This window comes from Melozone crissalis, unplaced genomic scaffold (genome assembly GCF_028551555.1).
Source record: "Melozone crissalis strain CALT ecotype California unplaced genomic scaffold, PUWL_Pcris_2 ptg000036l_1, whole genome shotgun sequence".
Classification (NCBI taxonomy): Eukaryota; Metazoa; Chordata; class Aves; order Passeriformes; family Passerellidae; genus Melozone; species Melozone crissalis.
Window position 1 is genome coordinate 11,044,786 of NW_026535814.1, and position 144,179 is coordinate 11,188,964.

Genomic DNA, 144,179 nt, shown 5'->3' on the forward strand with positions numbered 1-144,179 from the left:
GGCAGCTGATTCACTGATTTTTGGCAACATAAAATTAGATTTTCCAGAAGCCAATAGAGATGTGTATTTGAAACTTCAGTTTTCTTTTGTTTGACTTCGTAATCTGCTCAAATTAGAGTTCCTTGCCACTTCTGGCCACTTGACCTGGTTCTTACCGCGTCATCTCCTGCTCTCTAGTGTGACAGGCACCCAGCCCCACGCAGTGTGATGCTTTTTTAATCTTTTAGGACACTGATTTGTGAGCATTCAAGAGCTCTATTTCTAACTTCCCAGTGACTTGTGAAACAGCAATGTAATTTTTGATGTAGACTGAGAACTCTCACGTGTTGCCCACTCAGTTCTTCCCAAGTAGTTGAGACTGAGCGTGAAGTGGAAAGTTACAGGTATGCCTGAGAGCAAACCTTCCAAATGACTGGCTGAGGTCAGGCAAACTGTGAGCAGTATCTTAACAGTTCTTTCAAATGACAGCAAACAAAGCTTCAGACCTTGTAAAATATTTAAAGCTGTGTGAAACTCAGCAGTTTTTGCTGACAAAGGTTCTGACTTTGGTCTGGCTGCAGTTTGAATAAGGTTTGCATACACTGAGAATTTAAACAAAATGTAAGAGGAAACTCACCTAATAGTATCATGGTTTTGATAAAAACCTAAAAGCAAATAATTCTGATGATTTTCACTAAAAATCTGATCATGGTATAAAATTTATTCACACTTAGGTCCAGGTTTATCGGAAAGCTTAGAGTTGCATTTTCCCTGTCACAGATGTAAGGTCAAAATTCAAGTTTTATGGAAAACAGATGAATCCTATTGAATTATATTAATACAGAAAAATTCCCATCTCTGAAAATATTGCTATTTCCTCTGAAAATTGGGATTCCCTGATCACTCTTGTAGTACTATTGTGAAGAGTCTTTCATCTCATATCAGCTCTTAGCTTGATCTGTAGGAAACAAAATCATAGCATTAAATCACTCTAGAAGTACATTAATCTGACTTTAAAAAGGACAAAGAAAGGAATACCAGCTTCCTCTAACTCAGTACAACAACTTTAAACTGGTGAAAAGGTAAAACTGAAGTCTGTCTTCTGATTTCAGTCCAGAGTTTCATTCATTTCGGTGAGTGTGGAATATTGTAAGATCACAAAATTCAGCAATTCACAAGCAAAATTAATTTAAGCTTTTTGACAGTTCTTATAGTAATACAGGGCTCTTTGTCATGTGCTTTCTTACATTCTCAAACGCAAATTTACATCTGATAGAAATTAAATAAACTGGAAATGTGGAGGCACATACTGTGTACACCTTCTTTCTACACATACTAAGACACATTTTATTGAGCCAGGGCTCAATATTATTGCTTAGGGCTCAGCAAACCAGACCCTTAAAAGAGCTGTGTGGTTCAGAATGCTAGAATATAATCATTATCACCTTCATAATGACAGGTGTAGAAGCAGTCCAGAATACCTACTCTGCCAGCTCCAGCTGGTGTTACAGACAAAATTTGTGCCAGTGAGAGCATAGTCATAGAATCATAGAATCATAGAATCATAGAATCGTAGAATCATAGAATCATAAGCCTGGTTTGGAAGGTGCTTTAAGGATTATCCTGTTCCAACCCCCTGCCATGGGCAGGGACACCTTCCAGCACACCAGGTTGCTCAAAACCCTATCCAGCCTGGCCTTGAACACTGCCAGGGATGAGGCATTCCCAATTTCCCTGAGCATCCTGTTCAGGCCCTCACCACCCTCACACTCAAGAGTTTCTTCCTAATATCAAAGAACTTCTTCCTAATATCAAACTTGTCCTATTTCAGTTTAAGGCCATTCCCCCTTGTCCCATCCCTACCTGCCCCTGTGAAGAGTCCCTCTCCATCTTTCCTACAACCCCCTCTGAGTACTGAAAAGCAGCTCAAGGATCTCCTGAGAGCCTTCTCTTCTCCAGGTCAAGCACCCCAACTCTCAGCCTGTCCTTGCAGCAGAGGTGCTCCAGCCTCCTGATCATCTCTGTGGCCTCCTCTGGACTCACTCCAAGAGGTCCATTTCCTCCATATGTTGGAGATCTCAGATCTGGACACAGAGGTAGGGTCTCACCACAGTGGAGGAGAGGAGGATAATATGCATCTTTAAATGAAAAAAATAATGGTGGCATCCTTCAGGCACAACTTTCCAATGCTCAGATTTTCTATCACATATTCCTCTCTGTGCAGCTGGAACAGTTAATCACAGACACACTCAGCAGGTCCAAGTGTTATCTTCTCTCCTGCACACCAGCAGAAGGAAAATTTTCAAGGAATTTCAGCAGCAGTTACAGAGTGGTTGTGGTGTCATCGCTTTCACATTGAAGGTCTCTGGATGAAGTGGGATAGCTACCAATCTCCTTAGGGTTTTGTAAATAAATTATTGCTAAGGCTGACTAGGAAAGCTCCAACATGGCAATATCAGATCAAAATGTCTCTTTCTGTATAGCAGATAAATTCTCCATTATTAAAAAAGTTTTCACATAAATTAGGAAAATGTCCATAACTTTAAGATTACAACACTGTTCCATTTATAAATCACTCCATCCTCAGTTTCCTGAAGGAAAACTGAATGGGAAATCCAGGATGTTTTTCATACAAGACTGTAATACTTCTTAATGCTCAGTAAGGTGCACTTGGCATCATGTTTGTCCCTTCTGGAACCTATTAATATTATAATTACTTTCTATCATTAAATAGTTAAAAATACCATCCGTTCCTCCCTTCACTCATGATTTTTCTACCCAGTTTATATTCTATAACTAATCTGGGCTTTGTCTGTAAATTGTGAAAGATATACGTGGACATTAGAATAATATCTAATTAATAGAACACTGTAAAGAAAAAGAAGTTTGTTTAAAGAGAGGCATTTACAGTTTTCTAGCAGCTCGTAGGCTGTAGATTCTAAAGAGCACTATTATTGTCAGATGAAAAAGGGAAACCAGGTGGATTAAAGTATTATAATTAGAAAAGTTCTTAAGAATCTTGTACAAGATTGCACAAGAGTGTAATTTTTGTAAGGCTTGAAATAGGGTAGAAAAGAAATATTTTGTATATATTCTCAAACTTTTTAATTTTTAAGTGTTTTTTTGTTTGTGTTTTTTTTTTTTTTTTTAATTGTAAATAATGGTGTTGCAGAAGCCTGGAAGATAAGAGGATGTTATGTATATCTCAAACACTGTCAGCTGGGTGGCTGTGGAGCCAACCAGGGGCTGTTGGTAAGAACATATCTGTAAGCAAGAACAGGATGTGGCTGCAGAAGGGGCCATACACACCAGGGACATCATGTTTCAGGACAAATGTCCTTGTCCTGGCTCCTGGAGATATGCAGCACAGCCCAGCAGGAAGTGAATAAGGACTGTAGTGGGTATCAAGACCACCCAAGACCCCCAAAGCCTCCAGAAAGGTCCAACAGAATGAACAGCCCATGAGAACTGATTTGCATAGAAAGAGAGAAATTTATCTCCAAGGTGGGAAAAACTTCTCTGTAAAAAGGTACCCCCTGAGTCACAGGACACCTCATCAGGTGGATCAGCTCTGGAGCCAGGATTGGCAATCTCTCCCATTCTCCCATTCTCCCATTCTCCCTTCCCTTCCCTTCCCTTCCCTTCCCTTCCCTTCCCTTCCCTTCCCTTCCCTTCCCTTCCCTTCCCTTCTCTCTCTCCTGCTCTTTAACCCACCTGTTTCTCTTCCTCTCTTTAATCCATCTCTCTCTCTCGCCCCCATTTCACCCTACCCTTTTACTCAAATAAAACTTTGCAAGCTTTTGCAGAATCTCTGACTTCTCTTCCTTTCTACCACCAGCACTGATGCTCCCCTTCCCCTTAAGGGTGAGATGCCACAGATGGATGTCACTGTATTTAAATGGATATATTGAAATTGTATAGAATTCATGGCATCATATTGGTATGTTTATATTGAGAGACTGAAAGTCTTAGACAAAAAACTGCAAAAGTAGCAGTAACATAAATAAAATGTATAAGTAGATATGATGATGTTCAATAAGGTAAAAATTCCTTTTTGCACAGGAATTTTAAAAGGCCCTTCTCAACATGTCTATTAAAACTAGGTACAAGCAAAATTTGTCTTGTGAATATTGGCCACCTGTTACCTGGTTTTCTCCTTTCTGAGCTTTAAAGGAAAAAAAGCACCAAATAATTGTTTCTTATACAAAGTTGTTTTGAGGCTTCTCTGTTTATCACTCTGGAAGGATATCCCTTCTCATCTCAATAAATATGCAAGTGTTCTTAGCCAGGTTCTCCTTGCTTCTGGGATAATTTCCCCAAGGGTGTGTGCTCAGTTGTACCTTCTCACTCCCTTCTTCCATAGTTCAGGAGTTCTAGGACCCACAACTGAGTCTTGAAATCTTTCGTTGCCCCTACCATAGCTCTCTTGCCTGCTCCTTAGTGACTGAGGGTCTCCTGTGCATTTTTTTACTCCCTTCCACACTTTCATTCTACCAAAACTACTCTTCCCCCCATTTAGAGTGTTAAGTCCCTTTTCTTCACTTTTCCTGGTGTTGGTGCATGGTTTGTTTTCCACCCCACTTTAGCTGAAATAAGCTGTGTTTTGGACTCAAAGCTGACCTTCTGCTCATTTGTGTATGTAGATAAGTACAGCTGTTATCTGTTCAAGCTGCTAAGCTGTGTATTCCTCACACGGGTCTGGGAAAGAAGAAGCTGACTTTAATCTAAGCAGAGAACAAACTGATTAAATGTTCTTTCAGTCAGAGTGGGACCTTTAGTCAAATCTTCAATAACAACTGGCTATGGAGTTGGTGTTTTAAATTGTGTAGACAAAATTACTCCACAGCTATCGTCAGAGCCATTAGGGTGTTTTGAAATTTGGTGAAAGAACAAACTGTACAAAAAGAAAACCTAATGTGCACATTTCTGACTGCAAGCAGAGCTGAAGTTGAAAGTTCTGACAGTGTACTGGAAGTGGACAAACCTATTTTCAGTTCAACCTTTCAATTGCAAGATTGAAGACAATAAGCTTATAAAGGAAACAATTCACTAACAATCAAAATCTGGGCAGTTAGGTTTTTTTCATATGGGCTAAAACTTATTACTACAAAAGTGCTTTTAATAATAGATTTTGCTTTATGTTCTGATTTGTACATTTTGGCCTTGAGCAATTAGACATAAACTTACTTTAACCAGGGCCAAGAATACTAAACCAGGATGCGAAAAATGTGCATGAAACACAGCAAACAGTTAAAATTAATCTCAAAGCTGTTATAGACTCTGCAGTTGATGTATTTGAAGCCTTGTAGAAGAATTACATGTGTACCATTGGCTACATTATGCACATAAGGGACAGGAACCAGGAGTCATGTTGCTTCAGAAACATCTTCTAGTCCAGAAGAAAGCCTCTATGACTGGAATCCACTAGGGCTGAGATTTTCAAGCAGGTTTTGATCCATTACTTGTGATCTTAAGGAGTGGTACAGCCAAACAGGACTGAACCAGAGGCAGCATGCTCCTGCACAGCAAACACTGTCTTCAGGAGCGAGGTCTTCACAGCGGCAGCCAGAATGTTCACACAAATTTTTTAAAAATTTTATTTTAAATGGGTCTAATTAAAGACCAGAAAGGAAATATCCAAGCTAAAAAATATACTTCTGAATTTTAAATGTCAATTACAACAGGTAGAAGATAAAAATAATCAAGTTGACCACATTGTAGCATTAGATTTTTAGCAAGTTGGATTTTAAATTTTTTTAAATTAAATTTTCTAAGTTAATGAGATGATGTAAATTTTCCTCAATTTTAAATTTTAAATTCTTCCCTGTTTAAAGGTATGCAATACTGTGTTATTACTTCTTTGTATCTTTTACTTTCATATTCCCCCTGAAAGAACTTAGGTGAATTGAAGCAATGGAATAAAAAGCCTTTAAAAAGTTCCAAAGTAAAATCACAATTCTGAAGAATTAAAGTGGAAAAAAATGCACTTAACAGTTACAAATAAAGAAGATATAGAAAATAAGTATGTACATATATTATGACTTTTGAACCTTCTAGGTATGGGAATTTTGCTGGCTGTTACAATAAATGAGAAAGTCAGTTTTTAGATGGTTAAATGGATGTGACCTCAATAATTTGTGGAAGAATTTTCTGAGCAATATTCAGAATGTGTGAGATATGAAAAATAAAAAATAAAGCTGGTTCAAAAAAGCTTGCAAACTCTTACTGTTTATCTTGTCACTGTGGCAGAATATAAAAAGTACTCCAAAGAAACCTTGATTGAAAATTCTCAACTAATATTGGGGATTTGACAGAAAGCAATTAGATTTCTATCCAGTCACTCAGGAGGAGTGATCTCATGGTTTGTCATTTTATGCTTCTTAATTAGGTAGAATTACTAACCTCCTCTCCATAAATCATTATCCTTTAAATTGGTTTTAACAACAACCCTGTTACAACTTAGTCACAAGTGGTAGCAGAAAATTAAATCCTCAACCCTTTTACGGATGAATTTTGGAAGTTAAATTGAAGAGGAATACTGAAATCAAAAAGTCAGTTACTGTATATAATACTGTATTTTGGCTTTACACATCAGCTATACTGGAGCTGTAATTCAGCAAAGAACTTGAGCATACGCTTAGGTCCTGTTGAAATAAATAGGATTTAAATCTGAGCTTATGCTATGTATATAGATATATATGCATTGAAAAGCTTTGTTACATGGAGTGATTTGTTAAACTAGAACTAAATCAGAATTCTTTTCTTATGCTTTCCAAGTCATCATTTAAATTAGACTTTGTTCTGACTTGAAGTTTATAAATTATTTTTAGGATGGGCAGTCTGCTGGCAATAGAATATGACATATTTTCTTGCACTGAATAATAACCTACCAGTGTTATTTATTTTATGTATTTAAGATGAAAAAATAAAGTCAGGCCAGACTAGAAATACTTTTGTATGATTTAAGATTGCTGTATATTTATCCAAATTAATTGTATAACTGACTTTCAAAAAATACCCTGTATAGCCTATGCAAAATGGTATGTAGTATAAATCTGTTGCACGCAGAGTAATATACATTGCCCATTAGAAAAAAGAATAAGATTGCTTGTAGAAGTGTAAATATATGGCAAATTATCTTCAGTAATTAGTAATGCAGACTGCTTCCATCTTTCATTTTGTGATCTGCATTCAGAAGGCTTTTCATTAAACTTATCTATTTGACTGCGAGAGGGGGAATAAGTCTCAAATATTTACATCTATAGGATGTCCTGTGTTTAGTATTATATGTGTGGGAAAGGTTTCTGATGCTGTAAGCTCTAAACATTAATTTTAAAAAAGAGAACACAGTCTCAATAAATGAAAAAAATCTTTTAATTCCCCAATGAGATTATAGCTCTAATTAGTAGTATTAGAATTGACATTTGTAACACATCAAATTACATTTTTGCATTAGCTTCTATAAATAAAATATTTTCATCAACTTTACATTTGCCTGCATGGCAGATGTGCTGATTATTCTGCACTTGTCTGGAAAACACTTAGAAACTTGATGTGGAGCCAAAATATGCATGGAGACAAGTAAATTGCCAATTGTAACATTTTTTTGCCAGCAGCTTCCTTAGTCAAGCAAATCAAGTACCATTCTATCAGCACTAAAATCAGACAGCTTGAGACTCTGCTACCATTTTAAAACTTTCCCTTAGCAAAGACACTGTAGTGGAAAATCCCCAGCTCAGAGGTGGGGATAGAGAAAATGTAATCATTTACTTGTCACTATGTGTGCCTGTAACCAGGACCAGCTTTCCAGGTATTCCACCCCCCAATTACAGGGCTCAAGTGTGGAGAAGGATCAGAAATACATTAGATAGATTAGAAATGAGACTGTTTTTCTCATTAAAAACACAGAGCTACAGCACAACTACACTGTAACCCTCAACAAACGAGGTTTGTTAAGTTTTGTGCAAGCAGGGGAATGATGATGTTATTGCATGTTCACCTTTCATTCCCCTCTCTGATGGAGCATTTGGGCCCTCTGAAATAGCTGAGACAGAAAGAAAGATTTTTGGACAAACATCACAGGGTAAGGTCAGGGCATGGCTGATCTGAGAGCTGCATTACTGTGACAATGTAGCCGAAATACCTGGATGATCAATGTGCCATACAGCTCCCTGTCCCCTGTTCCCAAGTATGCACCTTCCCCTTGCTGATTGTCTCTTAGTCTCTATGTTCTACTAAAATAATAGTAACACCAAACAAAAGGGGATCCTGGAGAGAAATCTTTTCATATTATGGTCTCCATTCCTCCCAGAATTGAACCCCAATGTGTTTTCTCTTGAGTGACATTTTGCCTCTTTCAGTTTTCTTTACAGCAGAGTTCATTTCACTCATAATGCGAGTGTTTTTTCAGCTTTAAATCTATTCACTCAGAAGCCCCAGCTCTTCTTTCAGCTCAGGCTGGCTGTTTGCTCTGGAGTGAACTGGTCTATGGCTGAAACCAGCACAAGGCACCACAGCTAACACAGCTTTTCTGAGGAAGAGTTACTCCTTGGATTGAACTCTGCTGGGCCTTCATCAATAAAGGCACCAGGCATCCTCCATGGCTCTCTAGGCAGAACTGTGGTGGGTGATTTTTCAGCCATGGTGACAAAAACTCGGGGGGTAGTTTCTAGGAGGAAAACTCCTACACAACATGGTAGTACCAGCACAGACAGAGTAACTCAAGATCACAGCCAAACTCGGATCTGGCAGCTCAGGTGATTGGAATTACAAGTCTACTGAACCACCAGAAGTCACCTTCTCAGTAGCAGAAATTTTATTTGTTGCTAAATGAAACTGTTTTATCTGCCCCAGAATTAAACTGGGGCACTGCATTAAAGCCAACTATCACTGACTCAGTTCTGCATTAACATGAGATCTCTAGGCTGTAGTTGCCAAGTTCAAAAACCAGCTGGGGGCTTCCTGCACAAGAACTGGGTTGCTAGAAGGGTGTGTTAAGCACAGCTGGCAAATCCCTCTGCTGCTGTCTGCAGCACACCTGAAGTAAACCCATCTTGATTTTAATTTACTGTGGAGCACTATACTGACATCAAGCTGGTTCCTGAAACAGCTGTTCTGTGAACAGCTCAGCTAGCCCTGTGTGAGGAATGGGCCAAAGTGAAGATGGAGATAAACTTTATCAGCTGTCCTTTTTCATCGATTTGGGACCCAAGGTAGATGAGTTAAAATGAGAAGATGATCTCATTCTTCTAATCCCCCTCAAAATCTCATTCTTCTAATCCCCCTCAAAAAGGCAGACACAGTGATTGTGTCTGCGATTGACCTTTCCAAGCTTTGGCCCCTTTTAGCTGCACAAGTTTGCGGACCTGATTGCAATGCTGGAGATGATGCAGGAGCTAAAGAACTGCTGGACTTCCCCTGGTGGCATTTCAAGTTTTGCATACACATGAGTACAGTTAGGATAAAGCCAGTGGAAAATCCAGGTCATTAGGTTGGCACTGAGTTTTCCAGCTGAATCTGTCCCCATTACATGTTACGCAGGTGCATTATGGAGAAAAAAAAAGTAAGAAAAGAGAACTATTAGTATGCCTGACTTGTTGCTGATAAGGTTTACAAAAGCCATTTGTAAGTGGTTTATCATACAATATTTCCTTCCCAGCCTCCCAGTCAACACAGCCTTATGGATATTTAGGGCATTTAATTAGTTAATAACAGAATGTAATCAGGTGAACACAAGAGAAGCTTCACACCATTCACTTTCTTTTCTTCTGCTACATTTTATGCAGTAGATGCTATAATCTCTCAGATAAACCTGCAATTTTCTAGCAAGCAAAAATTTCCCATGTTTCTCAGGCAAAACCTACAAAGTGGTCCTACATTAAAAAAGGGGGGTGGGGGAAAAAGGAAAAAAAAGGCAAGTCATACAGAAGTCATACAGAAAAAGTAGAAGCTTTAGAAATGCTTTCTCAGTTTAGCAGTGCACAGTAGAATGGCATGCATTTGAACTATGTATGTCCCCTGGAAACCCTGTTATTCACTAATAAAGACTGTTGGTATGGAAAACATGTTTAAGGCATGTTGAACAATAAAAGAACCATTGCACATGAGAAGCAGGAATACTTAATAAAATTGTTACAGAAGTAATCATAGATTTAAAAAATTTCTTTTAACCTTTAGTTTGAACTGGGCACATTTCTATGCCTCTTGTGTAGTTTAAACAAATGTTTAAATTTTGGTGAAGAAATTGGCAGGTGCCAGAATAATTTTTATGGCCATTATACAGCATGGCCGGCTATATTATTCTAATAATACTGTAAGCATTTTGATTCCAGGAAGCTAACAAAGAGTTTCTACCCTTTCTTAAAAGAGCAGTTTGACTGTGAAATTATGTAAAGGAGATGCATCAGCAAAGATGGTACTTTAAGTCACATATTGCTATTTCACAAATGTATGCTGTGATTTATTTTGCATTTGCATCACACATTCCCTCTCTGTTTATTTCTCCTTTGCAGTAAATTCCATGGAAGCATTGTTTGTAACTGTAAGTAGCATTATAAAGCTCTGTTTTCACTCAGTGCTGCCTCTTAGTCTGGAAACAGATGAAGACTTCAGTGAAAGATGTGCTGAAGAACATAAAAATTTTTTTTAAGAAACCAAATGACAAGAAGTCCACAGAGAGCACGACATTGAACAGTTTCAAGATGCTAAAATTTCCCATGGGACTGCCAAACCCACACAATCATCTACCATGATGTCTCCAGCATGGCATGCAGGTGACACAACGGTAATTATATTACAAAGACGTGAAATAGGTCAGGTAAGATAAAATAGGTGGAGTTAGTGAAACTTTAATAATTGATTTAGGAGTAATATTACCTAGATTAAATTCCTGATTTGCAACTGCAGATTCATTAAGTTGCTGTAGTAATATGTGGTAGTACTAGATTTATATATATAGACATATATGTATATATGCTGACTTCACCAACAAGCTTGAATAAGGTAATACTTCTATGGAGGGCTCCTTCTGCCCTCCATAGTCAGGAAAACAGGCAATCCACTCACCCACTAATGTAAATTGCATATTGCTTCTTTGATGTTCTTGGCTATTCTCAGTCAGAGAATAGCTGACTCTCAGCATGCATTTCCAGCACAATTATAAGCAGAGACTGTCTGTAAGGCAATCACATGATCTATTACAAACCAATACTTATTTGTGAAGTTTTTGTTAAGAGACTAGATGTGTTTGTGTTTCTGAACAGGAACAACTGTCAAAGGAATTTTTACTTTGAGTGAGTCAGCACTGAATGCAATTTATGTGCCTTTTTATTTTTAATCAAAGAAATCTAGAGTTTTCAGTATCTGAGGCAGCACAAACAAAAGATTTTTCCTAGTAATGTATATTGTGTCACAATATAGGTGTATCAAGAGTGTCTTATTTCTTTGCTTCTTTGAGAACATGATTTATTAAAGGAAAATCTGGTGTTACAAACACCCAGGACTTTGGGCAGTGGAAGGACACAAATCAATACATTAAACCAGTAGAAGCTAAAAAGAGATCTGAGGCTGCCAAGTCCCAACCATTTGCAATAGAACAGTAGTAAAAGAACATTACCAAAATAGATGCTTTTTGACTTAAATACATGGGGCAATCAAGTACCTAAAGTTATGCAATAATCTTATTGTGAAACAGTGGATCATCCTGAATTCGAACAAGACTTGCAAGTAGCAGAAGAAAGTAAATCTGGCATCAGTTTCTCTCTGTCACTCAAGCATTTATTTTTGAAAAATGAGCAGCACCCCAGAACAAAACAGGAAAACATTGGACAGCTTGGGCTTCTTTATGGCTGGCATTCCCTGGAGATACAAAGACACTGGAATCACTGATAGGATTAAGATATATATATATATTTATTATTCACAATTATTAAGCACTCCAGAAATGAAATCTGTTTAATCAAAAAAGTCCAATACTATTGTTGAATTTATGATTGAGAATGATAATTTATACTCTGCCTTTTAGTTAAATTGAGCAATACTGACAGGTACCATTGACTCCCCTCAGAAAAAAAGCATGAGAGAGAAAGAGAATGTATCCAAAGGTGATTGGGTACATCTGTGATAGGTGCTACTAAATGGACAGGTAACATTTATAACCTGAGTGCGTCAGCTGGCACAGGCAAGACTCAGGAACAACCACAAAAACACAGGTGAAATGTGAAGAGTAAATTTGATTTTGTTACCTCACCAGCCAGGCTGTCCCTGATGCAGCACTCGGGGAGAGAAACACACGAGGGGACAGAGGCACCACCTGGGGGCTTGGTCCAGGGATTCAAGCAGGTGTAATTTGGTACTCTGCTTGGGTCTTTCAGGAAGGAGGGAAGGAAGGAAGGAAGGAAGGAAGGAAGGAAGGAAGTGGAGGAAGGAAGTGGCGGAAGGAAGGAGGGAAGGAGGGAAGGAGGGAAGGAAGGAAGGAAGGAAGGAAGGAAGGAAGGAAGGAAGGAAGGAAGGAAGGAAGGAAGGAAGGAAGGAAGGATCACCAGCCCTGGTTCCAGGATCAGGTGAGCCACTGGATGTCCAGGATCCTGGGGCACACACCTGGGCTTCACAGGAGTACCTCTGCATAGAAAAGTTTCCCTGCCCTGGAGATGAGCTTCTCTCTGTGCAAATCAGTTCTCAGGTGCTATTCATTCTTTCAGACCTTTCTGGAAATGAGTTGGAGGTTTTGGGTGTCCTGGGTGGTCTTGATCCCCCTACAGCCCATGCCCACTTCTTGGCCTCATTCTTGCTGTGCTGTGCTTATTCCCAGGAGCCAGGACAAGGACAATTGTCCCCAAAAGTGCTGCCCTTGCTGTGTGTGTTCCCTTCTGCAGCCACATCCTGTTCTTTCTCACAGCATGCTCTTACCAGCAATTATTTGTTTTTATCAACAATCCTCATCTGTTACCACATAACTTTGGTTGGCTCCACAGCCATCGGGCTATGGGTGTTTGAGAGACACACAATATCTCCTTCTGGGATTCTACAGCAACAATGCACCATTCTGGGTACAGTAGGTTTGAAGTAGCACTTGGCTGAGGAGCAGAAGATGTTAACTAACTTCAGGCAAGCCAAACAGCATGAATGACTCAAAGTATGATTCTGGAGAGGGTTTTTTTGTAATTTAAAAGTCAAACACTGGCAAGAAATCAACCAGCAAGTGTTAAAACTGTTCTACTGTACTGCAAAATAATTGGGATGTCTTTGGCTAAGTTGAAAGTAATGTATTAGATCACATCCAGGGACTGTCCCAGAGGCATAAAGCTCTGCCATTTGCTTAAGTGTCATCACACAACACAGTGGCCTTGAATGTCCTTTGGTGATAAATTTCATCCAAGAGTCATTCCATTATCTCATCAAGGCCCTTAAATAACCATCTTGATCCAACTTCATACATACATTTGAAAGGTGATCTACTTTATAATATATAAAGGATGCTGTTTCACTCCATTCACCTACCAGACTGGTGCAGCAAGAAGCAGAAGGATTCTCTGAGAAATCAGATTTCTACATTCTGCCCCATCTCAATACTGTCTGTCCTGACAGCTGCCATAAGGTAGGGCACCACCTCAGGAGAAAAAAATCTCTATTACGTAAGACCACACTCTTTATTGATGAGACCCCAAAAGCCTTACTCTTACAAAAGAGAAAGGATCTTTGTTTTCCTTCTAACAGTGCTTTAACTCACAGCAGAACAAACTCCCAAAACATGTAAAACAGGTACCAAAGATGAATGTTCCCAATGCTCTTGCTTGGAGCTGTGCTCCAGAGAAGATAAAAGCTGTCTGAAAGCAATCCAGTTTGGGGAGAACAGTAACCAGTCTCTAGAAGAAAAATTACAAAGTTAAAACCAAATCCTACTGGATGAAGGATTCCACTAGGCTTTCTCCCTTGACCAGAACTCATGGTCCATGGGACCATCAAATTCAATCTACAAAGACGTTTTTGATCATTCATTTCAGTCTTTCCCAAGTCTGAATATTTCAATTTACTTGGTTAGGAGAGACACAGCACCCAGGTTCCTCACAGGACCACCAACATCTCCCAGCACAGGCCATTCTCAATCCTTTTGTGCTGTGCTCTGGGAAGATGCAGGACAGTAAGGCACAGGCAAGGGTGCCTCAGAGAAGACAGAGTTACAGAGCCCATGAATGTGTGGGCTGAAGTGACTGTTCATGAATAGAAGAAAAGAGATGGGTAAGAAAGCCTTGTCATGGAGCTTTGCTCCATCTTGTAAGCTTCTGTGGAGGGAGGCATCTGTCATGGGTTCACAGACTGTGAACCCACTGATTGCAAGGTGAAGTGTTACCTCTGAAAGCCCCCAAATGGGAGCAGCGACCTGGCCAGCAGTACAAACATCTCCTGCCCCAAGTTTAGCATCTCCTGCCCCAAGTTTATTATCCCTCTCCAATCTCCACTGAAGCAATGGACATAGCTATTCCCAGCCAGCCTGGAGGACAGGGGATACTTTCCCCTAAAGGTGTTTGAATATACATGTAAGAGATTTTACACTCCTGCTCACAGCCTGCTTCTTATCTCCCTTTATTACTTCTATTCCCTTTATGTTTTTCTTTTTTATCTTTTTTTAGCTGCTCTTCCTAATAATATTCCTTCATTCTATCTAACGTAGGTATAAATATGGTTGGTCTATCAAATACAAATAATTGCCACTTTTTATAATGCAAAATTATAAATTTCATTAATATAGATCCTGTCTTACCATGAATGTGCATAGCTTTTCATATTTCATGCTTCTTTATGTATATAGAATATTTATATAAATAATCAGAAAATCATCTGAATCTGGGTCAATCCTTGGAAGTGATTTAATACAAATCTAATAGAGATATAAAACACTTTCAGCTCAGGATCTTCGAGACTTTTAGAAAGTATATTTCTATATATTTAGCCTCATACTTCTTGGAGTTTTGTTTGGAGTTTTTTGTTTGTTTGTTAGGGCTTTTTGTTTGAGTTTTTGTTTTGGTTTTTGCTTTGGTTTGTGTTGTTTGGTTTTTTTAACCGGGTTCACAGCCTGTTGTCTAGGAAAACAAATCCTTTGCTAATCTATGAAGTTTCTGCCCAGTTTTAATTTATCCTTTGTCTTCGCTGAGGTAAACTCCCAAAACAAATCTGCTGGACTTTCAGCAGAAAGATCATGTCCTTTGATCAGCTATTGAATTTTGATTTAGGGCCAAAGCTTCAGGAAATAATTTTCTAGATTTTACTTAATGATATTTTATTTACATTAAAATGAACAGAAGAAACACACACTATTAATTGCTTAAAAGATGTGAGAGGAAAGATGCCTTGTACTTGTATATTCTTGAATATGCTTGTATATTGCATATCTTGAATATGCACAAGCATAATCTCATCTCCAAATCCTAAAAGTGAAATACAAGCCAAGTTATTCTGAATCAAGTAAGGGTGTCTGCATTTAACACCAGGGAACTCCTGAGAAGAATAAATTTACTAAGCTTAGGGGTTTAATGACCAGTAAATATGTTTTCATCTTGAGTCTCCTTTGGTTTTTGTGCATCAGCTCACTGTAAATTCCAAGGCTGGGCACTAGACAGTAAATTATTCCTGCAAAAAGCAGTTTCAGTCAGCCTTTCAGAATGTAAGGCTAGGATTTCAAAGGAGCCTAACCAAGTTAAGAACTTATCACCTAATGGATGTCAAAGGGGTTTAACTCCCTTAAAGATTCCCACAGGGAGAGGAGAAACAGTGGGTCTTTTTGATACAATAGAAATAAGAAAAGTCTTGTTCCAGGCAGATTTACAAACACAAAATATTTATTAGTCACCAGTGGTAAGTTTTTTTGCTAAAACTGCAAGAATTTTGATTCTTTTAATATTTTACTGAGGAACTAAGAAATCCTTTGCAGACAAAAAGGAACTCTCCTGGATACCATTAAAAACATTCATGTGAGTACAGTTTGAAATTTTTAATTCAATAAACAAATAAAATAAAATGCACAATACTACACAGAATGAAAATAGATCTTTCCTGACCTTTCAGAAACAAGGACAGAAGCCTTCTGGAAGGCTACAATACACTCCCATCACACCATAAATCAAGATTACCTTTCCAGACTCACTCTTCCCCTTTTGATCTACATAGGCTTGCAAATTTCTTTAAAACTGAAATGAGAAAAAACTAAAATAATAAGGATCCTGAATGCACTTTAAAAAACCTGAGTATTTGAAAAGTCCCTTTAGCTTTTGACAGTGACATTTGACAATACCAACAATTTAAATTCACATGACTCACAAGAAAGAAACAGGCTATGCTACTTAATTGTCTGTCTGGGAAGTTGCCATTTATTTTTATATTTTCTTGTGTTCTTGACTGTTCAGTTATTTGTGTTAGGACAAAAGCAGTATAATTTCTACTTAGAGACAATTAATTTTCAATGGAAAGAAGGCAGTGGTTGACGAGATTACAGCATGAAAGAAGGAGGCAATTTTGAATGAAAGTGCATTTAAAATTAAATGCTTCTATAGCTATGGAAAGGTTTTTTTACATTAACAGTGAAGAGAAAGAAACATAGCTGTAGATAGAGGTTCCATAGATATACCACAACAAACTCTAGGCCAGCACATTTGTGTAAAAAAACCACTTCAGCTATGTCATAGATCTTTGCTGTTGCTGCCACCTCACTGAAATGTGCTGGCAATGTACTCCAACATTCCATGTAGAGACTCTCACAAAAGCTTCACAAAGCCAAGACATTGAATTCTAACACTGACTGTCAGAAGGTAATGAAGATTCCTGAAACAGTAACAGTAGCGACCTTTTTTCCTTATTCCAGAAATCCTAAACAAACATTCCAATGTTAAAAAGATAGTCAATAAAGATGCATAAAGAATACTAAAAAGACACTTCTGCAACACAAGTGCCTTACAGCTAACTGGGATCTAAATATAATTAGTGTTCTTAATATCCTAAAGAAAGTGGCTGGAAGGATTCCATGCCTGTAATTACTATAAGCCTCTGTACTCTCCATCACGGAGCTGGCTCTGCCTCAATACCTGTGACTTTGCACAAGTTGTCTTTGGCCAGCATTCCCTTGGACTGCCTTGAGGGCCAGATTTTGACCAATACCATGACAGACTGGAAGATACCAAGTCACTGTTTTCCTTAGAATTCATGACACTGCTGACTTTAGCCTGCTGCAGATGAGTATTGGGCTCACCCTTGTGCACCTGATGCTGCAGAGCGTGCGTGGCATCGGATCTGAGCAGTCTTCCAGACTGACAGCTTTTGTGGCCTTTCCTCAATGCATCTGTGAACAGATATTTAGAGCAGGTGCAACAGTATAGATCAGGCTCTTTATATAACTTGAGTTTGCAATCTTGTGTCCAGATGCGACATTGATAATCAAGATAACTTTCTTTGAAGCAGTAAGTCTTTTGAGTTCTGCGTACAGGTCCACTTCTGCCTCAGAGGAGAGGTGAAAAAGGTCAGAGGACACGGGCAGAAAGAAGTTCATATTCTAGTCCCGCTGAGGAATCTGAGTTGTAGTCTCAAAAGGGGAAGAAGATACACACCTAAATAGGAAAAGGGTATGATTTATTTGAACTAGGGAGGCAAAAGAAGTACCTGCCTGTATCCTTATTAGGGCTCTCTATGTACTCTTTTCAAAGGGTTAGACTGCCAGAGAAACCTTTGGAAATCATAAAGTCCCATTTATTTCTGTGGAAGCCTTGACACAGGGCTTTTACTTACGGGGCACTGTTGTACAGTGTAGCAAAACAGAAGTGGTCCCCAGTAGCAGGATTTCTATCCCTCCCTTGACCTGCATCCTTTGCCTTGAAAGCCTCTCGTTTTCATTAACATGTTATGTCTTGAATTGCTGGTTCTCTTCCTCCAAATCTTTTACTTATTTCAGCACCTTCTCCCTTTTCCCATACCCTTATGTGCAAATCAATTTGAGGAGGAATGTTCGTGCAGATGATTTCTTCCCTTTTTTGGCTTCCTCCATCTCTTCCCAACCTACCTTGTTATTTTATTCTTTTACCAAACTATTATCAGAATATGCTCAGGTCTTTAGCAAAAGTAACCTGACAGATGAAGTCGCAAAATATCTATTAACAAAATCACAGAATCAGAAAACTTATGTTTCGATAGGAAGCAGAAAGAGTTTCCTTGCAGAAAGAGATTGTGTGACTAATATATTACATTTCTTATCATATAGGGAAGTGACAGAGCTTTCTAAATCAAAAGAAGTCCAATGATTCCCAAAAGGTTTCACACAAAACTAAATGGAGGTCTAAAAATAATCCTGCTTTAAGACTGTTAGTTTTAGACACACGAGATAAATGTTTTGCCATTCTGTCCATGAAAGTAGCTTGAGTGAACTTCAGAGGAATGTGTAATTCCACAATACCTCAGCTGGGTAATTCTTCCCACCTCTAGCAAATGCATTGGTGGTTTATGCCTTGGGTCATAAAATTCATCCCTTATTCATTTATGACTCTCTATATCATTGTAATTCCTATATATAGTATTTTTACACACTTACTGCTGTCTTGCTGAAATTTGTCTTGTAGCAGTGTTCCAAGTTCTCTTTGTCCACTGTGTTAATAATGTTTTTGCTCAGTTTTAGGGGTTTTATTGGACAGTTTCAGGATATGCAACTGTTATCTGGGGCTTGGTGCAGGAACACTCAGCTATTATACACAGATATAGTTATTCTCAGGACATGTGTTGAACAGTAAATTGGTTTGCTGAAAGGCTTAATGGAGTTGTGCAATAGCGTATAATACTAGCTAGCTCTCATTTCTCACTAGTTTTACACATGTAAAGTATCTCAAACTTCATTTTCAATGAAGTTAAGTACAGTCATGGAGAAACAAAGCTAAGTAGTTATATTTTAAGAGTATGGAAACGTTTTATTTTATAGGAAAGACACAAAGGGAGATATCTGTCATCATATTTCCTCAGGAAAAACCCACAAGAATGTATTTTTCAATGCTGCATTTTAACTTTTATCACTTTCTTTTCCCTGGCAATTTATGTCCAGTAGCTATGGGTTTTATCACTTTCTTTTCCCTAGCAATTTATGTCCCATCATACTGAGGAACTCTGTGAACACTATTAAAGAATGAAAGTTTTTCTGGAACATAGTGAAACCTGTCATTATCCACTATTCTTGTTATTATAATCTCCATGTAATTAAAGAGGAAACTGACAAAGTATCTGTGATTAGGAGAGGCAAAACTACTTGAGTTTACCTCCTGATTTTCTCTGTCTAGTTTTCTCTTAAAAGAACATATGTACTTCTCTTTCTCCTTGATTTTCTTTCCACTTGCTGATCTCTTACACAAAAGCCCAATCTGTCAATCTTGACATTTGCCATAGCCCCAGTGACTCAAATCAGGCTTTTGGCTCTAATGTTGAGCAATAGCTTTTGATTGCAGCTAACTTTGTGTACTAGCCTGCTCTGATTTTATTGGAATAAAGGATAAAAAAAATACAGCATGTGTAGCTTTGTTCCTGATTGTGTTTGTCTAATGACAAAAACCTCAACTGATAGTATGATAATAATTTCCACAGTAGCAGTATCAATTATAGTAATTTTAATATACTGTATCACAGCTATCACACAAAAACCTATTCATGCAGAAATGCTTACTTTAGCTCTTGTTTACTCTAAAATGCCATGAGCTGGCAGCTGTGAGTAGTTAGCTACTTGATCAGCAATGTACATGCAGACACAAAGGTAAGGTAATCTAAAGATATTGATGCTGAAAACAAAACCAAAACAAATTATTCACTTATAGGGAGATTATATCAGCACAGTAGCTTTCAAGAGGCTTGAAGAAGTTTCTCTGCCCAGTAAGTTAGTTCATTAAGAGGAAGTTCAGGGCAGCAAAATGCAGCCTTGCCATGTCTGTGTCAGCAAGGTTGAAGCCTTTAGGATGTGGGAACTGAGCTCCTTTCTCTCCTTTGTGCCAAACACTGAGAAATCATTCACAGACAGGTAGAGGAGCAGGGCCTAAAGCCTGGCAGTGCTGCAGAACCCCCGGCAGCTGCAGGACAGGGTCTGCAAGGAAGGAACCCTTCCTGTACCTGTGCCTGCCAGCGTGCTATGGCAGCGGCTGAAATTCCATTTTCTTCACTGGGACCTGCCCTTTTGCTCACCCCACAAACCACAGTACCAAACTCTTGAAACTGAGCCTAAACAAGAGGCAAATCAGGGAGATTTCAGTGTTTATCAGAGATGTGTGAAATATGACACTTGCATTCCACAGACTTGTACAGGATTTTTTTACAATTTCACTTAATGTAGGCTTTAACAGCCCAAGGTTTGCTTTGAGTATCAGCTTCAAATAAACTCTAAAGGATTCAGAATCCAAAACCATTAAAATATGAATTCTATATAAGAAAATCGAGTCCACAGCATAAGCCCAGGTAATTTAATGACACAGGAGGCAATAAAAAAACCAGCGACTGCATTGTGTGTGTGTGTTTTATACAAAAAGGACTAGACAATTAATCTCTATTTAAGCAAGGTGAAAGAGTGACATAAATAATGCTTCATGTTTCATATCACAAATCTGTCTGGTTGCCTGCTTAAAGGAATTAGAGCTTAGTAAGTTTAATAGGATTTATTAAGGGTTTGAACAGTCTCTTGTTGAAATCAAAAGTACTTCCCAGACTTCCATAAAGTTCATGTGGTTCTGGCCTTTAGATGCCTCAGGTTCTAGTAAAAAAATCTGTGATACATGATGACCGTGGCTATCTAACTGATTTCATGTACTGTGTTACTGACAGACAATTCTTGTGCTTTAAAAAAATTACTAATTAATCAATTTTGAAGTGGGGTTATGTTTTGCCAACACTCTTAGAGAAATACTGTTTCATTTAGTTGTATTGTGTAATTAAGGCTTTGTTTTTTAACATCAGATTTGGCCAGGGGCACTATATATTTTTGGCTTGATTGCATCCAAGTTTCAATTAATCACAGCAGTAGAAAGGGACTTAAGGGTTTTATTCCTATCCCAATTCTTGGGTAAATGAGAATTGAGTTGGAGAATGTGATTTCTTTCCCCACCAGGGGAAAAAAACCCCTATTTTCATCAATCTGAATAGTTATAGTGATACAACTTTTGCACCCAGAAAATGGTTAAGGAATTTCCTCTGCATGTCTCCAGAAGCAAAAGAAGTGAGAAGGGATTGTTCTGCATGTGCTAAAACACTAATGAGCCCTAACAGCTGAAGCAGCTTTTGCTACTCAGTGATTTACAGATTAATAAAGATTATTGTTAAAAGGGGTAATTCTGAACATTTCATGACCTCCTTGCACAGTGCAGCAAAGAATTTCATTTATTCTTTGCTCTAGGAATTCACTTTGTACTTGCAAAGAACCAAATGAAGACACAAAAAAATGTAGTACTGTGGGACCACAAGGAACTGAATTGATTCTTACAATGCAGTCATCTAATTTGCAAATGGTTGAAAGATAACCCAATGGATAATGAAATCTAGTTTGCCTGAAGTCTGAAGGAATCACCAAAAGTGTCTGTTCTACTGCACAATAATCTGCTGATGCCTCTTGGTAACTGAGTCACCAAATGGAAACCCTTCCAGGAGCACAAAGGGCTCCAGTCTATTTTTTTTTTCAGTAAATATGAACAGTATAATTGTCTTCCATCTAATGGGTGGGAATCTTCTGGGAAATTGCTCCTCTGACATAACAAAACAGTGAAATAGAAAACAATTTTCCTATCATATTAATCCATTTGCTCTTTTCCTGACAGATGACTGAAGCAATAACAATCCTTTCCTCTACATTCTTGTCCTCAAAATTTATGCACCTTCAAGGCATAATTGTGTTAGTACCATAACTTCATCCATTATTAACCAATGTTATTTCTTGTGATGCTAAACTACATTTTCTTGCTATTTAGCATTTACTCAAATGCCACTGTACCCTAGGACAGCTACACAGAGCTTGATGTCCCCAGTCCCCAGAAAACTTGCTGAGGGTGCCCTCAACACCACTGCTCATGCTGCTAACAAAGATGTTAAACAGTGCTGGTAAATGAAGGTAAAACAGAAACCACAGCTAAAGAAGATGCAAACTTACTGCAAAGAGTGTAATGGTTTCAATTTAGGACACGTTCCTCAGCATATGCATCACTAAACATAAGCAACCTGTTAATCAGTGAATTTTCTGCCACTCAAATGCATTTCTGCAGTACAAGCAAGACTTTACAGATGTTTGAAATATTATACATATATAAATTAAAACATAAAAATGAGATTGATAGTAAGTCTTGCAGCTTATTGTGCTTCTGTATTTGATTACAGGTCTGATGGTAATGAGTCCATTTCCTATCCCAGGAGGAATGAGAGTTCAAGGTCAACAGAGGAAAGAATGGAAACTCAATGAAAAAGGGGTGTATTAAAACAGACACCAAAAGAGAATACAGTCCTTGTTAACAGCAAGGCAAAATCTCCAGTTATTCCTTAGCGAAAGCAGGTTTTCACTATAATTGTCAAGGCATGTGTGCACCACTAGACCTCGTGGCATATTCATTTAGCTTTTGTTTTAATCAGTATTTTCTTGCTTTCCTAGACATCTCTTTTTCATTCCTTCTCATTCTGGCAGTTCCATCTCTGGACTAGCTCTTAGAGAAGTCTTTGAGGTGGCTGTTAACATGGCTTGAGGTCAGCTGATAGAGCAGATTTTTGGGAAACTGGAAGAACCTTTTCCAGTCTTCTCCTCTTGAAGAGCAAACAAGACAGCGCATGCTCTGACCCTGTCAGGCTGAGCACAGCAGCAGTTTTATGTCCTAGTCCTCCTTCAATTTTCTTTCACTAATTACTGGAGGCATGTTAATTAAAACCGAGCCTTTTGTACATAGCATTAAGTGATACCAATGATGTCCTGGCATATGTATTACAGAACAACTGGAAAGTTGTCAGGATGTTGAATGGAGTTGATTTACTGAATCACTTACAGCAGAACATGCAGTATTGTCATAGCAACCATGCAGCACAGCATCAGATTTTACATTTTGCAATGCCATGTTGCTGATAACACCCTGTGAAATACATCAGATGGGTGAGAAAGGCAGACAAAGAAAAACAAGAAAATATTCTTTATATCTTATATTTGAACACAAAGATATGACTACAAACGACTGCCATAAAAAAAAAAAAGCCTAAGAAAAAGGCCTGTCTGTTGTGTTTTACAATAAATGGCAGTAAGCATTTTAATGTACACAAAAAGCAGGTATGAATCTACAAATACCTAAATGTTGTGGTTTTTAAAGTATTTATTTTTATGCACAAGCTATTGGAAAGTATTCCACAGAGTTCAGAAGGATAGTTGCCTCAGTGTGGACTACACAAGAAATTATTAATCTCTCTCACTTGGAAGTTGTCTGAAGGGAATCCTTGAGAGTCCATGCTCCTTCTGCAGTCACTAAAGGGACAGTGTCTGTGCTGAGGCAGCGCAGATCACTGGAAAAAATCACTGTAGCGAAACAGCTGCACCTTGCAGGTGAGTTTTGCCTTAAAAAAGCTGGTTTTGAACTAAAAGACAAGTTGTCTTTAAGCAATAGATCCTGCTGAGGCAGGGTAGAGGTTTTTTCTCTGCTGGTCTCTTTCTCAAAGCACAATCCACCACTGTGCCAACACACAACTCTGGAAGTTTCCTCAGGAACTTTGTCCTGGCACAGACAGATTCACAGACAGTCTGACTGCCTCCTCTCAATGCCACCACACTTCCAGAATGTTCCAGACTGACCATGGCCAGAACTCCTGGTGGAGGTTCTGGGGCATTTATGGGGAGAACCAGGGTTATAAAACTCCAATTTCTGATGCTCTGATGTGGGTTCCCACCTGCAACAGACCAGGGCTCCATATCACAACCGCAGACATATCTCTCCTTCCCCGTTTTTCTGTTTCAGTATTTCCTCTCTTAGGGTGATCACATCCTCCAGAACAGCTATATAACCCTTTTCATTTCTTTCCAGTTACGGTTTCAATAGAATTGTTCACTGTTATATAAGTTATTTAGCACTGTTTTGCTTTAATCTTTTAAAAAAGGGATTTGCTAACAAGGAACCTGGTTGCCCTGCCTCAGGGGCAGATCCCAGCAACTGCCCTCTCTGAGTACAGAGTAGAAGCAGAGCAATGGGGCTCTTAATCTAGATGCGTTACTTGAATGCTTGAAATTAGAAAGTAATTTAAGAAAACAGGGATTTGGATACAGAAAACAGGAATGTGTTTTCCTGGAGGCCTTAACATCTCTTACAGTATTTGTTGACAATTCTTTTCTTGATTCCTGCCTGAAATCCAGAAATGTCAGAAGTATTTTGCTTAGTTTTTACAGTGTTGGATGACTTGTTGAATGCTCACTCATGATGTACTCCAAAATGTTGGATCAAATTAAGTATCATTGTCTTGCTAAATACCATTACTGATTTAAAATAATGGTCCAAATATTTCAAATTGAATCATAAAATTAGGCTCTGGAGTAAAAGTTGCTCTGTACATGTGTGTTTGGATTTATGATACTGCCCTTACATATTTTCAGATAAAGTTTTTCTAGTCTTTGACTTAGTACTGCATCAAGTCCTGATGAAAAGTTTGTATACTCTACAATACAAAGCTCATATAGAATGAGTCAAAAATTGGCTAGTGTTGCTCAAAAAGTAGCTGTCTTTGGGGAAATCACCAGTGAATATGTGTGGGTTTTCTAGACATTGGAAGCCTGCAGCTGTTCTACACTTACATCAACAATCTACAGACGGCATAATGATTTAGGAGGGGGTTGTCTAGCTGGCTTTGTGACTCAGGCTTATTTAAAGAATAAACTCTTTCATAAGAAAAAATACAATGTTAAAAGTCTAGCAGTGGGAGTGTGTGGTTCTGCTGAGAGTGGAGAAATGCACTGGGAGCAGCCCTGGCTCTGGGAGGACTGTGTGTGCATTCGTGTGTGGTGTTACAGCAGCCCTGCTCTCCTGCCCTGCACGTTCAGAGGATGTGCTGGGGACAAACACAGCTTGTGTGGGCTCAGATGTTCGTGCCATCAAAAAAAGAACCTATGGGGGGTAGAGAGTGTGAAGAAAGGCATTTAAAGAACATTAAAACCATCAGGGACAGGCAACATGAGTTCACAGAGGGAAATTTACGTTCATCTCATCTGGTATCTTTCTACAAGAAGGTCAGCTGTGTAGTGGGTGAAGGGAAGGGAGTGGATGTTTTCTGGGTTTTAGTAAGGCCTTTGATCCTTTTGTCCTTCATAGCATCCTCCTGGGAAAGTTGTCCAGCAGTGGGGTGAGCAGGCTCACGGTGTGCTGGGTGAAGAACAGGTTGGATGGCAGAGCTCAAAAGGGACTACACTGACTGGTGACCATTTCTCAGTAGTGTTCCTCAGAGATCAAGTCCAGGGTCAGGTCTGTGCTCTGCATGCAGGAGGTGAATGCACTTGTGCTGGTTTCAGCTGGGGGACAGCTAATTTTCACAATAGCTAGTACAGGGCTATGTTTTGGATTTGTTCTGAACATGGCTGAGACTGCACAGATGTTTTTGTTATTGCTGAGCAGAGCTTACACAGGGCCAAGGCCTTTTCTGCTTTTGAACGGCGATGCTGGCAGTGAAGATGGGAGGAGACAAATCCAGAACAGGTGATCCAAACTGACCAAAGGGATATTCCACACCATGTGACATCATGCTCAGGATATAAACTGGGGGGAAGAAGCAGAGGGGAATATTTGGATTGATGGCATTTGTCTTCCCAAGTCACTTTACATTTGATGGGACTCTACTCTTCTGGAGATGGATGAACACCTGCTTGCCCATGGGAGGTGGTGACTTATTCCTTGTTTTCCTTGGCTTTTGCTTTCCCTATTACACTCTCTTTATCTCAAACCACGAGTTTTCCAGCTTCTACCCTTCCAATTCTCTCCCTGATACTGGAAAATGAGGGACAGAGTGAGTGGCTGCTTGGGGCTCAGCTGCTGGCTGGGGTTAAACCTCAACAGCACTGTTACCACATTTGATATTAATTATATTCCCTCCTAACATTTTAATAAGTGGAGAATAAGGGTTTGGTTGAGTGATTAATGTATCTGTATATTAAAATGAATGTATTTTGCTTATTTTATTCATGTTAAATAAGGAATTCTCAAATGTTATCTTTGGATAAGTAGGAGTAATGTGAGTGCATCATGCTGACATTCCCAGAACCTGTGCTGTCCTTGGAGGTTCTGTTGATAGATACAGGTCTGCAGAGAAGAGTGCCACAGAAGTCAATACAGCAGGACATATGCAGGCATTTTCAGGATTTTGTCTGAACACTAGTTGCAAACACTTGGTTTTGTTTATTATAACTGAGTGTTCAGAAAAGTGTTAGACTAATAATTAAATTATAATGACTTTGATCTAGGATTCACAGTTACTTTGCCTATCAAAGAACATTGCACCATTCAGAGCTTGAACTAATAGGAATTCATAGGAATTCATTGTGACCTAGGAGGAGTAGACCCAGGTAACTACTCTGCTTTTTACTTTTCTCTCTCTTAATACAAAATTAATTTCATCTTGATGTGATGAAAAACTACTTATGGAGAAGCTAATTGTTTATTAACTTCCATATTCATAGTTAAAATGTCAAAAAATAGATATGTGTGCTTTATGATTTCCAAATAATTTCACCTTTCTTTTTACTTTTAGTTGCCAATTTCGGATGATGTTATGTACCAGCTTGGCTGTCACAATATATTAAAGATTTTATTATTTAATGGAGTTTGACAAAGAAAATGAATATAGTATTAAGATAGGATATAAGAATAGTGATGCTGAGTGGTACCACAGAATCCTTTCTTGAGCAGTGGTTAGCAATGGATGCTGAGGCTGAGAACAGGAGAGGATAATGTGATGTTTCCACAGAAATACTTTCTCCTTCTCCAGCAGTTATCCTTATGGATATCTATTGATCCCACACAACTCTATAAAGGCGGTTATAGGGAGTTAAAGGCATTAATTTCAAATATCTATATCTGTTGTCAGACAGTGCAGTTGGTTTCACTGGACAAATTAGACATAGCTCTGTGCCATTACCTTTTCTGCAACTGCCTAATGGCCACCTCCACCTGGAGCAGGGTGTTTGTGAATTCAAAAGAAATAATGACTGAAAAATTTTGAACAGTGTATCTCAGAAGATAACCAGAATGTATGACAAAAGTATAAAACAATGAAATGTTATTCAGAAGCTGGAATAGTAGTGTTGCACTTAACAGTAACTAGACAGTATTCAACTTAAACTGAAAACTTGCAAAACAAAAATTACAAACTTCATGCAAGACTGTGACTGCTGTGAAATGTGACGATGAAGTGCACACCACAAGTCAAGGACCTATTGAGGTTTATACAGAGGTGGCACATACAATTCACAAAAATACCGAGTTCTAACAATTAAGGCTCAGGTTTCTGCACCCCAAGTGTTATGTTCAGTTTGGGACTCTCACCACAGGATAATGAGGTGCTGGAGCATGTCCAGAGAAGGAGGGTGTAGCCAGGTGGAGCTCGGCCTCTTCTTCCAGAAAACAAGCAACAGGACAAGAGGAAATGGGCCTCAAGTTGCTCCAGGAGAAATTTAGCTTGTGTATTAGGAAAATTTCCCTCACCAAAAGGGTTGTCAGGTACTGGAACAGGCTGCCAGAGGAAGTGGTAGAGTCATCATCCCTGAAGGTATTTAAAAAAGGTTTAGATGTGGTACTTGGAGACATGGTTTAATGAGGAACTTGGCAATGCTGGGTTAAGGTAGGACTTTGATCTTAGAAGTATTTTCCATTCGAAAAGTTTCTCTGATTCTTCTGCAGAAGGGTTAAATGGCACACTTTAGAAGTTATGCCAACACACACTGAGTCTCTAATGACGGAAAACCACGGAGCATCTGTGTGCTCTTGGACTTCTTGCATCTTTTTTTCTTTGTTTCTTTGGAACATTTGATATTGGCTGTGCAAAGACACCAGATTAGACAAGACATAAGAGTCTGCTTCTGCCTTTTTGTCTTGAACTGTTATGATTACAGGCAGTTTGACACCAGGCCTGCAATACATTATGGCCTGAAATCGCTCCCACTTGAAGAATCTCGGGCCGCTGCCATTTAAGAGAGCAGCAGGACGCACGGGCGAGGCTTCAGACCTCGCAGCACAGCGCGTCTGGAAGGAGGGACCGCAACACCTTTTTGTGCTGACGCTGCACTTGGTTCACGTCAGCCTGCGAACCACCGCGGTGCTCGCCTACCCTGCCTGATATTTCATCTTCTTTTTGACAACAAAAAAGCCAAAAAAAAACACCCACAGCAGGCACAGTACGCACGGGACCTCACCCGTGACCGAGCCCCGCAGCTCCCCCGCCCGCCCTCTCTCCCTCCCCGCGTTCCCGTGCCCGGCTTTCCTCCCGAGTCCCCTCCCATGTCCCGCCCCGCGGGCGAGGAGCCGGCCCCGGGCTCCATCCCCGGGCTGTCCCCGCCGGCTGCCGGCGCCGCCCCAGCGCTGTCTGGCTACGGGGAGCGCCGCCCGTCCGCACCGGCGTCCCGCGGCCCCGAGCGGCTCGGGGGCAGGTTTGCAGAGCCGGCCCCGGCGTATATAACGTGTCTGATTGCCTATAGAGAGAGAGATGTGTATAAAAGGGTACTCATGCTGACCTCATAATAAGAAACGAGCCAATTCCCGCTCGCAAAGGGAATGTGTTATGTGCAGGCACGCCGTGCTCCTGCGCTGGCTGTGACAGAGCCCGGCGGGGTGCGAAGGTGCCCGACCTTCCCAAGAGAAGAGAGTGGCCCGGTGGTCCCCGGGCTCTGCGCCGAGCTGCTCACCTGCAAGAACAGACCATGCCCAGGCCCTGCCGAGGCTCCCGCGGCAGCACGCTAGATCCCGAGGAGGAATGCTTTACAGGTAGGTTTGGTTAGCTGTTGTTTTTTGCATGTCTCTTGTGTTCCCCCGGGTTTTTTTGGGAATGGGATGAACACAAAGAATGTGTTGGTTGGTAACAGTGCGGTGTGTAATGCAAAACAAGAGCTTGGCCGGCTGTGCTGTTTTATTACATTGTTTTTACTGGTAATCTGTCGGAAACCTCCAATTCATATTTTACTCGAGGAAAGGACACTACCAGATGTGTGTATGTGGACTCTCTATGCTTCTGACAGTGTTAACTCCCCCGCCCTTCGAGCTTTCTGCAGCTTTCCTAAATGCTTGGCCTGACAATGGGTGGGAATAGCACTGGCATTCCTGGCCATACCTGGAAGCAACACTCGTTTTCCTGGACATTCATGCCCTGACGTGCCCTGCACCTTGAGAGCAAAACTGTCCTGCCCTAGCTCCTCAGACTGAGGCCTGTCTGCAGAAGTGGACAGCAAAATCCCCTGTTTAGGTAGTGAGGAGAGCCATGAATTAAGAGCATTTATCAGTGTCATTAAAAACTGATGAGGATGCATAACGAAAACAAGTGCTAATATAAAGGACTTTTTGCAGATAATTCCACCAACCATTGTTTACTACAGGGGTTGATGAGTGAACCGAAATTACCAAGAGGACTTTCAAGGGATAAGCCTGATGTTATGACTGATACATTTTAGAGAGGTTGGACTAATTTGTCAGTTGACCAGCCTTTCAGTTTTTGCTTAATAATGAGCACGCAGTCCAGCCTACTCACTGCAATTTATGGATGTGTGAGTGTTGGTGGATCATGACCTTATTACTTGTACAGTTCAATTTCTGCACAAACCCCCTGAGGGTTACTTCTGTGTTGTCTCGTAAGGATTTATGAAATTTAAATTTGTACAATGCCCTGAAAAGGATAACAGTTTTTATGCCTACTAATTTTATTGCCCTTGCATTGGGTATTTTCCTGGCTTTTACAATAGATTAAAAATTCTGAGCAGTGGGATGTTTCAGTGTTTCTAAAATAATTTTTGGTTATGCTTTTTGGCACAGTCCTGCTGGTCTACTGACACAGTTACTTCTGAGCTTGCAGCACTGCTAAAATAACACTGCAGTGATGAGACTCTCAAAAATACTTTCTTCACTCTAATGTTTGAAATAAAGCCAACTGGGTTACATTTCTCTCAGAAATTATGTTACAATGTTGCTGAGATAGGGTAGTTTTTATTGCTATTTTAATGCCTGTTTATGTTATACCCAGATAAAAGATGAGAAGTGTGCTCTACAGAGGTGAGTGGGTGTGACATATGCTGTATCTATAAACACTTCCACAGGCTGTTACCTGAATTTCCATGGCTGAAGAGAAATATTTTAAATTTTAAATCTCATCTCTCACATGGCATGCGATGAACCACAGTGGGAGCTAGGGGCATTAGATGGAATTTTTTTGATAGAAGAACCCCTTCCACCCTAATCCCTATCTGCGCTTAGAATCTGTAGCATTGAGAAGAGTGACTTAGGAGAGGATGAACATGTCTTATAATGTTAAGAGTCTGATTATGCAGGACTGTGCCCTCATGAAGAATCCTTGCTCTCATAACTGCTGCCACTGATGACAGGGAAATTATTTATGTGGGTTATGAACTATTTCTATAACAAAGGGTGTGCAATATTGGAGTCCCAAAAATGTAGTAAAGCCGTCCTAGGAAAAATTCCTTCAGGAGTTTTATTTTGCAAATTGTCAATTAGATGAACTGTATTCTTTCTGAGTGCAATGAAACAGAAACTCCCTTCTTTGATGATGTACTCTGGGCTGATCCAGACAGGGAGGTGTGAAGTTATTTACTGGTTTCCCCAAACTGTATTTACAGGATGCTGTGTGAACCCAAGATAAGCAATGTGCCCTTCATATTTACTACAGGGTGTTTGAACAGAGCCCAGTGCTGTGTCCAGCAGTCTCTTCATGGGCCACTGAAGTACAGTTGCTCCTGCAGCAAGGACAGCCAGTGGCCAAATATCAGTGATATATGTTTAAATTCTCTAGAAATAAAATTTACAACAATGGGTGGTCCCTTTTTTTGCAAATAATAAAAAACTTTGTCAAAGATTTCATCTCAAGAGTTTTGAAGTACTTTATTTTAACCATACTCAAAGTATTTTTTAACTATTTAGAACGATTTCTATTGAACTTATTTGGAAAATCAGGATTCATGAGGAATTGTTGGAAATTTGTTGATTCACTGACATTCAGAAGAGTATTATAAAAGAAAAAAAATTCCATTAGCATACAGGTCTGGAACTAGGACTAAGATACTGAAGCTGTATGTTGTTGTATAGCAACATGCTTCTCTGATACCATTGTGTATGGGAAACTCTCCTGATTAGAATTTCGTTTGATTTATAACCTTATTTCCCTTTGTCTATGGGAAACTCTTCTGATTAGAATTTAATTTGATTTATTACCTTATTTTTATTTCTTATTTAGTGTTTACAGATTAAATAAAACCCCTTACGTACATATAATAGATGTAGATGGAAATTGAAGCAATCGATCTTGTATTACAACGTCTCTAGCAAAAAACAATTATGTAAGCTTGCCTGGAAAATCCCCAGTCATGGTATTAAAACTGATCTTATTTTTTAAGACAGTTGTCTTAGAAAGGATTAAATATGCTTCACAAGAAGAATCAAAAGTATGAAGACTAATAGATGAGAATCTGAAAGTAGGTTTCCAAGGTTTCCAGGCCCACATTTAGAGCTCTACTTAGTGACCTGTTTTTGCAAAGGTGCTGCCAGCTGTGTGTGTGAATTCCATAGGAATGCTCGCCTGCCCACCACTTCTGGGAACAACCTGTAACTCTGGGTCAGCAATGGGAAATTTCATAAGCCTTTTCTCATAGTCCTTTTAAGTTGATCCATTTTATTAAGTTGGTTGCATGAAGTTCGAGGACACCCCCATTTTGCCTCATGTCATGTGTCTTAAATATTTAAGTTTTGGCAGAGGAAAGCCTGGCTTACATAGAGGGGCCACGGAGGGACCCGAGATGCTGGCTGGCAGCACTGTGGCACTTTCTCTTGGCTGTGAACTGACTCTGTTTGATGTTGTGAACTTCCATGACTATTTTAAAACCAGAAACTATGGTTCTGTTGTGGGTTTGGCAAATCCTGTTCTTGAATTCTCCTTGAGAGAAGGCAACAGTTTTTGTTAACTTCCATCTAATTTTAGATGAAAATGGTCCATCACTGGAAATACTGACAGATGTCTTTTGTATCAAAAGCCAGAAACTATATTTAGACATGATCCCAAGCTTAGAGAGTATAATATTTTGTAAATTTACCTTGTTTCTTTTTTTCACTATATGTATTTTTCTTCTGCCTGTTGCAGTTTTGCTGTCTAAAGTATTGGTAGTTTTCTATGTTTTTGCAGCATTTTGAATAAAAATTAGTCCTATTATTACAACTCTGGTGCTCCTTGAAGTCACTAATGTACAGATCATCATCTAGCATAGTGAAAATAATTAATTTTATTAAATTCTTTTATTAATTTTATTTATCAATGTAAATTTCTCAATCCATATCTCCCACTTAAATGCTAGTCCATTGTTGCTTCTTTTCTTTCATGTATATTGCCACAAAATTTTGACTTAGTGTTTTTTCAAGTAATAGCTGTACAGAGCCCATATTCATTAGTGACAAAGTTTTTCCATGGGGTTTTTTTCCCTTATTACTTTAGTGACATGAAACCGCTTTGGGGGATGTAGCAACTGAAGTGACATTAAATCTACTTTTCTTCTCAACATCTTCCCAAATTACATGTTCTCATTGAGGCAGTTTAAACGTGAAACAATCAAAATGGCAGTTTTATGTGCAAGAATTTATTATAATAATAATAATCAATAGATTCACAAATCAATATATTAATTTCTTTTGGTTAGAGTTCTGTGGGAACCAGCAATCTAAGCTGTAGCATCAAAATAGAGCAGAGTCTCTGCTTCTGTTTTTGCACATTATAGCAATAACATGCAAAGCTTCCAAAATATGCTGTAGCATATCAGAGCACAGAAACTTGATAATTCAATATCATGGTCTTATGATTTGATAGAATAAAATTATAAGCTAATAATAAATTATCATGTAGTCTTTGTGTGTTGTGCAGTGCTTACTAGGATGCTGTAAAGCAAAAGTTGGATGCAGTTAAAAGTTTTGTAAGTCAGTGAAATTATTTGGACATTATGCAATTTTCAAGTATCATATTCTATTTGAGAAAGCTTTTTTCTGATTAAGAAGGGGATTTCTGTTTGGTTTTGGTTTGTGCCATTATTTTCCTTTTTGTTTGTTTTATTTATTTAATGTTATGATATGTGGACCCTGGCTTAATGCTGGGTGTTACCAAAACCACTCTTTCACTCCCTCAGCTGGACTGGGGAGAGAAGATGGAAGGCTCATGAGTTGAGATAAGGACAGGGAGAGAACACTCAGCATTTACCATCAGAGGAAAAAGAGGGAAAGTAAATTTAGTAAAATACCAGTCAAATTTGAATTAGAATATGCTAGTGAGAACTAAACCCAATTCTTTAAAAAAAAAGTCTTCCCACCCTTCACATCTTTAACTTCACTCCCTCCTTTCTCTGCCTACTCTCACTGGGCAGGTGCATGGGCGATGGGGGCTATGGTCAGCTCTGTCACATGTTCTCTCTGCCACTTCTTCCTTGCCACAGGAGGGACTCCTCACACTCTTCCCCTGCTCCAGGATCATTCCCACAGGAGACAGTCCTCCATGAACTTCTATGGCTTCAGTCCCTTCCACAGGCTGTCATTTTCCAAGAATTCATCCTGTGTGGGCCCACAGTGGTGTCACAGCTCCTGCCAGGAGCCTGCTCCAGTGAGGGGCTCTCTGCTCAGGCCACAGCTCCTGCCAGGAGCCTGCTCCAGTGAGGGGCTCTCTGCACAGGCCACAGCTCCTGCCAGGAGCCTGCTCCAGCACGGGCTTCCATGGGGTCCCAGCTTCCTTCAGGCACACCCAGCTGCTCTGCTGTGGCTCCTCCAGGGGCTGCAGGGGAATCTCTGCTCCCCCCTGGGCCTGCAGGGCCTGCAGGGGCACAGCTGCCTCACTATCCAGTCTCCTTCACTGACTTTGGTGTGTGCAGAGCTGTTCCTCTCTTACATTCTCACTCCTCTCACAGCTGCAGTTCTCCTTGTGAAGTACTTTTTTGCCCTTCTAAATTCATTATCCCAGAGATGCTGCCACTGCTGGGCTCAGCCTTGCCAAGCAACTGGTCGATCTTTACTTTAAAAAATGTGTAAGTTTTTGCTATGGGTATGAATTAAAGAATTTTCAGTCTTCTAGTCAGTTTGTTAATGATGAAGATGTAACAGATTTAATTTTTAAAAATTGAAAACATAAAAATTAACTGTTTAAACATCAGAAATAAACAACTTGTATTGAGATCACAAGTCATATCTTACCTTCTGAAAGATTTGAGGGAATTTTTTTGCATTTCTTTGAGAGGAACAGAGAAACAGTACTGTCACCACTTTTGGCATAATTTCAGGTGTAGTACTGCCTGAAAATTAGAAACAGTGCTTATATTCTCTCCACTGTGCACTTAGCCCTCAAAGGTTATGGATCATTTATCTGTGTTTAGGGTAGTATGGAACAAAATTTTCAAAATCTTCAGCATCCCACTTATTTTTTAATGTATGTATTTTGTGAAGTCTCAATAGCTTTGAAACAGGCAATAGCAATGGAAGTGGAGAGTGGAATGTCGCAGCAAAGACAGAGAGACTCTTACATCTCGTGGACAATGCTGGCTTTTAGAATACAAGCAAATCTGGTGAAAGCGATTTTACATTATTTCTTGTATGTTATTTTGGCTAGTGCTCCTAAGGCCTCAGGCAGCATTTACTTTTTCCCAGAATGCTCTTTGAAATGGAATGCAGTCTCCATCCTGCAACCCGGGCACCTTCCATGTCAGGTAGCTCAGGTGGGAGCACATTTGATAGGGCTTCTGTGCAAGACAGGAGGCTGGAGCTGGGACGCCATCCAGGTGAGATCTCAGACCAAGAAATGTTTCTAATGCATCTTCCAGGCAAGGGCCTGTTTTGGTCTTTGAATACAGCAAACATTTTATTCTGATTCAGCAGCTTCAGGGGAACTGTAGCAAGGGAGAGAGAGCCCAGTCTGTGGTGATTATTCATGTGCAGACAGGTTCTGTGTCTGGACTCCTGGCTGAGGCTGGTGGGTTATTCCAGTCCTTGCAGCCAGAGGCAGCTCATTTGACATTATTTTCTGGTAACTTTTCCAACAGCCTCTTTTATCCACAAGTGCCAAGCTAGCGAGGACTGGAGCGTCCCGGTCTGAAGCAGGCACTAGCCAGCCCATGTCTGTCTGTGTCCTGGTGGTGCTGATGAGGGAGGATGGCTCCAGCCCACCCATTCCTGTTCCTCTGTGTGCATTTGCCTGTGCCTGGCCTTGGGGGCTGCTGCCTGTTCCTGTGGCTGAGTCTGGCACTTCTCTTGCAGCCAGCACAGCCACCCTGCCAGAGGCAGACTCAGAATGGGGAATGAAGGGGAGAAATGCAGAGGGACATACCAGTGTTAAAATTACCACATCAACACGACTGTGGTAACTCCTTGATGGCCTTGTGTTACATCCACAAGAAGCTCTGGGTGTCTTTTTCTGTGGAGATCAGCTGCAGATGTGTTGTGCCTGAATATCTGAGAAGCTGAAAATGTAAGTGGAAATTTATGCTTAGGATAAATATATATATAACACAAATATATTTTTAAAACTCTGTTATGAACAGCCTGATTGAGGAGTGAAGATCTTACTGATGAGCTTTGTGGAGTATGCTTCAGGAATTACAAAAAGGTTTTCTTGATTGGAGTAGAAGCATTATAGAACTGTACAAACTATAAATAACTGTGGCAGCCTCAGCAACCTCTGACTTAATCTACAGGCAGCTCTTTGGCTCAAGAGCAGTAGCTGGGATATATTCTTTATATTTACTGCAATATTAAAATACGGATATTTATCTTTGAAGGGTACCATTATGCCGTAGCTTCATGTATTTCTGTTGGTAATTAAGCAGTTATGGTTTTTTTCTTCTTTTGGGTTTTAAAATATTATTGGAATCTTCTCACTATTTCAAATGTAGTGGGCTTTCTTAATTCCTTCAAATCCCCTAGAGCCTTTTAGGTCTAGGAAAAGTTAACTCTGTCAGAGAAAGTCAATTGCTTCTTCACAGCAGTTCATTCTTTGCTAATTCCATTCTTTGGAGCAGAAAATGTATCTTTAAAAATAGTGTAAGCTTCTGAGCTTGAGGATTACTGAGAAGAGTATGAAGGTTTCTGCAGTTACTCTTTTCGTATTTTTCCTTAATTCAATAAGAATGCCAGTTTTGGGGTTTTTGTTTCTTTTTAAGGGGACAGAAAAAAGCCTATTCTCTTCAAAAAAATCATATTTAAGTGCAATACTATTGTTCATGTGTGCCACTCCCCTCTAGTGAATAGAAGTGGAATTGCTTCGTGTTGTGCCATGTCATTGACCCTCTAGCTGCAACCAGATCATGGAATTTTTCTTCAACTTTCAATGACAGAGAGTTATCTTTATTTCAGTGGAACAATGTGAACTTTTTTCTGCTTTTTCTATTTAGTAAGAAATAGGCTCTCATTGCAAAGCATGCTAAATTTGTTAAATCCTGTCCTTTGCACACACACAATGCCCAAGTAAAAATAAAATTAACAACAGCAAAACTGTAGTAGTTTTTCCTCTGTCTGTATATCCCTGGGTTTGAGTGAAATTTTCATGCTCCTTGCCCCTTTTTGCATACATGAAGCATTTATTTTAACAATGTTTACTTTTTCCTTGATAGTTGAATAAATTTTTGGTGTAGTAATCTTAACTCTTCCATGATAGGTTGATGTTTGCATTATTAAACCTTTGAGTAATTGATACCAAAGCTCGAGTTGTTTGGTCACAGATAAGTGTGTAGTTCTAGGTAAAAATACCTATCCACATATTTTCACTTGGATGTTTTTGTTAAAGAGGTAACAGAGGAAAAGAGTTTTACAAAAATGTTGTGTATGTAATAAGTATTCTGTCAAATGTCAGCTAACAAGGCACCAAGTGTGAGATTTCTCTGGCCAGAAGCCAGTGAAATAGCTCAGCAGTCACCCTAGTCTGAACTCTGTGCTCATCAGCCCTCGAGAGAAATACATGCATTTAGCTTTCCATTTGTCATCGAAAGCACACAGCTAAAATATGTTCATAGCCAGAAGCTGATTGTTTCTGTTTACTGCACATGACAGATCAAGCTAGAATGACATGAATCCTGTATGGGATGGTCTTTAAAAAAAGATCTGTTTGTGTCTGCTTTTTTGCCCCTTAATTGTGCCCTTAATTCATATAATAAATGTGTCATTAATTCATATAATAAATGTGTCATTAATCAGTAGTGCTGGTGAAAACAGCTTTTTCTTTTACACTGACAACCAAATGTAGTCCATTAGAGTTGCACTGGCTGTGAAGGCCACAAGCCTAACAAAGTAAACAGCCTGAAGAAGTTGTATGAGATGTAGAAGTAGTAAACCCTAAATCAACATAAACTCTGATGTGAGGCAAATGTAAGCAGAAAAATATTTCATAGAAAAAAAGAGTATAGATCCAAGATATTTAGTTATGTCTAAGAGATGCAGAGGTATGCTGAGACTAAAATTTGCTCTATAGAGTTCCATATGTTTATTTGGCATACACACTCATGAAAACTGACCCTAGACATCCACCTTCCTGAAGCTTAAAGAGCAAAATGTATGAATGTAGCTGAAAGTGTAACACATTCTCTTGTTTTCCTTCCTTTAGGATAGTGTACATTTCACATCTTTGCTCTTTTCTGCTACGCAAAGATGCAGTTCACCCTTGTTCTTAAAGGATGGCAGATGTTTCTTTAAAGGTTAAAACACTTTTTTTTCTTTTAAAAAGATAAATACTAAAAATATGAGGCCAAATCCCATGGCATCTAGTTAGGCAAAACTCATACTCAGATTTGGGGATTTTAGCTTTGCTTTTCCTAATGTACTGTACTGTATATCACTGCATCTCTTTATTTTCTTCCTTTGTAACAAAAGGATAAATTCCTGTTTGTTATTGCACAGCATTTTCAAAGCTCTAATTTATAAATACTATTATGGAATTGTTATTGAAAACTATCTCTTCTCTTTTCCAGAGAAATCAGTGCTTGCCCAGCCAACATTTGTTTTTGAGAAGAAGGATCGTTCTTTGAAGGTAAAAAGCCTTTTTTTCTCCCTTTCTCATTATTGATAAAAATTGGTAAGAAATAGGGATTCTGTAGACAGTTATCCTGGCAGCAGTATAAGATTTTAGCCCTGCTTAACAATTGTAATAAATGGTCTGAAAATAGAACAAGGAAGAATAGAAAACAGAAACAAGACTTAATGCATATACGCTGGACTGTTGTACTTCATGTCTCTGTCTAGAAAACGATTGTTCTATTTCACTGACCTTTCCATGCTTATTTTTTTTCCAGCGGCCTGCAGAAGACCCAGTTTGCAAAGCTGAAAATGGTAATCACCACCTCACTGAAACAGCATAATATAACCGAGTTATTCATAGGTCTGCCTATTTCCTGTGAAAACAGTGTTTGGACTCTTTCTAGGAGCAGGGGCAAATACCAGTTACCAGACTAAGATGTTGTGGGTTGTAGAGCCACCTACTCTGTCCTAATATACATGTCCCTGTCTTCCCTCAAGTTCTTCCATCTTACCTCTCATATTTACCAGAAAGACAAGCTCCAGAAGCCCTGAAAATTGACCAAGTGTATTCATCTGCATGAACTCCTGTCTTTTTCTGTTTGCTTGGATAATGTTATAATGTAGCTCCTCATTCTGAATGTTTTCTGAGCCCATGGGCTATGAACTAATTCGAAGTGCTTGCTTTGGGTTCCCTGAACTTAACAGAAATAAAGATTCCCCAGGGCTTTGTGACAGGTGTTGACTTAGATTCCACAGCCCTCCTGCTCTTAGGTACTGCCTTAAAGCTGTTCTCTAAGTCCCTCCTAGAATTTATTTTGTTCAGGTTTTAATTCAGTATTATAACATGGTGCTGATGCCTCCTGCCAATTACATTATATTTTCTTTTCTCTAGATTTCATTAGTTGTTCCAGAAAATGTGCAAGATCATCATCTTTGACATTCCAGAAGTCTGACTCTCAGTCTAACACTGGTATGATATTTACCTCCAGTCATGTTTTGATTGGAGTTCTGTATTCTCATCTGGCAATGAAAAGAATGAATTCTCCTACCTAAAACGTGTTTCTGCATTGTAAGCATGCTGCAAGTAATGAAAACTTAAATATTGATACTTGCTGGTAGTTTCCAATGAACACGTTTTTAATTAAAAATGCATTATTTTTTCCATACTTACATAATATTACATAAAGTAGTGAAAAATCCATAAATTTAATATAATTTTTCTGAATTGCTCACACAGTTAAGGGAGGATGAGGTCAGGAAAGGAATTATATCCCTGGCTTCTGGAAGAGATCACTGCTCCGTAGGCAATCCTTTAAGATGTGACAGTTTCCAGAAGGGCCCTCCTGCCATCCAGCCATGAGCTGACTGGGACGGCTCATTAAGGACTGTGCATTGTTTCCATGAAAATGAACACCAGTCCCCGAGGCTACTGTGCAGGAGGACTCATCTGTTTTACACAATCTGGATTGTGTATTTTTTTTTAATCACATCTAAATGTACCCAAGAGGACTTAAGCTAAGTTTGGTTTACTCTGAAAGTTAAACTGGAATAGATATGTGAGAAATTTTAGGGCATGCTGATTCCAAAAAATAAAGCGGAGTGCAGGAGGAAGCTGGAGTGTTTTTCCTCTTGACTGCCCACACTGTTTAAGGGATAGGTCACTGTCTGGCTCTGTTTTGAACCTGGCAGTCTCCAGGAGCTGATGCAGAGAGGGTTAGCTACGTGCCTGAGCCAGGCTGTGCTCCTTGGCCTCAGAGACATCCTGGGGTCAGCAGCATAGACATAACCTAACAATCTGCTTCAGAAAGATGGTGGGTAGCAGACAACAATTTATTCTATTGTCAGTGAAAGCATGACATCAGCCTGGCTAACCCTAAAACTTTTCTTTTTTATTCTCCAAACAAGTGATAATTTATTCTCTTATTCTTTTAGATACAGCTCTCACACAGCAAAGAGGGAGATCATCTTCATTTAACATCCTTCCTACTTTCCCTCCCTCCCAGGCAGGTAAATAAAAATAAATATTTATGTAGAAAAGCAAGTATTAGGCAAAATAAAGATGTGTGCAGAAATGCTTTTCCTGCAAGAAAAGCTGAAGTGTGTTGGACTAATCTGATATTTAGATGGCAGAAATGATTGTTTTATAAGGAAATGATTGTTTTATAAGGAGGACAGGTATTTCAATAGAATATAAGTTTCTTTTTCATAGCTGGGGAATCCTCTGGGGCAGGGGTGGAATCTTTGAATAATTTAAAAGCGTGCATTTACAGAATGTGATACAAATAATACATAAAAAACCAAAATGAAATTATGGTAGTTACATTAATAGTTTGCTTGCAATATAATGGTGATGGTTTCTACAGGAATATAACTTTCTGTCCTAGGAGCCTGTCTTCCACCTAACCAGGGATCCAGGGAATATCCTCCCTCTCTTAGCACTAACAGGAAAGATGGAGTGGTTTCAAATCCTAGCCTATGTCTGTTACCAGAGAAAGGTTCTTGACAGACACTGGCATAGAGGATTTCTAAACAATGTTAAGAGTCCCCAGCATTTTAAGAGCAGCAAAACACACTTTTGCAATGAAAAAGTGGTGATTGTATGTATGGTATCAGTTGTGCCATTCTACATGACATGGTACATGTGTGGCATCACACCCTTAAGGGGAAGGCAGCACCCAAGATTTACAAATCTTGGGTGTTCACAGTGGAAAGGAATGACAGAAGTCAGAGGTTCTGCAAAAGCTTAAAAAGTTTTACTGGTAAATTACACGCTAAGCATGAAAACTGGTATAAGTCGTGATCTCTTATTGTAACCACATGATGGGTTTTGGATGAAGGGTTAAGGTGAAAGGGAAGAGAGAGATTTAAAGAGGATTAAAGAGGAGAAGAGAGAAAGCAAGAAAGAGAGAAAGAGAGATTATCAGTCCTGGTTCCAGTATCAGCACTGATCTGGCTGAAGGCATGTCCAGGATCCTGGGGCACACACCTGGGCTTCACAGGGTACCTTTATGTAGAATGGTTTCCTCACCCTAGAGATGAGTTTCTCTTTTTTTATGCAATCAGTTCTCATGTGCAGTTCATTCTTTCTGGAAATGGGTCAGAAGCCTTGGGGTGGTCTGGATGGCCCTACAGCCCATGTCCACATCTTGGCCTCATTCCTGCTGTGCTGTGCTGTGCTGTGCTTATGGTTGTCCTGGAAAAGTGCTGCCCTACCTGTGTAGGTACCCTCTGCAGCCACATCCTGCACTTTCTCACAGTGGGTTACTACCAGAAGTCCTTGGTTGGCTCCACAGCTATTTGGATATCAGTGACATACAAATTATCCCCCTTACCTCCTAGGCTTTTACAGCATGGTTGCCATCACCTTCTCACTGGTGTTTGATATCTTTATTAAAACGGTGAAAGCATCAATAGTGCACTGCCATTGTTCTACTAACTCTTCTCGCAGAGCAGGGCAGGGTACATTTATTTGCTATTTATTTATTTCTATGTATTTGGGCCTCACTTAATCATCTTAAAAATGCCCAAAACTTGACCAGATAGCGTTCAATGTTTCTACAAAACCGGAACACCAGTTTTAAAAGATGAAGAAAGATTTTCCATTAAAAACATTCATTAACATCCAAAAGACTATGACATAGCCAAGAAACATCTGGTGTTTTCTTGTGCCAAAGTCTGCCCACCTGTAAAAACTGAGACAGTAACACTTATTTTGGCAATCTTTTCCAGATGAATATGCTGGAATATTGCTCAGGTACTACCAAAAGAGGGAGTGGATACAGAAATATTAATTAATGGTTAAAATTTGGATGTACTCATTATTTAATTTTAAATTCCTTTTCTGTAGTGAAGAAGAATAACATATTCATGACCTCAGCTCTTCTTCAAAGAAATCCTGACTTCATCAAAAGTCCAAGAGAAGGTAACTGTCATTGTAATAATTTTTCACTGTAGCTCCACAAAAATATGAATACAAAAAAAGAACAGCTCTTTTCCATACTGAATGATAGCTAGGTATCTTTATGCAGTTCATGACTTATTGTTTGACAGTGTAAATGTCCTATGAACTCTGGTCTGACCATCTGCTCTGACTACTTATTTCCTGAGTGGACTGAATGTAACCTTCCATAGTGAAATTTCACATTTCACATTTTACTTCTGCTCCTGGAGGAGGCAATGGAGAAACCTTTTGGCATCTGAGGATGCAGAATTAAATCTGAAATGCCAGAAGACATATCTAAAACAAAGCAATAAATATAAGTATAAAGATATACTTAAATATATAAATACAAATATATTTTGTAAGTACAAATAGAATATTTATGTATATAACACATTACTTTTTTATCCTGATAACATAACACATTGGTTTCACTTCAGAGTTGTGAAGTGAATTTTAGAAACCATTACAATTTTTCAGAATATGAAGCAAATAAACAACAGTAAATATTATTTTAAAATGTTTTGAAAGTTTCAGTTAAGAGGCAAGACATATAGGTATGAATTAGATGTGAAGAAAAAGTATATGTTTAAATATTTTGTCTTTGTATTTTGCAAGGATCCTTGTCACCAAGTCAATTGTGGAATGTCATTAGACCTGCCACTTTACAGCCCCCACAAGCCCTGACCTGTCCTGAAATTCCTGTAGTATCTCTAATGACTAAGAAAGAAGCATGTGTTCAGGTAAAAAGAAAAATAATTTTACTGGAACTTAAATTAAGGAAAAAAACCTACCAAACATAAACACTCAAAACAATCAAAACCAAACACCAAACAAACCAGTGCTGTATTAAAGCAATTATTTAATTACTTAATTATGCAGTTAATTAATCATGCATTTAAGAATGCATTATTTTCAAGAAAGTTCCCATGTAAGTTTCAGTGGAATTACTGTATCACTAACATGATATGAAATGTTAAACTCATGCTGACTGTGTTTGGAAAATTATCTCTTCTCTACAGGCTGTCTTATCTTTCTGATATCAGGGTTCTGCGGGAAAATCAGCTTTGGGTGTTTTGGATTTTGTTTATTTAGAAAGTGAGATTTTAGTATTTTAATTGAGGGCACTGGTTTAGTACCCAGCTGGAGGAAGCTCTGCCAACTACATCATCTATTATCCATATCTGTATCTGTCTGTGTATCCTTATACCTTAGTGACTCTGGATTCTAGCAGACCTGTTAATAGTAGAAAATATACTAGCTGTAATTAATCAATTTGATTTTACTATGCCTAGCTATCTGAAGACAGCTCTTATTCATCCACTGAGAATTCAGTAAATTCCAAAACAGCAATGGGGTCATCTATTACCATGAGTCTTTCCAGCTCTCAAAAAACACAGTAAGTTTTTGTTTATTATGTTTCTACATCATCTTGTCACTTGGCTGGTGGCATGCCCTTTCATCATCCATGTCTAACATGATACTAAGCCCATGCAATCTGCACCCACACAGGCTCTCTGGTGTTTGTGTGCAGTGCCAGGATTTGTGTCCATTCATATGAGCTTCATATGCCATAAAAAAATGGACTCCTAACTGCAGTTAATCTCTGTGGGACAGGTGGTTTCTCACTAGCAACCAAGCCAGAAACTATTCTGGTTTGCCATCTCTCTTCTGACTGCATGTCTGCTGCATCTCAAAAAAAGGGTACATAGAAACTCAGGAAATTTCATTCTTTTGAGGAATAACCCATATATTTCAGTATATTGGACACAAGAAGCATAAAGGAAAAAAAACAGGATTGATTTGGAATACCAGGTGAAAGCTGCAATTGATGCTCTACTTTCATTCACAAAGCAGAACTTCTGGCACGAGAAGCTGTTTGTGGTGACTGTGATAGGCTGGCCTTTTTGTGCAGCACAGACTTCAGAATTTGTGTGAGGAGGCTGATGTCCTTGGAGTAGGTTGTTTCCCCATCCTCTTGACACTGTATGTGATGGAAAGAGCGCCATTCTTGGAGATTAATCAGATTCTAACTAAAAGCTGGAAAACTTGTGTCATATGTGACAGAAATATGGTGCTGGGAAAACACTGGCTTCTGGTCATGTGTTCAGCTTTGCACAAGGTTTTGCTTGGGAAACAGAAAGGGTTCAAGGCCAGCACTGAGAAGAAGCCATACTGGTGCAAAAGTGGGCTATTACCTCTCTCTGAGGACTGACTCATGAGAACTCTAGGTCTCTGGTTGTCTCATGTATTAATACTGCTTGCTGATCTTGATGAGGGTTTTTTACCTGGAAATTGTGAGCATCAGGAATACACCTGGTATCACTTTTGATGAGAGAAGGACTTTTCAAAATTGCTAGGGCCACAGATAATAGATTTCTAATGCTGCCTAATTCCCTCTCCTACCCAAGGAGAGCATAGAATATGTAAATTGCAAAAGAGTCTGTGCCAGGGCTAGATGGACCACAGATAAAGGTTGTGATGCACAATACCAGGGTTCTTAGGAGGCAAGGGAGTTTAGATGCACGAACAACATAGATTCTTAATTCCTATCAAAAAAAAAGAACCATTAGAATCATTAGAGGGCAGACGCTTGCTGTGATTTTGGAAGAACTAACCTTTTGTATTACATTTAGTGCTGTTGTGATGCCCTCTGGGGACAACATGAAGCCACAGAGCACACTGGGTTTTTAGGAGAATCTGAATGATGGTAATGCACGTAAGAAAAGCTAAATCAGCTGCTGTTGGTACTTTAAATTTAAATTTATTTACCTTCTGTCAGCTGCATAATATCTAGGAAAAGATTGGTGAGTGATTTTCTCCTGTGAAGTAGAGAAATGCAACGCAGTGATTCGGTGCCAACAAGTTAACTTAAAGGTACTTGTGGTATTTCTTTCCCTTGTCTTTTTTTTTTTTTTCACAAACACCATGCTTGGGGTGTTTGGGCCTCATGAATTCTAGAATATCACAACAGTAGTTCTATCACAATCATGGTAAATGTTGGTTCCTTTGACAGTTGAAAACTAATTTAAATACTACCAGGTGCCTACTGCTATTCTGAGATTGCAGATGGATGTAAGTGCCATTCTTCTGATCCATATTAAGTGACTGATGCTGTAAAATACTTAGGTAAAATCTTTCTGGCATTGCTGTTTTCTCATCAGTAAGAAGCAAATTACATTATTAAACTCTGTATACATGCTGAACAGTAAGTGAACATTGCAGCCAGACCTCATTGCTAAGAAAACAACTTTTTAGGTTTTATTTATAAAATAAAATGCAGAGATTGCTTTGCTCTCTCTCACTTTTGCTCCTCTTCCACATCTTCATCTATCCGTTATATGATTCTGTGGAGAGGCGAGTGAAAATACCTTGTTATCCCCTTGCAGTTGCTGCAGCTGTCCGTGTTCCATGAAACCACTAATTTTCATTTCCTGGGGTGACTATAATAATAAAGTGCAAAGGACAAAATTCCAGTTTGTTGATGCTGATGAAAAGCTTGGAAAACTTGTGTCACAAGTGACAGAAATACAACAGTGGGAAAATACAGGCTTGCACTCACATCAACTCAACTTTGCACAAGGATTTGCTTATATAACTGAAAGGGTTTGAGGCCAGCACTGGAACTGGCAGCTACTCAGACCTTTTTGGACACTCTGAGAAGGCCAGTACCTGAATCATTCCTCTCATAATCCCATCTGAGTACTTGATCCATATTTCTCCTCCAATTGTTCGTTGTTAGTGATCATTCCATGATACCAGCGACTGTGTGTTGTATCTCCATGACAAATGCCATCCCTGGGGCAAGAACACTTTGCATCCCTGACAATGCATCCCTGGCAAGAACACTTTGTTCTTGCCATACAGCAACATAAGGCTATTGAGGTTTTAATAACATTTTAAGGCTGGCACTTCCAGTTGACTTTCTCTTAAAAGAGAACTGATTGCATTGATTAATTTTTCTTACATTTCTGAATATAATCAAAACAATTTCCTACATTTTTTCTTAGAAATAAGCCTCTAATTCTTGTTTTTTTTAGCTCTTTTGCAGTGCTGTCCTTAAGCTGCTATTGGAACAACCTAGAAGTAGCAGCTGAAATGTCAGTATGGAAATTGGTCACATTCCAGTGAATTTTAGTGAGGAATGTGTTTAAGAATAAAAAACTCATTAACACACTTCAGATTTCCTGTTCATGGCCCAGAACATGCATAGAAGCTTTAAAGGCTGAAAAAACAAGTATTTACTGATTTCTCTGTTTTGCTCCTAGCAAATGTGTTGTCTTAGCAACACATCAAGCATAAGAATGCTAAGGAGTATTTTTCTCATTAAAAAAGATGGAGAGAGGTAGTACTCGGTGAGCCCTTCATCCTTGAAGAGGTTTTAAGCACGCTGTAGTTGTGAACAGAGAAACTATTTTAGAGGAAATCATCAAAGTTCTGCCAACAAACCCAGCTAATTAACAGGAATATCCTGTACATGACATATGTTATGTTAAGCCCTCCCAAGGGTGATAAATACTGTGAAACAGAAGTAAGTGGTGCTGAAGAATGCACCACTTGTGACACAGTATCAGGCTGCCTTTCTGCCAAGTCATCCTTCTGGAACAGAAAGTGAAAATAACTTGCATGGTTTTGCCTATGCCAGTAGGACGTGCAGGATTGAGGTCTACAGAAAGCACAAACAATGTACAACCCCTTCATAAAAAGAACAAAACCAAACAAATCAAAACCAAAACCAAACCAGCAGCAGGAACAACTTCCACATAAAGGAGTTTACAAGGATTTTTCTAGTGACTTTTGCAAGAAAAAGAACCCTATTAATTTAAATTGGCTATGTAATTAGCAAGTCCAATCACAATTCTACTTGTATAGAATATTCTTGAATGTAATCTCTAAAATATAGTTGGCCAGTACCAAAGGATTGCAAGTATTGAGTTCGCTTCTCATCTTACATATATCTCTGGAACAGGTAATTGAAAAATGGAAACACTTTTCCCTCCTCTTTTACTCACACCTCATCTTAAGCATTCTGCTATCAAATCTATACATTTTTTCAGTATTTGTGTGTGTATGTGAATACATTGCCTTCCTGCACTTCCAAAACATGAGGATGATGAAGGAATGCCTGTAAGGCACCAAAGTTTACATTATTCTGCACAGAAGTGGAGAACTTGAAAGGATAGGTGTTAATTGTTGGTAGTCCTTTGGAGAAGCAAAAGGAAACTAAAGCAACTCATTAAAATTTCTGGAGTAAGACACTTCCCTGAGGAGAAGTGGCATGCTGTTTTACTGCTTGTTCTTTCGTCCTAAGGAATGGCCTCAATAATCTTAATGAAATTCACTGCGATACTCTGTTCCTTTTGTGAAATTTTCCATAGAGAATATTCTCAAATTCTCTTAAAGAATTTATCTGATTACTTAGGTGATTACTCTTTAGTTTTTCTTTAATGTTAGGTGTGGTGAATCTTTAAAGTGCTTTAAATGTGGTGAATCTTTAAAGTGCTTCTAAATCACATTCTTATGTTATTTTGTCCCCACAGAAGTCAGTTGCTTAAAGAAAGAAGTGTACAAAACAGCAGCAATTCAGATTTTGTGTTTGGGGAAAACATGGTTGAAAGAGTTTTGGTTGCATCTGCACATGCTGGCAGACTTTTTATCAAGGTTAGTGTACTTAAGAGTGCGATTACTTTTTCAGATATTGGTTCTTTTTAGGTCGTCCTTCTTTTAAAGATGTGAGTAATTATGGTTCCAATGTCTCGTGAGGAGAAAATATCTAAGGATGTGCTGCTGGAGGAGTAGGCATTCCTATCTTCACCACCCTAGACAGGTTCTTTAATTACTAATGCTTACCAATATGCACTTCTGGATTTTTACTTGAAAAAGAGTTTTTTATCTCTTCCATGTGAAGTGGAACACCCACAACATAAGATAAAACATTGTGGTGGTTCCTACTGCTCAAATAACTTCCATAGTAACTGTAAGAGGTTGGATGGGTTCCCTTCCTGAAGGGAAGCCGACAAGAAAGCTGAAGGGAGACTGTTCACAGGAGTGACAGGACAAGGGGAAATGGCTTCAAACTGAAGGACAGTAGGTTTGGGTTTGCTATTAGGAAGAAATTCTTCTCTTTGAGCGGGTGAGATCACTGTAAAACATATGCCTAGAAATGCTGTGGAGGCCCCATCCCTGGAGGTCATCCAGGATGACCATCCAAGGCCGAGCTGGATGGGGCTCTGAGCAACCTGGTCTAATTAAAGGTGTTCCTTCCCATGGCAGAGAAGCTGGAACCAGATGATTTTTTAAGGTATCTTTCAACCTAAACCATCCTGTGATTCTGTGATAAAAAAGTGTGAAGGAAAAAGTGGACACCTCAGAGAGTGTCCATGTTAAAGCATAATGTGCATGCTTGTGAGGCAGCTTATGCCCTGAAGGGCTCTGGGACAAAAAAGTGGTTCTGAAGCTGAGGACTGCACCATTGAAAAGAGATTTGAAATTCAGTTTTCAGTTGAAGTAGGATGAAAACTGTATGCTTATCTGGCAGGTAAAAAGCTTGGCAACCATAGGTTTGGGGTATGTCTTCTGGCCAAGATTTTTTATAAGGTATGAGTTGAGACACTGAGCATTGTCAGGAGCCACAAGAATTTATTTAGACATGACTAAGAAAATTTATCTGCAAAACTGAAGGTGATAGAAATTTTTAAGTCTTCTGAAGTTACGTTTGTGGTGTCTGGGCATTTTCTACTACTCTTCTGGGAACTTATGGGCCTGAACTGGAAATGAACCAGTACCTTAACACCTAATTTCTTCAATGGATTTAAATACTCATCCACGATCCACACAAAGAAGTTATTCTTCTCGAAGAAAGAAAGGTGTTCTGATTCTATGATAGTAGTATTACTTCCTCTAGAGACTGAAATTGTATCATGTGGGCTACTTTTACTCTAAAGCTATTAAAATTGGTTGCCTTCAGCCTAGCATGCTATCATTATTCAATGTTCTATTTGATATAAATTAACATAGCCATTTTTTAAAATAAGAATTCTTATTTCCCCTGTGTTTTTCCAGAGTCCTGAGAAGCATCCCAAGCTGTGCAATGAAGCTGATTTACACAAAGGAGAAATAACGTCCATGTCCACAAGATCTTCTCATGTCAGGCCGCAAACAAGTAAGCATACTCAGCAAACAAGCACAGTTGGCTTTATTGTTATATCTCACTGTATTTTAGAGGATGTCAAATGAGTGGTGGTCAATAATTTTCATCTATTCTCAAGATATCCAGTCATGACTATGCTTAGAGTATGTGCCAAAATCTATTTTCAGAAAGCAGGCAGAGTTTGTTTTATGACATGTGAACTGGACTAACTTCAGAAAGCATGATCTGAATTACTCAAGAAAATACTACAGAATATTATTATTTAGTACAGATTATTATTTATTGTTTGAAGAAAAATGCAGAGACCTTTGTGGACATTGTTGAATTAAAATTTTAGGCTGTCTGCTGCTTGCATTTTTCAAATTCTCATATCAATTACTTTGTTATTTTGGATTACAACTGTGGGACTGAAAGGTCTACATAGACAGATTTCAGGGTTTGTTTGTGACTCTGGTGTGAGATTTCTACTAAGCAAGGCATGCAAACGTAGGCTGTGAGGGAGTCCCCAGCAGGCCCCTGTTGTGAGCCTTCTTGATAAATTCTGCCCTCCTCTTTACTAACAGATGTATTAGATCCTATGATTTGTGTAAGCATTCTTATAAGTAAAAAAATTCTAAATATAAAGCCCTCAGAACATGTGTATAGATTATACAAGGATACAGAAAGTTGTTCCTTTCAAATATTGTCCTTCTCTGTTCCTGTTAAATATTCATTATAAATGTGTTATTATTCTGAATATTTGGATATGTATACTTGGCATAACAATATATCAGATGAGTTTAATTTGGAAAATCAGCTTCTAAATATTTAGGCCTTGTTTCTGATTGTTCCTATTTGTCCCTTGGGACAAACCTCTGCAACTATAAACAGCCCTGTTCAATTCTGTAAAAGCCTTTTTAGTGAGGTATTTTGTATTCCTGCCTTTTCCTCTAATGTTTGTTCCTTTGGCCAAAAACTTAGTAATAACACTAAACAATGTCAGATACCGCAGGTATTACTGAGGTCACATCCTGTGTGACCTGTACTAGTTTTGTTATCCTAAAAATATTCCCAAAATACTCCCTGTACAGAAAGAATTTCTTTTTTTTTTCCTGCAGAAAGACGTTTGTTGAAGAATGCAACACTAATTGAATCAGCAGCTGCTTGTGTTTCCAAGCCAGTGGAGAAAATCCTGTTAGATAAAGTTGAAGTTATAACTGGAGAAGAAGCAGAACAAAATGTATTGCAGGTGTGTATTTCATAAAACCTTGACGAGTAGTTTAGTTGTTGAAAAGAATATCTAGATCAGCTGCAGATGCAGCAATCTGAAAATAACTTCAATTTATGTTTTAAATTTTTGCCTTTTTTTAAGCTATGCCTCAGCTAACCCATTTTTCTGTAAGTTGGTATGTTCTTTTTCATACTATATTTGTTCATTTTGTAGTCTCTTTTAGTAAGTTACTATTTCAGTGGTATTTTATAAGCATCTACATAGTATAATAGCTGTAATCACAACCTTAGAACTGGAAGTGATTTCAGTAAAGATGGGGTTTATGAAAAAGATTTTTTAGGGAAAAAAAGCAATGTGTTGTAAAAGTAATTTGTTTTATAGTTCAGCTAAAATAGCAATTATCTTTCCAACCTGGCTGAGCATATCTTGTTATTCTTTGTCTTCAAAATATTATTTTCTCAGAAAATAGCAATTATGATTTAAAAAATCTTAACATTATTTTATTTTTGATTAATTTTTCTGTCTTAGCAGAACACAAAAGTTTTACTATCTTGGGAGCAGTACTCTTCTAGCAGTACTGGTATCCTGTTGCATAACATTTGTGAAGAGTGAGGAAGTAAGGTTGTACAACTTTTGCAGCAAATTTAGCTATGCTGGTGGATATCACAGACTGCTGCTACCCTTAAAAACACAGCAGCAGCAAAACTGAAGGGCCTCAGCAACTTTCTCAACAGACAAAGAGTTAATAAAGATGAAATAATTGAAAAAGTAAACTGGGACTCATGCTGAATGTTTTCTATGGTGAGAAAAGAGTTCACAGATCTAACAGCCCTTTCATTTTAAGTAGTAAAGGTGATACATCTATATATCTATGTATAGATATATCTGTGTACCTTTCTGCACATGCCGTGTAATACATGGATGTATTAAAAGCCATATCAAAAGTTTTACAACCATAAAGTTGTAAATGTAAAGTTGTTATTTTAGAGCCAATAAAACTAGCGTTAGCTGGCAGTTTTCATTATGTATTTCTCTTTCAGATTAACTGCAAGCTTTTTGTATTTAATAAGCTTTCTTTAAGCTGGACTGAAAGAGGCAGAGGATCCCTGAGGCTTAATGACACTTCTAGCAATAAGCATGGAATGTTACAGTCAAGGCTAAGTACGAGTTAAATAAAGAAATATCCCATACAGAAAACATCAAATAACTTGTATTATTGTTGGCGAGAGTTTATTTCAGAACATTTAAATCTGAGAAGATTGTTGTATTTAAGTCAAGTTGCTAAGAATCTTTTTACGTGATAAAGTTCTGTGTGTTCCAGACTGAGGAACTGGGCTCACGTACATTGTTAGGTTCTCTGAGGTACTTCTCTGTGTACTTCTCTGATGTACTGTGTCTTCAGCCCAGTCACCAGGCTAACAGTTTGCTCTTTGTTGGTTCTGCTTTTTCAGCAGCACTGTTTCAAGACTCTTCTGGAATGTTGTTTTTAATGTGCTGTCACTCTTTTGTACTGTATTGCACAGTTTCAGCAGATTACTTCCTTTGTGTGCCAGACATATTGAAACAAAGTACTATATTTGGATACTAAAAAAGTAAAAATCTCACTATATCAGGATTTTATACCAAATCAAAAAGAATAATTTTTGAAAATATTAGTTGTATACAAGTGCTGGAGAAAACAGCTGCAGCATATCTTATCATATTAACCTTCTTATTTTAGTTATGCGAAATCAAGGTAGCTTGAGACTGATTCTCAACACCCAACTGTGGGAACAAATGGTTATAAAAAGAGCAAACAGAAAGAGCCTGTGCTTCACTGCCACAGATCAAGAGGACCATTCTGTTAAAGTATTTCTAACTCAGGTGAGTAGGAGACAACAGCTGCACCCAAAACCCCACTTCATGTAGAATTCTGAAGGGTTGTTGAAGGCTGGTTTTAGCAAATGGCCTTCATGCTTTATCAAACTGTGCTCAGCTTAGATGTTACATGACTTTTATTATGGAATGCATTAGAATCAAAAAACAGGTGTGATGATATGATCTGGCCTTAAGACAGACGTTTCCAGACTCTGGTTCACCTACCACCAATGGAATGGATATTGTTCCAATAATGTGCAGAAATGGCTCTTCTTTAATGAAAGCAATACACTTACAATTTCTTCACAAGTAGTTAACATTTTGTAAATTACTCTGGTAGAAGGCAGCAGCTTTCTGCCATAGTTCTCAACATAGCACTTGCAATAAATCCAACCAGGGCAGGACCTCCATTTCTCAGTTGAGAAGAATACAGAGTTCCAACATCACCTTGTGTAAGACCCAAGGATGTCCTGGGAATCCTGATTTTATCCAGCAAGGGCTAAATTGGAGAAGGAAATGTGCTGGACTTATTTGCAAATAGATAGCCCATATGTCCCTAGTTGGAAAGTGAGAACATCCACATGAGTCTAAGGATGTTTATGGTTTCCCCAGCAGATCTTTCTAGGAAGGATTCAGCTTGCTGGGAAAGACAAATAAATCATCATTTCCAGGAAGTGTCACATATCATACACAAGCAAAGCACCATGCAGTGTTTATGCAAGTACTGTAAATCTGTCACTTCTTAACAGGGATTGACTTAACTTAAGACTTAACATTGACTATGGCTGTGCTGGACTGCTGGTCTGCATGTGAGAATTACAAATGTCCTGATTTCCAGGTGTACTGCACTGTTTTCATAAAGAGTGTAATTTACATTCCGTAAATTTGTATTGGCACTACTGGGCAGTAAAAATAGACATCTATGAGGAAGTCACAATAAATGAGAGCTGTATGGGTGTGGCAAGGGTTGCAGGAACCTGCTTCTACAGACACTGAAGAGGCTTGTTATCCATCCCTACAGTATCTACCTGGAGACTGTATATATTAATATGTCAGGACTTTCCTACTTCTAGAATCAAGCTCAGGAATCATCCAAATATCAAATACTCCATAAAAACTGATCTGTTCTCCAGGGAAAGTAATTTTTAAGCTTATGTTTCTTGTAACTATAGAGAAAATAATCAACAGCAGCATATAAAGCTCAGACCACATAAAAGAACTTCACATTATTTGTAGTTAATATTTCGATGTTAATTATTAAGTGTGGATCTTAAGCTGATTGTTTTGATTAGAAAGGACAAAGTACAACTCTTTCAATACTTTTAAATGAATGTTTTAAAATAGACATTTTTCTCAGTTGTTTTGCACTGTATACATTTTATGTTCTGCAGGCAAGCTCAAAAGACACTGAACACCTTTATGCAGCAATACATCATCGCCTTGTGGCCTTGCGGAGCTTTGCTGAGCAAAAGCCAGATGCTCATCAGGGAGACACAGAGCCAGAAACAGCTTTTCAGCCATTAAACTGTGATAGTGATGATGAAGATGATGAAGAACTAAGTCAAGTGAGCAGCACTGGATCTGGTAAGTGGAGGTTTTGCTGGAAATGTGTAATCCTTTCAGGGTATTTGCTTAAAGTAATGAAATGAATGCTTAAAGTAATGAAAATTGTACCTTTTTTTAATGTTGACTATAACTTTTATCTGATACAGATACCTCTTTTCAAGTAGAAGTCAGGTAATTCCTTTTAGTATTTTGATTTATTACTGTTAAAATGTAAGATTTTCCCAGCTAAAGTATCAACACATATTTATAGCCATGGAATACTCTTGACAAAAGCTTCAGGTTTAAGAAATTTTATATTATCAATCATTATCTAAATGCTTTTTCAGTATATTTCAGTAGAAATTACTAGGGATGTTGAGATACTGATTTTACCTTGAGTAAGTGAAGAATGAGTCCATTCACATCAGTGACTAGCTTGTTACTAAAAGTCTACAGCACAACGTCTTTATGAAGATATTTATTATGTCATGGTTAACTTTATTTAAAACATGTTCCTTGATTGTAACAACTAGCTCAACTAGGAAATCTGCAGGACAACATTACACACCAGTTCTGCCAGCATTCTTCATAGCAAAAATGTAGATTTCTCAGAGAGAAAAATGCCAGTAAAATAGGATATTAATGCCTTAACACTTCTTTTAATGCAACTCACAACAGGGATACAGTCACATCTCCAGACAATAAGACAGAAAGAGCTGTTAGACCTAAAAGCTCTTATATCTCAGCAAAAGACAAGTCATATTTCTGGAGCAAATTCACTGCTCTTGTCAAACTGCCACAGGGGATACAGGAGCTTCTAATTAGGTGATTTTTCAACAGATGGACTACATCAGGCAACTTAGAGTTGTTGCTCACAGGATTTGTTTCCCTCTGCAGCTAGGTAACATACTGTCCTTATATTATAAACATTCCTTTCAACAACTCTTCATCAAGAATCAAGAAATGAACAGTAACAGCCATAAGTACTGTTCCCCTAAGGAAAAAAAAAAATTCCCCTTTATCACAGAATCATAGAATATTCTGAATTGGAATGGACCCTTAAGGATCATTAAGTCCAACTCCTGGCCCTGCACAGCATGCCCCCAGAGTCACACCATGTGTCTGAGAGCATTATCCAAATGCTTCTTGAGCTGGATAATGCTGTGACCACTGCCCTGGGAAGCTGTTCCAGCGCCCAACCACCCTCTGGGGAAGAACCTTTTCCTAATATCCAGCCTAAATCTCCCCTGAAACAACTTCAGCCCATTCTCTTGGGTGCTGTCACTGGTCACCACAGAGAAAAGATCAGTTTCTGCTCCTCTTCCCCTCATGAGGAAGCTGAAGACCCCTGTGAGGTGTCCCCTCAGTCTCTTCTTCTCCAGGGACAACAAGCCAAGTGACCTCAGCTGCTCCTCATGCAGCTTCCCTAAACGCCCTTCACCATCTTGGTTATCCTCCTGATAGAACGCAATACCAAACAGATATACGAGTTATATATTTATTTTGATTTGCAGAAACTTCTGATACAAATATTCAGATCGCAGCCACCAAAGATATTCTGAAATGTGTGAGGTGTTGGGTTTTTTTTGTCTTTTCAGTCTAAGCATCTGTGCCTCATTTATTCCAGTTTGTAACAACAGTTTTAACAATCCCTTTTTAAGCACTTTTTAAAATGACTTCTAGCTCTTCTGCTTATTTTAGTGTCTTCTCAGAGCCACAGGGTTTTAGTTTGCACAGATTTCAGTTACTGGTATCCAAGTCACTCTCCACCTTCAGACATTCAGTCCCACTCATGACTGTCCCTGGAGCTCCTTTTTACAAAAATGGAAGAATAATAGGCCTTATGGGTTTTGGACAGGAAGAGGTCAGTTTTAAATATCAGCATACAAATGTCCATTTAGATACAAGAGAACATATCATGTTTTTTTAAGAGCATTAGTTTTAACATTTTTATTTTCATTCTTTCATTTTCATTGAAGGGTGTATGTAAATAAGTAATCTTCTTCATATTGATGTAACTCAGTCTCGGAGCTTACCTCTCCTTAAGAAAATATAAATGTTAAGAAGCCTAAGTCCTCAGGAACTGTTTCTTTACAAGAGATATGAGAATTTACAAAATATGCCTGCATTTTATGTCATTCCATTCTATCTGTTTTTCTCATGCCCCCCCCCCCCCCCCCCCCCGCCGTGGTTTTCTTTTCTTAATATAGCAATTTCCTTCTTGTTAAAATGAACTCATGCAGTTGCCTAGATGATGTATTTCATGACACTGTAAAAGACATCAAAAATTAGATCTTTATTATCTTTATAGTATCTTCATAATGATTGTCTTTAGTGCTTGAGACTGAAGAAGAAAGCAAATATGATATATTTAGTAAGTGAATTATGGATGTTTAAGTGATTCTGAATATTTGCAAGACTGTTGTAGGCATTCCTTACAGAAAATTCTTAATCTACAGTATGTTAATGCCATATACAGACAATGTATAAGGTAGTAGAGATTTTTGTATGATTTCATGAGTTCAGTATGGACATTTATTCCAATATTTTTTAAAATTCCTAGTTGATTTGCTTTACTTTTCATAAAGTCCATAAAGAGAAATTTGCTGTGCCTGATATTTTTATCAGATCATATTTTACCAGTTACAGCCTAAATATTTTTACCAACAAAATGCTCTGTAAATCTAAGTGGAGAGAAAAAGAACAATTAACCTTTAAATAGATTTTGAGAGTGGATGGGGCCAGTAAGTCTTTGGAAAGTATTTATCTTCTCCCTTTGCCTATAAAGTGAGCTGAGGAAGTGAATTTAGACTAAACAGTAAACTTATTGGCCGAACAAAGTCAAACAAGTAAAGTACATGGGAGGTACAAGGACAGCACTGTCAGTAGGCAAAGAAAAGTGTTATGCATTACTCCTTATACTCCACCTCGCTGATCTGAAATCTTCTCCTAACGTCATCCTGATTGAGGAATCATCTCTTTTGACTGAGGTGTCCTCTCTGTAATTTTATCTTAGAAGCTATTAGAATGAATTCAAAGATTCTGGAATCTAGGACTGGGTAAGTCTCAAGAAGTCTCTCCATACTCAGCCATAGGCCTTACAAGAAAAATCACAGCATGCAAAAAGACATAAGAGTGTATCCCATATGGATCCACAAAGAATTGCAAGGGTTTTCAAGACTGCTGGTATTGAGAGGCCATAGTCTCCAAACACCAGCAGTGTGCTGGTCCGAGAGAAAGACAGTATCCTAATATAGAAATGCAAAAAAGTACATGTATTTGCAGAACTGAAGAATGTTTTAAGGACCCTTTCTGGTCCACTCTACATGTACTTCCATCTCAGTTTCATGAGGAGTCTCTCTTATGCTGCAGTTTATCAAGATTTAAAATGTCGCAAGAGTTTTCTTTCTATTTTGCAGTAAAGTACTTTTAAACTTCTTAAAGGAACTGGCTCTTCAGCAACACCACAGTAACTCGTGAAAAACTGCTTTGTTTGGCATTTCTTGTCAATTTACTTTAAATTCTTCTCAGTTGTTAAGGATTCCAAACTATAAAGCTGACACACACATACTTGATGGTGATTAAAACTGAGGAAGAAGGAAAAGTTAAGAATTAACTTCTTTGTTGGAGTTTCTCTATTCTTTTCAGCAGGCACCAGTAATATCTAAAGCAGAGAAAAAAGACTCTATGACTGGTTTTAAATGCTCCCAATCAGCAAAGAGAAGGGGGAAGATCAGTTTTTAATATTCTAACAAACACAAGCTTTCATTTCACTTGTAAAAGATTTTAAACTCTTGGTAAATATTTAGGGGTGGCCAGATGGTAGTAGCAATTTTTAAGCAGATACTGTGAAATGGTATTATGTGTCTGACATTATTAGTCAGCTCTACCTACTTTCTGCAGATGAGTCAAAGTCACAGAGATTACACACCAAAACCACTTTCTCATAACCAATGAGCTGTTTGAAGGTATGTTGGATTTCTCAGAGTTTTCTGAGCATCTGTAATGAGGTCTTAAAGCATTATCTCCACAGAGTGAGATAATTTGCATCCCGGGTACATTGCCCTACCTAGCCATCAGATTCCTTGGTGTTTTTTGTGCTTGTCTTTATTGACTTGGAGGGTCATAGGCTTCATTCATGATTCACATGCTCAAATATTTGTGAATAATCCTCTGTTATCTAGTTACCTATTTACCTAAACCAGGAACTGATCATATCCAAACTTTAACCTACTGCTTTGGTATTATGAAATGCTGGATTGTTTCAAAACATGAATATGCTCAAATAAGCAAGATTTCTTTCAATAAATTCTTTTCCAGATCATTCTGGATGGAACCGCAGGCAGTCTGTTGTCTGCTCATGATATCTGCCAGAAGCTACAACAGCTCAGCTGGGAACTCATCTTCCCAAAATGTCTAAGCTGATTTATCAGCCCCTGGAGGGAGGAAATGAGATGCATATTACTTTATTACTTTTAAGTAGAGATTAATTTTAGAGACAGCTTAAGTTTAATTCATTGAGAAAGAACTTCAGATGCACTATTGATGATTCCAGGTAGCCTGCTTTGCACTGAGCTGTGAATAACACCATGGCTTCCAATAGTCAAGAACTGTTACAAAGTCTTTCAATTTTAGAATTAAATATATTTAGATACATTATTAGAGTGAGGAATTTTATAGGGAATACGTACTTGTTCATCATATTGATGGATAATACCACATAAGCATGAACTAATAATATATGTGAACAGATATTTGTTACTTTTAATCTATTATTTAAAAGATACATTTGGAAAGCTTTAAATTTTGCTTCACTGAAAACATTTATTTAAAATTGTGTGGTAACATTCAGCATCCTGTTTGTAAGTACATGCAAGCAAAACCTAGGGTGGAAGTTTAGCGTGACCAAGGCCTATAGAAACTAGCCCCTATAGAAACACCCCCTATACAAGGGGTTATATTTAATGTTTATTTTGAAAATATCTGGAGTGGTATACTTGCTGCAGAATTTTGTTTAAGGGAAAAGAACCATGATCTGCATCTTTCAGCTGTATGCAGCAAAAGAATTCACCATGAAGAAGTAAAAGCCTGTTCTAAGGGCTATATCAGCTTTAAAATTTTAAGTTGTATCTGCTTGCTCATGAACACCTTTCTAGCTGAACAAAACAAACACCTGCACTTGTGTATATTAATTGTCCATTTGATATACACAAATAAATGCACGCACAGTACAACAGGATATCTACATTAAATGTGTGAGATTATCTGAGATTATTTCTGCCTTAGCTGTTGCTATTCCTAACAGCATCATTCATAAGTATGTTACACATTCTCATGTGCACAGTAAGTCCAACAGTGACCAAGACACAGCTGCTCCATAGAAGTCATTCCACAAATTAATGTCTTCTACCTAAATATTTTTGTGAGAAAAAACTCCAATTCACCTGTGAATCAAGACTTGCAGGGTCATTCATAAGCCCATGCAAAGTAAAACACACTACTTATGTTCCATGTTTTCATTCTGTCAAAATTACAATTTGTCTGCAATCTCTCCACTGCCACTTTCCTGATGTCCTGCACATTGTTTGTCATCCTCACAGCTGAAACAATGTTCTGAAATATCTCAAGTCCTTTTAATTAAGGTAATTGTAATGATTTCTCAATCTAAAAAGCTACAACACACCTGATCAGTCAAGCTACAATTTAGTTTTCCCATTTGAACATGGTATGAAGGTGGAACAATACTAGTTTCTTCCTGAATTCTCAGTGCACTGCCAAGATTAGTATCCAGATGAAGCTGAAATAGTTGTACGGATTACACTGAATGTAATGGCCCACCAAAATTAGCACTTCTCTGACATTGATTTAGCATTTGGATGACAGTAAATTTAAGTGGAACTTGATTTCTGCCTTCAGAATAAAGGAACTGCTTCCCAGCAGAGCACCTGTGTCAAATAGTGAAGCATGGGGATTCTCTTTGATTCCAGTCTGCCAATAACAAAAATATTGTTTCCATAATGAGCTGTACATTGTGTCCTTTGTTATCAGCCTCACTCCTGACCACAACAATATTTACATCACTGACCTTCATATTTCATTGCTGCAACTCATCCTCAGGGACAAAGCTCCATGTTATAAAAACTCAGGCAGTTGTAAAACATAGCAGCCCTATGTATTTAGCAACAGGTCATGGTGATATGTTTGCCCTGGAGTTCAGCTGGCTATGCGCTGAATGCAGAGTTTGATTTCAAAGTCTGTCCTGATAATCAAAGCTGTCTGTGGAACAGGATTTAAGCACCTCAGTGACACAATACCCCTCTAAATTCTACTACAGCTGTAAAATCCTTGGTAAATGAGGGAGGTTTCCAGGGCAGGGACAACAGAACTTTTTCAGACACAGGACTTAAACTTTGTAATTTGCTCCCAAAGCATACAGAACAAGGTTTATAAATAAAAGCTATTTTGATCTGCCTCTTCCCAAGATCCTTAATGTATACACAAGTATACATATAAACACATACACTCATGTGCACACATACTCAAACATGAAGCTTCATCTCCCAAAAGCTGAGGAGGAGAAAAGATGTTTATTTTAAAGACATTGGATACTTTGGTAATAGAGGAAAAAATTTTTGCTCTTAAAAACCTAATTATGTGTTCTGTTTAGTTTCATGGCACTAAAGTTCACTGTTCCTCAAGCCTGAAGGTACACCATTATGTAATGTATTAAATTGCTTTTAAAATGTAGTTTGTCATTTTATGACATCTGGAGAGCAATTTCTGCACCTCAACAATAAACAATTTCCTTACCACTTAAATTTCTAAGAGTCTTATTTTGCGTCCCAGCTAGAGCTTCCATTAATTAAGAGTACCATGCTGCAGAATCTCAAGCCTGCTTTCCTAAGGAAAGAATATGTAAGTGGTTGTGCATGCCATCCACCTATCTGTCAGACCCACACTGAGTCCACTGTTCAGTTTCAAAGAATTGCACAGGAGTTAGAATGCTCTAAGACAATTTAAATTCTTCATGAAAATTAGCAGTTGCTGAATGACAGAAATCAGAGAAAAGCATCCTTTGAGGAAAAGTTTTCAGGGTAAGATTGGTATTTTCTGTGGTGCTGGTGGGCCTAAGTAGTGTTTTTCTGCTTCTGTACAAGCTGCAGCACTTTCTGGGAAGGAGGAGAAGCAGAGCATGGAAGGATGGGTCCTTGTGGCCTGAAGAGAGGTGTAGAGACATGAATCAATATGAAACCCATATGAGCCCATGTGAAACTAGACATGATTTTTTTTTCCAGATAAAAAATCTATTTATGAGAAACCCCAGTGACTAATTTATATACATAAGGGATGTAGTGGTGGAAGATCTTATATATTCATACAGTAGTAATTTTCCCAAGGAGGGAAAACTAACAGTTCATAATAATATATTCTACTAAGATTAGGAAGTTCTAGCAGAATCCACTTGGATGGGACAAACTGAATGTCCTGCTTTACATTCTGGAGGCATTTGTATCTCTTCATAAATCTTGTCCTGTCCCTCAGGTTTTTATGTCATGCTTTTTAGTGACCTCTGAAATAGTTTTGGCAGACTGTATGAAGTTAAGAGTTAGGTAATATCTCTATTGAATAAATACATACAGGAAAAACTTCTAGCACATCTGCTTTCACTGCTAGTGACAGCCACTATGACATGGACAGGGAGGGAAAGAGCATCTTCATTTCCCTTAGATGGGTTTTAGAGGCCTTACCACGGGGCCATGCTGGCAGGAAAACTTAGAAAAAGCATGCACAGCCTGTTCTACAGCAGTTATCTGTCTAAAAAGTGGACTTCAAATCAGAACAGTTTGTGTTTCTCAAACACTAAAATTATTCATACAAAATAAAGTATCTACAGCTGTTTGAGCATATTCAAATTGCTTCTGAAATGTTGAAGTCAATTGTATTAGACCACTTGAGGGATGGTGTAGTTTGCTTTGCATAAGCAAAGAGTGAGAAGAAAAGTAGAAAAGTAAATATCTGATAATTCAAATATGTTCTAAAGGAAGTGTGGACAACAAAGCTTGCTCCTCTCATTGATTTTGTGTAAAAAAAATCAGTAATTTGCATTTATAAGAATAGCTACACTTACTATGCTTTTCCTTAAGCTTCTTCCTTGATTTTGTAATTTGGAATTTCTGAAGCAAATTACATGACTAAATTACATGACTCAACTATGCAATCAGTGATGAGGGTACACATGTTGCAAGCAAAGTGCAAGCACACGGAGAGGATCTGGGATCAGAAATTCCATCAGACTTCACTTGCTAACACCTTCATCGACGTGCCTGGTGGGACCCTGATGTGCTGCATGAGTGACGCTCTCTAAGTGTCAGTCTGGAGTTTTCCTCTGGATTACCAGAATTAACAGCTGCAGTCAGCTGCTCTCAAAATTCGAGGACTTGGATTTATGAAATGTTACAGTGATGGTGTGTTTACCTCGTCCCCTGTGCATGCACCTCACACTGACAGCATCACCATTTTAAACACAAACAAACCACAAGCAATTTCTGTTACCAGTAGCACTGAGGGTCACATAGAGTAAGTCTAGACAATGCAAATAATTGGGTAAGTTAATGATATACTAGTTATTAAATAAACTATCACAAGAAGGCATTATTCAAAGACTTCAAGAAAGAGTAGAAATGAATAGTTGTCCCAGATTGTAACTGCACTACAACCAACATATACATTCTTTTGGGTGGAAATAAGCTATGTATGGAGATCATCTTATATAAAACGGCTGGCACAGTTGTGCATTGCCAGTTTTACAGCTAGTGAAATAGTTTAGGGAATAATTTATTGTTTATGTAGAATTTTTTCCAGTTACTTTGTTACACAGAATATTTTGTGTATTACATAGGTATTTTTTAAAGTTCACAATATAACTTGAAGCATATAGAGCTGTCTGGTTTTTTATGGATTTGTGTCTTGAAATTTACATCATGTATTATAACTCCTTGGTGTCTAAAATGGGCATTTTTCTGAAGCATTTTTTAACTTCAGGCAATATTGAGGCATCTGTTTCCATGAAGAATTTTTAAACATACTATGCCCAAACCAAACTTGGTTTTGGTCAGCAAGGGGTTCAAAAAGTTGTTACAGTAGAAATTCACTCCTAGTCCACATTTGTGTCCTACAAGGATACCAGGTTTAAATTCCTATATTTATTTGTTTAACTTTGCATGAATTAATCTGTCCCCTAATCTACTGGGTATATTGTTTTAAAGTCATTGAAAATGGAGCATGAAGAGACATGTGATATGTCACAAACTGAATATATCTCAAAATAGGCAAACGGCTATTTGAATATTGTGTGTCTTCTTGCTTTATATCAGGCGTATGCTCAAATCAAGAATTGTAGTGAGGGAGGGGTTAGTGTCTAATGAACATTTTTTAAGTAGGTCCATTTATAAAGTAAGATGCAAACTGTAAGTAATATTCAACAAACTGTATTTCATATGATATAGAAAGTTTAAATCCTTTTCCACAAAGACAACGGGGTATCAGACAATCTGCATACTCTGACAAAGAGCTAGCCTTTCAGAGACTTCCTTCTGGGAACTATAGATTAATCACTTTATAGCCCATGCTTCAGCATTGTTTCCAGATCTTTAATCATCTACTGATTTGAATTTACATTTTAAAATACGTATTTCATATTTTACGATTATAAGCTTGCTGTGGGAATTAATTCAAAAGACCATAACATGATAATTGCATGATTTCAGAATAAAATACTGTTCCATATTCAAACTTAGTGGTTGAAGCTGATTTGATTTTCAAAAATCAAAACAATTCAATAGGCAATACACAAAGCACAAAAATCTTAGACGAGCAGCTAAATGGTCAATTAAGTTATAAAATAGATACCATTCAAAACAGAGTCATAAATTTTCGAAACCTCTTATATCTCTTAGGTCTCAAGGATGTTGTATTACCTATTGCTTTGTACAACCTTTAAGTTAATGGTTATACAGAATGAGGCATTTTCTGGTCAGCAAGGGAATTAGTTATGTTTAATTGGTTTCCTGGTAATCTGTTTTGTGATATTTTTCTTCAAGGCTAAGCTAATCAGTAGACAAAACAATCCTCCTGCCCACCAGCAAAGACTGGAGAGAACCTTTGTTTTGTGGGAAGAGCAGAACAGCTGCAGCTATGCTTATTTCCTAAGAGTTCTGGCAAAGCACTGTAGAGGAGTGCTGCATTGACAGGCAGGAGTTGCTGCTTCGATCCCTTCCCCCAGGGAAGATGAGATACAAGGTGAGTAATGAGAAATGTCCAAGTGAAGCCTTCAGTGCAGAAGGACCGTCTGTGGCAGTCGATGCCTGCACATGCAGTTATTGATAATCATGCAAACCCCCAAAGAATTTCTGGACAGCTTGCTTACAATATTAAAAAGTAACTCAGGATCGATAATTTAATTTTTTTTTTTTAACCTGGACTTGCCAGACGCTGTCTCGCAACGCTGCGGCCAGGTCCCTTCTGCCCTTCCTGACACTGGCAGATGTCACAAAGACCAAAACAGGCACAGATAACGAAATGAGCTTTTAAGCTACATGTATCTCACCAGCTCTGCGCACCAGATGCAATGTTTAGTCCTTCTAAAACACAGCACGTGCTGTGTTTTCCCATCTCTCTGAATTATTTTCCGAAAGTTTTTTCCCGTCCCTCCTCAGTTTCCCAGGGAAGCAGGCCGGCGCCCAGCGGGGCGATCCCACCTGACTTCCTTCCACCGCCTGCATGGTGCCGGCCCGCACCCGCTGCTCCAACGGGGTGAAGTGTCACTAGTAATAAGAGCACGGTCGCTGTCTCGTGGGGTGTGGGGGACACTGTTGAGGAACACTGCTTAGTGTCAGAACACTGCTTGGTCTCAGAATTCCTGTCTGTTCCCCCAAGCTATCTGAAGCTTCGCTAATGCACTATTATCAGTTCGTATTTGCCTTTCTGCCGTGCTGTAAAGCTATCACAAAGGCCGAGGACAGGAGTAGCAACACGTGAGATTTCCACACGCGCGATCTAAGACCAAGTAATTTCTCCCTCTTTATCTCTTTTAACATTATCGCTGCCTGCCGGGACACTAAGAGTACTAGCGGGGCACTGATGGCATTGTCGCTGTCCTCTGGGACACAGGGGAGCACTGGAGGGACGGATACTGGGAACACTCTGGAGCACGGCAAGTACTGGGGGTGCTGCTGCTGAGCCCTGGGACACGGGGGAGCAGCGGGAAGCCCTGGGGACGCTGTCGCTGTCCCCTCACGGCGCCCGGGGGGCCGGGCGCGGGGACATCCACCGCGCGCCGCCTACGTGCCTCGCGCCCCGTCCCGCGCGCCACCAGGAGCCGGGGCGGGGCCAAGCAGGGGCGGGCGGGCGGGGGGGGGGATGGGGAGAGAGAGAGAGATGTCTCCTCTACGCTTGCGCAGACGGCGCTCCCCGGGGCGCGGGGCGGGGCAGGCGGGCACGGCGCGCTGCGCCCCGGTTGGCCGGGGAGGGCGCAAGCGCCGGGGATAGCACTCAGGCTCCGCTCCCATGAGGGGCGGCTACCCGGCGGCGCAGCTCGCTATTGGCGGGGCGGGCGGCTGCGCGCAGGGAGGGCGGGGCGGCGGGCGCGGCCGGGCCATGTGTGCCGGGCGCCGCCGCAGAGCGGCCGCAGCCGCTGCCGGCAGCGCCGCGCCCGCTCCGGGGAGCGGCGCAGAGCCCGGGAGATGTTCTCTTCTTGGAGCTTCCCCTGCGGCCGCCTCCGCCTCGCCGGCCAGGCGGCAGCTCGCCGCTCCCCGCTGCTCTGCCCGCGGACGGCGGCTTCCTCCGCTCCGCCGTGGCTGCCGCTGCTTGGCGGCGCCCACCGGCGCCTACTCGCGCTCGGCGGGCTGAGCCCCTCCGCAGCGGCGGCGGCGGCCGGGCGGGGGGCGGCGGGGACCGCGCCGTGCGGGTCGGGGGCGGCGGGGGGCGGGTTCCGGCCGTCGCGGGTGGTGGTGGTGGTGAAGACGACGCGGTACGAGTTCGAGCAGCAGCGGTACCGCTACGCCGGGCTCTCTGAGGAGGACCTGAAGCAGCTGGTGAGCGGCGGGAGGGGCCGGCGGTCCCGGACAGCGAGGGCGTTGCCGCGGGGCTGCAGCAGGGTCGGGGGGTACCCAGGGTGATGCCCGGCTCCGGCGAGGGATGGCCGGGGTGATACCCGACTTCGGAGAGGTTCCCGTTGTGATACCCGGCTCCAGGGGCGCCGCCGGGCCGCTCTCTCCGAGTGTCCCTGGTGCTTCCCCGGGCCTTGGTGGGGCGGAGCCGGCGGCTGTGGAGGTGAGCGGGGTCGCGGCCGCTGTCCCCGGGCCCTGCCCCTGCTGCCGGCGGCTCTGCCCTCCCGCCGCTTCCCTCCCCGGCCCCCGATCCTGATGGAGCCGCCGAGCGGCACGGCCTGGAGAGGGGCGCGAGTGGCGGCGCTGGACATTCATCGCTTGCAGGCTGCCGAGAGACTTGTGCAGTAAGCGTGTTTGGGTTTTATCCTGGGAGGGATTCCAGTGGCCCTCAGCAAACTGCAGTCTTCTTCTTACTGAATGAAGTATAAAGATTAGAGCAGTGCATGCTGTGGAAAGCAGAGTCTTGCAAAAAATCTCCTCTGTGTCTTAGCATGGACTGATTCGCATTTCCTCCGTTTTTTTGCCACATCTTCACTCTATCCTTACATATTTTCCTCCATTCAGACAGCCACATCTCTCTCAGATCCACCCTTCTTGTTGCAGTTTTTAGAAAAGCATTTTTCTTTAGTCTCTAAGAAACTTTTAATATAAAGGTTCATTGCTGAAGGTATACTGAGGAAAGCAAGTGTCTCTGAGAGTTGATATGTGCACCCAGTGTCTTGTTGTCTTCATCTCCATCATGCTCAGTGACCTCACTCATTTCTCCCTTTACCCGGTGGCTGTCTTCCAGTGTTCACCTACCACTAGTGGGCTGAAGGATGTTACCTGCAGGAGTTGCTTTGGCTGCCAGCAGTCTGTGAAGTCCATGTCATGAGATCATATTTTTATACCTTTATTTTGGATAAGTCCATTACATTAATTTGTCCACAGATTCGTTTGTGTCTGTCAAGTCTTTGGTCTCTTACAACTGGAAATATTTTAGATCTCTGTTACTTTGCAATGTTTGGACTAAACTGGTACATGTGCTTATGTGGCAAGGACAAATGGCTGCATAGCCTTGCTCTGTAAGTAATCAGGGATAAAATGTACAGTATCTACAGCAATGTCTATGTGCTTCAGTTGGTCTTCTACCTCCTATGGAATTCTTGTCCAGACATTTTTTACATGTTTTGTATAGCTGTGTAGTTACAGTTCAACAAGTTGAATGTCAGTCTGTGTTAATTCTTGTGTAGCTTCCTGTTGCTGAGATGTCAGTACTTCCTTTCATACACTGGTTAGGGGGAAAAAAGGTGTCTTACAGCTCAGCTGTAAAACTTTTTATTGTCATTTAGCTGTTTGTGAGAAATTATTTCTTGTTGTTGAGTACATAGGTTGTCCTCAGTGTGCAGTTAAGCCCAGGAGAAGCAGACCGGGTTTGTTTGGTCACTTTTCCCTAACTGCTTCTGTGCAGGCAGGACTGGGACACTGAATCAGTGAACAGCATTGCACATCCCTTAAGGTGCTCATGACTGGATGGTGTGGTAGCTTCAGTTTCTTTTTTTGTGAGAATGCATATTTTGCATGATTGATAACCTGTATTGCCCTCAGTATGCATTTTTAAAGAAGTAACTGTGAACTCAGTGGGTGATTATAATGGTTGCAGAAACACCTTAAAGTTTGTCCTTTTGGAGAAACGTACAGATACACAATAATTCTTGGTATTTGTGACAGTTCTAGAATTTCTTTCCTAGGACTAGTGCTTTTTTAATATCTACCTTTCCCCTTAAAATACTGCCTTGTGAGGAATTGCAGCAATAAAAGTTGGTGTCGCCAGGTAGACAAAGCCCAACTTGCCTAACTATGTGTGTAGCAATATTGAGTTAAGCTCCTGCTGTATGGGCGGGAATACAGAGATTTGTGCAAGAGCACATTGAAAAGGTCTTGCAGAATTTTTTGAAACAGAAAAAAGAGAGTAAAGGAATTATCCTTGCTGCCCATTTCTTTTTTAGCTAACCTGTGAAAATTTCAGTATTTGCATTTTGCTGTGACTCTGGTCTCAGATCTTCTTTCCTCAGACTGAGTTAATGGCACTCTCACTGAATATGTTACGTGAAGGTTCAGAAGATTCTTATCCTCACCGCTGGGGAGATCATTTGTAGCTGAGTGATTGCTGTGAAGTGTCCTTCCCCCACAGTGCCATTGTGGGCAGCTTGGGAACAGGATGCATTTTGCTCCCTGGTGTTAGCTGCTATCCTTGTTCCCTGTGTCTCTGTTTCTCCTGGGGAGACTTTGGAAGCTGCTCCAAGGCAGCTGATCTCAGAAATGAGCTCAGGCTCACTGTCTTTGGGTTTGCAGCTCAGTTGAAGGGCCACACAGAAGGCAGGGTGAGAGCTGAGTGTGTATGAAAGCCTCAGGCTGGGATACAGGCAAAGAGTGAAAGCAAAAGAGCACAGGAGAGGTTTGGCTCCTGTGATGCTCCGAGCTGCTGGCTGACCCAGACCTGTTGCTGGTGGGGGTTGCACTGGAGGGGGCTCAGGCTTGGGTGATCCTGGATGGAGGAGGCTTGTAGTGTAAGGGAGAAGCACAAAAGGAAGAGCATGGTGCTGTTATCCTCTGTCATGGACCTTCAGATGTCCAGACACTGGCTATCTGAAATACAGAAATTCAGTTTCAAGGCAATGTTGTAGGTTTAGATTTGAGCAGCCATACCTGGGCTTGTTGCCTTGCCTGTTGTGAGCAGACGAGATGTTTGCAAGTTTCTAGAAGATAGCTGATGTCTGTACTTGGAAACTTCAGATATCAGTATAGCACAGTTAATGAAAATTGGGGGCTTAATCAGTTCTGCCTGATCACCAAGACAGGCGAGCAGTCCTGAAGGTAGCTGTTTCAATCAGTGTGTTTATGTATTGAGGGTGAATATGCAGGAAGTAACTTAATGCAGACATGATGGTGCCTTTGGGCACTCATCTTAATGAAATGAGATATGTTTCATGTTTAAGGAGGCTGAAGATGAATCATTGGCATACACCAATATGTACTAAAATATTATACAGGTCATAGTATATGTCTTTATCTATGATATATGCAGTATAAATCACAGTATCCTCCAAGAAGCAGAATACCAATGATGGAGGTGACTGGCTGACATTTCTTATAAGCCATAAAGGCCCTGGGCACCTGTAGCTTAAACCCTTCTGTGGCTTTACTTTTGGATGCTAAGTGAGTTGTATTATACAAATACTATGAAATCTTGCAAAGTCAAAGCTGCAGGGTCACAATTCCAGAACTCAAGTATTCTTTCTCTGTGCAGACAGAGATAGGAGAGGTAAAGAAGCAGTCAAGATAGCAGAAGAGCAAAACTAATGGTGGAAAGATGGAAAGCAAGGGCTACTTTTACAGGTCTACTAAATGGTGTCTTTGCTTTATGAAATTTAAGGGGCTGTTGAGTTTTAGAAATCTTGCAGTTACCAACTCTAAGTTATACTAATCTTTCTTCCAAGTCCGTGCTAACAGTTTGCCTACCAGAAGTTACAGCAATTTGTATTTCTTGTGACCTAGCTTACTGGGATTGGCATCTAAATATGACTAGTTACAAAAATGAATGATCCAGTCAACTAGTACTGAAGGCTGCTACATGTTCTGTTTATTTCACTCTCAGTAAATCCATAGAGAGGAACCACTGCTGTTGTCCTTACATAAACTAAGAGAATATAATGCCCCAGTAATAGAGGTTGTTTCCTGACTTCTGGGTTTTGTGTTGTTTGATAGTGCAGATATGATAAATTGCTGACTTCTCACAGCTGTAAGGTATTTAGGGAAGGTGAAAATGTTACCTATCCAAATACATTTTGTACACAATTCTAATTATCTTTGAAAATGTCTTGTCATATGAAAAGTTATGTTTGTCTTGATCTTAGTTGGAAGGAGGTCGTTCAGTGTGGTTTAGAGTTGATATTCTGTTGTGGCTGGTTTATGAGTCTTTATTTGGAGCAGGAGGGGGAGAGCAAGTTGCAGGTTTGGAACAAGTTTTGCCTCTTTTGGACCACTGCAGCTAATTGCTAGGGGTGGTAATCTCAGTGATGTGAAGTTCATACAGCTTTATAGAAAACTGGTGTCTGGGTAGGGAAGAGGCAATGTGTTGTCAGGATATTGCCTCCCCTGAATGCGGTCAATATGAACTTGCACAGGTGATGCATAGGGCAGCAGCAACATCCTGGGCAGGGCTGGCCAGGAAGGAAGGAAGGAGTGTTGCCCAGCAGGTAGGTGAGCTTCAGCTGGGGCTCCTGTTGTGTGCCAGAACAACCCCGCAGAGCTGTGGGTGGGGTCTGGGGGGTGTGTGCAGCAGGACACTGTCCTCCCACCCTCCTGCTCCTAATTTAGATGTGTGCAGCACCAGTTGTTGCTAGTCCATGCAGTAAAGTTTTCATGCCTCTTAGAAAATTCCTTCTTGTGGGAAATGTACTGTTTTACCTCTAACTTGATAGGTGATGGATTTTTGGTTTTGATTACAGAAAAAAATTCTCTGCTATTTTTTATATTAAATAGTATCCCTTTCAGTATCACTTCTGAATTACTTTTCCTGAGTACTAGTGTTACAAGCTTGTAACTCTCATACCACCACCTGAAGATACAGTTTTGGAAAATATCCAGGCATTTTGTTCTCAGATTTCTGGTTTAGAAGACTGTGCTTCAATGCTGATGCCTGTGATCCTCTCAAACACTTATTTAGAAAGTAGTCAAATATTTTCAGAATACTGAGTTTTGCAAATGCAAAGAAGGCAGCAGAATGAAAAAGCACTATGCAAACTTCAAAGTTCAACTGAATTGTAATTTTAAAATAAAATCTAGTAATTTAGTAGACAACTAAAAAAAAGTTGCTTTTCTGAAAATCAGTAAGTATGAGGGCAGTTAACCCTGTGTCCTCTTGTGGATCCATATGTACAGGGTATATTTAAAGTAGTATTTTAAGTAAAAACTTCCTTAATGAATGAGGTGATACTGTGAAGTTTTTCATTATTCTGTTGAATTCAGACTGCCCATCTCTTCTTACCTTGTAATGTGAATTTTTTCAGTGGATGTTCTTTTACAGAGCACATAAAGTGTTTTAAATCTGTTAGGACTCTACTATTCTCTACCTTATCCTGAAAAGAGGGAGATGTACTAACTCCCTTTAGTGAATTGAAGCATACAGAATTCAAGACACAGATTATATTCCACTAGGATTACATAAAGCTAAAGACTTCTTTTTTTTCAGAAATAAAATTTTTGAACTAATCCACTGGAAACTGAGATGTGTGCAAATGCTTTTCAGGTTACATGAACATGGTGTTCATTTGTTTACCTTTGAAATTTGATATATTTGCATCAGTGTTAAGTCACTGTACTGGCATCTGCTTTATTAAATTGTTCCTCTCATGTTATTATTCTAAGAGGGGTCTGGAAAATGATGGAAACAATTAAATGTGATGGAGTAATTATTTTTTCCATACAATTTGTTTTTCCAGTATACCATTCAAGTATACTCAGTTGCATATAGCAAATAGATATAAAAGTAGGGCATTACAGTGTAATTCACCTTAATTAAACTTCTGGGACTTTTTCACCAATCATACTATGTTGTATACAGCTGAAGAAGGCTACTTCATGGAAGTGACTTTAATGCTGGCTTTAAGTACTTCATTAGTTTTGATTTACAGCATCATGTTGGTGTTGTGCTGTATTAATGAGAATGATTGAATTGCCTGGATTACACAGGTTTTTTTAGAAATCTTTTAGTGAAGAAAGCAGTTACCACTGTTTATAGTTAACAAAACAATTTGCTCTGCCTTAGCCTTTGAATTGCAAACCACTATGTGTATTCCTCACATGTGGTTAAAATGACAATAACGCTTTAATGTCGTCGATGAACAATTAGAAAACAGTTCATGGCATTTTAACTTTTTTTCATGTATGCATCAAACTCTTGTCCTAAAACAGCGTTTCTGTAAAACTTCAGGAACATAATGTTGCAGTTAAATCAGCTATTACAGAAGTAATGGTTTATAAAATGCTACAATATCTATACTTCATAGTCATTATTCTACATAATAGAAACATTAGATTACATTAATGTACAGCAGCATTTGAAGGCTTGCTGTGATGGTGTAATGGAAGTGAGGGGTCTAAATTACTGAATAAGAAAGTGAGGAAAATATAAGGAAAAAATATTCCTAGCTGAAGTAGTCTTCTGGACTTCTGCAGTGTGGGGGGTGGTTAAGTAAACTGCTGCAAACATAGCAAATAGCCAGGAACAATACTGGCAAAAATACCGAGCAATTGACAGCAAGTTAGTAAATCAGTCCTAGTCAGGTAACTTCAGCCTTCTGGCCTTTCTTGTGTGGTAAGAACTGACTTACTGCATTGGTTAACTTAGCACATTTTTTTGAAAGCAAGTGGCTGGAGCCTGTATAATATGTAATAATCCTGGGAAGGGTGGAAGAATTGGATTTAATGCTATGGCTTGCAGCTCAACAGCAGTTTGTATTGGAAAACTTGATTTGTGTTCAAGGCCTTATGGGAGACTTAAACCTGAGCCTTGGTACTTCTGATCCAATGTAGGAGCTTATTTCAGGAACCTGATTGGTTTCTCTGGTGCTTATTCATTATTAAGGCCTTCCTGTAAACAATGCATTTATGGATTAGATTTTTTTAGCTAATAAATTATCAGAAGCCAGTGCATTTGAAGTTCACTCAGAACCTGCAGCTGCTCACTGGGTCTGGTTGTAAGGTTCACTTTAGAGAGAGTTTCAGAGCACTTGTACAAGTGTGAATGAGCTAAACTGCAGGGCCTTAAAGGAGCTGGGTGCCCCAAAATGGGTTAATCCACTGTATTACTGTACACTGCAATTGCAAACTGTACTGCCAACAGAATTCTACTGAAACTGGCCCTGTTGATAGCAAAAGGTTGGGGGTATTGGGTTTGTGTGGCCAGGTTTTGGTAGTGAGGAGGACTGCAGCTGTGGCTCCTGTAAGAAGCTGCCAGAAGCTTCCTCCATGTCTGACAGCTGATACCAGGTGGATCTAAGATGGACCCTCAGCAGCACAGGTCAAGCCATTTAGAGATGGTAGTGTCATCTCAGTTGGTAACATATTTAAGAGGGGAAAAAAAATTACTGTGCAAATGTAATTGCTCTCAGAGATGAGAGAAGTGAGAGAGTGTGAGAGCAGCAGCTCTGCAGACACAGGTCAGTGAAGGAGGAGGGGCAGGAGGTGCTCCAGGCCCCAGAGCAGAGATTCCCCTGCAGCCCCTGGTGCAGCCCTGGGTGAGGCAGCTGTGCCCCTTTAGGCCCTGCAGGCCCAGGGGGGAGCAGAGATTCCCCTGCAGCCCCTGGAGGAGCCACAGCAGAGCAGCTGGGTGTGCCTGAAGGAGGCTGGGACCCCATGGAAGCCCGTGCTGGAGCAGGCTCCTGGCAGGAGCTGTGGCCTGTGCAGAGAGCCCCTCACTGGAGCAGGCTCCTGGCAGGAGCTGTGGCCTGTGCAGAGAGCCCCTCACTGGAGCAGGCTCCTGGCAGGAGCTGTGGCCTGTGCAGAGAGCCCCTCACTGGAGCAGGCTCCTGGCAGGAGCTGTGGCCTGTGCAGAGAGCCCCTCACTGGAGCAGGCTCCTGGCAGGAGCTGTGGCCTCAGTGTGGGCCCACAGTGGAGCAGTCTGTTCCTGAGGGACTGTACCCTGTGGAGGACCCAGACTGGCGCAGTTTGTGGAGAACTGCAGCCCATGGAAAAGAATTATGCTGGAGAAGTTTCTGAAAAATCTCCTGTGGATATCTCCAGCCCCCAGGGAAAGAGCAGGGCAAAGAGCTCCTCTAGTTGAGCAGAGACCAAAATGACTTGAGACAAACTGACTATATCTCCCATGCTTGTGTCCCTGTTCTGCTGATGGGAGGAGGAGGGAGAGCTGGGACAATTGGAGGGATGGAGGGAAGGTGTTTTTAATATTTGTTCTACTTCTCATTATCCTGCCCTGATTTTGATTCATAATAAATTCAGTTGATTTCCAAAAGCTGAGTGTGTTTTAGTCTGTGATGGTAACTGGTGAGTATTCTGTTCCTGTCATTATCTCAACTTTGAGCCTTTCCTTACATTTTCTCTTTCCTATCTCATTGTGAAGGGGTTGTGATAAGAGCAGCTTTGGTGAGCAACTGGCATCCAGCCAGTCAGGGTCAATGTGCTACATTAAGTCAGTGACTTAGCAAACGTTGTTATTGAATAAGTCTGGAATTTTTCAGTAAATACTTAAATTTGACCAGTTTTTTTTTTTTCTAAATACGGTTGCCTTACTGTCTTGAGTCTTTATCTATAGCCAAACTATATGACATCTGATAATGCATTTACTATTTCTAGTGCAAGAACAATTAGATCACATTTCCCCTTTTAAGAAGTCAGGCAACTTCTGTGAAAGGAGTAATATTAAGGATCTCTCTCAGACTGTCTTCACAGAAGAGGTTCTCCAGCCCTCTGATCATTGTGTCTCTTCTCTGTGCTGGCTCCAGCAGGTGCCTGTCCCTGCTGTGCTGGGAGCCCAGGGCTGGATGCAGTGCTCCAGGTGGGTCTCAGCAGAGCAGAGGGGCAGAATCCCCTCCCTGCCCTGCTGCCCACGGGGCTCTGGGTGCAGCCTGGGTCCATGGCTGGTCTCAGTCACTTCATCCCATAGCCAGTATTGGTATTGCCCCAGCCCAAGTGCAGCACCTTGCATTTGGCCTTGTTGAATTTTGTGAGGTTTGTACAGACCCAACCCTCAAACCTGTCAGGGTCCTATGGATGATGTCTCCACTCTCCTGTGTATCAACTGCACTACGCCTTGGTGTTGTCCGCAAATGTGCTGTCACTGGTGTGAATACAGCCAAGTACAAATGGTACTTACTTTCTGCTACAAATCGAGGGCAGGTGTGCTGTGCTTACTGTGAGTGTCATGTCCAAACCTGGATATCTGTTGTGTGCAACCACCAAATTCAGCTCCCCCGTCACTTCAGCTGACGGCTGGTAAAAACGCTAACCATTCAGCATTGTGGTTCAAGCTTGCTCTGCCTGCCCTAGGAGACCCTTTTTTGTGGGACACTTGAAATGTGTCTCTAAGGTACAGATTCCTGTTGGGCAGGTTCTGCTAAGGCTAGCTCCTCAGCTTGTTTATCTGTTTTATTGTTGGCATTTTATTATCTAAGATTCAGAAGCTGCACCATGCTTTAATCCTATGTACTTGTATGTGGGTTACTTTTGAAATAGAGAAGCTTAATATTTCATTAGAGCTCCTAAGAAATCCAGAAGTTTAGTGCGTGCCTGACCTTTTAGGAAAATTGCATTTGTTTTTAGCATGACAGATCAAGCTTTGTCTTAACTAGTTAGCACCAGAACAGGATAATTACTTGCCTGTAGATTGACAGTCTGACTTTGATATTTAAGGAAGTTTTGATTGAAAGTCAAGTTTAGTCAGGAATGCTAAGGGAAGTGTATGGCTTGAAACATGTCCTTTATTCAAAGCTGTTCTAGTTCTAACGTTAATGTATTGAGAAAAATATTTTTTCTGTAAGTCTGTCAAAATCTTGTTTCTTTTAAGCAGAGTAAAAACTGAACACTAACTATGTCTGTACTTGGGACACATGGTTAAATCTCAAGGGACAATTTCTAAGAATACAGGACTTAAAGTGCCATACTCTGCTTAGAAACAGATTGTTATGTTCGTGCTCATTGTATTTTTATCTTGAGGTTAAAATTCAAATTTTTGCTATTCAGCTGTTGATCTCTAAATCTGTTTGTATTATTTTGTGGTTCTTTCTGTAGAAATCAGGTAGATTGTAAAGCAGTGATCTGTTCTTGTTTTCCAGCTGGGGTGCATGTGTGGGCAAGTTCATTGTGGAAATTTGAGAGAGTAATTGTTTCTAGATCTATGCTTTTTGTTGTTAGGGTTTAGGGGTTTTTTTGGATTTGTTTTTTTTTTTTCTTCTTCTTTCTAGTCAGTCATTTAGTTTAACTCCTCAATGACCAACACTTGTAAAACAAGGGATTGGTATTAACTCCATCCTGGTGCAGTTTAAGACTGCATGAACGTTAGTGCTGTAAATTAAGCGTAAGCCTAGTAATGAGAGTATATATGCATACACATAAGGCCAAAGTAGAGTGGAAAAGTTCCATTTAACCTTACTGGATAAGTCCAGAGGAGGACCAGAAAGATGGTCACGAGGCTGGAGCACCTCTCCTGTGAAGACAAGACAGTTTGAGCTGTTCAGCCTCAAGAGAAGGGTCTGGGGAGAGCTTAGAGCACCTCCTAGTACCTGAAGGGACTCCACAGGAAAGCTGAAGAGGGACCTTTTGTCAGTGAGTGTATTGATAGGATGAAGGGAATGGCTTTAAGCTGAAAGAGGGAAGATTAGCAGCTTAGCTGTTAGGAAGGTAGTGAGGCTCAGGCACAGGTTGCCCAGAGAACTTGTGAATGCACCGTCTGTCAAAGTGTCCAAGTTCAGATTGGATGGAGCTCTAAGGAACCTGGTGTAGTGAAAGGTGTCCTTCTGTAGAACAGGGTGACTGGGTCTAGATCATCTTTAAGGTCCCTTCCAAACCAAATCACTGTGATTCTGCTAGGATGAGATGCAGAAGGTGCTCAGTTGACAAATTCACTCCAGACAATATCCATGTTACTGTATTGAGAGAACATACTCTTTTATCCTTATGCTTAATAAGCAATGCCAGTAGGTCTCAGTCTTTTCCCATTTTCTAATCAAGAGTCATAATCCACGTATGTAGACAACAATGGGTATTCTGATGTTACTTGGCTTGTGTTGGCTTCTGTATTTGTGTCTAGAAGCCTTGTCCTTGCTGTGCAGCATTGTTCCTGCATGGCCAACATTACTAAAGGACAGCAGGCCCACAATTTAAACCAAATGAGTTGGGACTTGCCAGAGGTGCAGGCTTAGATTACAGAAGGAAGGCTTATTCTTGCATTTTATTTTCTGTAGTATTAAGGTCAGATTAACAGGTGTAATTCTAAATCAGAGGTTCCTCCAAAGGAAGAAGAGCTTGAAAGTTGTCTTCATGCAGAATCTAATACCTGTGTGCCTTTTTGAGGAGTCAGTTGACAAAAGCCAAGCCTGGCATAGGTTTGGGGGCCTGTTTTATGATTGGGCTTGAGAGCCAGGCTGTCCTTGTGCTGTCTGTACATCCCAAGTGTCTTCAAGGCTCTTTAAGGAGATGATCATGCACACAGCAACTGGACTGCCTGATCTTTGTCTTCAGCTCTTTTGAAATAAAAAGCAGGTGCTGCTCTCAGTTTGGTCTTACACTTTGCCCTAAGTGCAAACCCCTTTCCAGCAGCAGCATTTGTCATAGTCTTAGAGTGGCAGTCTGGTGCTGGATATGAGGCAGGAGCAGAGGCAGTGAAATACAGGTACATCTGTCTGAACACCCTTTTCACTGTGAGGGTGACTGGACACTGGCACAGTTTGCCCAGAGATGTGGTAGAGGCTCCATCTGTGAAGATCTAAAGCCATCCAGATCTGGACAGATGGCCCTGCTTGAGCTTAGGGTTGGACCAGAGGTGTGTTCTAGTTCAGCCACTCTGTGATTCTGTGCTTCTGACCGCAAGGACTGTAGGCACTTCCCTGGTTCTTTGGAGTAGTGGAGTGAGAGCAGCTGCTGATTAGCATTCCTGTTGGATATACTTGACTGTGGTCAGGCTCAGTTGGGCTTCCCTTTTGTCAGTTCTTAGGTGAATGAACTTGCAAGTTATCTCTGAACACAGAGAGTGAGGCTGGAGATGAACAGACTGTTGTAATCTCTGGAGCCTTTTGCGAATCAGGACAATTTAATAACTCCATAAATGTAGCACTGCGATTTAAACTAAAGGGCCTAACTTTTCATTTTTCTTGCTTAGTAATGTGTGTTTACTTGTTCTAGATCTAAAGTCAAAGAGGAGATCTACACATTCAATGTCTGTTCTACAGTGCTACTGAAATGGTTCATCCAGTTGTCAGAATACTGATAGTTTATTTGCTGAGCAACCTCTTCTGTTTTCTGAAGCTTTTGATGAAATAATGTAACTCAACTATGGCAAATGTTCTGTTCCATAGCAATGGCGCTACTCATACCTCTCCTTCCTGGTGATGCCAGGGAAATGCTAGCTGTTGGCTTGCCACTGATGTTGATGGCTTAAAAACCTGCAAATGATCACACAGAGAATATTACTTTGTTATTATTCAGAGATAAAAGCTCTCTTCCATCAAGTTGAAAGATAGCATGCTGACAAATTAGCCAAATAAATGAGGTACATAAAATTGCAAGATGGAGTTTGTGGTTTCTGTTTTGTGTGGAACTAACAACAGCCTGAAAAAAGTGTGCTGTTACAGCAGTCTGCCTGTCAGGTGCTAGTTTCATTCACTGCAGATACTTCTAGAGGAACCTGATTTTAGTAATGGTGTTTTTTGGAAATTGTTTGATTGTGGATTTCTTGTTCTTGTGGTAAGGCAAGATGAGTTGGTGCTTTGAATGTGCAATTGAAAATCCTTTTAGCAAATTACATCTATGCTGCTTAGCAGCAGGTGTCTATGGGAGGCAAATACCTCCCTTTTTCCTTTCTGCCTTTTCCTTTCCCCTCCAAGTGGATGATAGGAGGCTGACAGCAGGCTGGCAATGGACTGTGCTGTAACTAGCATAGCCCTGTGTAATCTTTCACTCCCCAGAGCCCACAGGGTTCAAGTTCCCAATGCAACACCATGGACTCTGCAGGCAGGACCAAGAGGTGTCTGAGGTGCACAGGCATTGTAGCTCAGGAGTAGAAACAAAGGATTTAAGTGTGTGAGTCAATTAATGGGACGTAACACCCTGTATCCCAGTAAACCAATGTGAACAAGCTTTGGAAAAACTTGCAGTATTTATCTGATGTTTTCTGATCATCCACATACCTGTGTCTGTGTGTGATCATGCATAGCTGGCAGGCAGCTGCTCCCACTGTCTTCCTTTAGTGCTATTGATACATCCAGGCAGCCTGTGAGTCTCTGTTGGAAGTGTTTTCCTGATCCTAGCTCTAAGACCACCTAAAGATTTTCTTCCTGCAAGTTAATTGCCAATTGTAAATATACTGAGTGGAACAGCAGTGCAGTTCCAGAGCAGGCAGTTACATCCTTGTCTGTAACTACTTTGGTGCTGAGTCTATCTTATGGGCTTAGCTCATGGTTGGATGTCTTGACATGAATGGGTGTCAGATGAATAAAGATTTCATTTCCTGGGTATTGGAGTGTGGTTGACTTCAACTGTCATATCCTGACAGTCCTCTCCCGTTCTCTGTGGAGTTGAGAAGTCTATGAAAATGGGATTAGACAAGGCTGTCTGGCACCACTTTCTCTTGGAATGATATAAAACTTCGAATAAAGGCACTTGAATAAATTGCTGGAAGTAGCTGTTTAGCGCTTCTGGCACAGATGAATTCCTCTGGACAAACTCTAGGAGAAGTTCTGTTTCTCTGCTGATAAATTAGTTTTAACTGTTCAGGGAAAAGGAAGCAGTGACAGTATAATTGTGGAATAGTTCAGGCTAGAGGGAGCATCAGGAGCCTGCTGCTCAAAACAGAATCAGTTTCACTGTGAATGTATAGACTCCTTTTGCTTTACATCCTTTGCACCCTTTCTTTCACTTTCTTTATCTCTATGCGCACACATGTTTGGCAGTATCAGCCCCAGATGAGGCCCCCCCTGCTAAATAAGATAAGGAACATATGGTGACTGAATTACTCGCACAAAAACTTGTTGCCAAACTAATCTGCAACAAGTCAATAATCTCACATGCCTGCTTATGACTGTATCTGTATAAACTGCAAAATGTTTCTGGGGTCTGAAGAGTGTGTTGAGATTAATTAAGTATTCAAATTCTCCATTTTCCAGAAAGGATGAGACTAGAATGCACCTACAGAGTTCGTCTTGTTATTGTTACCAACTTGTTTAACAAATGTGGTGTAAAACCCAGGGAACAGTATCAAATGTATTAGGTAGATTGTCCTTAAGCTTTTTTTGATCCAGAGAAAATGTCACCTTTGTCAGCACTTGGCAGTCTTCCATTTTAGCTCAAATACAATTTGAAGGGTAATGCTGGAAGTGTTTCAGGCGCTGTTTCCTTAATTGTCATTCCTGTTGCTTTTTTTGTCTGTCTTCTCTACAGCACAACTTTAAGCTAACTGGGTGTTTCAACACATGGCAGAAATATACTTAGTGTAGCTGTATGGATTCATGTAGTCTTTATATCAGTTGGCAGATTCAGGAAGAGCAAAGTGTCTGAAGTTGCATGGAAGTCAATGTAGTATGCTTGTTTGCATATCTGTGATTCTTGAATGCTATGGGCATTTGATTCACTTAATGAACTAGTCAATATAACCTGACTGCTGTGTACATTGAAATGTAATTAATGGAAGGCTTATAAGAACTTATCTCTGCTGAGAGAAAATAACCTGCTTTTTTTGTAGGTTCTATTTGCTTTGCTCAAGAGCACTTACTGCACTTAACTTCTACAAATTCCGTTTCTGTCTTACAGCTTGCCTTGAAGGGATCTAACTATGCTGGTCTGCTGGAACGGCATCGCATTCATACAAAAAACGTGGAGCATGTTGTGGACAGCTTACGGTAAGAGTGCATAGGTGGGAGAATGTTGGGAATTTAGCTGACTAAAGACTGGAAAAGTACAAGGCCGTGGCTAATTCCAAGTCCTGCACCTGCAAGATAGTGTGTCCTTGGGCCTAGCTGAGTATGATAAAGGAGTGGACAGAGAGACGTGGGAAATAGAGAATGTAGGCCCAAAGGAATGAGGAAGAGTTGATGGTATAGTTTAACCAATAGATTGCTTGGCTTACAGAATATTCATAAGCTTATTTCTTGCTGTATAAGTGTTTGATGCTTTCTTCAATAAATTGGACCTGTGATGAACCATATGGTGTCCTGGTCTCCTTCTGTCAACGGGAGGATTTCAGACACAGTGCAAATATCCATGGATCGTGTGAAACAAAAGAAAGCCTCGTGTTACCAATGCCAATAAAATAGGAAAGGAAAGAGAGAGGTGCAGATGAGCAGTCATTCCTCAAAGAGCCATCATGTGAACTGACTCAGTTCAGTTGGCTAGCATGTTCGATTATTATCTTGAAAATAAGCAAGAAGGTGGTACAGGATTTGTGTGTCAAGTGTTTTTAAGCCAAATATGGTTGCAATTACTCCTTACCTGCATGAAAACTTTCCAGAAGGCTGTGACAAGAAACATTACATATTGGAATTCAGACTTTCTCTGAACTTTACAGGAACGAAAGGATAGAAGTTCGTCTTGTTAAGCGTCGAGAGTATAATGAAGAGACAGTTCGGTGGGCAGATGCTGTTATATCAGCAGGAGGTATGACTTTATGGAAAGGAAGTATTTGTTTCAGTATGTTTTCATAGATATGTTTCTCAGAAATACTTGGCAGTGTTTGAAGCAACTGGAAATAATGCGCATTCTGAAAACAAATTGCAAATCTGATTGTCAGAAAATCTCACAAAAAGCAGTGGTTGTCACCATCTTGTCTACCTCTAGTACCTAAAATTGTAGCCCATGGAAGTGAACCCCAGTGCATGGCCACTTGAAAAGTTTTTCATGTGTGAAACAATATAAACTGTGGAATTTACTATAGTTTTCAACTAAAGAGGATAAAATTCTTGATGTCATGTAATTTTATGTAGCCCTAAAATCTACTCATTGTTTTTTTGGAATGTGAGGTGTAGACTAACATACTACCTCATGGTCCCCTTGCTCAAACTGTCTTTCTTGCTTTCACACTTAATCCAGTGACTGGCGTATCAAGTTGGATGGTACAGGTAAAAAGTCTGCAGCTTCTGAGCATCTTGTGCCACTGATCAGTGTTTTCCAGATGAACCAACAGAGCAATTAACCTGATTGTTTATCTTTAATATTGGATTGCAGCACTTCATTCAGTGTTGTTTTTTGGGATATGCTGCAAATACAGCCTCATGTTGCTGGGCTCTGATGTAGTGTTCACTCATCTGTGGCAAATAGCCTTGACCACAGCTTTCTCTCTTCCCACTAGTCCAGTTTGCCCTTAGGTACTCATCACCATGAAGAATGGGTAGAAAGGTTTATTCCTGAAGCATCCTATCAACTCTTGTGGATTTCAGAGAACTTCCCCAAAGTGCCAATTTGTCTTTGGGAAAAATTTTCATGGTTGAGGCAAGCAGCTGGGAAGTAGTAATACATCATCTGAGGTTTTCAGAGCTTTATGTCTTTGTGCTGTTCAGAGCTTACATCTTCTTGCAAAGAAGAGTAAGGTTATAGTTTTCTTTCTGTTTAACAGACAGGAAAAAATACCAATATCTGCAAAAAACAGTAAATTTAAAGATTTCTAATTCTGAGATTTCTACTTACCCAAGACATCTTTTCTAAGTGTGCCTGTCTGGGGCCAAATAAGACCTTTAAATTGCCTTTTAGGAGGACAACTGGGGTGAAGCTAAAGTCATTGTTTTTAGGTGACTCACAATAACATTTGGTTTTGTTTCCTGTCTCCTGTGGCTTTGTTTAGCAATACTTTCTAAATTTACTTTTGCTAAAGAGTTTCTCTTACCTGCTGATAAATGTACAGAAATTCCCATAAATCTCTTTTAAAGCTTGCTTCTGCCGCATTCAGTTGCCTGGGCATGTATAGCTATCAGATAAATTGTTCTTTTTCCAGTCATGTTTGCTATCTCAAATTCAGTTGTCACTACTCTTATTTGATAAGATGTCAGTGGTTTTGTCCTATTGTATTTTTGTCCAGCTTGCCTGATGTGTTGTTGATACAAACGCACATAATGCTAATGCTGGAGTACATTCTGTTTGGGGTACTAGAATGTGAAGTGAAACTAACTTTTGATCTGTTTTCTTTGTAGGTGATGGTACAATGTTGTTGGCAGCCAGTAAGGTCTTTGATAAATTTAAACCAGTCATCGGAATAAATACTGATCCTGAAAGGTAAAAAAATATTTGGGAAAGCAATGTTTTATTTAATATTAGGCACACTGTGCATGTGTTTTCGTGGTACATGAGGCATACCTGTAGCATTTGGCAGCATAAATGTCTGTTTTAGTGGGTTGCAGATACCAAGGGAATAGTTTGTTTTTTTTAGAGAAGTTTGCACAGGGAGTTATCCTGTCTCATCTGAGGACATTAAGTAGTATTGGACAAGCATGCCTGTGTGCCACAGATGTTCTCACACACCAATGTAACAGCACTTGCAGCTAGTTAATTTGTATTACTGACCAGAAGTTTGAGGCTAGATTGGCAGTGTAGAACTTAGGAAGAAGGACTTGGTAAAAGCAGTTAACTGTGGTGTCTGAACACACAAAACCTTAATTTTTTTTGTGAAGAAGGTGGATTCAGTAGAGGCTCAGATGAAGAAATTTGCTGTTGTTTCTTAATGTGAACCATAACATACCTCAGAAGATTCCTGAACCAATTGTTGGCACTATTATAAACTCTGCACAAGCTGCACCCACCTGCCCACATCAGTCTTACAGCTCATTAGGTGCAGTGTGTTGGTATTGCTTGGTTGGTATAACCTTCAAATGGATGGCAAGTGAAACTCAGAATTCACCAAGGCTCTGCCTGCTGAGAAGTCCAGATTTAGATTTCTGCTTGTGATGTTTCTGCTTTTTTGGATACTGACAGTTAATTTATTCCTAGTACATAAAGTGGTGGTCAAAATGTTTAATTTCTTTAATACCTTCTCTTCCAAAAGTTTTTAAATGCTCTGAGTAGCTATTCTGCATTATCAAGCCTGACTAGTAGGGTTCAAATAGCAAGTGCCTTCAAATTGTCACATACTACTCATGGAAGGGAGCACTGTTTAGTCTTCTAGTTTTGACAAGAGGTTCTTTTGTTCTTAGGTATGTTGCTTAGCTGTTCATGTTGCTAACTTGGGTGTAAGTGGAGAAAGATTTTTTTCCTCACCTGCCAGGTTTATTAAGCTTAAATTGCTTAGTATGGTGACAGGAACTACATTAGTGCTTACATACTCCTGCAGGATTATTAGCTGGACAGTTTTTAGGGGAAATGTGGGAGAATTAGCTTGTCTCTGACACACAGACTCCAGGAGCTGAGAGCAGTGTATTGTTGCTGATGTGGTACTGTGCAAGAACAGTAGAGATTCCTAAAGGTCTAAGAAGTGTAGCTTTGCTAGATGTACCACATAGGGAGATATTTGTTTTGTTTTCCAAAGGTACCAAATCTGAACAGTAATACTATAATTTTCATTGTCATTTTTTGCTACTAGATCAGAAGGCCACCTGTGCTTGCCTGTGAGATACACGTACTCATTTCCTGAAGCACTACAGAAGCTTTATCGTGGTGAGTTCAGGTAGGATTCACTGATCTTTGGTTTTGAAAAACATGGAGAGATTGGGAAACACCTAGTCATATGCAATTCCTAGGAAGCAGCTGAAGCTTAGTAAACTCTTAATGGCTCAAATAGTGAATTCTGTGTAGATGTTTGTAATGTTGAAAAATGAGGTTTTTGGTCAAAGGTGAGACTAAAACTGCCAGTTCCAGAAAAAAGTTGTCTGGGATGACATGCAATAAGTGATTTTCACTTCTGACTTAGCAAATTCATAAATGAGGAGCTGTATCCTTGTAAGGGGTATATTGGTTTATGTATTTTAGGACTGTCCTGGTTTAGAGCGAATTTTAGAGGAAACTTTTGAAGTAGTCTAGAAAGCAAACTCAAACTGCCCCTCCCCCAGCCAGTTTGGAAATAAAATATCTTTCAAGAAAAATGGACAAAGCTATTTATTTAACAAGAAAGTGCTCACAAACATGAAAAAAATGAACAGCATTAAACAATTGGACCTCTCCCTGTTCTGCAGAGATGGCAGACTCAGAGAGAGGGCTTGTCATGGGCTGTAGCTGAGCTCGCTCAGTCTCTCATCCATCCCTGTGGTGCTGGAACGCAGCGTCCCAGCCCCAGTGTGAGCTCCTGGTGCCATTCTGGGTTCAGGCCTGAGCAGGGCTGATCAGTTCCAAAAAAAGGAGAAGCCACGGTCCAGGGAACTTCTCTGCCTAAGCCAGCTAAAAACTGACTAAAGGCAAAGGAGAGCTCTGTCCTGCTGTCTGTCCGTGCTGCAGACAACGCAGTCTGTGAGCAGGAATGCAGGAGAGTGAGTGCAGTGTCCGATAACAAACTCTGCGCTTCTTCTCCTCCCTCTCGCTCTTGGAACCTCTCTTAGAGGTGCAGAATTTATATCCAGCATAAACTGAACAGACAGCTGGGGATTCAAGCATCATAAAGTCACTCTACAACAAGGACTCAAAAACATACAGTACAGTGATGGCCATAAGAATAGAAGCTAGTGAAACACATACAGTTAGGAAATGGTCAGTGTGTTGCATCTAGGGATTTGGTGATTGAGATAAAGTGGCTTAAATTTTGCTGACAAGTAAGGCAAACATTTCTTCATGCTGAATATAGCTTGATGTTTCCAGTACTAGATATTCTTAAAACAGAATAATCTCAATTGATTTAAAAAGAAACAAACTGAATTTTAAAGGACAGACTAGAGAAGAGTTTTTAATAACTACTAAAGAAGAGACACTGTTCTGTAATATAAATACTTTACAGAATATTTTTGTGATGACAGACTATCAAACAGAAATCAGTCACTCATGTGAAAGTATATAGCAATTCATTTTTGTTTATACTTCAAGCATATTAAATTTGTAACTTGAGTGTAACTGTTTTTGTGCCATAGAATAGTTCTGAAATTAAATTAATAGAATTGCCAGGATAAATGACTGAAGAATTTCAATATGTATTGCTAAAGGAACAGATACTTTCTACTCACATATTCTAAGGTTTAGAAAACAGAAGCTTTTTAGTCTCCATCATTCTAATTTGCTTAAATAAAACTCATAGTGCTTATTCAGATAACCTCTCCTGACATTTGGCAATTTTGATGTTTTGTTGGAAACAAAGCTATATTTTTGTTGCTGAAATTCCTGTTATTGCTTATTATGGAGCTGAAACCTCACCAGAGCAAAACAGAAAGCATTTCTCTAATTATTTTTCTGAAATAATGGAAGATAATAAATAACTAAATAAATAATAAATTAAAGAAATAAAAAAAAATATATTTAATTAATTAATTATAAATTAATAAATAATATATTCTTAAGCAAGGATGTGAGCAGGTGTTTCATTTGAGAGTTCTTGTTTGGCCCTAAGCAAACTTTGGAATAGGTGGGTAACTGAATTCTTGTCTGGAAGGGCTTCTGGTATTTTGGAGTTTTGGTGGATGGTGAGTTGCCAGAAACAGAAAATTACCCTTATCCATGATGTATCAGTCAGTGCAACAATCTGTGTGAAAATTGACCTTGTAATCCTTGAGAAAACCAACGTTATTGATTTGTAAAGGACAAACTATATCAGATTACCCACATTTTTTATCTTGGGGGTCAGTGCTGGAGCAGGTTCTCAGAATAGGGATATTAATAGGGTACAGTCCCATTTTCTAATTTTGTGGGGGATGTGATATGTTCTAGCCAGGACCATTGTAAGGAGGCTGGTATAGTGATACTCCCTGCATGCTTTCTGCGTGACTACCTAAAATACTTAGTTTAAGGGCAGATAGGATGTGTAAATGTAGGTCTATAAAGATGACTAGAGGAAAAACTAGCAACATAGTCATCATATAAAGCATAAGTCTCATGTAATTTTAGGAAAAAGTGGGTAATGTCACCTGGTTATCGACAGTATGAACAGGGAGAAGATTTGCTGATAAAACTCTCTTGTGATTTGCTTTCTTAGTCAAAACTATTGCTATTTTACTTTATGAAATATCTTAGGTTGTAAGAGTAAAAGGAATTTATTTCTCTAGGGAAGAATAAAAAATCAGAATGTTGTAACATGGCTTTTATATCCTTCTCTTGCTTCAAATGAATTTATTTTAAGCACCCTGAATTCCTAGGGTAGGAGGGATTGTTAAAATGAGAGGATACCTGGGGCCTTATACATAAAGGGATGCATAGAGCTGCTTTTCTGGACATGTCAAATACAAACAAAAGATGTCAAAAATACAGCATGTATTTCTGTGTAAATTCTGGAGAGCTCTTTATTCTTAAAAATATTGTATCAGCATTCATTCACATATTAGAATCACATGCCTCAAGAGGAGAGTTTGTTACATACAGTTTTTGTAGGCTGCTTTTGGCCAGTGGCCTCTTATTTTACACATGCAAAAAACATTAGGTACCAAATTGGCAAATGTAAAGAATTTACAATTACATATTATTAATTTTTAAATTTAGAAGTTATAGTAGAACCTGTAAAACTTGAAATATGACTTTGAATATATTTAGCTCCTTCTTGTAAGATGTTCTGCTTTGAGAGAGGAGACTCTCAGATCCTAATTTTGTAATGAATATTTCTTACTGACATCTTTTTCCTCTCGTAGGTGGCAGTGGCGGCAAAGAATCCGACTGTATCTTGAAGGAACTGGGATTAACCCAGCCCCGGTGGATTTACATGAACAGCAGCTAAGCCAAGAGCAACACAGCAGGGCTCACATAAATGAAAGATTCCAGGATCAAGGTAGGTTAAAATCTGACAAGAATATAATCATTTTGCTATGGTAACTTGGAATAGAAAATAAAGACTTGTGAAAGTTTTAGTATTTGAAATACCTGCTGTCAAAATACCTGATCTTTTTTAAAATGCTGTCTCTTAGAGTTACTGTAACTACTTGAGCACGTGTGTATGTTTGTGTACACATACCTCATATAGGACCTCTGTCTAGGTCCTATAACTAACTTTTAAGTTAGGTTAATTGAGAGTTGTAAAAGCTGGTCTTGGACCAGCAAATAAGATATTAGATGTGAGAGTCTGTCTGTAGATAATTCTTAAATATCCTTCAGCTCTTTTCTTTATGGTGGGTTGAAAGATGCATGGTTCAGTGCCTAACCTGTGTCCAGTACTTCATTTGCTCACTAAGTCCTTGTCAACATGAACAACTCGTTAATCCCCTTTAATTACCTTGTGGTATGAAGTATAATTCTCTGAACTTCATCAGAAATGTCTGTTAAGTCACTGCCAGTAATTTAACTTGGCTGGAAGTGTGACTGACAGAAGACTTCATTCTGCCTAGTTGCCTGTGACTTTTCAAGGAAAAGTGTCCAAACTTCAGTGTCATTGCCGACCTTGGTTTAAATATTTATTGTCTCCAGTAAAGGACAGTGACTGGCCATGGAGCAAATCAGTGACAAAATGAGTCCTTGAAAAAAATGGAGCATTAGGTCTAGAAAACAAACCCAGGCAGCAGAATTTATCTTCGAGTGAATTGTGAGTGGTTTTTGAAAACTTGTGTTTTATATCCATGATTCAAAACTCTTATATTTAATATCTGCAGGATCTGATATTTCTGGCCCACATCTTTTACCAGTGAGAGCACTCAATGAAGTCTTCATTGGGGAATCTCTTTCATCCAGGTATGTATAATTGTTTGTTGTTACAGCAAGGCACAATTGACTGAATTTCTTTTTATCATACTGCAATGGACAATCAGTGATGAGATTTTATTGTCAAATTTCACTTCTATTCTGTAAATATTTAACACTGATTGTATTATTGCTGATTACAAAGTGTATTTTCAATGTTGATTTCTGGTTTTCTGCTTCCTCTCTGGTTATTCTTTCATTTTTCCTGACTTTTTTCTTTCCCTTTTATTGATGACTTAAATATCAGTCCTTGAACTGCCTCATCTCCTCCACATCTTAAATATCTTTTCATAAGCTTTTAGCATGACTCCTTTTTCTGCCTTTCTGTCATTAGATGCAAAGGTACCCGCCTGCTTTTGGCAGAAACCTTGTTATTGATGGAATACAGTTATTTCCTTTGTTCAAGAACTGTGTTTGTATCAAATCATGCTACTGCCTTGTCCAGGATACATTTGTCTGTCCTTTCTGTCCTGAAGATCAATGCATTTTTGGCAGCCAAACAGTAAGAAGGACACTGGGAATATGACCAGGGCTGCAGTAAAAGGAGATTTACTGTTTATCTTTAAAAAAAAACCCAAACAAAAACAACAACAGGAAATCCACTTTAGAGTTTAACAGCTTGTGTTTGTACAGTGCCTGGGACACTGATTGATGCTGCAAACAGTATAAGTGTTCTGTGAGCTTTATTTTTTTGTGTGGGCTTCAGCCTCAGACTGGCAGAAGGAATTAATCTCAAAGAGACTAAAATCCTGCTTTCTACTAAATCAAATCTAATTTTATCAAGATTCTAAGTTTCTTTAATGTGCAGTGATACAGGAACACAAAGCTGTTTTCCAGTGCTATAAGAGTCATAAGTACATTGTTCTCTTGGTATTTGAGAACCACTGAGGAAAACAATACCTCTAGAAACAAACCTCTAGAAATAAGTGTGTTACTGGGACCTTACACTTGAAGACCTAAATGTTGTAAAGACGAATCTTCTCTTAGTTTCAAATACACAGGTCTGCTATTTATTTAGAAAGAATAACTTTAGGAGCTTCTTGTCGGGTCTTATTTTGCATGTTAGTGATGAAAACAAGTAAATTGAAGAAAAAACCCCCAAGAAAACCTATCATACTCAGCTTGTAAAAATTACATTTAACTGAATCAAGTGGTGCACCTGTATTCTTAATTTACTTTCAGTTCTCTAATCTCCCTATCTTTTCAAGAGTGATTACAAAACATGCCCTTAGTTACTGAGAGTATAAACTGTTTGGCACCAAGCAGCCAAGAGCTGTGTTTCTAAACTGAAATAATAGCCCAGTAAGATCTGTTTACTAATAAAGGTGAAGCTCAGTCATGCATGAAACAGCAAATGTGGTATTTCTGAGAGGATATCTATTAATCTGAAACCTGTATCACATTTTGAAGACAACTGTGAATATCAACAAGTTAAGTTCATAAATACACTCTTGGATATTCTGAAGCTTGTAGAGAGAAACTTTGGTCTCTAGGCCTAACACTAGGAACCCCCTGACAGATGAACCATAACATGAAGATGGTTGTACATCAAGACGTAGTACTTTTGAGTTTTAGGAATAATTTGCCCTGGAGAGAAGTGTAAGCCTGTTTGTGTAAACTTATTAGTGAAGAATCACTGGATTTTCAATTACTGAAGTGATTAGGAATTCAGGTTCAATCATGCTATTGCTTACTGATGTTGAAATGTTTAGTGATAATTAATGAGACCCAATCACAGCATAAACACAGGTTTTGTGCAACAGGTACATAAGGAAGGTAATTATTTACAGTTTTATTTGTAAGTCCAGCAAGCCCTGCAGATGAACCACAGAGGTGGTTTTGTGCATAAATTAACGGAAAAGTGACTGCAGAAAAAGTGCCTGAAAGTTCATGCTAGAAATCATTTTAGCCCATTATAAAAACTGCTGTAAAATAGTGAATCAGAAGTTGCTGTCAAATGGGAAACACTGTACAAAGTCTGTGAAATTGTGATCCAGATTTGAAAGTAGCCCCTCTAAATTGTAATGTGCCTGATAAGGCTGTATGTTCTGTCTTATTCAGGGAGAACTTTAAGTCCTGCAAACCCAGTTTTAAATTCTCGCTTCATAGGGCCTCCTATTATGAAATATCAGTTGATGATGGTCCTTGGGAGAAACAGAAGAGTTCAGGGCTTAATGTGTGTACTGGAACAGGATCAAAAGCATGGTGAGTACATGTTGCTGCTTTGACAGAAAATACCATTTCAGATAAGCCAGATGAACCTATTTTGCCTATGCATTTTCTCCTTACTGAGACTCTGTTGGGCTGTGGGTAAGTCAGTCTGATATTGTCACTGTCAGTATGGCTCAGAGCTGTTCCACATGTATGAGATGAGCAGGGCACTCATTACTTGTGGGTACGGAGGGAAGCCTAGAAAGGGTGAGGAGCTGTGGCACTGAGACAGAAGCTTGCCTTAGATGTAATTTCAGTGAAAAATGTGGCATGCCACATGTGAGGATGAGTGGTTGGGAGTGGTGAGGGAAAGAGATTTTGCTGTGACTTGCAGAGAGCATACTGAGGTGATTGATGAACTATTCTTGTTGTCCAAAATTAAAATGCTTAGATGATGTAGCCCAGTAAACTTATAAAAATCTAAGCTCTAAGAAGAATGGGAAAACATGTATTAAATGCAGTGTTAAATGTGCTCTGGCTCAACTACTGTCCATTCTCCTTTGAAAGAGAAAGAAACAAGCCTCCTGTTTCTTTCATATTTATTTGACAGGGGACAATCTCTTTGCCAAAATACTCCCCTTAAAAAAAGATGGCCATATCTACACAGAACTGTGCTAGCTTAATCAGGGGGATAAAATATTTAAACTTCAGTTTAAACGTGCTGCAGTACTGCATGTAAGTCTAATCAATTTAGTTTTGAGATGTGAGAGATATGTTTGTGCTCATAATTTAGAGTTGTACAATAGTCACTGGATTTGTGGGGTAGGCTAAGATGACCTAAAACAGAAGCTTTTAATGAAATTCAAAAATAAGTATTCATGCTGTAACCATGGTTACTAGGTTTTACTCTTCATTGTAATTCAGAATTTTGTATTCAGGCAGCATAGCTTAGTTCTGGAGCCTGCCAAGGATGAAATTGGCAGACTGCTAGGGAAACTTTCCTGGTGTTCAGTACCTTGGGAAAGTACAGTCTTAATTCAGTGCTGTTCTTACACATTTCTTTTGCTTATACACTCTGTGCTGAGCAAACCCAGAACCAGGCACCAAGCTCCAGGATTGCTCCTCTCCATTGCTGTAATCTGTATGTGCTGCTGGACTTCTCTAAAGTGAGGCCAGGCCTCAGTGGAGTGACCCCTCTTAGCCTGTTGTTTAAGGGCTTTCCTGCAATTTCAGACTTCCTGGGACTGAGAGACATTTAAATGTCTAGGTGTTTTCTGTAGCTGCCAAAACTTGTGTGAAAGGATATCTTGATAGCATCTGCTCGGGCTTGCAGGTAGGCAGTAAGTGTAAGAGAGGGAGCCTTGGGCACACCCTCAGCAGCTCTGGGGTCAGATAGGGGTGGAGTGGATCTGTACTGCAGTCTGCGGTGTTTTACTGCCATGACAGAAGTGCTGGACTGAGGATTTTAAGCTGTGTTGAGACCTGGCCATGTGAGATCTTCATGTACTGCTGCACAGTGTCTGTGGTTAGCACCTACTCCCTTTTGAGCAGAGGAGGGAGACATTTTTAGGAGTTTTGCCTTAGTTCAAACTGAGGCTATGTTAACTCGTTCATCCAAATGTGTCAAATGCAGAAGTGTCTGATCTGACTGTTTATTTTCTATGTACACCAGTTCTTGTGAGATTCAAGACCACATCTTAGGGTATAAATAAAGAGGTAAAATATTTGTGGAGAAGTGTTGGGTTCATAAATGAGAACTAAGAGAATAAATCAATTAGCAAGGGTTGGATACACAGGGTAAGAACACAATCTCTAGAGCTTCAGTTTGTTAATGCAGACTTAATGCAGCAGTTATTGGGGGATTATTGACAAGCAGACTACTTCCCATACTCTTCTTTTCTGAAGACTTCACTTAATGGATTTTTAAGGTTTACAAGGCCACAGGTAGATGCCAAAGCAAGAGTTGATTTAAGACCTATTTTTTTTAAATTAACTGTTATCAGCTCACACTTAACAGCATTCTTTTTCCTCCCCGAATGTTGATTTTAGTTTTTCATCAGTGTGAAAGGTTTTTTGTTTTTTCTCAGTTTTTTCCTTAGTTGTACTGCTTAGCAAACAAGACTTCTTCTCTGTCTAGGTCCTATAATATTAACAAGGTTGCACATCAAGCTGTTGAAGAGATCCTTAAGATGGGTGAGTGAGCAATGTGGCATTACTAGCCAAGGTCTGTATAGATACATCTGTCTAACTGGGGCTCTTTCTCTCGGCTCAACAGCGAAAAAGCATGGAAGTCTGAATATGCCATTGAACACGGAACTGGTACAGAAAGGTTAGTGAAAAAGGCAAGATTTTTTTGAAAGTATCTTTGACCAGTTCATTTTGTTTGTATTCTGAACTACTCACTTTTCAGTGTTTTAGCACTCTTGCAGTAGTAGTCTTTCTTACAGACATTAATTAGGCACAGTTGGCAAACAATGTCTTACTTGAAATGAAAGCACTTACATAGACTTCTGTCTAAATTATCCACTTCAGGAGAATTTCAGTTCTCCTAAAATTTGAAACGGTTAATATTTAATCATCAGGAGAGAGCTATTGAGTGTTCATCATGCAGTAGAACTGAAAGGAATTTTCCCTAAAAGTAACTTTTTGCATGTAAAGACTATTAAACACCTGTCAAGACTTGATGGTCCCTCTTGATAGAGAAGCCACTCTTCCCTGGAGGAATGTGTGTTTCTGAGAGTAAATAATTTTCTCTGGAAAAACTAATGGCTGACTCCTCTGCTTACAGTAACAAATGATTACAATGACTGTCTGCTCTACAGTCCAGAGGAACCAAAGATGTTTTTCAGTGTTCGAGAGCCTATTGTAAACAGAGTTTTCTCAAGTAGCCGTCAGCGTGGCTTCTCTTCAAAGTAAGTGTTGGCTGCAATAGCAAAGAGTTACTTAGTTCAATGTATCTGTTAAAGTCTGAGCAATCCAGGACTTTCCCTTTAAGTGTTTCAACATCCAGTTTGTGCTTTGAATTACTTGAGTATTGTTCTTGTAACAGCAGGATGAAAATGTTTCCTAGTTGTGTTATGGCTTTTTAATGTTTGATCCCTGCACAATCTTACAGAATAAAAGAATCTCACTGTGCCCAGTTTTGGTTATGTGCCATTTCCCTCAGTATGAGACACAGTGACAGAGAGAAGTGAATTCAGGAAAGGGCCACTGGGAGGATAACGGGGCTGGAACAAGTGGTTTATAAGAGAAAGTCTCAAACAGTGCTTTCCTTTAGCCTGGAGGAGCCAAGACTAAGGGGGGGGATCCAGTTGCTGTCTTCAGCTACCAAAGCCTGGTTACAGAGGAGGCTTGAGTTAAACTCTTTTCAGAGCAGACTATAATGCAACAGCCATGATTTTATAGGGAAAATTTTATAAGAAAGTTTTCTCTATAGATTGTCTTGTGACTGTTCTTGGATATACTCAAAATTTCCCTGGGCAAGGCACTAAGCAACCTAACCCATCTTTAAAGTAAGGCCCTGCTTTGAGCAGAAGGTGGCACTAAATGCATTTCCAAACTGAATTATTTGCTAATTCATCATTTTAACTTAGGGCATTTGTGGCAGTGGAGGTTTAGATTGAATATTAGGAAAATTATCATAATGGAAAGTGTTGTAAAGCAGTGGAACAGGCTGCCTGTGGAAGTGGTGGAATTATCATCCCCAAAGGTATTTAAAAGACATGTAGGCATGGCACTTAGGGACATAGTGGTGGGCTTAGTAGTGCTTGTTTAATGGTTGAGCTCAATGACCTTACTTGTCTTTCCCAATCTAAATGATTTTATGATATGTGGAGCTTGCCACAATTAAATATAAACACATACAGCCATTAGTTATGTTACCAGAATTACTGAACATACAAACAATAGCATATAAACTATTGAAAGCAATACAGTATTTCAATTGTAATTAACTGTCAGTTCAACCTTTTATATCAAAACAAATGTCTAAAGGACCTCTGAGCCAAATTCTTTTTTCTGTCTTGTCCAGCTCTAAAAGAGATGCCTTAAATTTTGTAAGATTAGATTTAAACTTATTAACTGTAATATGTCAGACTCTAATAATAATAATGTCTTGACAATATGCTGCAGTTCTTGAAGTTGCCTGACAAGCATCCTGACCTTCAGCTTTGTGTTTGTAATTACGTTTCTTCTCTCTGAATGATTATTGTAACAAAAGATTACATTAGTGTCCAAATTATTTGAACCTTAAGCATTGCTACTTGAAAATACATATTTCACATAACATGAAGACCACATATTAGAATCTTAAATTAATTGTGAAGTTTTCTGTGAAGTTCAAGTAAATGGGATCATCAATAGCTTTCTTTGAAAATTACAGCTAAGCTTCAGCTTCAGCACCAAGTGTTATATTATAGGCTGTGCTCAGACTGTGGGAGCATTGACCAAGTCCTTCAGTCCTCTCTGGACTCATTGCCAAGCCCATACAAAGCACTGATAACTTGGGAGGTTCTAGTGCTTAGTGCCATGCTAAGTGGAGGTTAAGCTTTTACTGACTCAAGCAAAAGAATGTCCCAGTTTTATTGTTAACTGCTTGTGTGAAATACTTAATTTTTTTAGCTGTTTTGTGATAACTTACTTGTTGGGTTTTTGCAGAGTCTGTGTCCGTTCCCGTTGTTGGGATGCTTGTATGGTTGTAGATGGAGGAACATCTTTTGAGTTCAATGATGGGGCAATAGCTTCAATATTGATTGACACAGAGGATTCACTGTGCACTGTTCTGCTGGAAGAATGAAGGACCCTGATGTCTTTTGCTGAAACATTTATGGATCCATAGAGGGAAACCATGGGGATATCACAATGCTGCATTATATTTGAAGTTGGCCTTTTCGGATGCAAGAGCATTTGGAGGAAGCTTGAAATGCTTTTCATTCCTTTGGGTTGGGGAATCATTAGCCTGATATTTAAGCTTTTTTTGCATCTAGTGTAAATGTCTGAAGTGTTACCTCTAACTTCAGTGAAAATTGACATTTTAACTTGTATGGCAAACATGAAAGCTTTGTAAACACAGGTAAATGGGTTCAAGTATTAAGTCAGTAGCATTAAATATTCAGATGTACAGTTTTATAGTAACAGTCTGGGACTGATAAAACTAAATACTTCATACACTTTTGTAGGAAAGTTGACTGTCAAACTAGCAATTTGATGCAAGGATATGTAGATTTTGGTAAACCATGATGTTGAGGTAAAAGAAATGAAAATACAAATCTTTTGTATGCTTTTCAAAAATTGTACAACTTTCTAGTTTCATACAACTTGTGGCAATTTTTTTTTTTTGTTCTTCCAGTATTTTTTCTACTTTGTAGACTTACGTCAAGGGTATAAGTCTGGTTTAGTACATCTTGACTGAGGTAGCTTTTAGTTTTTCTGTTTGGCTAGATAGGGACTTGAAACCCAAAGGTTTTCTTGAGCCCTTTATGAAGAATTTACAAATTATAGAAATCATGTTGTAGTAGGATATATTTCTTCACTGAATGGATTAACTGGCAAGCAGATTATCAGAACACTAGTGTGTGTAAGTGGCTATCATAAGACTTATATTTGGCCTTATTAAGTTGAATGTTTGGAATTTTAGATTTTGAGTTTCTTATATTTAAAGAAGAATGAGACATGCTGGGTATTAGGAGTGGAGCGCAAGCTAATACCTATGTCTTCCAGTTTTCCCGGCCTGTTTTTACCTTCTCCAGAAAATTTACATTTCCAATCCTATGCTGAATTCTAGTGATATGTAAATGACAACAAATTAATTTCACATGTCTCTCTCATGTTAGGTAATCAAGTAGATAATAGAAAAAAAAAGCTCTGATTAAAGAAGAGCAAGTGACCTTTTAAATCTTTCAGAGAAACTGTGAACTGTGACTGCCTTATAACTGCATAGGTAAGGCAAAATTTGAGAAAACAAATATTCCTACAGCAGGAGCTCTTCTGCTACATGACTTGAAAATAGTGTGTTTTGTCGTCTACAGATTTGTTTCCAAGAGTGAGTTTTCTTAAAATGACTTTTGAATGAAGAGACTTCTGTAACAGATGTTCTCAGGTCTAATGGAAGTGTTCTCCAATGTGGCCAATCAATCAGTGTATTTATTGCCACTTGCAAAATGTAAACTACTCTTTATTGGTGGAGGAAATGGACAAAGGGTTTTTTCCTTCTAGACTTAGAGTGAATAGAACTTAAAACATAATTTAGAGGATATTGATTTGACCCGACCATTCAGTTCTAGGAAAATGTGGAATTGATGGAGATGTCTGAATAAGCTGTCACTGCAGAGTTATTTACACTCTCTGGTTGCTGTGATTGTAGACCCAGAGGGGAAAAGCAAAGTAGCCAAATAAGCTTTCATAAGTTGGTAAGTTCAGGAACTATCAGAATAAAGCTCTGTCTAAAATAATGTGCATAGCTTGTCTAAAAGTAAAGACACAAAAGACTAATCTTTCTAAAAGTTGTGTGCACACAGACTAGGATGTTCCAGTTATTCTCAATCCATCTGTAACCAGTTAGGGATTGTTTATTATGTGCCTCTGTCATGTACACTAGTCAATATGCTGTTAGGATTAAAAAAATCCTCAAAAATCCTCCACCAATGCCATTAACACTGATTTATTCCTTCCTAGGACTCTTACCACTCTCACACTAGATTTAGGTATCGAACATGTGCACAGCAAATCTATGGCAGAAATCCCAACTGCTTATTTACATATTTGTGTGCTGTGAAGTTTTAATGGAGACTGGTTAGTCAGATCAGTAGGCATACCTCTTAAATATGCCTGTCATTCCTTATTATCAACATCAAAACTAAAAGGTAATCTTCTCAGGCCCTACAGCCCCAAAGTATGATCTAGATTAGGATTTAGTAAATTTTCAAATTCCTAATTTAGCAAAATGGAAGCCTGACCTGCTCATGAGTGGCCTCTACTGGTTTTGTCTGTATTAAATTACAGTTCTGTTGAAGCATTTACTGGTGAATGCTTAAAATTGACATGGTGATTCAGAAATCTATTTTTAATAGTAAGCAGGTACCTTTTTTTTTTAAACAACTGTAGGACCCTTTTTAAGGATTCTTTTTGACGAAGGATTGCAGTACAGACAACTTAGTTGGTAGACACTATTGCAGGACAGGACTGAGTTCTTGGTTTAACACTGATTTAATCTGCGTGGACTGGCAGTGGTTTTTGCACCTCCTCTACCTGCTGAGTCAAGTCTATGGTATTTTCATTTAATGCTAGTCTACACTGTGTTCTGCTAAACTAGACCTGTTATTCTTTGGTTTTTTTCTCCAAGTGGTGTTTATACATTATGTAATAAAAATTAAAATCTTAATTGATAAATTAAGCTATCCTGTGCCTGATTTCAACGTTCAAAAGTGTTTCATGTGCTCAGTTTCTTCTCACTTACTGTTTCAGGTTGTTTTAATGGTTTGTGAGCCTTCATGCAATTACATGTAGTACAGAGACAAATCAATGTAGCAGGTAGGTTTTGTTATGTAGTGTTTAGAGCTACTTATTATTTCCCTTAGGAAAGGTTCAGTTGAGCACCTTGTCCAAAGGGCTTTCATGTCTACTAAAGCTGTCATCATAACTATTAAATAGATATGCAACAGTGATGCTGATCCCCTTCCAACACTGAATCTGGTATGTAAAATTTTTCCTCCTAGTCAAAGGCCTACTACTGTTCCAAATCTGCACAGGGTTTTAAAGCATAGTCTAATAAATCCTGAAAGTAGTTTTGATAACACCCTGTCCTTTAAACCACCACTGCTTGGAGAAATTTCTTTTTGACCCATGACACAAAGTTGGTGGCAAACTAGGGAAAGCACTCTCCCATCTATCAGTCATTCTGTAAAATAAAGCAATTTCTTAGATCTTTATTAAATGCAAAAGAAGTTTCATGGAGTTACATTGTGCATAAGGAGAAGAATTTTCAGTAATGCTGTGCTGCAAGGATTTACTTTTTCTTCTTGAAGTAATTTAAGGTATAATTCTAAGGCAGCAAACTGAGGCAGTAGAATATTCTGTATCCTCCAACTTCCACAAGGTGTGTTGCCCATTTACTCCTTCACAGGGGATACAAACCCATTATTAACATCTGTTACTTATAGTTACACTGTTAAATTTAATAAAAACAAAAAAAACCACCTTAGGTCAAAAAGATAATGCTTTATTTACTATATTCTAGAAGGTCAAGTTAAATATCAAATTCTAGTACTCATACAATCTTTCCATAGTAAGCAATCTGTTCTGCACTACCAGGTATTCATTTCTGAATGCTTTCTCTCAAGAAGCTGTGTCTATGTAAACACCTAAAGTAATATGTTGGCTACTCTTAAAAACATCCATGAATAAATTCAGCTGCTTGCTTACTGCATTCATGGGAAAAACAGCAGCATGTTTATGTCCTAGAGAGAGTCCAAGTTTTGCTAAAACACTTGCTGGAACATTCTAGGCTTATGCATGAGGAAGGACCCTGATAACAGATGCAAATGAAAGGTTTATTTAAAATCATTACCTGTCCCTATCTTTTATTTGTTTTTTTTTTTTCCTTCTTGGACAGTTACTCAGCTTCTCCTATGACTTTAAAATAAAAATCAACACTAGATAATAGTGGTTAGTGATACAAATACAAGAAGAGAAGTGCTACTACAAACAAACTAATATAAAAAAAAAATGTATGTCTCTTGATAGCACCAAAGCATCTCTCCCTTTTAGCATTCTTACACTGTAGTCCCAGGTTCTGGTTTTTGGTCATATCTAGAACTCCTTGAGCCCTCCTCCTGCTAAACTTCTACCAATGTATCAGTTGCACTTAGAAAAGATCTTAAGAGAACGTTTTATCTACGATTAGGTGCACAAAGCTACTAATACGTAATCAGAAAACCCAGGACCGCAACATGAAATAATGGACAACCAGCATCTATTTTTACAGATGCTAATTCTGAACAGGCTACTCAGACTGTATTTGGCAACAAATGAAGGATACTAGAGACAAAAGTTTCATTTGTAGCCTCCTAAATAAAAACTTCACTATAGCTCCTTTATGCTGTTTAACTTGTAAGGTATTGAGCTCTTAGCTGCTTCTGTGTAGATATCCCCAGTTTACTGTTTTCAAGCTTGATTCATTCATCCTGCGGTATCTTTTCTTCAGTCAACATAGCTGAACAGATTTAATACATAGAAGTATTCATTTTGAATTCTGCAAACTCCTTAATAAACCCTACAAAGATTTCTAGCACCTCTGCAAGCTGTTCCAGAAGCTGCAGACAGTTGCTAGAGGCTGACATTACTTATCAATGTAAGTAATTGATTTGTACTTATCAAATCACTTGACAGTGATTTGTTTCATTTTTTTTTTTCAAAGATCCCCTGTAAAAAAGAAAGGCTGAAAGAAATATTCTGTAATTGCTCACAGATCCATAATTTCTAAAGGCTTTAAGTACAAAAAACTGATATAAAATATTATGAAACATTAGGGTGTAAAACCAAGTTAGACAGTAACAGTACTATGATAAAAGGTGCTCCAGCACTTTTTTTTTCCTAAGGAGCTTCAACGCACAGTGTGTCCATGGCATCAAGTGCATTGTACATGATCACAAGAAACTAGGATTTCTCAGTGTCAATCTGCATTTGATGCCCCAAATCTCATGGCTCTTTTTATTGCCAACAGTTGGCCTTGCAATGCTGGTAAAGTGTGAACCATTGATCTTCATGTCGGGTAGTGCTTCCTCGAGGAGCTGCAGGGAGCTGTCAGTGACTATTCCGAATACCTGAAGAGTCTTCAGTGTTCGAATTTCACCAAGCTCTCTAGAAAGAGAGAGAGATAGCAAATTAACCATGAAACTGAAAACATTTTTTGGAGTTTTTCAGCCTGTACCCAAGGTACATAATGCCATTTTTAGTAATTTTTTAGAAGAGGGTGAACTACTTAAGCACATTTTTTATTGAAACTAGTACTCAACACTGATACTTCAGCAAACTGGCTGAATAAGTTACTTTTTTGCCAGTCTCTCTCACAAACTGAAAACAAACTGATTAATCCATTTTCATATCCTTGTACTTAAAAATCTAGAACAAGTGAAGTAAATTGCACAGATGAAGTTCCAGGATGTGGCTCAGGGGATACAAGCCCCTGAGTACCATCAATGAGTCCCCAGTTTGGAGCAATATTTTGGTGAGTAGCCAGACCCAGCTTCTTGATTGCTTTACATTTTCCCAGTCATCATCTGAACTGTGTATCTTACAAGCAAGTACAGGACAAAATCAAAAGGCTGAGGCATGTGCTGCCACAGCAAAGGTTCTTCAGATCCTCATTTTCCTGTTCCTCTCAACCTTTTTTCTTGTCGTGTTGACATCTTTCCTGAAAGTACTGGACTTGAAAGCTTCTATACTAATAAAAGGCAGAAGGACCTCATGAGCAAGTCACTCTTAGCCATATCTGAATCACAATCAATAACTGATGTAAGTGCACACAAAAGCAAATACACACTTAGTTACAGCTTACTAGTCCAGCCAGTACTGTCAACTCTGCCAGCTATTCCAAACCTTCCTCCACACTCAGTCTGACATCAGTCCTGGTCACTGGCAGGACTGCAACCTCCCATGCCAGCAATGAGTACCACTGGTATAATGCCACTAACACAAGACACGAGGCATGCATGGAGCAGCCAGGTCCATGAGTACAGACTGACACCACTGAAAGATTATCTCAGCTTCATTCCAGTCTGGATTCTCAGAGGATAACAGGTTCTAACAGTTGGGTTCTTTTATCTTAGTTTTACTCCTGATTCCTCATACCATTAACTTTTTTGAAACAGTATTTGCAATTCTAAACATAAAATAAAGCAAATTTAAATTAATTCACCCTCTGCATGAACAGCAAACCAAAGCTAATTAGAGGTTACTTACACTAAGGCAGCAGGTGATATTTGGTAACATCGGCTAAGGCACAGGTGTTGTAGGAACACAAGTTGTTTAAAATACTGGAAGCACTCAGGCTTTAACATCATGCTGTCACTGTACAGAGAACACATTAAATAAAATCTTAAGTACACAGCAGCAGTAAATTTGCTATTTTAAAAATTCAGCCAGAGGAATTCACTGAATATCTACTTTTTCTACCACCAAAGTATCTTTTCGCTGACTGTGGAAGCAACCCATCTCTCATGTATGTGCTGTGCATGCGAAGGGGCAGGTGAAGCAGAAGTTTCTCTTCATACAGATACTCTGCAGCAGAACCTGTGCCATGAATAGGCAAGTTCTCCAGAGATTTCAAAATACTGAAAGTGACTAAGTAAAAACCAAAACATACCTTTTTTTACAGTTATATGGCCAAGTACCAAATTAGTATTAGAGATGACTTAAACCCTCTCAGGGATGCTAGGCTAATGAACTGTAGGCATCTAAATATTTCCTTCCTTTCTACCTATCAATTACCATCTCTTGTTAGTTAACAAACCCTGTAGGTACCTGACATTTATGCTGGGGTAACAAGACATCTGCTCCAGATTAGGTCATGTCAGCTAGCAAATCTTTTGTAGGTTTAGCTTGAATAGTATTTTCTGGATGTGCAGTGCTACCTACACAACCCTGCCTCAGTGCTAATCCCCGAACCACAAGGATTTAAGGACTGGCTGCATAGGTTTTCTTACCTGAGATCTAAATGGACAAGCAAAGGACATCTCTCCACCAGCGTTTTCACATCTGAAAAGAGATCACACAGAGTCAGTCCCTCTTTCAGTAGCAAGATGGATGTGCTTTACACAGCCTGCTGATGTCCACACATGTTCATTTATATGTTTCCTACTGGGACCCCACAACTGAAGCACAATTTTTAAAATAAAAGATACATGCTTAAGAGTTAGAGCATACAGTCTGCCTATGAAGATACCTTACATGGACTTCTTTTAACCCCCTGATTTAGTTCAGAGGGTTAAAAGAAGTTCAGAAACCTAGATTTAGTTCAGCAAATTATCCCTAGAAATCAGTTGCATCAACCATCAAATTAGGAAGGCAATAATTCAAATGATATTTTTGTGAAATCTACTGGAGACCTAGTAATGGTGAGCTGCCTGAAATACTTACATGAAGGGGAAAAATAATGAAAATTTTTCACATATCAAATATCCTTTCAGAGCACCAAATCCTTTAGGCATGACCATTTTTACCCACAAAAAGTTCTCATGACAAAAAGTTATGTTTTTTTCTGATTTAAACTAAATTTTTGACTTTCTTTCATTGTCTGCAAGACGCACAGATCAGCTGTAGTTCAGGTATTACCTAAAAGCCATTGCAAGGTGCTCAACAATGTGCAACAGAATTTTGATATTTCAGAATTCATGTGCAGAAACTAAACAAAACAATACCTTGATTATGTACTAAGTCTTATGCCTGATAAATTGCACTGAAACAGAGTAAAGACACTCAGAGAAAACGTCTGACAAATGGAAGAGGTCAGCACATGGTCTCTAATGGTTCAATTAGAGGGACCAAGGTTCAAATTCCTGATGTGGAGAAGATTATGTAGCATATTTGTTTATGAGTTTGGGGCTGAGATAAGAAGATTTGCCTATTTTCCCACAAAGAGACTGCATGAGGGTGCCTGTGTGATGTTTAAATAGAAATGAGAGGTCACCTCCTGTATGTCATCCAACACCCTACTGTCATATTCACTCATTGCAAAATTTAAATTTTCTTTACTAGAAAAGGATTTTCACCCTTTAGCTATGCTCTTTTTCATTTTGATGTACCCTCCCCCAGATCTTGACTTACCTGCATTTTCTATCACCCTCCAATTTAATAGAACTTTTCTTTCTAGAGCTAGTAGCAAGTTAAGTGGTTAAATGTTGATTGCTAAGATTGCCTTCCAAATTAACTCATATCTGGATGTCAGTCTGAAACTCAAGCACGTACTATGACTGCTCTCTTTTAGAAGATGTTTCCAGCAGACACAACATGAGAAGCCTTAAGAAACCCTCCAGATACTGTTCCTGGAGCTAATTCATAGCACACAAAGTCCTGCTTCCGGGACTTACTTCACAAGTAAAGTGAAGAAGCTTTCAGCTGAACAAAAAAATTAGTTTTCACTTGACTGTTCCTAAATTCGGAAGAAAAATCATCTCACCCTTCATGCTGGAGCTAGAACTCTGTAGTAAGAGTCTCTGACAGCAAGAACTTCAAACTATACAGAGCACAAAAGTTACTGTTAGTACATTACTCCTCTATACAAAGAGTGAATGCCAAGCAGAAGAAAATGTAAAGCCTACTGCTTCATCCCATAGTGGGATAAAGGTTTGTCACATTGCTGTTTACCTGCTATTTGTAGATTCTCTCTGTATCCACTTAAATTTAACTGGGTGATCTTTGAAGTAACATGATTGACTGCTGCTTTGACGTGAGTGGCTGTGAATTCACACCAGGACAGGTTCAGCTCCTCCAGCCTACACAGAGACAAAGTTGTTAACAAGAATGGCTGAAATGCAGTTCAAGTTCTGTTATTTTCTATTACACTTGATACTTTTAAAGCAAATACTTGTAACACACCAACTGCCAACTTACTGTATTCATGCCTAGAAATTCATGCCTAAGCACTAATGAATGGAGCAGGTTACCCAGCCAAATCTGTCTCTGGAGATTTTCAAGATCCAACCAGAGAACATCCTCATCCACATGGACAGTGCTAATTTTAGACCCTGGTCTGGGAAAGGGGTTAAAGTGACTTCCCAAAGCCACTTTCAACTGGAATGATTCAGTAATGGCTTAGGAAGTAAAGGCTCTCTCCAGGAACTGCGACAAGGAGACACTGTCTTTTCATTGGGTTTGTGACCTGAATCTGTTACAAATGAACAGATGGTCACATTGAGAGGAAAAACTACCATTCATTATTAGCATTGGTCAGATGACCAATTAATCCTAATTAGCATAAAATAATTCATAGTTTTATATAAACACTGGTCATGCTGTGAGCTCAACTCTCTTTACGTGCTTGATTACCTATAGCCTGTCACCATGGGGCTGGGACAAAGTATTGTTCTGTGTGCAGGTGTTGTAGCTGTAACCAAGGGACAAAGACACAGTGAATGCACAACTAGAGCATTTAGCTGGCACTCTACATAAAATGAAAAAACAGTTAAATTGCCACTAGCATTCCTAGGATCAGATTTGCCATCTGGTATTCACTGCACACTGCACCGACTGCCATCCCCTAAAGAGCTCATGATCTGAGTAATCAGACCAAGCAACAGAAAGATTAAGGCTTTGGCTGCCCACTAACTCGCAATTTGATTAAAAAACATCCTTTCGCAGAAGGAATGATTATGTACATTGTCCTGCAGGTCACAGGGAGTCAGCAGAAAGATTGGGATATAAATCCCGAATTCACTGGGGCCCAGTTCAGTGACGTTCTGTCAGCAGACGGTTTAATCACTGGAGCTGTCAATCTGAACACAGCCCTTCATAAACTAGAAGGTTACTGAAGGATTATTCTACCATGGAAAGGCACAGTGTTCTCTGCTACTCATCCTGTACTCTGACTGCAGAGGGAACTTTGCAGTTCCAAAACACACACTTGGTCTTTGTGAGAATCATATATTATTTTCATTTAAAAAAAAGTCAAATTTACATGATATCAAAGGAACATAAATGGGGTGTACCCAGCCAAGCAGATGATTCAGAAAACCCATGAAAAACTACAAAAGTACATCTTTGTTATTAAAGAAGAAAATAGCTTGATGGGAAGAAATTACCTGATTATTCAGCTAATAAACAACTGTTAGGCATTTAGGACCAAAACCAGGCATATTAAAAAAAAAAAAAACCACAAGAATAACTGGGATGCCCAAGGAAAAAAAAATAATTTGTTTCAGGAATAGCAAAACCTGGTTTTGTCTTACATAGAACAACTGCTCAACATCAGCTCCAAGGCTTCTGCAGAAAACCCTGAGCACCCACAGAGATTTAGTCGTATCAAATTGGGATTTCTAGCAATGCTCCTGTAGAGAGAAGAAAAAAGAAAAATATGATAAAATTTAAATGTTGTAACATTGCTTGCTTTGCTATGATGTGCCTATTTTTAAGACCTAATTTCCTGGACAGGGAATTGTTCATTAAATATGAAGTACTGCATATTTAATCAGCTGACTAACCTGCGTCACTAAGGGCCTAAACTCTGTACTGCATCAAAGCACAACATTAAAAGGGACACTTGTCTATGTATTTGACACTGCTGACAAGTCTGCATATTTATAAACAACGAAGTTTACAAGGAAATGGTTTCTTTTCACCTTCTACTGTTGTATGCCAATAAACATACATCACAGCTTATCAGAGATTACTACAGCTCTACAAAAGACAAAGCAACCATCCCATTTCTGATGTCACCCCTCTGCAAGATGGAGGTTATTCCAGGAAAAAGCCCACATCCAAACAGCATCCCCTGAATGCATTTCTTTGCAAGACTAGAGCACATATGCGGTTAGCAAAACCTGGAATACTCAGTATGCACGTTTGTTCAGAAGGTGATAAAATTCCATAAATACTGCCTGATTAGTACCCAATTTTCTGATAGTTTTAACTGTTACTACTAATAGTATAAAAAGCCAAACTATACTGGTTTATTTTTATTCTGGTTTATTTACTCCCCTCTGTGGAGTGAGGAGAGTATCAGAAAGCCAGGGTCTCTGCCATCTGACCTAGGTGGCACCTCTGACATCTGTCCATAGGTGGCACCTGCACAATCCTGTGGTGTGATAGAACAGGAGGTTGACTACAAACCCATTAGTGTCTTTGCAGCTAACCAAATAACACCTCATCTGCTTGACTGAATCTGTAATCTTCAAGGACTTCATAAGTTCAATAAAAAAGTGAGCAACAGTGCAGAAGCACAATGGGTACCTGGTGGGAGAGCTACTGAGAGCCCTTGGAATAGAAAAGAACCTACACACCAAACACAAAGCTCTCTTGGGAGCAAAAAAACGGAAAAATAAAAGTAGCTCTGCTGTACAGCTCAGCTGTGGGAATATAAACCACAGAGAGGTGAGCAGTTTCTCCAACCTCCTGCTACTCTGGGGAATTGGGAGGAAAAAAAACCCCAAAACTAAATGGCCACCTTAAACTAGTCATTTCAAAATGCACCCACAATGAACAACTTTCCACTGCATTCTTTCATTAGCCTGCACAAAATAATGGCACCGAACAGAAGGCTTTACTGAATATTCCCAAACATGTCACTCACTTGATGATGCTGTCAGAAAGCACTAGACCCTCCAAGCTGAGGTTCTGCAGCTTTTCACACAGACAGAGAATACTGTGGAGGTCTGCAGCAGACACTGTGCAGTTTGACAAATCCAGGTGTTGAATTTTAAGAAGACTAACAAAAAAAGAGAAGGAGAAAGGTTACTAAAAGTGCATTAAAACATGCTCCATAAATTCCCCACATCACAAACATACCCCATACACTAAAAGCATGCACAATTTGCAGAAAATTTTTCTACTGATTCCTCATAACATCTGAAAGTTTATCCTGCTGGAGTTTAATGATTTTTTGAGTGTACCACATAAAAATGCTGCAGATGATGATAATTCAGGTCTCTACAAGAGAGAAACTGCAAGGGTGGTGCTTGATATTGAAAAAAAACATCACATCAACTTGGTTTTAAATAACTGACAGGTGACTGCAGATCCTCCTTTTTCAACACATGCCTAACCACTGATCAGCTCGTCCACACTCCAGACACAGCACAAACACTGCTGCTCATTGCTATTACCTTAAAACCAAAACCACGCAGACTGAATATCTGAGACAGTTTCAGGATTCAGAAGATGCAGAAAAAGCCTTACTTGCTTGTTTTAAACAACGGATCCCCAATGCAAGACCTCGGGCAGCGGAACACAGTAACGCCTGCAGGCAACAACTGTCCAAGCACTCCTGGCAGCAGATTCCCACCAGTCAAATCAAGAGTCTGCCAGAGAGATTCATCAAATCTGGGGGAATGAATATTACTTGTTAGTGAGTTCAAATGGGTAACAGGTCAAAGCTGTGGGTAGAACCACAGAAAGTTTCTGGTGTCAAAAACAGGCAGAGAAGGGAAAGCTATTAAACAGACTACAAGAATGTTAAAACATGTGAGGCATCTTTTGGTTATACATACCCACATATGGTCTAAATTGAACTATATATGTATAAATAAGATGAGAACCAGACCATTTAATGGTCTATGGAAACAAAGATTTTCCTTAGTACTGAATGAAGAGAAATAGCACTTACGAAAGTCGATGCCATCTCTTGCAAATCATAGAAACTTTCAGTAAATCCTTTAGGGGCAAATAGGCAAAGATTGCCAGAAGCAATTCATCTGGAAGTGCATCCAAAGAAATACCTTTAGGGAAAGAGCAAAGCACATTCTAGTTAAAGCTGGTTCATTTTTGCCTGCTGGTCAGATGCCTTGCTGGGTCTGGTTGTTAAAAGCCCCTCTATGGTTTCTCTGTAGGCTACACATCAGCCTACATCAGGCATCAGCCCCACTATTCATCTCCCGTGCAGCTCATCACTGCAGGATGACATTTTTACCATCTTTGCCTAGGCACAACTGGTAAATGCAAATGTTCCTGTAATAGTCACTGTATACACAGTAAGGCCATGGACACTACTCACATACTCACTTAGGGAACATGAGCATCTTAGTTACTGCCTTTGTTACCTAATGCTTGTATGATTCTCTGGGTTTTTTTCCCCCTCAGCCAAAATGCCTGCTCTTCCTATGCACACAAGGGTCCCAGAAGGGAACTCAAGGTAAGCTATGCTTCTGTGTGATACACAGAAAAGAATTAGGTACTACAAACTGCTTCCTAAAACACACATGCTATCACCACTCCAAGAATTATGTGAAACAATGTGGTACAAATCGCAGCTTCTCTCAGGGCCCCAGAAGGTGTCATGATTCACATGGGAGATTTCTGGATGGTGGAGCTCAGTAACAGCTGCCCTTGACCCAGCACTGCATCTTACATAGAAACAGGAATGTCTGAAGGCGCTTCCACCTTCTGTATGACAGCATAATGTCTGGAGAGAGCTGCTTATTTATTTTGCATCCCATACTCATCCAGACTAAAACCACATTTTGACACCAGGGAAAGGAACCCAGTATCCTATGACATCCCTTTCAAGAGTCCAAGAGCCCTGCTCTCTCCCTTTCCAGCCCTGCAGGCTTCCAGCCTCTGATGTGCTTTCCCTGTAGCTCTCTGGCACAGTCCCTCACGTTGCTTGCTTCCATCAGGAGCTGGAACACTGCTGGCACACCTCAGCCTGCACTCTTTACCTACCCTTCTCCTCCTGCCTCCAAACCGGTAATTTTTGGATTGACTTTGGTTTTAAACTGATTGATTTTAGCTTATTTTTTCTCTGTGTGCTTTAACCATCTGGTAACTAGAGTGAATGTTGCCGACAAACCTTTTCATTAAACCTACTTTTGCTGCCTATTCTTTGAGCGACCTTAAAACATTGATTCACAACACAGCCCTGCTGGTTCAAAGTGCCACCTGTGTCCCACAGACAAGAGCAAAAAAGCACAGGCACATGCAGGACAACCCCCCAGCACGCACACACACATATACAGGTGCTCATGGGGTCAGGCAGCAGAGAACCATGGTTTTAACAGATTACAATTCTGGAGCCAGACACACCACCTCGGCTTAAAGGCACACATAAAAGAGGATTTATCACCCCAAGCCTGAAAGCCACTAGATCTAAAAGTGCCATTCTGCTGGGTAAGAGCAAAAGAACTAAACACTAAAGCAGGGTGGACTTGTGATGCCCACTCTCCATCTCTACCAAAGGGCAAGCAGAACCTAGGACAGGGGGACAGTACCTGACTCTGCCTCTCGGAGCAGCCATGGCCGGCGCACGATAACAAAGTCCTTTTCGTTGTCCTTCACCTTCTGCCTTTTTGGAGGAAGACAGGGTGACGACACCAGCAGGTCCTGTGGTGTGTTTTCATTACCCAGCTTGTCTTTCTTAAGGGCCGACACTCCCATACCCGAGAGAAGCTCCGAGGTCTTGCCGGGGTCCCATTCCAAGCTGGTCGAAACATTAGTGCTAGAGGATGGGATCTCCTGGAGGTGCTTTCTGCAGACACAGCAAAACCCAGAGGCTCTGAGGGTACTGCCAGACTTACACCAAACACAGGATGGGGATCCTTGAAGCATTTCAGTCACTCGCACGCCACATCCATACACATGGCGACTAAGTGCGGGATCTGCGGGCGCTGGAAGCACAAGCAGCGGCCACAGCGCAGGCGTGTGCTCGCTCTGGCAGGCTTTGGGGAAGAGCCCGCCAGGGATCGAGCGCGCCCCGCTCCCGGATGGGGCGGGCGAGGGGCCGGGGAGCGGGGCCAATGGAGGCGGCGGGACACGGCAGCCTCCCAACACCACCGAACCCGGACACGGCCGCGACGGCACCGGGCAGGACCCGCGCACGGCGGGGCGGCAGCGCGGGCAGCGGGACGGGATGCCCGGGCAGGCGGCGGAAGCTTTCCCCGAGGCCGGGAGAGAGGCGGCCCGGGGACCCCGGGGATCCCGCATCCCCGCCAGTCTCAAGGGCAGAACCCCCGCTCCCCCGGGAGCACCCGCGGGGCCGCACACACACCTTCGATCCCGGCACCGCTCCCACAGCCAGGAGCTCCCTCCCGCTCCCCCGGGTTCCACGGCCGCTCCCGAGGCTCCCCCGCGCGGCGCCTCAGCCATCCCCGCATAGCCGGGCCGCCCAAGGGGATCTGCGAGGGCTCACACGCAGCCCCGGCGCCACGCGGCTCCCGCGCAGCCCAGCAGCGGTACTCATATGCCCGTATCCCGGCGCATTCCCGGGTCCCCGTGCCCCGGTGTTCCCGCGTCCCGGCGCTCCCGTACCTGTACATGGCGCTGGGAGGCCCACGCGCGCCGCCGCGCGCCCCGCGCCTTTCAGCACCGCGCCATCCCGGCGCCGGCCGGAAACCGCAGTGGGGGGGGGAATCGCAGAGGCTGCTGGGAGCTGTAGTTCGCAGTCCTGTGCCCGCCCGGAGGCGGGGCCGTGCCGGGCCGGCGGGCGGCGAATGGCGGCGGCTCCGACGCGGAAGGAGCCGGGAGCGGCGGCCGCTCCTTGCGCCACGCTCTGAGCCCGGTGCCGGCCGGGATGGCGGGCGGCGGAGGCCCGCGGGGGACGCGACGCTGAGCGGCGGCTCGGCCGTGGTGAGACGGCGGCGGGCGGGACGCAGGGCCGGGCGGAGCGGGGCCGCAGTGCCGAGTCACGGCCGGGCCGTTCTCCTGAGCGGAGATGGGAGCCGGGTGGGAAGCGGCAGCCCCCGGGCGCGTCCCCGGTGACAAGGGCGCGGGGGGAAGGGTGGTCGCGGGGCCGTGCTGGGCGAGGGCGCATTCGTTTCCAGGCTCTTATCCCGGGCACTGCCCGCCCGTCAGGGACCCCGGGCACGTAGCGCGGGGCGGTGCTGGCTCCGTGTCCCTGGAGCTGCTCGGTGCTGTGCCGCACAGGCCTGGCGCCGGGGAGCGCTGGCACATTCCAGCGTGGAAGGTTTTCTCTGGGAACACCTGAAGCTGCCCGTGTGTGGCTGATCCTGACCCTCACCGTGCTTATTCCAACCCCGCAGTCTTTTCACACCTTGTTTCACAGCCCGCGGGACTTTCAGCAATGCAGCTCTTCCTGCGTTTTTTTTCTCCCCGAACTGCTTGTTTTGAAATTGGTGGGGATGGAGAACTAGGTCTGAACACACCTACAGCCCCGCTATTAGTCAACCTCTTGCTTGCAAATGCTGTCCTTTGTTTACTGCATAACGATGGAGAGACGCGCCTGTGAAATTGAGGGTGGTAATGGAGCCCGTAGCAAAGAGTACACAGCTTTCGGTCACGTACAGAGAATGAGGTGACTCAAATTAACATCCATGTAATCTTTTAAAAAGTATCCTTTAAACGTTTCCAGTTTTAGCTTAAGTCACGGAACAGTTGTTCAAAGATTATTTAAGCAGAAAATCAGATGAAAAAGAGGTGGAGTTTTGGTTTAAAAAAAAATCTGAGTTTATTTCACCTTTTCTGCAGCCCCTCTTTTCGCTGCGAATCATGTCACTCTTCTTCATTAATGCATGGGTAATCAAAAGATGGTTTTGTGGAAAATGCCAGTGTTTTTTACAGTCTGGAAATTAACAAATAGTGTGTTTATCTGAATGCAGTGTTGGGGCAGCAGTCATGTGACCGCCTTGCTGACACCTGCTTTGTGTCCGTGCATTAGTCTGGTAGCCCAGATAGTGATTTCTGTTCTTTTTTTAGATTCTGCATGCAACTGTACAGTGCTTGTATTTGATTCTGTTTCAGTTCCTCTGATAAGTGAGTTATTTTCTTATATGTGTTATTTTCAGCATACTTCCCTAAACTGTTTGAAAGCTTCAGCCTCTGTGGTATTTATTATATTAAAAATTGGACTCGATGATCTTGGAGATTTTTTGCAACCTTAAAGATTCTGTGATCCTTTGGTAGAGGACAACGCAGCACCATGTAAAACAAATAAGTTTGCTTGCATTTGAACGCAAAAATCTTAATGTTTCTTGGTCAAGCACTTGTCTTGCATTTAGTGCTACTGTATAGAACCTAGTCTCCTGCAAATTCAGAGAGTACTGCTATTTTGGGTGGTATCAGCACAGCATTTTATTTTTTTTAAATTAGAAGATAGAAAACTTGTTTCCCTAAACATCGAACTATTATGGATTAAATATCAATCGGTCCGTATCAATTAAATATTTAGCCAATTTAAAATTTTTCTTCATTACAAAATAGTTGTACTGACAGGTACTAATAAAGTGTCAGTCAGTACACAGACTGACGAGTGTGTCCTAGAAGAGCAAAGCCATGCAAATTGCTTTCTGCACTAATCTCAGACGTTGTTTCTCTCAAATAGTGCAATCAGATAATTTCTCTGGTTTTCTTGGGCAGTTTGTGGCTATTTTATTTCTTTAGATAGCTTTCTGACTGTGCAGAGATAAAGAACTCTTTGTTGTCTCTTTATAAATACTTACTATTTCCCCCAAGCTGTAAGGGCCAGTGTGTAGTAATAAAGTAAACAGAAAAACTCAAACCAGCCAAAGAAAAAAACCAAACAAAACCCACGATGCCCCCCCTCCCCTAAACCTGAAACCAACCTAAAAGAAACCCCCACAACACCCTATGCAGACTTGAATACTGAAATAGCTGAAGGGACTACTTGTGTCGTTTCTTTGCCTCTTGTTCTTCTCTGTTTATCAGTTCTGAAATAGTAAGTTAGCCCATTTTGTTGTTTTAAGAAGGAAGTATCAAGGATCCTTGGTGTGGGGCAGTTCTGTCAGTACTAAAGGCTGTAGTCTGCTCCTGCATGTCTGTAGAGCGAAGTCTTTCTTTATGACTCTTAGCAGCATAATTCTGCTGAGCAGGGCAGGCTTCAGAAACCAAACACTGGGTTTTTTTGCCAAGTGAAGTGTGCTAGTAATAAGAATATATAATAAGAACTAGCGGATTATTCTCTGACAGAAAGGCAGAAGGTCATCATTGAGCTGGCCATTGATATATTGCTGGAGATGGCAGCTTTTGTACTTGCAGGTGAGCTGGGAATTCAGCTTGAGGTGGCAGATGCTGTTGCCCAGATATATAATTTTTCTATGTTAAGGCTCTCAGTTCTGTTGCTAACTGTCTCTGATAATCCCTTTCATAGCTTGGTAGCTTTTTTGGTGACAGATTTTCTCCAGACAGATGCAGTTATGATCTTTAAAAATACAAAGTAAGTGTTCGGTTTTTCAGGTGTTTCAGCTGAAATATCCAAAATGTCTAGAAATGTAGCTTTTTCAAATTAATTTGATCTCTACCTGAGAATGCTTGAAGAATGATAAAAAAAGTCTTTAGTATTGTAGAAATGTCTGGGGTACCAGACAGGAAAACCAGAAGCATGGTGGCTGTCTTTAGTAGTAATCTTTGAAGGACAGGCGGAGCTACAGATAGGCAGATTCCTCTTCTTTTTGAATTCCTGAAAAAAAATTTGGTGCTAAAGCTATTTGTTAGTACATAGAATATAATAGGTGAGTAAAAGACAGCATCAGTTTGTCAAGGACAAATAGTTGAAGTTATCTAATCTATTTAAGTAATGACTTAATATGACTTGTATACAAGAGGATCAGTTTATAATCTTATATATTGCTTAGTAGGACTTTGATTGTTCCTTAGGATGTTTTTCCTTGGGAAGCAAAGCTGGGAAGAGCCACTATTGTGGCTGAGGAGGCCATTCCCTTGTCAAATACTTCTAATGGTTTTCAGAGTTCCCCTAATGAAATAGTACGGTGATTAAAACTATAGAAGGCACAAAACTACCAGAGATTTCAGGTCTTTCTGAAAGTGGTAGTGTAAATCAAAATACCTTAAAGATTTGGAAACTTGCGAGGGGGGGAAACGGATACAGCTGAGCAGAGTTTTGTTCCTGTGTTAAGCAGGAGCAATCAACCACAGAAATACAGGATAGAGAAGTAGTGTTGTGTTTCCTGGAGGGAAAGAATTTGGAGGCCGTAAGAAAGCTGAATTTGTGAAGGAAACATCCTATTCCTATTTATACTTTTTAGTAAGGCATGTGAAGCAGTGTTTAACATCTGTTCAGGCCTCCCCAGGTGTTTTGTTGGGAGACTGGTGGAATCCTTCACAGATATTTACTCTTTCTAGCCCTTCTTTAGGACTATAGTACTGAGGTGTCTTTGGTAAATTTGGTGCTGCATTAAAGCTCTAACAAAGTATGGGGTTTTTCATTCTCTGCTGTTTCATTTAGTAACCTGAGATTTTTGTACCAGGCAGAGTAGTTCATTTGTAATGTAGATGTTGTGAGCGCAGTTACTCTCAGGTTGGCAGGGTAATTTAATACTGTTGATATTAGGGAGTCTGTCATATAAAAGGAATTAAGCCTGAACTGAGCCCTTTATGATGCATGTAGTGTTAGTAGCTGGGTAAAATTAAGAACTTAGCTGATTTTGTCTGTGTCTGAAAAGAAGCAGGAAAATCCTAAGCCAACACAAGAGCATGTCCTTATGTTTTATTGGTTAAGTTGCACTTCTCGTGCCAGTGTTTCAGCTTTTAATCTTATTTGTATTAATCTGTAGTTGCGTGGTTGTTCAGAAGCTGAGTATGCCCATAAATACTTCTCCATTCACGGTGAGGGCTCTTGTTACTTTGCCGTTGCTTTAATAGGAGCATCCTCTAAGCCACTGAAGGTTGTACAGCACTAGAGAACCCTCCTGAAGTGGTTATTTCAGGACAAGATTTTTTTTAGTGATTCTGGAATTCCAGTCAGCTGATACTAGGTAGCTGTATGCCAATAGTGAGATGGCTGTCTAAATAAAGTGATGGAGCAGGATGATAGGTAAGAAGCTTACCTTTCTTTGAGCTAACAACCAGGTTCAGTGGCAAGTGCTGCTTTCCACAGGAAGGCATGGCTTTATAGCCTGCAGTAATGTGTTTTAAGGCCTGATTCTAGTAGTACAGGTCTAGATATGTCTGCACTGTTGAGTTGGACTTAGTTTATCAGAAGAGCTCCTCTCAAGCATTGCATTTCTCACTTTGTAGAGTTTCTTCTGTTTAATCTTTCTATGTGGAGAGCTGGTTTTAAATAATTTATATCTAAAAATTTTAAACTGTTATTTTGAAAATGTGTATACAGTAATTCAAAACAACTCTGTTATTAGTCTCAGTCTTTTGAAAAAACAGGCCTTTCTTTTTGTGTTTTGAGATTAAAATAGGAACCAGAGAAGAACATAAAGATGTAGTTTACTGATAAGTGCAAAGTCACTTCTGTCTTTGAAAATTATTTAAGTTGTGGTAGGAATCAATTCCTTCTTTATTTTAGCATATTGAGTACATTTTTATAATACTTCTGCTGGTACCCTTGTGATAGTAGCTGAGTGCAGCATCTTGCACAAAAACTTTTTACCTTGTGTTTTGGTAGAAGCTTTTTAGGTGTGACTGTAATAAAACTTTGTGACTAATGAAGTGCATGCTGTATAATTTTTTTGTTTTACATAGCAAAAGGTGTGGCTGTAATGGGCACGAAAAGCTGCATGCCAGATAGCAGTGCCTTAATGAAGCTGATTCGTAATTGTTTTGTTATTTTTGCTTCTCTGGAATTGGCTGCTATACTGTAAATTGAAAAGACTTTTCTGAGGAAGCAATAATGGTACAATAGAACAGTCAAGAACTTGCTTTGAATAAGTAATTGAGAAATAGGTGAGATATCCTGAGTTTTTAATGTACAAATTATTCAGCTAAAGTAGAGTACAGAAAGATAGTAAGGGGGTGATTTGTCCTAATGGAAGTGTTGATAGTTTGATAAACATGTTTAATGAAAGGCAGAAAAGAGAAAGTGCGTGAATCTTTGACAAGAAACAAGAAGGTAACTTGCTAGGGAGAAAAAAGGAGTCACAGAATAATTGTTCCTTTTTGTCCTCAAGGTAGTAATGGCATCACAAACTTTAGAGGTTTTTTAGTGTAAATAAGAGAGTTTTCCCTACATAGTGCCCTGAAGCTTAATAGAGCTGCTTAAGCAGTTTACTGAGAAATTAGTAGAAGAAATGCTTCACTTTACCAAGTTCTAAAGAGATTTAAAAATAAGTAGAGGGGAATTTCAGTAATAGCATTTCTTTTAGATCTCCAGGAAAGTGAAAGTACTGGAAGTCTTAACAGCAATGCCATAGCAAAAACTATTTCTCTTAAATCAAATCAGCGAAATGTCAATCTTGATGGAGAGACAAGTCGGACTGGCCAGAGTAATAAACTTTTTTTTTTAATAATGCATAAAATGCCTGTGATAAAATGATGCTTATTCAAAAGGTCTGAAGCAGTTTAAATAAAAATGTAGCAAGTCAGTGAAATTTTCTGTAGTGGATTTGTGCAGCTCACTGTCCATTTGTATCATAGCTTGTCTGTATGAAGCAATATGAACTTTCTTACAGCAGTCCTGACTGTAACAGAGTAAGTAAACACAGAAGGACAAGCAAAGGAAAAATACGTTATGGCGAACTATACCAAATGAATTGAGACCCTTGTTTCTCTGAATAGCACCGGAGGAGTAGGAAGGTGAATTGAAATTCTTGAAATTTCAAACCTCAAAGAGGTGCAATCCAAGTAGACTAACACATTTGTTGCTGCATTTTTATGCTCTATTAACTCTTACGTATAGATTTTAAATATGTATTTGAGGTACACTGCATTAAAATGTTGTTCATTAGCTATCCAGAAATACTTGATTTAAATATTTAACCCTTTGTAGAAATTAGTTGATTGCTTCTAAAAGGAGAAATAAAGAGCAGAATAGATTTTCATCTTGAAATTTGTCCTGGACCTAGAGTTGGGCTAGTAGTGTATTTAAGGACAGAGATTTGCCTCCTGGATCTATTGTATATCAACATGATGACCAGGAGTTTCTCTAATATGTTGCTGGAAATAACAGCATTGGAATGACATGTTTTGTTTTCTTCAGAGGGCTTCAGGGCACCTTGCTGAAAATCTTTGGTTTTGTCTGATAAGAATCCTGGTCATGTGAAGTATGAAAAGTTGGTTAACATGTTCAAAGTGTCCATTGAACAACTCTTCTGTGTAAATATCTTCCAGAGGTTTTAATGTAATTGAATTTCTTTTTGTCTTGCAGTTTTGATCTGCTTTCCCAAGTGCTTGTGGTGTGGCTGGGGCCAACATTTAACAATGAGTGGTGCAGCGTTGGGCCTCGAGATAGTGTTTGTCTTTTTCCTGGCCTTATTCCTACTTCACCGGTATGGAGACTTCAGGAAACAGCACAGGCTGGTGATCATAGCAACATTATTGGCTTGGTATCTCTGCTTCCTGATTGTGTTCATACTGCCTCTGGATGTCAGTACGGTAAGAAACGTGCAGGACTTCCGGCTTAATTGCGTCAAATGTTTCTGGTATTTCTCTGAAGTAGTGATTGCGGGAGACCATCTCTCAGAAACACCAAAGAAATCTTCCATGTAGTATCTTAATAAATTAAACATGACAATGCCTTGTGTTCATAATTAATTTCACTTTTTGTTGGTCTCATCAGATAACAAATCTATTTTGAACATTTAAAATTTCATCATTTGTTTGTAACAATTTTTTTATCTGTTTAGGCAGCATAAGGACATTGTCAGCATTTTACTTACTTGACTGCTGATTGTATGTTGATTTGAATGTTTATTGGTATAATTCATTTCAAATGTAAACCTGGAGTACAGGAAATGTTTTTAAAATCAGACTTACTACTTTTAAATAAGTATTTTACCTCTTTGATCACTTATATAAATTGTCTTTTAGACTATCTACAATCGATGCAAGCTTGCGGTTAACTCCAGTCCTGCAGAAAGTAATGGCTCTTACGTTACTCTTGCTCCAAGGTATGAACTACATGTTTTTTTCTTTAGACTGTATTTTATTATTTTCTTTTTTTAATTGATAGCATATTGTGTTTTTAATACTGATGAATAACTATTATCTGTGTGATGAAAATTTTGAAGTTTGTAAATACACAGGACAGTGAAAGAAAAGGTGATGAAAGCTGGATCTTTATCTACTGAGAATAATTACATAGTAATTATTTAGTAGTTCTAGGTGATTACCCAACTATTCTTTTTTAATGTCACTAGATTTCCTTTTTCTTATTAAGGCAACAGGACTAAGCTTTTTGAGTAATCCTGGTTATAAGGAGAGGCTTTGATGAATGCTTGCCCTTTACGATCTTAAAGACTTTAAACCTGAAAATCTAATTTTATACCATATGGATGAAATCAGCTGCTTGTCTTATATGTCAGGGACATATCTAATTGTTTCTTATAATTACTTATATATGGTAATTGCATTTATCTGAAATGTGCTGCATTCCACCAAAGTAATGGTAGCCTGCTAGGGGTGTCCTGGCAGAAAGAAAGCAATCCCTAACCATGGAGAAGTGGACTAATGTGGGCTCTTTCCATGGCTGCTCATCCCTTAGTCTACACTGGCTGTTTCCCTGTGTTACTGTTGTGGGCAGTGTCGTTATCTGTAAGATGATCTGAGCCTTTAACATATCAGCTGATATGTCTGTGCAAAGTCTTGCCAGTCTTGCTGCCCCAAAGAAGAGCCTGGAAAAATGGTGAAATGACAGTCACACAATATTGCACCCTATTCTTAGGACCACCAAGTGGATGTTAATTAAACCTCTTTAATTATATACACAATTTGAAAACTATTCAGTAACCTTTCAATTTACCTATAGCTTCAGACTAAAAAAAACTTTTTTTCTTAGAATCACAGAATGATTTGGGTTGGAAGGAACCCTAAATATCATCCAGTTCTAATCATCTTCCAGGAACAGAGACACCTTCCACTAGGTCAGGTTGCTCCATCCAGCCTGGCCTTGAACGCTGTCAGGAACGGGGCACCCACAGCTTCTCTGGCAACCTGTGCCAGTGCCTCACCACCATCATAGTAAAGAATTTCTTTCAAATTCCTGATTTAAACCTGCCCTCTGTCAGTTGGAAACCATGGCCCCTTGTCCTGTCACTTTTCCCACATAAAAAGTCCATTTCCTTCCTTTTTATAAACCCCCTTAAGGTACTGGAAGGTGCTGTAAGGTCTCCTGGCACCTTCTCTTCTCCAGGCTGAACACCCCCTGCTCTCTCAGCCTGTCATAGAGGAGGTGCTGAAACCTTTAGTCATACTACCTGTCATTCTATCTTAAGTTGATAATTTTGAAAATATTTAGGCCGTGCACATGAAAACTTACGACTCAGGCTTAACTAGTTTGACCCTGGAAAATACCAATTATTTCTCATTAGGTAATCTCATCTAAGTTGACTTTATTGCCCCTTGACTCACCCTTGCTTCATTACCCAGACAGGTGTGTGGAAAAAAAATAAACTGTCTTAGTTTAGATGGACACCTTTTCCTTTGTTCTTTTTCTTTTTCTTTTTCTTTTTCTTTTTCTTAAAAGGACTCATAGGACTTTCCTGTCTTCTGTAGTGAACACTACCTGTCTGAAGAGTATTGGCTTATTGAATCAAAGTTTATATAAAACTGACTTGATCCAGCTGGGTAGCAGAAGAAACAACTAATATGTTCTTTGTATGACTGAGTGCTCTAGATGATAATGATGTGCCTCGATATTTTTTAAAAACCTGCACTAACTAAAATTTAATGCTTCTCTGTTTAAACAAGTGTTCTTTCTGTGCGTGAAATAATTACTACTGAAAACCAACAACTGTAACCTTAAAATGATTTATTGAATAGTCCTCTTCAGTCTTGGAGCTTCTGGTTTTTTTTCCCTAAGTTGTCACGTCCAAATACATTATTTGTGGTTAGGAAAATGATAAATATTTCTAGTGATTATTCAGTTTATGTATTTGGGAGACAGTTGATTGTTGACTGCGTGCTTGAATAATATTGTACTACTTCTATGTTCTTTTCAAAGAACTTCCTAGATAAGAATTTATAGAAGTTGCTTTTTATACTCAGGGCTCTACAACTAACAATAGTCTTCTTTACATTGTAACAGCAAGCAAAAATGTTTCAAACCCTGGAGTTATATTCCTGATGGAATTATGCCAATTTTCTGGCGTGTTGTGTATTGGACGTCTCAGTTTTTAACATGGTAAGTAAGGCAAAAGATTATGGCAAGGAGTATGATGCAGTTCTTAAATGGGCCATCTTAACAGTCATAGCATTCTTTAAAAATGTATATCAGTATGGAAAAGAGCTTTTAAATTGCATATTATCTGCTAGTAGTGAAATTTCGATAATAATTAGTATACTAATTTAGTCATACTTTTTTTTTTCTTGCTTCTGTGGAAGCAACTTTCAGGTGGCAGCCATTTATCCTTGGTTCCCTTTTGTAGTTGAAACTAAGCAATTTACATGTGTAGGTGTTTATGGATAAATTGTCTGAAATAAATGGGTTTTAGGCGGCCAGATACCAAAATAATTCTATTAATAATCTGGGTGATTTTTAAGTAATATTGTAAATTAGTTGGTTTTATCAGATATATTGCACGAAGCTTTAGATAGAACTACAGAATAAAGATTTGTGTATGGGGTTTTGGGTTGTCTGTGCTTTGTGCAATTTCTGATCAATCTGTTATCAGATAATTATTTTTGTAGTTTCAAGGATATCAGGGTTGCTAGTTCATTCTTAGTTATCACAGATTTTTCATAGCAAAGCTAACTGTATTGTTTTTATCTGCAGCTTGTGTAAGGGTTGCCATCAGACAGGTACATCTAGAATAAAAACATCTAAGTAGCTAATTTCTTAGAAGCTTGGGAGTCTTAAAACTTTTAACACCCCTGCCTGGTAACCTGACACTGCTAAAGTTCTTTTTTGGGGAGGTTGGTGGTTTGGGTGTTTGGGAGATTTTTTTGGAGGGGGTTGGTGGGTTTTTTATTTTGTTGGTTTTTGTTTTGTTTTTGGTTTTTTTTTTTCTGATTGGCTGATGTGGTTTTGTTTTGTTTCGTTTTCTCCTAGGATTCTGCTACCTTTTATGCAGTCATATGCTAGATCAGGAGGGTTCTCCATCACTGGAAAGATTAAAACTGCTCTGATTGAGAATGCCATCTATTATGGCACTTACTTGCTGATTTTTGGAGCATTTCTAATATATGTGGCTGTAAACCCAAACTTCAATTTACAATGGTAAGAATAAGGCTGTAAACACTTCCATGAGTTCTAACACAATTGTCATGGATAATTTCTTCTGCTGATGAAATGGGTCTTTCTGAAAAAAACTACTTTTAGTCATAATAATATGCTAGTCAGTTAGAAAATTATGTTAACTTTGTATATGAAATGGGCTTTTTTGAATATTTATGGAAATTCAGGGTTTGATACTCTGATTTTGGTATGTATAGCAGAGGAATCCTCTTGTATTTACAGTGGTGCTTTTTTCTCCATACAAACACATTTGCAAAGTTAGTGCAGAAACTTCCAGTGTTTTCAGAACAACATATTTCAAAAAATTTCCTATGTAGTGCCTCTAAATACTGTAGACTTTAATGGTGAAAAGGAAAGTTAAATAATTGACATCAATAAATTGCTTATAGTCTTCCATACCAGATGGAATAGAAATTCCATCTGAATAAAATTCCTGAACACAATATTATGAATACAAATCTTGGATTCTGAATTTGTTTCTTACAGTGACAGCCATTATGCTATTTTGACCTCACTGTCAGTAGGTTTGGTAAGTTCATGTTGTTTCCTAAGGGAACACATTCCTTTAGGAGAACAGTTTCTTTGGGAACAAACAAACCAATTCTTATCTGCCATCTGTAGTGGGCAGAACAGGAGATACAGGAAAATTGTGGCAGCTTTAAATACGGCCAGGCAGCAGACTGGCTCCAGGCAAAAATCTAGGTGATACCAGAGTCTGTTCCTGTAAACTTGAAAACCACATTGGTACATATTGATACCTCAAGGCTGGTTTCTTGCAGCCAAGATAGGAGAATGTTGTTTGTTTGGGTTTTTTATACTGTTGTTTCCTTAGGAACCAGCTTCAGACTATTGGAATAGCTGCTGCAAACACATGGGGTCTGTTCCTTCTTGTGTTGCTTTTGGGCTATGGTTTGGTGGAAATCCCTCGTTCTCACTGGAATGGGGCCAAGAGGGGTTATCTGCTCATGAAGACTTACTTCAAAGCTGCCAAACTGATGACTGAAAAAGCAGATGCAGAGGAGAATTTAGAGGATATTATGGAGGTAAGTAACTAACTTTGTCTGTGGAAAAAAGTGAAGGCTGCTGTTAGTCATGTGTGAATTCATTGGTGTTGGACACTTGTAGCATGAGCTTACCGTAAAATACCTGCAAACTAAGAAAATTATCATAGTGTGCCCCTTGATAACACTCAATCCTATGCAAAAGGCAAAACAGAAATAGTCCTTGCTGTGACAAACTTAAAAGTAGTAGCAACTTGATAACCATTATTTGATGAGTCTATTCTTTTATTGACACTTTTGGTGTAGTACTGGTCACTAGCAAATAACATTTCAGAATGAGCTTGAATAGGCAGTGTATAGATGTTTCACGAGGGTTAAAATTTGTATTTCTTCTATGCTCTGCTTGCAGTGTATTTCTGGACTCTCAAGAAGAGTTTCCAAATTGTGGGGCCACAATTACATACTCTTTAAGAAGAGAACATATAGATAATTATTTCTTTCAAAGTTTGTTTAGAGACTCTATTGTTAATAGAGTATCAGTGAACAATAGGCTCTACTGTAGTTCAAGAACAGAACGGAAATCTAGCCCTTTGAATAACTATTCGTGGTTCTTCTGCTGGGATACTGTGGCTTGGAATAAAATGTGTGAACTGTTGTAGGATAGGGTGGAAATTCGTTACATGTGTTACATGTTATTTGTACTGACACATAACACAAATAGACTCTTAATCACACAACAGTAATAGAATCTTCATTCATCCATAACAGCATTTAGAAGAAACTGCTAAAACAGTTAAAATATCTTAAGTGGGACATAACTACAAAACTTACTGGAAAATGAACAATGACAACCCTTTTTTACCAGGATAGCACTTAAAACAGATAGAATATTTCCACTGGAGGGCACCAACAACAGTCATCTGATGCAGCTGTCTGAGCATTTCAGAGCTGACCAAAAGTTGAAGCAAATTACTAAGAGCATTGTTCAGATGCCTGGAGAGGGAGATGCTGGTCTCTTTTCCCTGGAAGCCAGTGACAGGATGCATGGGGAAAGCTGTGTCCAGAGAGGTCCAGACTGGACATGAGGAAGCAGTTCCTTACCACAAGGGGAGTGGTTAGTCTCACACTGGAACTGGCTTCCTAAAGTGGTGGTCAGTGCCCTGAGTCAGACAGTGGGACTTATTCTTTATATCCTTTTTATCTGTAACTTAACCAAGAAAGTCTTTTCCATTTCAGCCTTCATGCATAGAAACCAATCCTCCATGTATTTATATAGTTGCATATTTGTACACTGCTGTTCTTTTAAAAAAAATACATTAAGTGTTCTTTACAATACTTCACTTAGCTTTTATGAGATATTTAGTAAAACTATGGCTTTTAGGAAGCTGTATTTTTTTAAGCTTTGATGGCTGACTGGGAGGGCTGCAACTCTTAATTGACCAGTAAAAATTTATAGTTAATGAATTTTTTTTATTGACGTTTTAATATAGCATAGGTAAACTACTCTGTTATTTTTTTCTCTCAACAGGAAGTCCGTAAAGTAAGTGAGAGTATCAAATATAACCACCCCTTGAGGAAATGTGTTGATACTATACTGAAAAAGGTAACCAATTGCTCATCAACCATAATGACTCAGCTGGGAGGATGTTTCTGCACATATAGAATACGTGTACATTACTTTCTTTTGCTCTTAATATAAAATCTCTAGTTGACTTCTGAGTTTCTGTTGAAACTGAGTTGAAATTCTTTGTGAAGTATTTTCTTATGACATATGGAATTATCAGATGTATTTTGACATAGCATTGTAGAAAGAGAGAAAAATGTATGCTTAGAGTGAGCTTTCCAGTTGTATGAAACTTTTGCAAATAATTAGCCAAAGCTGCTTGCTACTCTTTTTTCTCCAAGTTAATTTTCCCTTTTCCTTCCAGTGCCCTACTGAGTACCAGGAAAGAATGGGTAGAAACATGGATGATTATGAAGATTTTGATGAAAGACAGAACAGTTATCCCAGTGAAAAAAATTTGGCCAAACTTCACAAGCAGGTATATTAATAGATGGAAGAATGCCTCGTTTAGGCTGTTGTAGTGAGAGTAAATGCTAGTCAAAGATTTTGAACGCACTTCATCTGGACTGTTGAGTACAGTGGGTTTAAGCTACTTATCAGAAACTTTTCTTGGTGAGAGAATGCACAGACAATTAATATGCCAAGTGATCTAAGTTCTGGATGTGTAAAAGATTATGTTCTTGTGTTGTATCTTGATAAGGTTAAAGCTGTCTGTGAATAAGCCTTATAATGGTTGACTGACAGTGCATTCTGGAAAAGAAATTATAGTAAAAGCTTGATATTTACTGAGATGCAAAAATAAAGAGGTAGGTTGGGAAAAGTAGGATTTACCTGCTACAGATGGTTTGTGATGAAAGAGCTGCAAAACTCAGTAATCATGTATGTAGTACTTCCATAATTTATGTATTTTAGAGAATTACCTACCTGCGTTTTTGAAGATACAGACTTTGCAGTTCTGCAATGCATGTGTTTTCAAGGGATTTTGCAAGAATTTTCTGCCATTTTTTGAAACAAGTACCCTGAAACCCTAATTTCTTGCAATTTATTGTAGGTAATCTATTCAGTGCAGAGGCATCGTCGTACACAGGTCCAGTGGCAAATTCTTTTAGAGCAAGCATTTTACCTGGAAGATGTGGCAAAAAATGAAAGCAGTGCAACTCGACAGTTTGTTCATACCTTTCATTCCCAGGAACCAGAAAATAAAATTATTCAGTACTTCTATACACCAACGGTTGGTAAGTGCTGTCATGCAGGTTTTAGGTATGTTAAAGCATAACTGATACCTTTCTGTAACAAGAACCAATTGTTTTATGTAGGAAGTTCAGCTGCGGCAGAGGGAAGCATGTCTGGATTATTAATGTATTTATGTAATACATAGATACATTAGAAGAGCTATCGGATCCTAATTTATGCTCTTGGCCATAAGACCCAATTTTATTTACAAATTCAGTAGCAGTTACGTTAGAAAGCAATAAAGCAACAGCAAACTTTGAAGCCTTTTGAGAGCGAGTTCTGTTTCTGGTTGTGTAATTCTTATTAACCTGTTTCAGATATGTCTGTGTGTTTGTTTTTCCAGAGTGGTACTGGGAGTGCCTTCTCCGACCATGGTTTTACAGAGCGCTTGCAGTTGTGCTGGCCACGTTCTCTGTAATTGTTGTGTGGTCAGAGTGCACATTCTTCAGCACAAAACCAGTTCTGTCGCTATTTGCGGTTTTCATACAGCTGGCAGAAAAGACATATAATTATATATACATAGAGGTAAGTTTGAGATGGTCACTTGGAAAAAAATACTTTCAGATCAATGGTTATGATAGCAGTAGATAAAATAGATTTTTAAATAAATCTCTAAATAATCTGTCAACTTTCAGAAGGTCTCTAAATGTATGGTACTGAACTTTCTTTGTGCGGAGGAAGTCTGCCTTTTGCCACTTTTTAAAACTCAGAAATACCTGGTGAAGGCATGACCTAGCTGGCCTGAATATCATGTGTAGAGTAATTTCTGAAACAGTAGGTTGGAACATAGGTGTGAATTAGACTTTCTGTCTAAACAGTCATGTGTGTGACCTCAGTTTCCTAAACAGGGATTTGCAAATGACCAAGAATCCTGTCAAAGGTGTGGCTAGTGTATGTGTGCACAAATTTATCAGTAAAATACCGAGCTGAAAAATTCCAGTATACTTAGCAAAGGCTGATTTGAAAACACTTGGTTTATGCCTTTTTTCGTGGGAATAAATGCCAGATCAGTCATGGTAATTATTGAGGCAATTACAGCAATTTTATTTACATTAACAAGAAGTAGTAGAATGTTTCTAGGGTCAGCTGTGTTAGCTTATGTGTAAAATGTTATAATTTCCAGTTTAAATTGCTCTGAAAAACTCCCAAAACTCTTCTCAGAGATGGTGGTGTTCTCACATCTCAAAATGAGAAGTAAAGGCTGGAGATGGTCTCTGCATGTGACAGACCTTTAATAAAATTCTACATTTAAGCAACTTAACAACACCTTTTTTTTCCCCCTAGATGGCCTGTTTTCTTACCATATTTTTCTTAAGTATCTGTGTTTACTCTACTGTCTTCAGGATCCGTGTATTTAACTATTACTACTTAGCTTCACATCATCAGACAGATGCATACAGTCTCCTTTTCAGTGGCATGTGAGTATTTGGTATATGTTTTACAGGTGTTCTATCAAATACTGAATTGAAAATGTCCATAAAACTTCCATTTACATTCTTTAATTTGTAATTTATGGGTATAATTCCTAATGAGCGCTACACTGTTGTTCTATGATAGATCCAGTCATGACTTTGTAGGTTATCTAAGAAACGCTTTTAAATGCTGTTGCCTCTTGCATTTGTGCAGGTTATTTTGCCGTCTTACTCCACCATTGTGCTTGAACTTTCTGGGCTTGACCCATATGGATGCAACAATCTCTCACAAAAACACTCAGCCAACTGCTTATACATCTGTAAGTAAGAAAATAGGGGTTTGAGCTTTCAGTATGGTTTGGAGAATAGACGCAGTATTTTTAAATATATCTTATTGTAAAATACAGATTTTCAAATATTTTCAATCTTTCCAATGTGGTAAAAAATACTTGGTTATAGGCGAGGAGTTTGGTAATGATTTCTAGAAGTCATCAATAGCTTCCCCCCCGCCACCACCCCTTTATCTTAAGAAAGTAAAGTATTGTACTTTAGAGTTCAGGGTGTTCTTCATTTCCTAATACCAATTTCTGTAAGTTTTAGCTTTCAGTGGCTTTAGCATGTAGGCAATCCCTATAGATCAGGAGCAATCCTAACTTCCTATTGAAAATTAGTGAATTTGGTTTTATTGAATACCTTGTTTTTGTGTGGCAAGTTGTATCTCATGTCTTTGTTGTTAGTAACTAGATTTTTTTGTGTGAAAAACTGGAGACTTTTTTGCAGCAAATGAAAACAATCCACCAGATTTGCCCTTGTTCTAGAGTGGGTGAGACTACAAAATCTAGCATTTTAGAAATCTCAAAGTGCTGGAGGTGACCTTTACATCTGCTTATTCTCAAGCAGACCTGTGATAATATTGCTTATGTTTCAGTTACTGTAAAGGATCGTGTATTTGTGAGAAGGCACGATCTTCATGGGTTTGTGTAGAATATAGCTAATTAGAGCTTGTTCTTGGGAATGTTTGTTTCCTAGATAATGGGATCCATGAGAGTGCTGTCCTTCATTGCAGATGGATTCTATATCTACTACCCAATGCTTGTTGTCATTCTCTGTATTGCTACGTACTTCAGGTAAGTGATTTGCAAAACAGATCCTCCGTGCTCCTTTACATTAATAAGACTAGTTTCATCTATTTCAGGAAGAGATTCAGTACGCCTTTTCCAGCAGTTGTGTCATTCTAATAAAAATGTAAAACCTAAATCCATAGATTGCTATTTATATAGGGGAAATGTATACATGTTAAAAATACAGATTGTATTAACTCATAACTGAGTTAATTTAAACTTCATTCCTAGATCTTAAGGGGTGATCTGTTCAAACTTTGGAGCCTGGGGACATTTAGATTGTGCTTTTGAGATTAAAATTATCATGAGAAAGCTGTTTCCAGCAAAGTTTTCTAAGAAATTAAGGACCACTAGCAGCATTTTTAGGTATTGAACTTTCTAAAGACTGATATCAAGTTTCTGATGTGTTACTAAACTTCTGGTAACACATGCTGGATTAAGTAATTTGATCTTGTTTCCCTAAAGCACAGTTTGTTGGAGGCTGGAAGGGTAACTGCAGAAAACATCATTACATTCTTGCTTTATAATTTCAAAATGTCTCCTTTTGATCACTGTAAGGGATGAGATACTTCTAGTCTGATCTTGCTGAAATACAAATTTATGTTAGTATCTTCAATTCTGCATTACCATTCAGTCAGAAGCAATCTCTGTGTTTTTTAGTCATGGTCAATGTAGTGGAGTGCCTTGGATATCCATTAATATTGTGTGTGTATCTACAGATAGTAAGTAACAAGTATCTAGTTGTGAGTTTTCCATTTTACCTTGAAGTTAAGTGACAAAAGTGGTGGTGGAGCTAAAAAAACAAACAAAACAAAGCAAACAACAAACAGGAAAGCAAATTACAAGAAGAGAGAAATTTGACCTCTTGTGCGTGATGATCATCCTGGGCCTTGAATGCCAAAGTGAAAAGGGAGAATAAAAATTAAAGGAGAGAAGGTTGCTTTAATGACCTCTGCTAATAAAGATACATGCAAAAACTAAGGTTGAATTAAAATCTGTTGAGGAAAGATGATTCTCCTTTGCTTAATCCAGCAGTCTTAAAGTTAAGGTAGTATCAGGAAAAAATATATCAGTACTCCAGTTTGGGGGAAGGAAAACAGTACAAAAACAGCAATTGTGTTTTCTGGTGTGAAGTTGAAAAGATTAAAGTGATTTCATGCTATGTAGTTCCAGGATTGGCTTAAAAAAGGTGGAGCAAGCTTGCTACCTGACTGCTGCCAATGGCTATCCAAATGGGCAGCCAGCATCCCTACAGCTTAAAAGTATGCAGTTCATATTCTCCTGAGTGAAACCCTGAGGTGAAAGTGGATTTCCTATGTTGTTACTGTTTCAACAACGGAGAAATCAGAATAAGAAGAATTTTTATGGTAATTGTCTTCTGGCAAAGAGGAGTTGATGACATATTATAGGTGCAAATTCTGTTATATCTGAGAACATTTAAAGCAAACGTCTCATGTTAGACGCATTTAAAGCTAGTGTCATTTGCACTACTCTCAGATTATGCGCATTTTAGTCTCTGTTTGAGTAGAGTTATTCTATCACTTCCAGTTGTATTTAGGAATGTGTTACTGTTCTGGGTCACCTAGGTCACCCTACTGTTCTGGGTCGCCAGTTATTGTTCTGAGTTCGGAATTTTCTGTTTTCTTCTTTTCTTCTTTGTTTTTCCTTTTTGCTTGGATTGTTCATACAGTTCTGAATAGTTTGTTTTACATTTTGTTCTGTAATGTATCTAAATTACTAATTGTAAATTAACAAAGGAAATTGCTTCTTCTTTTACCAGTTTAGGAACTCGTTGTTTGAATCTTTTGGGGTTCCAGCAGTTCATGGGTGATAGCGAAATGACCTCGGATTTGATTGATGAAGGAAAAGAGCTAATCAGGAGAGGTAAATTAGGTCTTCTGTCACAGTCTGTCTGTAAAATTATAGTACTATAGAATCATGAAGGCTAGAAAAGACCTCTAAGATAGAGTCCAACCCTTATTCCAGCACTGACAGGTTCACCACTGAACCATGTCTGCAAATGCTACAGCTGCACATCTTTTAAATACTCTCAGGGATGGTGACTCCAGACTTCTCTGAGCAGCCTATTCCAATGTCTGACAACCCTTTCAGTGAAGAATTTTTTCCTAATACCCAAACTTCATAGCACAACTTCAGGCCATTGCCTCTTGTCTTGTTGTTTATTGAAGACCAACCCCTACCTCACTACACCCTCTTGTCAGGGAGTTGTTAAGTGATAAGGACTCCTGTGAGCCTGCTCTTTTCCAGGCTCAACACTCCCACCTCCTTCAGCTGCTCCTCATCACAGTCCTGCTTCAGACCCTTTCCCAGCTCCATTGCCCTTCTCTGGACTCAGAACTGGACCCAGGCCCAGAACTGGACACAGGATTTGTAATGTGGCCTCTCCAGTACTCAGCACAGAAGGGCAGTCACTGCCCTGTTCCTGCTGGCCACACCATTGCTGATCCAGGCCAGGTGCCTTTGGCTTTCCTGGCCACCTGGGTACATCCTGGCTCACGTTCAGCCACTCTCGGCCAGCACTCCCAAGTCCTTTTCCAAAAGGCTGCTTTCCAACTGCTCTGGCTGAGGCCTTTAGCATTGTGTAGGTTGTTGTGACCCAATTGAAAATTGAAAGGAAAGTGGTTTGTGAGCATTCTGACCAGCTGCCTCTGTCCTTTTGGGTCGATCCCATCTGGCCCCACAGATCTGTGGCTGTCCATGCAGTGTAGCAGGTCACAGATCGTATCCCCTTGGATTCTGGGGACTTTATTCTGTTCCCCATCCCTGCCTTCCAGCTCAGGGAACCTGGTACTCGGACAACAATTGGTCTCAGTCTTAAAGACTGAGGTAAAAATGCAGTAAGTACCTCAGTATTTTCATCATCATATAGTATGTTTTTGGTTTACGTTTGTCTGAAATGTTGCAGAAAAAAAAAAGCATACTGTCAGTCAGTATTTTGAAAGCTGTACTGAGGAAGGCCACAGCACAAACTGCAATAAACTTAGAGCACTCTGGTCACTATGTAAAGTCCACTGATGGACTTCATTGACATCTTCAATGAAGTACCAGTTTTACTCATCCAGTATCTGAATTTTAGATATTTCTAAATATGTTATAGTGTGTTACTGAACAAATAATACCTTAGCAGGTGCTTGTGTAATCTGTCATAAAGGATGATTAACATTTACACTGTCTTTATCATCAACAAACTAATCTTTTTTTTGTGTGTTGATTGAGCTGCACAAATTCAGTCATTTCTTCAGTCTTTTTTGTTATGTCAATTAGCTGTGTTTGACTAGAGAAGGCATGTTTTTTGTGTAGAACTGGAATTATCTGCTGGTATGGAAAGCTTTTAATTTTGCATTAATTTTTATTGAAAGTATTTCTTAAAAGTTGCAAAAAGCCATTGTAATCTTTGAGTAAATGTTTAGAAATTAAAATTTCTGGAGACAGTGTTATATTATGGAATTCCTTTATTCCAACAGTTGATGAAAAACCTGGGTTTACTTAGAGTAGTACTATGGGTTTTTTTAGTAAAAGACCAAAGTTTCATTCCCTTAAATAAAAGGCAATGATGACATTGATATTGTAATGTTATATGTCTTGATTCAAAAATGCTGAAGTTTTTTCTTAATTTCTTTTTCTTAATATCTTACTCTCCCAGTTATTTCTAAGGGTTTGTTTGACTTTTTTTTTGTTCTTTGCTCGCTGATATCCAAATGTTATGCTGTGATCCAAGATACCATCATGACAAAATAACTCTGATGGGAAATCCCATAATGATAGACTAACTGCTTTTTGTTTTGTTTTTGTTTAATTGTAAAAGGCATGTATTTCAATAAGAATCTTCATTAGTTAACTTCATGTTTTTATTGTTTATTTTTAAAAAATGCTAATGATTTTCCATATATGGAGCTCAGATAAAGTTTCTTTTTTTTATTTTTAGAGAAAAGGAAACGACAGAGGCAGGAAGAAGGTGAAAACAGAAGAAGGGTATGAGATTTGTTTGGCTAGTTTTAACATTACACTGCAATATCTGATAGGATTTATCATGGATATTTAATTCAGAATTGCCTATTTCACATAAAAAGAGTCCCAAATAATTGATGGAATCAGTTTAATCTTGATGAATAGTCTTGACTGGGTTATTTATAGGTTAGAGGACAATTTTAATAGCACTACTTGGACACCATTGTTACTCAGTGTGCTGTGGTGTACGCCAGTAGGTACAACAAGCATTAAAAAGGGTCCTGATTACTAGGATACAGAATAATCTAAAATGGCATATTGCCAGTCTCTTAGACTGATGCTGCTCTACTTGAAATTACTGCAGTTGCAGAGTTGTCACACTGAAATGTAGACTCCTCCCAAATTTATTGTTTTGTGTGCTCATTGGAAAGTCATAGGCACAGGTTCTATTTTGTTTTTTGCCAGAGGAGGAAATTACACTTAAGACAGAATTAATAGTTTCTGCTGAATAACAGACAGAATGTTTGATTCAAATCATGTTTTCTGCGCATATTGTATTGAAAGATTTGTGAAGCTTTAGTTTTTCACTAGTTTGTAACAAAATCTAGTATAGAAAGTCACAATAAAAGGTAGATGAGAGAAAGGGTGCCTGCAAGACAATACTGGGAATAAAATCTCTTGGTTTACCAAGATCAGGTATAGTTTAATCCCCAATGACAGTCAGTGCTGCATAGACCTTTCTTTTGATCCTGTCCTGGTTTAGGGCAAATTTGGGAGAAAACCTCCAAAAGGGCCCCCCCTGCAAGCAAACCCACACGGCCGCTCCCCCAACTGGATCAGGAAACATTTCCTCAGAGAGAAGTGGAAAGAACCTGTTTATTTAACAGCCAAAGCATTCCCCAGCACACAAAATGAACAATACCAGGTGTCAAAACTCTTTCACCGCTCTGAAGAGATGACAAATTCAGAAAGCCTCTCCTGTGGGTGGTCACTCTGTTATCAATCCCTCTGGCACTGGCAAAGGCTGCTGCCCACAGCAGGCCCTGGTGGCCACAAAGTGCAAGCTCTCGGTGCTCCCCAGGTCCCAGTCCAGAGCAGGCTTGAACAGTTCCAAGGAAAAGGAAAGAAAACCAGTCCAGGGAAATCTTCTCTGCCTCAGCTAGCTAAACTAACTAAAAAGCAATGAAGGGCTCTGTTCTGATCCATCCAATGTGGAGGAGTGAGTTGCAGTCTCTGATAACAAACTCCATGCTTCTTTTTCACTTCCCACCTTCACTCTCAGAACCAGTCTTGAAGGCATAGAATATAATATCCAGCATAAACAGAACAGATGACTGGGGATACAAGCATCATAATGTCACCCTAGGACAGATCCTTTCCCTCCATCTTGTAGTTTTAAAACTTGAACTTGTTGGGAAGCAAAACAGCAAATGTATGATACATTTAATATACAGTGAAATGACCTTACACTAAGCTATGAATTTTTATGTGCTATGTGCATCTTGTTATTTTTCCGTTCTGCCACTAGATGGAAGTAGTGATCAATAAAAGCAGCAGTTCCCACCATAACTTAGAGCAGTTAGCTGAACTTTGAGAGCAGATTCGAGATGCAATTTCCTTTATAGAAGTCTTTTTCTTAAGAACAATTACGATAACTGGTTTAGTGAAGGAACACGTTTTGCGTTTAAAATGAAACAAAAATTTTTCCTGTGTTTAGATACTGAACTGTTAGTTGCTGTGTTGCTTTTTCCTCCCAACTTATATTTTTCTTGGTGGTCTTTTTTCCAGGAATGGAAGGAGCGGTATGGAAATAGAGAGGATTCCACCAGAAGCAGAGCTGTCCACACAGACCAGAAAGAATCTAGCTTCTCAGAGACCAATGCCAATAGACGTAAGCTTTGTGGGTTGGAGGGGAAGTTTGTTTTGTTTTGTTTCAGTACATTTTCTTCACAACACTGGCTGTGAAAGTAGTTTCAAATATTCTGCTTTTTGTCTTAGATGCTGTGCCGATAATGTTCACTTCTGTGGCTCAGTGTCACCTTGCCATTTAAGGCACTCAAAAGAGTACTGTATTTCTTTCCATCTCCAAAGTTGGGATCAGAGGTTCTTACTATTCTTCAGACCAATTACTTGATCTTATGGGATATATAATGATTGCCATTAGGCTAGCAGTTGTCGACAATGAAACTTCATGATGCACTTGAAGTTGGGTGTTGTAAATCTTAAAATTCACCTCTTCTGTTTGCAAGTGAGCTGTCTCAGACTGGAATAATGGAGCAATCAGATGACCAACAAATGTGACACCACATAAGTGTATATACATTCATTTAATAATGTGTATTAGCAAAATACTTTTTTTTGTGGATGCTTTAAATTTCCAAAAGACTTTGTCAGAATGTGAATGTTTTTTTCTGTATTTTTTTGTGCTCTTGTAAGCTAACAGCAAGTCAAATGAAACTGAAGAAAAAGGAGGAAAAAGGGGAGAAGGAGGAGGAAAGCTTTGAATATGCTTTTAAGAAAATACTGATAGATTTCCCTTTCCTCTGTACAAAGTTGCAAACCCAGATTTTTAGTGGTAGAGTAACTGAAATTGCTTTCTAATGTTCATCATGTGATCATGTAGCATTCCAGCCCTAAAACAAGACATAGGTACTGACCTAGTGAATGTCACAGAATGAACTGCAATACAACACATGAGATTGATTTTTTAAAAAATAAACAAAAGCAAACAAAAAACCAGTCTGAACAGCTTAGTTAAAGCATGAAGCTGGGAGGATGAATGTATGATTTAAAAGTAATGCCTGCCAGTAGGTTCTTATTTTCCATGATTCTTTGCAAGATAGATCTCAACCTATTGGAGGGGCAAAAGTTTTAGTTGCATTTCTGTGGAGATACTAAATGGAAATACTACAAGTTTGAGCAAGTTTCGTTTAATATTAAATCTACTCCAAATCATTGCACTTTTGCTTTGGATGAGATTGCTTTGTTATTCTTAGTGCTTTTTTAGATTTAATGTCTTCATACCCTTCAGGCTGTTTACAAAGCAAGTAAGTGTCTTTCACTCCTTTTACTTATTCAGCACTATCAAAGTATACCCGTTCAAATGGTAGGACTGAAAGAGATAGAATAGAACTCCTCCAGGATGCAGAACCTTTGGATTTTAATGCAGACTCTGTTAATGATGACCCCCTTGAATCGGACTCAGGAAGGTGAGGAATGTTCTCTGTAATTTCCAGTTAAAAGTTTCTGTTGTCTTCTGTTTTCTGACCTATGACAGCTGTATTAAATGTTTCATAATAACAGTTTTGTAAACGAAGTTTATAATTCCATCTAACTTTTTTCCTTTCTTCTTTTTCCCCTATAATTAGGAAATAATTTTAAAACCTATTAAAACCTGAAGGTGTTCCACGTTTTTAGAAATGTCAGAATAAGATTTGAGCTGGATATAATGTTATATATGGAATACCTTGAAAACCACTGCATGTAAAACCAGTGAATTACGTGCATGTTAAGGAAACATTCCTGGTGTGACCATCTCTGGCCATTCGTGGTGCAGTCAGGGGATCACAATTGTGCCACCCCAGACTTTCACTGCTGGGACTGAAGCCCCTTCACCACAGGCAGCTCCAGTGACCCAAGGACCAGGTGGACCAAGTCCCCCTTTCCCTCCCTACTCACTCCACTCTCACAGTCAGAAAATTTTCCCTTTCCAACTCAACCATAGGTTTCCCATAGCAGAGTCCCAGATACCTGGTTCCTTTAATCATGGTGCAGTGACAGCATAACAGCTTGGATTGGTGCCTCTAGGAAGGAACCCCAAACAAAAAAATCCCGGAGCTTTTACACCCTCACAGCCCATGTGCACCGTGTTCCAGGCTCTTCCAGCTGAACCCTTGGCTCCTGCACAGTCTCAGTGTCCAGTCCACTGGCTGGGCCAAAGGTCCCTGTGCCCTTTGTTAGTTGTTCTTGGCACCTTGCCTGGGGCTCCCATTTCCTGACATCCAGGGCACAGCCTGCAGCTGCACACTGAGCTGCCAGCTCTAGGTGTATGCCTCAACAGACAGAGGTGCAGTGTAAGGTTTTCCCTGATTTCCTACAAAGCTCAGCTGGAGAAAGCTCACTTGATTTCCCAGTAAAAAATCCATTATGAAAAGGCTGCAGGAAATAAAACTGAATGTTACAGGATCCGCTGCAGGAATACAGCTGGGTATCAGATCTTGGAGCTACTAAAGTGAATTAAAATCGGAACTTCCTGAACAGAGAGTACCAGACTGCACTGTGTAGCTCTGTCTGTAGTAGAGAATTTTGTGATTGTCTGGTTGTGACTGCAACACCAAATTGCCTCAGAGTACCTTATGTAACTGCTAAGCTCTGCTTCATTTAAGAAACAAGCAATACATTGTATGGGTGCTTTTTTATTGGGGGGGGGGGGTGGATATAGTGTAGAAATGACAAATAATACAAAATTCACATAAAAAAAACTTATAATTTGTTGTTTTTCAGCTTAAACTATTTTACCCCATCACAAAGTCACAGAAAGTCATTGTTTCAGTGGACTTCTATCTGTAATGTCAATAACAAATGCCAGCTTAGAAACATGTAAAGAATGCTGTGAAATGGCACTGCCAGGTTTCACAGGTTGATTCAGACAACTGGTTTAGTCTCGTGTCACCACATTTGAGCACTTGGGGGTTTCTAAACACATGAGTTTAAAGAGGAGCTACCCTAGAATTTCTGTCAGCAGTTGGCTTCCATGCAGTGTCAAAGGGATTGTCTACTATAAACAGGAGTATGTATATGTAATTATTCTGGAGCAAATACTTTTCAAGGACAGTGTCAGAAGTCTCCAGGAATCTATATATGCTTTGCAAAGTGGAACATTCTAAACTTCTTCTTTAAAAAGAAAATCAGGAGCTTCAAAGCTTAGTTGGGCTTTGCCTAGTAACCTTCATTTCATTTCATGGAGGTAATAAGTCAAGAGTAATTGCATATGGAATTTCAGTTAATGTAGAAGTAGCTTATGTAACATTAGTTTTCAAAACTAGAGCTCCTGCAGTAAATAGAACACTTTTGGACTGTAAGGGCAGTTAGGATACCAGGTTCTGGCTTTGTGTTCATTCAGATTTTACTAAATACTACAGCAAATAGCTTCATTGTGCCTGTGTTGGACTTTGTGCTTTTAAAGTGTTTCTAAAAATATATTTGATCAACAATTTGTGAAATTTCTTTTTTACCAATAAGCATGCAGGCATTTGTTTGATGCAGGCATTATCTTTGATATTCTTCTTCTAAGAATACCCCATGAGATGTACTGTTAAGCACCTGCAGCTACTTTATGGGTGCCTTTGTTTGTTTGGGTTTATTGTGTTTTGGGTTTCTGTTGGTTTGTTAAGCTGTTGGTGTAGTTGGGATTTTTAAAAAGGTCCTGTTCAACCAAAACATCAAACTTCTTTCCTTTGTTTTAGGAAACAGTTCTTTAAGACTCCCAGTATTCATATAGCTGTTTCTCTTGGTCACATGAGGTTTAATTTAATGACTGTCTTTCAAATTCTCATGAAGACTAATTCAGTAGAACATCAAATTAATCATCCACTAGAGTCAAGGAGAAAGATTGCAATGAGAGTTAGATGATTTAATGGGTCTTTATTTTTCTATTTCCTGTGACACTTTTTCGCTTCTAAAATTGATTCTGCAGGTACCAGCCTGGTGGAAGATACCTGTCAATGTCTCGAAGCAAAATATTTGATGATGTCTAAGCTCATGAAAGCTAAAGAAAATTCAGTGGAAATCTAGCTCCTACTCATTGCTTGGAAAATACTGCATTTGCAATATGTCACTGAACTGTCAAAGACTCTTTAAAAAAAAACATGAAGGAACAACTCTTTGGGGAATGCACGTGTATGATAACTTCACCTCTAGTGATAGGAATATGCTTCTGCTGTTGTAGATACTGTTGTTCATCAGTGTGGGCTTTTGTGTCATGACCAAAAGGAAAAAAATATTTAAAGTTAATAGACGATAAACTCACTAATATACCTAGGGCTCAACTTGAACTGTAACAGTCTAAGTTTGGGAAATTTTCTGGAATTTTTTATTTTGTATTTTAACCAATGCTGTGAGAGCATATTGATGTATCCAAAGTGCAGTTATATCAACTATGCTTTTGCTGAGAAAGTTAGTCACAGAATGGTTTGGGTTGGAAGGAACCTTAAAGATCATCTAATTTCAAGGCCCTCTGCCATGGCAGGGACACCTTCTAGTGCTGCTCAGCCCTCCATCCAGCCTGGCCTTGAACACACCCAGGGATGGGACATCCACAAGTTCTGTGTGGCAACCTGTGCCAGTGCCTCACCACCCATACAGTAAAGAGTTTCTTTACATATCTAATCTAAATCTGTCTTCTTCAAATGTTCAGCCATTTCCCCTTGTCCTGTCACTACACTTCCTGATATAGAGTCTCTCTCCAGCTTCCCTTTAGGCACCTTCAGACACGGGAGAGTTTTTCCTGTGAGGTCTCCACACAACATTCTCTTCACCAGGCTGTAAAGCCCCAACTTTTTCAGCTGATCTTCACTGAGGGAGGTGCTCCAGTCCTCTCACCAACCTGGTGGCCCCCTCTGTGCTGGCTCCAGCAGGTCCCTGTGGTTCCTGTGCTGGGAGCCCAGGGCTGGATGCAGTGCTCCAGGTGGGTCTCAGCAGAGCAGAGCAGAGGGGCAGAATCCCCTCCCTGCCCTGCTGCCCACGGGGCTCTGGGTGCAGCCCAGGACACGTTTGGCTCTCTGGGCTGGGAGTGCCATGGCTGGGCCATGTGCAGCCTCTCACCCACAGCACCCCCACGCCCTTCTGGGCACGGCTGCTCTGGGGCTGCTCATGCCCAGCCTGTAAGCTGTGCCTGGGATTGCAATGACCCAGGTATAAGACCTTGCCCTTGCTTTGTACAGACACATCTCTCAAGCCTGTCCAGGTCCTTCTGGATGGCTTCCATTCCCTCCACTATCAACTGCACTGCACAGCTTGGTGTCCGCAGATAGCCCTTGAGGTTCCTTCCATCCTGGTACTCTGTGATTCCATGAAATTTTTTGGTATAAATTTTGGAGCGATGTGTGGTGGTCAGAAAAGGCTGTATTTTTTCTTTTCCAACATTACAAGCAGATACATGATTTTAGCATGTGTAAATAGTTGAAATTGAATATGGACCTGAGTGTCACTGTCAGATGAGCATATGTGCAATAGCAGGAATACATTATTGAAGATACAATGTCTGCTTAAGATCTTTACAGATGTAATGATTCAAAATCATGGCACTAGTGTTTTTGTAACTGTAAAAGAAATATACTATGAAGATGGAGTTAAATACTGAAACATGATAATTTGCACGCACCTCAGGCACAGCTTCAAACTCTAGACTATTTCTTTAAAAGAAGGGAAATACATAGCATGACTAGGTAATGGTAAACACTTTTTATATCCTAAATACCCTGGTTGCATTATGTATATCAGTTTTTAAGGTGCCTGTATTTTGCAGTAGGTTGTTGCAAAAAGAATAATACTTTGCCATTCAAAAATGCCAATTATTAACAGTGTAAAAAAGCTTCACATTAATTTCATTAGTGTAGGCATATTTTTAAACCATAGTTAGTTGTATGAATTTTCAAATATAATCATAAGGTAAAAGATGTGGTCAAATTCGTGATAACTTTGAAAATTTGAATAATTTAAAGCATTTTGGTTTTTGTCTGAAATCTTTGCCACTTGGGAGCTAGCTTTCTTATGTGCTTTTTGCAAAATTATGTTGAAAACTAAAAGAGAACATGTTTTTATCATACATTCTTTATCATGCTTAAAAAACACATCCTTAAAGCAGCTAGGAATGAATTATTCTGAAAAGTAAGTTTTCATGAATGACATATTCTAGTAATTTTTAACAATAGTCTGTGTTTTCTCAAGTAATTGTTAATGGGGATCTAACTCTACCTCCTGTGATTTTAGTATATGTGTTGTAACAGTAGTGGTATTTGTAATACATTGATCTGCCTGTTTTGAAACACTGAATTGTTACTATGAAGGAGAAAAATCTTTATTTGTATAGAAATAATTATATTAATAAATTAGCAGACATACAATAATTGTCAGTTTTGTTCTTAGGTGAATACAGTGAATGTCAACCATGCCCACAGGCATTCAAGCTCATGCAATTTCCAGACTACTCATATGAGGTCACTTTTTAGTTTGAGTACTTTGTGTCTGTAAAATCTTGTTCCAAGTCTTAGGCTTGAATCTTATCAGGGACTGGAAGTTGAGAAGATGAGTCTCTCTTTATTCAGATATTTCTTTAGGAATTCTATGGTAGCACCTATTTAATTTATTTTTGAACTACTTAGTAGTACTATCTTGAATTCATCCTTATATGAAAGGCGTTGTATACATTCTTGGGCACTCACCCATATGACTGTTCTTAGACTCTATATTTCTGTTTTAAAAATTTATATCAGCAGTTTATTTATGAAAACCTGTGGCAGAAATAAAATTCAAACTCTTTATATAACTCTTGAGATGTCACTTCAAAGGGATCTCATCAGAGCCAGTAGAAAAGCTATTACAAGGAGCTTCTGTTTTCTGAAAATCTGTGAAATAACTTTACCTCCTCCCTGGTGACCAGATAATGGGATTGAGCCTTCTTGCGGCCTGTTTTTTCCCCTCTCAGTGAAATGGCTGCAAACAGAATTTTCAGAGGAAACATGGTCAAGGTTTTATATAAAGCAGGTAACTAGTCCCTAGTGCAGATTTCATTGGAATACAGTAATTTGAAGAGTTGACTGTATAAATTAATGGCAGTGGGATTTCAGATTCTAACATAGACATTCCGCGCTGAACGTTTTTGACGTTGCAGTGCAGTAAGGGAGAACCAGTGGCTGCTTTTTGAGCTCTGAAAAGCTGTAAAGAATTCTCTGTATCATGCTTGGCAATGCCTGGTGTCACATCTTCTCTGGATGCTGTTTGGTTAGACAGGGAGTTGATTAGTGAAGTCAGGTTTCCTCCATTGTATGTATTGCTGACCAGGAGTTATCCAGGCTCTAATTACATGCAATTTATTGCCTAATTTAAAGTATGTTTTGAAAACTCACTATGGGTTTATATGACTGAATCTGGAATACTTTCAGTAAAGAAATAATCATGTACAACTATAGAAGAATAATATTTTCTGTTCACTTGAGCTAGTTTCAAACATGTTTGGTTACTGCTAGTACAAATAATGCAGAACTTGGCTGGGGGCTGTGTCCCTAAGGATTTACCCCTCTCCAGAGAGCTGTGGATGCCCTGTCCCTGGAAATGTTCAAGCCCAGGCTGGACATGGTTCTGAGCAATGTGCTGGCTAACCAGGAGGGCTGGACTAGGTGGCCTTTACAGATCCCTTGCAACCCAAACTGTTCTGGGATTCCATGGTGCTTCTCAGACAGATTTTGGCAACTCTTGATGGGTTCTTTCCTGCTACACCTCCAGTCCTAGTAGCCCTACAGCTAAATGAAGTTAAAACTAGCTTTGATGTATTAAAGCAGTGACTGTATTCTAGACTAACAGTGTTCCTGCATCACTTCTGATGCTACAGATTAGGTGATTTAAATACAATTCCCTTGCAGACTGTGCTGTTGGAAACTGAGTGTTAACGAATTTTTCAGTCAGTGTATTTATAGAGTCATATTTATTTGCTGCTAAAGAATGTAAATTTTATATATCTTTATTGTTTCACTTCCTGAATTACTGAGCAGTTAGTGTATACTTCTTGCCATCGTTTCTGCAGTTTTCTCTCTATCAGTGAACACCAAAAAAAGCCCCAAAACACCAAAAATTCCACCCAAGTTAAGTACAAATATTTGAAAGTCTTCCTGTCGAAGATTTAAATGACTGAAAATAATGTGTGCAAGTCACAATGAGCTTCAAAAAGCAGTGTGAAAACAGTACCTGTTCAGTGTTGGAGTTCTTAAAAACTATGGATAGGCAAAAAGCTGTAGTCAAACTTATTACTCCTACTAGATTTGTAGTTCTCCTTTTCTTAATACATATTTTGATATGTATATTGGGAAATATGTGCCCTACTGAGCTAAGGAGGAGTGCATCTCTCAGCTGTGAAGTGAGGCAGTGTTTTTATGAGGGAAGGTAAAAGATAATGTAACTTCTAATCTGTGCTTATAGTGATAGTTTGCTTTGGGCAAAGGACGACATAGCTTCTTATTTAACTACAGTAAAGTGTTAAGAAAAAAAGAAACTTTATGCTTCTATAAATTACACTACTGGAAAAATCATGGTATGTAGTCTGACTTTATTTTGCAATCAAGCACTTGTAAAGCAGTCATTAACAGTGTTAACAGGAATGGTAGAAAGCTGCTGTCTTTTCAATATTTTTTCGTGCTATTGTAAAATATAACATGAACAATGATTTTTACATAGGAAGTATTAAAAATTATTACTATGGTTTTCTATAATTATGATAATTTGTATTTTATTAAATTTGTCTTGGAATACTGTAAATACTATTTGAAAAATACTATATTTAGTTTCAGTTTTCATGATTGCTTTAATTACTTGAAATCTGAGGGGCATTCATAATACCAGATAGAGAACACTTTATGAAGGAGAACTTTTTATGAAGCTTCTTAAAAAAATCTGACTGGTTCATTATAGAGATATAGGTGCATCTTAATTATTAACAATAACATTACTAAGGGGATATATCGTGTCCTGGCTTTTTAATTTTTCTTTGAAATTCAAAAAATTGTTACTTTTTTCAGAGCAGCTTAGTTGTGAATCTTGTAAACTTTCTGAAACTTTTACATTCCTTTTCCCTAATGGGCTCTGCAGGAATATGTACTGCTTCATGGCAGTCACCTAACACTAGCTGTGCCTCTAATTAAGTAGTCTAATCTGAAGCTGAGACACTCCTACACCATTTGATTATGTTAACAGAAATTCAGCATTCCTAGCCAAAAAAAAAAATGCACGTTGAATTTGATCCCTTTTAAATACATGAATTGCTGTTGTTGATTTTTTTGCATTATATTTGATACCCTCTGTTTGGGTCATATCATAAGCCCAATCAGGTTTATTCTTTGTTTCTCGTAGAATGCATTGGAATGAAGTCCTCAGCATGCTTTTGTGTGCATGTGTGTGTTTTAGTATGCAGCTTCAGTTATTTCCTCAGGATGATGTTGTTATATTTGACATATTCCTGTGAACTAGTAGTTTCAGAGTGATATTTTCGCTGTCACTGTAGAAAATAATTATTTCCAATAGAAATACATTGTGTTTCTGTAGAGGCATCTGGAAGATAAGGGAATTCATTTGTAAGTATAGGTTTAGTAATAGGCCTCCATTCTCCAGTGTATATCAAGATAGGCTGTAGGAGTGCTGCTTATGGATAGACTATCTTCTTTTGCCTTATGATACAAGTATGTATGCATAAATACCTTGTTTTGAAATTCACGGAGTTAAACATTTTTCTCTGTAGTGTTCTGAATTACTGTTGTTACTGGATTATATTTTTGAAATGTGTGTTACAATATATATAATCAAATACTTAAATTGGCATGAAATAAATCATTTCTGCAATACATTTTCCCTGGTGTATTTTAGATATTCATACTTCTCTGAGGTGTTTTTGAAAGTAGTCATTTAGAGAAACTTGATCTATTTATTTTTTCCAGGTGGAAGTTTTCTTTTATTAAAAGTATATTCATACCTTAGAAGCTAATCCAACCTTGTTTTGGTTATCACTTTGAATCTTCTTGAAGGCAGATTAAGAAAGGAAATCGAGAAGAGTACTGCATACGTGGTGTTGTCAGGGAAACCTCTGAGAACACTGTGTGCTTCTGGGACTAACTTGGCACTGTGGGGCATTAGGTGGGATGAAAGGTAGGGTCCGTACATCTCTTCTTCTTTTGTGAGAACTCATACTAGGACAATTCCTTCTAGTTCATCCAGGCCCCTGGGGACAATGAAGGCAAGAAACTGATCCACTGCAGCTGTGAGGAGATGGACACAGCAAAGGAATTGACTCCATCTCATCGTTCTCATTCTTACATGCGTTTTGCTTTTATCTTCCCTACAGAAAAGAAAAAAAAAGGTAAAGGAAGAAGAGAATTTTTTAAAATTTAAATATTTTACTATGTTTGTAAGTTGGCGGAGGTGATTCTGCCCTTCGGCTCTGCTCTGGTGAGACCCACCACTGCTGCCTCCAGCTCTGTGGTCCCCAGCATGAGAGGACCATGGATCTGTTGGAGCAAGTCCAAAGGAGAGACACAAAGACAGTCAGGAAGCTGGAGCACCTCCTCTGTGACAAAAGGCTGTGTTGAGTTTGTTGAGCCTGGAGAGGAGGAGGCTTCAGGGAGATCTCACTTCAGCCTTTCAATACTTCTGGGGGGTTTACAACTAG

At 39.4% G+C, this 144,179-nt stretch overlaps 4 protein-coding genes across 5 annotated transcripts; 3 read left to right on the forward strand and 1 right to left on the reverse strand.

Annotated features, from left to right (window-relative positions):
• The first annotated feature begins 9,125 nt into the window (after positions 1–9,125).
• Positions 9,126–65,469, forward strand: RANBP3L (RAN binding protein 3 like). The gene is made up of 18 exons (XM_054283255.1): positions 9,126–9,191; positions 28,263–28,609; positions 28,705–28,943; positions 38,153–38,211; positions 38,474–38,510; positions 39,091–39,168; positions 40,131–40,205; positions 42,046–42,120; positions 42,757–42,881; positions 43,434–43,537; positions 47,679–47,799; positions 49,201–49,300; positions 50,386–50,516; positions 51,539–51,659; positions 52,219–52,361; positions 53,747–53,943; positions 56,891–56,959; positions 65,070–65,469. The coding sequence occupies exons 1-18, from the start codon at positions 9,126–9,128 to the stop codon at positions 65,467–65,469; spliced, it is 2,487 nt and encodes an 828-aa protein (XP_054139230.1).
• A 172-nt stretch (positions 65,470–65,641) lies between these two features.
• Positions 65,642–98,087, forward strand: NADK2 (NAD kinase 2, mitochondrial). The gene is made up of 12 exons (XM_054283517.1): positions 65,642–65,992; positions 80,589–80,677; positions 81,343–81,431; positions 82,958–83,039; positions 84,340–84,423; positions 87,512–87,648; positions 88,463–88,541; positions 90,612–90,755; positions 92,839–92,894; positions 92,977–93,030; positions 93,490–93,613; positions 95,358–98,087. Exons 1-12 carry the CDS (start codon positions 65,642–65,644, stop codon positions 95,494–95,496), a joined length of 1,428 nt encoding a protein of 475 aa, XP_054139492.1. The 3' UTR covers positions 95,497–98,087.
• Positions 98,088–98,895: 808 nt separating this feature from the next.
• On the reverse strand, positions 98,896–110,729 carry SKP2 (S-phase kinase associated protein 2). 2 transcript variants are annotated; one of them, XM_054283544.1, is made up of 10 exons: positions 110,649–110,729; positions 109,613–109,869; positions 108,013–108,124; positions 107,586–107,729; positions 106,981–107,115; positions 105,641–105,739; positions 104,061–104,188; positions 102,401–102,452; positions 101,658–101,765; positions 98,896–100,556 (listed from the first exon to the last, which is right to left on the reverse strand). In XM_054283544.1, exons 1-10 carry the CDS (start codon positions 110,654–110,656, stop codon positions 100,343–100,345), a joined length of 1,257 nt encoding a protein of 418 aa, XP_054139519.1. In that variant the 5' UTR covers positions 110,657–110,729; the 3' UTR covers positions 98,896–100,342. The 2 variants fall into 2 exon arrangements, with proteins under 2 accessions (XP_054139519.1, XP_054139518.1); XM_054283543.1 differs by lacking the exon at positions 110,649–110,729 and having other exon boundaries at positions 109,613–109,949.
• Positions 110,730–110,831: 102 nt separating this feature from the next.
• On the forward strand, positions 110,832–141,110 carry LMBRD2 (LMBR1 domain containing 2). Its single transcript, XM_054283363.1, has 18 exons — positions 110,832–110,966; positions 117,427–117,653; positions 118,089–118,168; positions 120,304–120,399; positions 121,267–121,434; positions 122,285–122,495; positions 123,982–124,056; positions 124,382–124,495; positions 125,069–125,252; positions 125,594–125,775; positions 126,535–126,668; positions 126,877–126,982; positions 127,692–127,789; positions 129,564–129,667; positions 131,730–131,776; positions 133,541–133,643; positions 134,832–134,961; positions 137,448–141,110. Exons 2-18 carry the CDS (start codon positions 117,480–117,482, stop codon positions 137,506–137,508), a joined length of 2,067 nt encoding a protein of 688 aa, XP_054139338.1. The 5' UTR covers positions 110,832–110,966; positions 117,427–117,479; the 3' UTR covers positions 137,509–141,110.
• Positions 141,111–144,179: the final 3,069 nt, after the last annotated feature.

What these genes read in the sequence shown, in the direction of transcription:
- NADK2 (XM_054283517.1), top strand. Translation starts at nt 65,642, where the DNA reads ATGTTCTCTTCTTGGAGCTTCCCCTGCGGCCGCCTCCGCCTCGCCGGC. An exon ending in CTTTATCGTGGTGAGTTCAG is followed by an intron (nt 84,424 to 87,511) that starts GTAGGATTCACT and finishes TTCCTCTCGTAG; the next exon opens with GTGGCAGTGGCGGCAAAGAA. An exon ending in TGAAGAGATCCTTAAGATGG is followed by an intron (nt 92,895 to 92,976) that starts GTGAGTGAGCAA and finishes TCGGCTCAACAG; the next exon opens with CGAAAAAGCATGGAAGTCTG.
- SKP2 (XM_054283543.1), bottom strand. Translation starts at nt 109,949, where the DNA reads ATGCTTCAAGGATCCCCATCCTGTGTTTGGTGTAAGTCTGGCAGTACC. An exon ending in CTTTCTGACAGCATCATCAA is followed by an intron (nt 105,740 to 106,980) that starts GTGAGTGACATG and finishes TTCTCTCTACAG; the next exon opens with GAGCATTGCTAGAAATCCCA. An exon ending in AGAGAATCTACAAATAGCAG is followed by an intron (nt 102,453 to 104,060) that starts GTAAACAGCAAT and finishes ATCTCTTTTCAG; the next exon opens with ATGTGAAAACGCTGGTGGAG.
- LMBRD2 (XM_054283363.1), top strand. Translation starts at nt 117,480, where the DNA reads ATGAGTGGTGCAGCGTTGGGCCTCGAGATAGTGTTTGTCTTTTTCCTG. An exon ending in CCAAACTTCAATTTACAATG is followed by an intron (nt 121,435 to 122,284) that starts GTAAGAATAAGG and finishes TTGTTTCCTTAG; the next exon opens with GAACCAGCTTCAGACTATTG. An exon ending in AAGGTGAAAACAGAAGAAGG is followed by an intron (nt 131,777 to 133,540) that starts GTATGAGATTTG and finishes TCTTTTTTCCAG; the next exon opens with GAATGGAAGGAGCGGTATGG.
- RANBP3L (XM_054283255.1), top strand. Translation starts at nt 9,126, where the DNA reads ATGGGCCAAAGTGAAGATGGAGATAAACTTTATCAGCTGTCCTTTTTC. An exon ending in TCATCGATTTGGGACCCAAG is followed by an intron (nt 9,192 to 28,262) that starts GTAGATGAGTTA and finishes GGTTCACGTCAG; the next exon opens with CCTGCGAACCACCGCGGTGC. An exon ending in TGACTCTCAGTCTAACACTG is followed by an intron (nt 39,169 to 40,130) that starts GTATGATATTTA and finishes TTATTCTTTTAG; the next exon opens with ATACAGCTCTCACACAGCAA.